The 124,568-nt window shown below is 45.7% G+C and overlaps 7 protein-coding genes across 9 annotated transcripts; all 7 read left to right on the forward strand.

Annotated features, from left to right (window-relative positions):
- Nucleotides 1-27,788: 27,788 nt before the first annotated feature.
- On the forward strand, nucleotides 27,789-31,865 carry STOX1 (storkhead box 1; the record flags this gene model as incomplete). Its single annotated transcript, XM_082054166.1, is given in 8 exon segments — nucleotides 27,789-27,872; nucleotides 28,713-28,818; nucleotides 29,068-29,588; nucleotides 29,592-29,831; nucleotides 29,833-30,448; nucleotides 30,451-30,491; nucleotides 30,494-30,729; nucleotides 31,826-31,865. Coding segments are annotated over 8 exon segments (1,884 nt in total).
- Nucleotides 31,866-33,360: 1,495 nt separating this feature from the next.
- LOC309440668 (nucleolar RNA helicase 2-like) lies at nucleotides 33,361-47,213 on the forward strand. Its single transcript, XM_082054595.1, has 15 exons — nucleotides 33,361-33,539; nucleotides 34,644-34,910; nucleotides 36,206-36,281; nucleotides 36,998-37,176; nucleotides 38,615-38,732; nucleotides 39,571-39,756; nucleotides 40,289-40,434; nucleotides 40,968-41,117; nucleotides 41,606-41,767; nucleotides 42,511-42,630; nucleotides 43,405-43,478; nucleotides 43,656-43,815; nucleotides 44,126-44,260; nucleotides 45,831-45,875; nucleotides 46,640-47,213. Exons 1-15 carry the CDS (start codon nucleotides 33,435-33,437, stop codon nucleotides 46,844-46,846), a joined length of 2,130 nt encoding a protein of 709 aa, XP_081910721.1. The 5' UTR covers nucleotides 33,361-33,434; the 3' UTR covers nucleotides 46,847-47,213.
- A 202-nt stretch (nucleotides 47,214-47,415) lies between these two features.
- LOC309440667 (nucleolar RNA helicase 2-like) lies at nucleotides 47,416-59,546 on the forward strand (the record flags this gene model as incomplete). 2 transcript variants are annotated; one of them, XM_082054593.1, is made up of 15 exons in its annotated part: nucleotides 47,416-47,778; nucleotides 47,909-48,139; nucleotides 49,163-49,238; nucleotides 50,234-50,412; nucleotides 51,118-51,235; nucleotides 51,700-51,885; nucleotides 52,853-52,998; nucleotides 53,225-53,374; nucleotides 54,465-54,626; nucleotides 55,134-55,253; nucleotides 55,714-55,787; nucleotides 56,812-56,971; nucleotides 57,808-57,942; nucleotides 58,757-58,801; nucleotides 59,287-59,546. In XM_082054593.1, the coding sequence occupies 15 exons, from the start codon at nucleotides 47,416-47,418 to the stop codon at nucleotides 59,479-59,481; spliced, it is 2,340 nt and encodes a 779-aa protein (XP_081910719.1). In that variant the 3' UTR covers nucleotides 59,482-59,546. The 2 variants fall into 2 exon arrangements, with proteins under 2 accessions (XP_081910719.1, XP_081910720.1); XM_082054594.1 differs by lacking the exon at nucleotides 58,757-58,801 and having other exon boundaries at nucleotides 47,618-47,778.
- Nucleotides 59,547-60,062: 516 nt separating this feature from the next.
- Nucleotides 60,063-77,395, forward strand: KIFBP (kinesin family binding protein). Its single transcript, XM_082053064.1, has 7 exons — nucleotides 60,063-60,444; nucleotides 67,612-67,710; nucleotides 71,017-71,096; nucleotides 71,197-71,380; nucleotides 72,463-72,547; nucleotides 75,120-75,229; nucleotides 75,941-77,395. Exons 1-7 carry the CDS (start codon nucleotides 60,094-60,096, stop codon nucleotides 76,817-76,819), a joined length of 1,788 nt encoding a protein of 595 aa, XP_081909190.1. The 5' UTR covers nucleotides 60,063-60,093; the 3' UTR covers nucleotides 76,820-77,395.
- A 9,396-nt stretch (nucleotides 77,396-86,791) lies between these two features.
- On the forward strand, nucleotides 86,792-89,432 carry SRGN (serglycin). The gene is made up of 3 exons (XM_082053803.1): nucleotides 86,792-86,953; nucleotides 88,761-88,908; nucleotides 89,078-89,432. Exons 1-3 carry the CDS (start codon nucleotides 86,863-86,865, stop codon nucleotides 89,289-89,291), a joined length of 453 nt encoding a protein of 150 aa, XP_081909929.1. The 5' UTR covers nucleotides 86,792-86,862; the 3' UTR covers nucleotides 89,292-89,432.
- A 457-nt stretch (nucleotides 89,433-89,889) lies between these two features.
- VPS26A (VPS26 retromer complex component A) lies at nucleotides 89,890-101,389 on the forward strand. Of its 2 annotated transcripts, XM_082054149.1 has the most exons (10): nucleotides 89,890-89,970; nucleotides 92,705-92,854; nucleotides 94,637-94,712; nucleotides 97,093-97,249; nucleotides 97,698-97,862; nucleotides 98,332-98,438; nucleotides 99,437-99,505; nucleotides 100,026-100,168; nucleotides 100,979-101,103; nucleotides 101,201-101,389. In XM_082054149.1, the coding sequence occupies exons 1-9, from the start codon at nucleotides 89,968-89,970 to the stop codon at nucleotides 101,090-101,092; spliced, it is 984 nt and encodes a 327-aa protein (XP_081910275.1). In that variant the 5' UTR covers nucleotides 89,890-89,967; the 3' UTR covers nucleotides 101,093-101,103; nucleotides 101,201-101,389. The 2 variants fall into 2 exon arrangements, with proteins under 2 accessions (XP_081910275.1, XP_081910274.1); XM_082054148.1 differs by having other exon boundaries at nucleotides 100,979-101,389.
- A 1,411-nt stretch (nucleotides 101,390-102,800) lies between these two features.
- Nucleotides 102,801-121,162, forward strand: SUPV3L1 (Suv3 like RNA helicase; the record flags this gene model as incomplete). Its single annotated transcript, XM_082052777.1, has 15 exons — nucleotides 102,801-103,044; nucleotides 107,876-107,953; nucleotides 108,227-108,334; nucleotides 109,871-109,985; nucleotides 110,797-110,965; nucleotides 112,392-112,503; nucleotides 112,778-112,855; nucleotides 113,961-114,052; nucleotides 114,709-114,889; nucleotides 115,277-115,370; nucleotides 116,022-116,241; nucleotides 116,602-116,682; nucleotides 118,130-118,306; nucleotides 119,837-119,985; nucleotides 120,361-121,162. 15 exons carry the CDS (start codon nucleotides 102,801-102,803, stop codon nucleotides 120,848-120,850), a joined length of 2,388 nt encoding a protein of 795 aa, XP_081908903.1. The 3' UTR covers nucleotides 120,851-121,162.
- Between the last annotated feature and the right edge of the window lie 3,406 nt (nucleotides 121,163-124,568).

The raw sequence follows: 124,568 nt of genomic DNA on the forward strand, positions 1-124,568 counted from the left end.
AAAAATGTCAACATTGATTTTAGGATTCTCAACCGGAGTTTTAGAGGTTTGGACGTGAAAGTGTCAAAATCTTTTGGTGGATTCGGAAAACTTTGCGAGAATGTCAAACGTTTCACCGGGATGTCCAAAATGTTGGAAAAAAGTCTAAACATGTCAACATTGATTTTAGCATACTCCACCGGAGTTTTAGAGATTTGGACGTGAAAGTGTCAAAATCTTTTGGGGGATTCGGATAACTTTGCGACAATGTCAAAAGTTTCACCGGGATTTCCAAAATGTTGAAAAAAAGTCTAAACATGTCAACATTGATTTTAGGATTCTCCACCGGAGTTTTAGAGGTTTGGACGTGAAAGTGTCAAAATCTTTTGGGGGATTTGGAAAACTTTGCGAGAATGTCAAAAGTTTCACCGGGATTTCCAAAATGTTGAAAAAAACTCTAAAAATGTCAACATTGATTTTAGGATTCTCCACCGGAATTTTAGAGATTTGGACGTGAAAGTGTCAAAATCTTTTGGGGGATTCGGAAAGCCTTGCGAGAATGTCAAAAGTTTCACCGGGATTTCCAAAATGTTGAATAAACCTCTAAACATGTCAACAATGACTTTGGGATTCTCCACCGGAGTTTTAGAGATTTGGACGTGAAAGTGTCAAAATCTTGTCGGGGATTTGGAAAACTTTGCGAGAATGTCAAAAGTTTCACCGGGATTTCCAAAATGTTGAAAAAAACTCTAAACATGTCAACAATGACTTTGGGATTCTCCACCGGAGTTTTAGAGATTTGGACGTGAAAGTGTCAAAATCTTTTGGGGGATTTGGAAAACTTTGCGAGAATGTCAAAAGTTTCACCGGGATTTCCAAAATGTTGAAAACACCTCTAAACATGTCAACATTGATTTTGGGATTCTCTACCGGAGTTTTAGAGATTTGGACGTGAAAGTGTCAATATCTTGTCGGGGATTTGGAAAACTTGGCGAGAATGTCAAAAGTTTCACCGGGATTTACAAAATGTTGAAAAAATCTCTAAACATGACAATATTTATTTTGTGACTCTCAACCAGATTTTTAGTGATTTGGACGTGAAAGTGTCAAAATCTTTTCGCGGATTCGGAAATCTTTGCGAGAATGTCAAAAGTTTCACCGGGATGTCCAAAATGTTGAAAAAAACTCTAAACATGACAATATTTATTTTGTGACTCTCAACCAGATTTTTAGTGATTTGGACGTGAAAGTGTCAAAATCTTTTCGCGGATTCGGAAATCTTTGCGAGAATGTCAAAAGTTTCACCGGGATTTCCAAAATGTTGAAAAAACCTCTTAACAAGTCAACATTGATTTTAGGATTCTCCACCAGAGTTTTAGAGATTTGGACGTGAAAGTGTCAAAATCTTGTCATAGGGTCCCATAAGTGCCCCATAGAGCCCCATTAGTTACCCAAGTTCCCCGTAAGTGCCCCACAACTGACTCATGGAGCCCAATAAGTGACTCATATTGCCCCATAATTGACACATAGATCCCCATAAGTGACCCATAGAGCCCCACATGTGAGTCTTGGAGCCCCATAAGTGCGGTATAGTTCCCCATTAGTGCCCCATAAGTGACCCATAGAGATCCACAAGTGACCCATAGTGTCCCATATGTGAGTCACGGAGCCCCATAAATGACCCATAGAGACCCATAAGTGACCCACAGCATCTCCCCAGTGCCCGATAGTGCCCCACAAGTGACTCATAGAGACCCATAAGTGACTCATGGAGCACCATAAGTGTCTGTTAGGGTCCCCCAAGTGCCCAATAATGACCCACAAGTCCCCCATAGGTGCCCCATAGAGACCCATATGTGACCATTAGAGCCCCATTAGTGATACATTGAGCCCCATAAGTGACCTATAGTGCCCCATAAGTGACCCATAGAGACCCACAAGTGGCCCATAGAGCCCCATAAGTAACCTATAGTGTCCCATAAGTGACTCATAGAGCCCCATAACTGACTCACAGAGCCCTGTAAGTGACCCATAGAGACCCATAAGTGCCCCATAGAGCCCCATTAGTTACCCAAGTGCCCCATAAGTGCCCCACAACTGACTCATGGAGCCCCATAAGTGACTCTTATCGACCCATAAGTGCCCCATAAGTGCCTCTTAGTGACCCCCAAGCGACCAATATCAACCCACAAGTTCCCCGTTAGTGCCTCATAAAGCCCCATAAGTGACCCATAGAGACCCATAAGTGCCACATAAGTGACCATAGTGCCCCATAAGTGACTCATTCAGACCCACAAGTGCCCCATAGCGTTTCCCCGGTGCCCCATAGTGCCCCTTGAGTGACCCATAGAGCCCCATAAGTGACTCTTAGTGACCAGTAAGTGCCTGTTAGTGACCCCCAAGTGCCCCATAGCGACCCACAAGTTCCCTACAAGTGCCCCGTAGAGCCCCATAAGTGCCCCATAGTGCCCCATAAATGCCTCTTAGTGACCCCCATGTGCCCCATAGTGATCTACAAGTTCCCCCTAAGTGCCCCCTAAGTGACCCACAGTGCCCTATAAGTAACTCATAGAGGACAACAACTTTCCCATAGCGTCTCCCCAGTGCCCCATAGAGCCCCATAAGTTACTCATGGAGCCCCACAAGTGCCCCATAGAGCACCATAAGTGACCCATAGTGCCCCACAGGTGACTCATGGAGCCCTATAAGTGATACTTAGCAACCCATAAGTGCCTGTTAGTGACCTCCAAGTGCCCCAGAGTGACCCACAAGTTCCCCATTAGTGCCCCATAAGTGCCCCATAGAGCCCCATAAGTTACTCATGGAGTCCCACAAGTGACTCTTAGGGACCCACAAGTGCCCCATAAGTGTCTGTTAGTGACCCCCCACGTGCCCCAAAGCGAACCACAAGTTCCCCATAGGTGCCCAATAGAGACCCATAGAGCCCCATAAGTGACTCTTAGCGCCCCATAAGTGCCTGTTAGTGATCCCAAAGTGCCCCATAGCGACCTACAAGTTCCCCATATGTGCCCCATAGAGCCCCATAAGTAACCTATAGTGCCCCATAAGTGACTCATAGAGCCCCATAAGTAACTCATACAGACCCACAAGTGCCTCATAGCAACCCACAAGTTCACTGTATAGTGCCCCATAAAGCCCCATAAGTGACCTATAGTGCCCCATAAGTGACTCACAGTGCCCCATAAGTGACCCATAGAGACCCATAAGTCCCTGTTAGTGACCCCCAAGCGACCAATATCAATCCACAAGTTCCCCACAGGTGCCCCATGATGCCCCATAAGTGACTCACAGTGCCCCATAAGTGCCCCATAGAGACCCATAAGTCCCTATTAGTGACCCCCAAGCGACCAATATCGATCCACAAGTTCCCCACAGGTGCCCCATGATGCCCCATAAGTGACCCATAGAGATCCATAAGGGCCCCATAGAGTCTTCCCAGTGCCCCATAGAGCCCCACAAGTGACTCAGGGAGCCCCATAAGTGACTCTTAGGGACCCATAAGGGCCCCATAAGTGTCTGTTAGTGACCTCCCACGTGCCCCATAGCGACCCACAAGTTCCCCATTACTGCTCCATAAGTGCCCCATTGAGCCCCATAAGTGACCCATAGAGACGCATACGTGACCCATAGAGACTGGGTCCCTCCCGAACTCCTGTGTCCTTCGACCCATAGCGTCTCCCCTGTGCCCCATAAGTGACTGTTGTCGACCCATAAGTGCCTTTTAGTGACTCCCAAGTGCCCCATAGCGACCCACAAGCTCCCCATTAGTTCCCCATAAATGCCGCACAAGTGCCCCATAAGTGCCCCACAAATGACTCACAGAGCCCCATAAGTGACCTATAGAGACCCATAAGTGACGCACAGTGCCCCATAAGTGACTCATGGAGCCCCATAAGTAACCTATAGTGCCCCATTAGTGACTCCTGGAGCCCCATAAGTGACTCTTAGCGACCCATAAGTGCCCCATAAGTGTCTGTTAGTGACCCCCACGTGCCTCAAAGCGACCCCCAAGTTCCCCATTAGTGCCCCACAAGTGACCCATAGAGCCCCATAAGTGCCCCGCAAATGACTCACAGAGCCCCATAAGTGACTCCTAGCGAACCATAAGTGCCCCGTGGTGCCCCATAAGTAACTCATACAGACCCACAAATGCCTCATAGCGACCCACAAGTTCCCCATACGTGCCCCATTAAGCCCCATTAGTTACACAAAGTGACCCACAGTGCCCACAACTGACTCATGGAGTCCCTTAAGTGACTCACAGAGCCCCATAAGTGACTCTTAGCGACCCATAAGTGCCCCATAAGTGTCTGTTAGTGACCCCCAAGTGCCCCAAAGCGACCCACAAGTTTGCTGTTAGTGCCCCATAAGTGCCCCATGCAGACCCATAAGTGATGCACAGCGTCTCCCCAGTGCCCCATAGTGCCCCACAAGTGACTCACGGATCCCCATAAGTGACCTATAGTTCCCCATTTTTGCCCCATAAGTGCCCCATTTTTGCCCCATAAGTGCCCCATAGAGCCCCATAAGTGACCCATAGAGAGCCACAAGTGCCCCATAGCATCTCCCCAGTGCCTCATTGTGCCCCACATGTGACTCACGGAGCCTCATAAGTGACTCATAGAGCCCCATAAGTGACCCATAGTGCCCCATAAGTGACCCATAGAGACCCATAAGTGACCCACAGTATCTCCCCAGTGACCCATAGTGCCCCACAAGTGATCCATAGAGACCCATAAGTGACTCTTAGGGACCCACAAGTGCCCCATAAATGTCTGTTAGTGACCCCCAAGTGCCCAATAACGCCCCACAAGTCCCCCATAGGTGCCCCATAGAGACCCATAAGTTCCCCGTAAGTGCTCCATAAGTGACCCATAGAGCCCCATAAGTAACTCATACAGACCCACAAGTGCCTCATAACGACCCACAAGTTCGCTGTATAGTGCCCCACAAAGCCCCATAAGTAACCTATAGTGCCCCATAAGTGCCTGTTAGTGACCCCCAAGTGCCCCATAGTGACCCCCAAGTTCCCCATTAGTGGTCCATAAGTGACTCATAGAGACTTATAAGTGCCTGATAGTGACCCCCAAGTGACTCGTGGAGCCCCATAAGTGACCCATAGAGACCCATAAGCGACCCCCAAGGTCCCAACAGCAACCCACAAGTTCCCCATGGAGCCCCATAAGTGACTCATGGAGCTCCATCAGTGACCAATAGTGCCCCATAAGTGCCTCATAGAGCCCCATAAGTGCCCCATAGCATCTCCCCAGTGCCCCATAGTGCCCCACAAGTGACTCATGGAGCCCCATAAGTGACTCTTAGGACCAATAGAGACCCATAAGTGCCTGTTTGTGACCCCCAAGTGCGCCATAGAGACCCACAAGTTCCCTATTAGTGCCCCATAAGTGACTCATAGAGACTGTGTCCTGCCCCGAACTCCTGGGTCCTTTGGGGCACTTCTGGGTGTCTCCCGAACTCCTGGGTCCAAAGGGACACAGGAGTTCGGGAGGGACCCAGGAGTCCGGGAAAGGGGACCCAGGACTGCCCAAGACCCAAGACTTCGGGGAAGGGATTATAGGGAGGGACCCCGGAGTTCGGAAGGGACCCAGGAGTTCAGAAGGGACCCATATAGCGGACCCAGGTGTCCGGGGGGGAACCAAATAGGGGACCCAGACATCCAGAAGGGACCCAGGAGTGCCCCAGGGACCCAGGAGTTCGGGGACGGACCCAGGAGTTCCTCAAGGGACCCAGGAGTTCAGGAGGGACCCAGGAGTGTCCCAAGAGACCCAGGACTTCGGGAGGGACCCAAAAAGTGGACCCAGGTGTCCGGGGGGAAATCAAACTGGGGATCCGTATAGGGGACCCAGGAGTTCGGGAGGAACTTATATAAGGGGCCGAGGGTTGGGGTCAGGGTTAGGGGGGGAGCCAGACGTCCGGGAGGGACCCAGGAGTGCCCCAAGGGACCCAGGAGATCGGGAGGGACCCAGGAGTGCCCCAAGGGACACAGGTGTTCAGGGAAGGAACCAGGAGATGGAACAGACCCAGGAGTTCAGGACGGACACAGGACTTCCTGAAGGGACCCAGGAGTGCCCCAAGGGACCCAGGAGTTCGGGAGGAACCCAGAAGTGCCCCAGGGTGTCAGCAATCAGGACCCATAACCACGGGCACAGTTATATGCGGTGCTTTATTCCAGCGCTGGGAAACCAGGGGTTCGCACCCAAAGCGGCTTCGCTGGTCAGTTTAAGTTACACAGTATTTATACAGCCCATTCACATACATATTCATATATTCATTAAGATACGTAACGGTTACTCAACATTGATTGCAACGTTGATTGCAACATCTTGGAACTATTTTGCTCATGTGCAGTGTCCTCTGGTCCTTCAGGGGCTCTTTGGGATGAAGTCAGTAGTCTTCATCACTTCTGTCCCTCTCACCTTTGGGTACTGCACAGGTTCTATATCTATAGCTGGGTAACTGCTGACCTGCCCAACCCCCGGAGATACTGCGTGTGCTTCTCCTCACTCTGTGCGTGTTTAGGCTGAGATTAAAGCTGGGTTGTTAAGACAGGAGTGCACTCGAACACGATTTGCTTGAACATCCTCTCAGGGACAGTTTACAACACTGATTCATCCTTTCAGGAGCATTTTGTAAAACTGGTTCTGTTACCAACAGTCAGTGTTAGGGTTGGTGGTTAGTGGTTAGTTTTAGATTTACAGTTAGAGTTAGGTTTAGGATTAGGAGTTAGGGTTAGGGTTGGAATTGGGGTAAGGGCTTGGGGTTACAGTTAGATTAGTTTTAGGTTAGTGTTAGGGTTGGTGGTAGGGGTTTATTTAGGGTTAGGGGTTAGGGAGTAGCGTTATTATAAGTGGTTAGGATTACTGTAAGGGGGTAGGGTTGGGGGTGGGGATAGGGCTAAAATGAGAATGATGGGTTAGGGTTGCAGTTAGGGTTTGGGATTGGGGGTGGAGTTAGGTTTCGGGACAGGGGTTTGGGGTTCAGATTAGATTCAGGGTTAGGGTTTAGGATAAGGATTAGGCTTTTGGTAAGTGTTGGGTTAGTGTTACGGGTTGGGGTTACGGAGTAGTGGAAGTGGTTAGGAGTAGGTTTAGGTACTAGGGTTAGATTTAGGGTTAGGGTTTGATTTACATTTTGGGTTTGGTTAGTGTTCAGGTTAGAGTTAAGGTTAGTGGTTAGTTTTAGATTTACAGTTAGGGTTAAGTTTAGGGCCCAGGGAGTTGTGTCAGTGGAAGTGGTTAAGGTGGCTGTTAGTTTTAGGATTTAGGGTTTGAATTAGGGTTAAGTTTCAGATTAGATTTAAGGTTAGGGTTAGAATAGAGTTAGCGGATGGTGTTTCCAGTTAAACTTATGGTTAGGGGTTTGGATGAGGTTTACAGTTAGGATTAGATTAGTGTTAGGTTATAGTTAGTGTTAGAGCTAAGGATTAGGTTTCAGAGTTAGGGAATAGTGTTAGTGTAAGCAGTTAGGGTTAGGTTTTAATATTAGGGTTTATGGGTAGGACTAGGGTTAGAGTTAGGATTATGGATAAGTATTAGAGTTAGATTAGGTTTAGAAGAGGGTTAGAATGTAGGGTTGGAGTTAGCATTAGGGGTTAGTTTTATGTTTTGGGTTAGAGTTAGGATTATGTTTTAGCTTTAGATCTAGGTTAGAGTTAGGGATGGGGTTAGCATTAGGGTTAGGGTTAGTGTTAGGCAGTAGCGATAGTGGAATGGTCAGAGTTAGGTTTTAGATTTATATTGGAGATGGAGGTTGGGGTTGGCATTACGGGCTGCAATTCTGGTTAGTGGTTAGGGCGTAACGTTAGTGTAAGTCGTTAGGATTAGTGTAAGGTGTTAGGTTTAAGGGTTAGGGGTCGGGATAGCTTTAGGGTTTGGATAATGGGTTAGGGTTTGAATTAGGGTTAGTTTAGGGTTAGAGTCAGTCGTAAGAGTTGCAGGTTAGGATTTAGGGTTAAGGCTTGGTTTAGTTTAGTGTTTGGTTTAAGGCTGGTGTTAGTATGATGGGTTAGGGTTAGTTTTAGGGTTAGGCTAGGGTTATGGGTTAGGGTTAGCGGTAACATTAGGGTGATATTTCAGGTAAGAGTTAGGGTAAGGGTAGAGTTAGGGTTAGTTTTAGTGTAAGTGGTTAAGGTTAGGGGTAGGGATAGGCTTATGTTTAGGGTTAGGTTTAGGTTTTGGGTTATACTAGGGTTAGTTTTCGGGTTGAGGGGGTTTGGTTTAGGTTAGATTTTGTGCAAGAGGTAGGGTTAGGGTGGTGTTTGGGTGAATGTTATGGTTAGGTGAATGATAGGTGTAGGGTAAGTTTTAGGTTTAGGGGTTAGGATTATGGCTAGGGTAAGGGATGGATAAGCGTTAGGGTTACGGCTTAGGGAGTTTTGTTATTTGAATGGTCAGTTTTAGGTTTTAGATTTATATTGAAGAGTTAGGGATAGGACACTGGGTTAGGGTTAGAGGTAGTGTTAGTGTTATTTATGGGATAGGGGCTTAGGGCTATAGTTAGTCTTAGAATGATGGGTTAGGATTTAGCATTAGATTAGAGCTAGGTTTAGGTTAGGCTCTAGGGTTAGGCTTAGAGGTTGAGTTAATGGTTAGGGTTAGATATTGGGGTTGGGTTAGTGTTAATTTTAGTCTAAGTGCTTACGGTTGGTGGCTGGGTTCATGGGCTAGGGATATGAATGGGGCTAGGATTAGATTAGGGTTATGTTTAGGTTTAAGGTTGGGGTTAGAGGGGAATTAAGGGGTTAGGTGTAGATTTCAGGTTAGAATTAGGGTTTGTGTTGGGTCTGTGTTAGCGTTAGGTTAGGTTAGGTTACGTTAGGTTAGTTACGGCTTACCATTAAGGTTAGGTTAGTGATAGAGTTAGTGTTAGTTTAGGGTTAGAGTTTAGTATTGGGGTTAGAGTTTAGGGTTACTGATAGAGTCAGGGTAAGGGCTCAGTGTTAGATTTATGGTTAGAATTAGTGGCAGGGGTTAGGATTAAGGTTAGGGTAAGGGTTGGAATAGTGTTAGGTTTGGGGGTTAGGATGTAGTGTTAGGGTCAGTTGAAGTGGTTAGGTTTATGGGTTAGGGACAGGGATAGGGTTAGGGTTAAGTTTAGATTTAGGTTTATGATTAAAGTTAGAGGTAGGGTTAGGGTTTGAGTTTAGGCTTAGACTCAGGCTTTGATTTAGGATTAGAGTGAGGGTATGGGTTAAGCATTATGGTTAGATTTTTTTAGGGATAGGTGTTAGGGGGTAGGCTTACAGTTAGGATTAGGTTGTAAATAGGGTTAGGGTTTGGGGATGGAGGTAGAGATTAGGTTAGGGTTAGAGTTATGGTTTAGAGGTTAGGTTCAGGGTTGAGGTTTAGCAACGAATGTTCATCTATGTGGTTATGGTTAGGGGTTAGTTTTATGGGTTAGGGGAAGTGTTAATGATTAGGGAGATGAGTTAGTATTATAGTTAAGGATAGGGTTAGGGTTAGCAGTTATGACTTAGGTTTAGGGTTTCAGCTAGCGTTAGATGCTGGTTAGGGTTAGAGTTGGCATTACTAGTTGGGGGAAGGGTTAGAGTTAGGGTCTGGTGTTATGGTTTTGGTTAGGGGTAGAGTTAGCGTTAGATGTTTAGGGTTAGACTTGGAGTTAGGGTTAGGAATTACAGTTAAGGTTAGTGTTAGGGTACAAGTTAGGGCTTAGTTTAAGGGTTAAGTTAGGTTTAAGAGTTAGAATTGCATTTAGAGTTAGGGTTAGCACTAGGGTTATCATTTAGATAAGGGTTAGTGTTGGCTAAGTTTTAGGGTTAGGTTTACATTAGGGTTAGGGAATAGAGGTAGAGTCAGGGTCAGGATTAGAGTACAGCTTAGGTTTAGGATAAGGGCCTATGGTTAGTGCTTGGGGTTAGGCATTTGAGTTAGGGTTAGGGGTTAGTTTTCAGGTTAGGGTTAGGCTTACTGTTAGGGTTAGGCTTACTGTTAGGGTTAGGCTTAGGGTTAGGAGTTAGGGTTAGAGTTAGAATTGGGGTAAGGGCTTGGAGTTACAGTTAGATTAGTTTTAGGTTAGTGTTAGGGTTGGTGGTAGGGGTTTATTTAGGGTTAGGGGTTAGGGAGTAGCGTTATTATAAGTGGTTAGGATTACTGTAAGGGGGTAGGGTTGGGGGTGGGGATAGGGCTAAAATGAGAATGATGGGTTAGGGTTGCAGTTAGGGTTTGGGATTGGGGGTGGAGTTAGGTTTCGGGACAGGGGTTTGGGGTTCAGATTAGATTCAGGGTTAGGGTTTAGGATAAGGATTAGGCTTTTGGTAAGTGTTGGGTTAGTGTTACGGGTTGGGGTTACGGAGTAGTGGAAGTGGTTAGGAGTAGGTTTAGGTACTAGGGTTAGATTTAGGTTTAGGGTTTGGACTTACATTTTGGGTTTGGTTAGTGTTCAGGTTAGAGTTAAGGTTAGTGGTTAGTTTTAGATTTACAGTTAGGGTTAAGTTTAGGGCCCAGGGAGTTGTGTCAGTGGAAGTGGTTAATGTTAGGGGTTAGTTTTAGGATTTAGGGTTTGAATTAGGATTAAGTTTCAGATTAGATTTAGGGTTAGGGTTAGATTAGAGTTAGGGGATGGTGTTTCCAGTTAAACTTATGGTTAGGGGTTTGGATGAGGTTTACAGTTAGGATTAGATTAGTGTTAGGTTATAGTTAGTGTTAGGGCTAAGGATTAGGTTTCAGAGTTAGGGAATAGTGTTAGTGTAAGCAGTTAGGGTTAGGTTTTAATATTAGGGTTTATGGGTAGGACTAGGGTTAGAGTTAGGATTATGGATAAGTATTAGAGTTAGATTAGGTTTAGAAGAGGGTTAGAATGTAGGGTTGGAGTTAGCGTTAGGGGTTAGTTTTATGTTTTGGGTTAGAGTTAGGATTATGTTTTAGCTTTAGATCTAGGTTAGAGTTAGGGATGGGGTTAGCATTAAGGTTAGGGTTAGTGTTAGGCAGTAGCGATAGTGGAATGGTCAGAGTTAGGTTTTAGATTTATATTGGAGATGGAGGTTGGGGTTGGCATTACGGGCTGCAATTCTGGTTAGTGGTTAGGGCGTAACGTTAGTGTAAGTCGTTAGGATTAGTGTAAGGGGTTAGGTTTAAGGGTTAGGGGTCGGGATAGCTTTAGGGTTAGGATAATGGGTTAGGGTTTGAATTAGGGTTAGTTTAGGGTTAGAGTCAGTCGTAAGAGTTGCAGGTTAGGATTTAGGGTTAAGGCTTGGTTTAGTTTAGTGTTTGGTTTAAGGCTGGTGTTAGTATGATGGGTTAGGGTTAGTTTTAGGGTTAGGCTAGGGTTATGGGTTAGGGTTAGCGGTAACATTAGGGTGATATTTCAGGTAAGAGTTAGGGTAAGGGTAGAGTTAGGGTTAGTTTTAGGGTTAGGGAGGATTTGGTTTAGGTTAGATTTTGGGCAAAAGGTAGGGTTAGGGTGATGATTGGGTTAATGTTATGGTTAGTTTTAAGTGAATGACAGTTGTAGGGTAAGTTTTATGTGCAGGGGTTAGGATTAGGTTTAGGGTAAGGGATGGATAAGTGTTAGGGTTAGGGCTTAGGGAGTGGTGTCAGTGGAAGTGGTTGGGGTTTAGCTCAGGGTCCCAGGGGGATTTGTGAGGTACCAAGGACTGGATGAAGAGCTCCCTTCTTGGTCGCACACATCCCAAAGACAGGGACCCGTCTGTGACTTATCTGCCTGGCGCTGTCCCACCAGCAGTGGCAGATGCATCCTGGAGAGGAGTGGAGCTGCCAGGCGCTGTCAGAGGATCTCCCTGAGGTGCCACTCACTGCCCACCCAGACTCACACACTGTCCCTGGCTGTGACAGATACACCAGCTACAAGCTCTGGACACAGGACACAACAGTCCAACAGCAAAGACCATCTCTCCTGTCCTGAAAGGCTCTTGTGACCCCTGGAGCCCAAAGCCATGGACCACATGAACTCATTGGACATTTTAGAGGCATGGCCTATAGACTGAGAGATGAGATCTGTGTGTATATCCAGAGATAGGAAAGTGCTCTTGATTAACTGGAATGGATTGGAGAGTGTGGGACCTGGGCACAACACAGATGGTACAGAATAAGGGGGGGCACCGTCCTGGTTTCAGCTGGGAGCGAGTTAATTTTCTTCCTAGTAGCTGGTAGAGTGAGGTGTGTTGGATCTAATCTGAGAAGAATGTTGATAGCACAGGGATGTTTTGGTTGTTGCTAAGCCGTGTTTATCCCAAACCAAGGACTTTTCAGCAAGGAGGCTGGAGGTGCACAAGAAGCTGGGAGGGGCACAGGCAGGACAGCTGGCCCAAGTGGCCAAAGGGATATTCCACACCATATGATGTCATGCTTGGTGTATAAACTAGAGAAAAGTTATCTGGGGGACCGCTGTTTGGGATCTGGCTGGGTGTCACTCAGTGGGTTGTGAGCAATTGCATTGTGCGTGACTTGGTTTATATCTCCTGTTATTATTATTACCATTTTTGCAATTACTACTATTACTACTGCCATTATTCTTATTCTTACTATTACTATTATATTTATTATCATTATTTTATTGTAGCTATTGTAGCTATTGTAGCTATTGTTATTGTTTTCCCTTTCTGTCTCATTAAACTGTCTTCATTTCAACCCAAGATGTTTATTTCTTTCCTGATTCCCTCTCCCATCCCCCTGGGCTGGAGGCAGTAAGAGAAGGGCTGTGTGTGATGTTCAGCTGCCTGCTGGGTTAAACAAAACAGTCCTGGTAAAAGGAGTGACCATGCAAGGTGTCCCAGAGGAAGAGGTGAACCTGAGGAGGGCACAAGGTAACAAGGGCCCTTCAGTGCCAGGACAGGCTGTGAGGAGCCAGGATGCCAAAAGATGTAACACTGGAGAATTTTCAGGACACCATCTTGGTTCAGCCGTCCCCTGCCCTTTGTGCCATGAGAGACACCCCATGGTCCTGCCCAGCCTTGTCCTCGGCTCCTGAGCCAGCTGGGAAGATGGAAAGGGCTCAGCAGCAGTGATCCTCATCCAGCTGGGTCTGTTTCCCAGCCCAACCAGCGTGGCCAGAGCAGAGTCACCCATGGCCCCAGGGCACCACAGCCCCTCGCTCTGCAGAGCAGCATCGCCAGCTCAGGGCCCTGTGGGAGCACAGGGAGGGAACTAGGACCAGCCGGCCAGGCCAGGCTGGACACCCTCACCTGGGGAAAGGGATGTCCCTGGAGAAGAGCAAGGGAGCATTTCTGTGCCTGCAGGGAGGAATCCAGGAGGAAGAGAAACCTCTTTGTGCAGACACTCATTTGGGTCAGGCTGCTCTGTTGCTGGAGCAGGACTCTTGTTCTGGTCTGAGGAGAGGGGCTGGCACTGATGGACACAGGTCATCTGTGGTGGGGATCTGCTGGAGGTGAATCTGCTTTTCCTGTCTGTCCACACCTCCTCAGGAGACACTCTGCATCAGTATCCACTGGAGAATTCTTCTATCACATCTTCAAACTGCTCATTCAAAATGTCCTCTTTATCTGCTCTCCTGAAGCCTCTCTAATTAACCCTACAAGCTTTGTAGAGCTTGAAGAAAATTATGCAGGAGACGTGGCTTGTGAGAGCTTGGGGAATTTTAGTGAGCTCATGCTGCATTTGAGGCTGAGTCCATGAGCCTCAGGTACTGAGAACAAACAAAGCTCTCAAGGAAGCAAAGTCAGAAACAAAACTTCAAAGCTCCTTGAAGCGTTAATGGGCCCCGCTGAGGCCTGTTACTGACAAAGGCTCCCCAGGGATCCATTGGGGGCTGTGATGACAGGTGGGCCAAGGCCCTGTGCAGGTGGCTCTGATGCTGAGAAACTCCTTGGTTTGCTTTCTGAAGCAGAAAGGAGACCCATGAGCTCCAGGCAATGGGAAGGGGGATCCTGTCCCTCACACGCGGCTCAGGGCTCTTCCTGGGACCGTGGGATGTGTGTGTGCAAGGCCCAGGGAAGGACAACACTGGTACAACAACTTCCAGCTTCCCCATGGGGCTGCAAGGAGGCACCGAGGCCCCAGTGCCATGAGGACAACATGTCTTCTCCTGGGCCTCAGTGGCAGAGACAACTGCCAAGGCCAAGGGGACAAAGACCTGGGTTCTATTGATGCCTCCCAGCCTTGCCAGCGCCCTTTGCCATCTCCACCACAGGCTGCTCCACACAGTCCTACCCCTGCCCCTCTTTCCCTGCAGGCTATAGACACCCATCTCGCTTCCCCACCTGCTCTCACCCCAGCATTTCTGCACCTTCACTGCTGTGTCTGCACCCTCACTGGCTGCTCTTTGGAACACAAACCATAGGCTGATCCAGACTACCTATGGGCAACCTGTTGCACCACAGCACTGCCCTTCCAGTGACATTTCTTCCTCCTGATATTCAGTCTCTATCTTTTTTCTCCCTCTCCTGCATTTTCCCACTACCATGGAAAGCTCGACTATCTCACAAACTGCCCTTCAAGCAGGGAACCCAACCTGTCAGGCTTCTTGTGGTCCTTCACCTCACCACACAGAAGTAACCTCACTGTGATCTTGTAAAACCCATGAGTGCCTTTCAGCTTCTCTGGTAGACATGACCATGTACCAGCTGCTGTCCTGTCACGTGCTCAGGCAGAATGGACATGACAACCCATCTCCGAGTCCTCTTCGTGGACAGGGCCTGTCCTAGTGCAGAGGTTCTTTCCCAGCCATGTCCCTGCTGCTGGTCTGTCACCTCCAGAGCCAGAACTGACCCCATGGTCCCCTTCACAGCCACAGGCTTTTTCCTGGATTATGAGTTTCTGAGACACAAATTACCTCATAACACCATCCCCATCATTCGCCCAGTAAGGAAGGGGTCTTAGGGTTAGAGTTAGGGGTTTGTCTTAAACTTTAGGATTGGATTTAGGTTTACATTTAAGCTTAAGTTTTAGGATTTGGTTTAGGGTAATGGTTGGATTAGGGTTAGTGTTAAGGGTTCCGGAGTTGTCTTGGGGGTAGAGTTAAGTTTTGGGGTTGGATGCTTCACGTGCTTCACCATATGTAGAGGCGTTCCTGGGGTCATTATGAATATGTAACACCTTACTGTATTTAAGCACAATTCTTATTGTTTAAAGGTGTGCGTGTTGGGCGAGCGAATCCCCCGCACACCCAGCGCTGTTTTGCTTATGCTCTAATGAACACGTGTTTAAGGAATACAAGGAATCGGATTAAACGTTGTTTATCCACAGAAAAAGCGTAAGTTATTTATTTCAGTTCTTTATTTGGCAAAAAATGATGTAATGCTGTGCAGCATAACCCATCGTCTTTATCTTTCCACCTCTTTCTGGCATTAATAATGACCAGATAAAACCGATCAGGACAGATACTGAGAAATGCACGTGGCCCATGGTCTGTCACATTAATTTAAAAAGTTTCACCAGGATTTCCAAAATATTCGAGGGAACTCTAAACATGCCAACATCGATTTTAAGAACCTCAACTGGAGTTTTAGAGATTTTGACGTGAAAGTGTAAAACTTTTGTCGGGGATTTGGAAAATTTTAGTGAGAATTATAAAAGTTTCAACAGGATTTGAAAAATTTTGACAGGAATTTTAAAAATTCAATGGGAATTTCAACAATTTTGATGGGAATGGAAAAATTTTTAATAGAACTTTTAAATTTTCAACATTAATTTTAAGAATTTCAACTGGAATTTTAGAAATTTGATGCGAAATTGTAAAAATTTTGACATGAATTTGAAAAATTTTGATGGGGATTTTATAAATTTTGATGGGAACTTTAAAAATTTGAACATTAATTTTAAGTTTTTCAAATGGAATTTCAGAATTTTTTACATGAAAATGTAAAATTTTTGATGAGAGTTTAAAAATTTCAATAGGAATTTGTAAAATTCAAGAGGATTTTAAAATTTTTGATGAGGGTTCAAAAATTTCTATGGGAATTTGAACTTTTTTGATGGGAATTGAAAAATTTTAATGAGAATTTCAAAAGTTTCAACAGGATTTGAAAAATTTTGACAGGAATTTGAAAAATTCCAATGGGAATTTGAACAATTTTTATGGGAATTGAAAAATTTTGAACAGAACTTTAAATTTTTCAATAATTTTTGAATCTCAACTGGAATTTTAGAAATTTTGATGTGAAATTGTAAAAATTTTGATGTGAATTTGAAAAATGTTGATGGGGATTTTAAAACTTTTAATGGGAACTTTAAAAATTTCAACATTAATTGTAAGAATGTCAACTGGAATTTTAGAAATTTTGACATGACATTGTAAAAATTTTGATGGGGATTTGGAAAATTTTAGTGAGAATTATAAAAGTTTCAACAGGATTTGAAAAATTTTGACAGGAATTCAAAAAATTTCAACATTAATTTTCAGAATGTCAACTGGAATTTTAGAAATTTTGACGGGACATTGTAAAAATTTTGTTGGGGATTTGGAAAATTTTAGTGAGAATTATAAAAGTCTCAAGAGAATTTGAAAAATTTTTACAAGAATTTTAAAAATTTCAAGGGGAATTTTAACAATTTTGACAGGAATTGAAAAATTTTGAAGAGAACATTAAAAATTTCACCGTTAATTTTAAGAATTTCAAATGCAATTTTTGAAATTTTGATGTGAAATTGTAAAAATTTGATGGGAATATGGAGAATTTAAGTGAGGATTTTAAAAGTTTCACCAGGATTTAAAAAATTTTGACAGGAATTCAAAAAATTTCAACATTAATTTTTAGAATGTCAACTGGAATTTTAAAAATTTTGACGTTAAATTGTAAAAATTCTGACAGAAATTTGGAACATTTCAAAAAGAATTTAAACAAATTGGACAGGAATTGAAAAATTTGAAGAGGAATTTTAAACATTTCAACAGGAATTGACAAAATTTCAACGGAGATTGAAATTTTGTTGGGAACTTTAAAAATTTCAACATTAATTTTAAGAATTTCAACTAGAAGTTTAGAAATTTCAACGTGAAACTCTAAAAATTTTGACGAGGATTTGGAAAATTTTAGTTAGAATTTTAAAAGTTCACCAGGGTTTCAAAAATTTGCAGGAATTTAAAAAATTTCAACATTAATTTTCAGAATCTCAACTGGAATTTTAGAAATTTTGATGTGAAATTGTAAAAATGATGGCGGTGTTTAAGAAAATGTCAATAAGAATTTCAAAAATTTCAACAGGATTTTAAAATTTTTGATGAGGATTTAAAAATTTGAAAGGGAATTTGAACAATTTTGTTGGGAATTGAAAAATATTGAAGAGAACTTTAAAAATTTCAACATTAATTTTAAGAATTTCAACTGGAATTTTAGAAATTTTGACATAAAATTGTAAAAATGTTGACAGGAATTTGTAACATTTCAAAAAGAATTTGAACAAATTGGACACAAATTGAAAAATTTGAATAGGAATTTTAAATATTTCAACAGGAGTTGACAAAATTTCAACGGGGATTGGGATTTTGTTGGGAACTTTAAAAATTTAAACATTAATTTTAAGAATTTCAGCTAGAAGCTTAGACATTTCAACGTGAAATTCTAGAAATTTTGATGGGAATTAGGAAAATTTTAGTGAGAATTTTAAAATTTTCAACAGGATTTCAAAAATTTTGAAGGAAACTTTAAATATTTCAACATAAGTTTTCAGAATCTCAACTGGAATTATAGAAATTTTGACGTGACATTGTAAAAATTTTGATGGGGATTTGGAAAATTTTAGTGAGAATTATAAAAGTTTCAAAAGGATTTCAAAAATTTTGACAGGAATTCAAAATATTTCAATGCTGATTGTAAGAATCGCAACTGGAAGTTTAGAAATTTTGATGTGAAATCGTAAAAATTTGACAGGAATCTGGAAAATTTTAGTGCGAATTTTAAAAGTTTCACCAGGATTTCAAAAATTTTGACAGGAATCCAAAAAATTTCAACATTAATTTTAAGAGTCACAACTGGAATTTTAGAAATTTTGACATGAAATTGTAAAAATTTAGATGGGGATTTGGAAAATTTTAGTGAGAATTATAAAAGTTTCAACAGGATTTGAAAAATTTTGACAGGAAGTTGAAAAATTTCAATGGGAATTTGAACAATTTTGATGGGAATTGAAAAATTTCGAAGAGAACGTTAAAAGTTTCAACATTAATCTTAAGAATCTCAACTGGAATTTTAGAAATTTTGACGTGAAATTGTAAAAATTTGATGGGAATTTGAAAAATTTCAATAGGAATTTGAAAATCTCAACAGGATTTTAAAATTTTGGATGAGAATTTGAAAAATTTCAATGGGAATTGGAAAATTTTTGACAGGAATTGAAAAATTTTAGTGAGAATTTTAAAAGTTTCACCAGGATTTCAAAAATTTTAACAAGAATTCGAAAAATTTCAACATTAATTTTAAGAATCTCAACAGAAATTTTACAAATTTTGACGTGAAACTGTAAACATTTTGACAAGAATTTGAAACATTTCAGGGAATTTGAGCAATTTGGACAGGAATTGAAAAATTTGAATGGGAATTTTAAACATTTCAACATGAATTGAAAAAATTTCAACGGGGATTTTAAAAATTTTGATGGGAACGTAAACATTTGAAGATTAATTTTAAGAATTTCAATGGGAATTGTAGAAATTTTGACATGAAATTGTAAAGATTTTGACAGGAATTTGAAAAACTTCAATTGGAATTTGAAAATTTCAACATGATTTTAAATTTTTTTGTGAGAATTTAAAAATTTCAATGGGAATTTGAACATTTTTGACGGGCATTGAAAAATTTTAGTGAGAATTTTAAAAGTTTCACCAGGATTTCAAAAATTTGAATAGGAATTTGAAAAATTTCAACATTGATTTTAAGAATCTCAACTGGAATTTTAGAAATTTTGATGTTAAATTGTAAAAATTTTGACAGGTATTTGAAAAATTTCAACACAATTTTATAATTTTGATGAGGATTTAAAAATTTCAGTGGGAATTTGAAAATTTTTGACAGGATTTGAAAAATTTTATTGAGAATTTTAAAAGTTTCACCAGGATTTCAAAAATTTTGACAGGAATTCGAAAAATTTCAATGAGAATTTTGAAAGTTTCAGCAAGATTTCAAAAATTTTGACAGGAAGTCGAAAAATTTCAACATTAATTTTAAGAATTTCAACTGGAATTTTAGAAATTTTGACATGAAATTGTAAAAACTTTGACGGGAATTTGAAACATTTCAATAGGAATTTGAAAATTTCAACAGGATTTTAAAATTTTTGATGAGAATTTAAAAATTCCAATGGGAATTTGAACATTTTTGACAGGAATTGAAAAATTTTAGTGAGAATTTTAAAAGTTTCAACAGCATTTAAAAATGGTGACAGGAATTTGAAAAATTTCAACATTAATTATAAGAATTTCAACTGGAATTTTAGAAATTTTGACATGAAATTGTAAAAATTTTGATGGGAATTTGAGAAATTTGGACAGGAACTGAAAAATGTGAATGGGAATTTTAAACATTTCAACAGGAATTGACAAAATTTCTATGGGGATTTTAAAAATTTTGATGGGAACTTTAAAAATTTCAACATTAATTTTAAGAATCTCAACTGGAATTTTAGAAATTTTGACCTGAAATTGTAAAAATTTTGACAGGAATTTGAAGTATTTTGACGGGGATTTAAAATTCCTATTTAAATTTTTCAAATTCCCGTCAAAGTTTTTACAATTTCACGTAAAAATTTCTAAAATTCTAGTTCAGATTCTTAAAATTAATGTTGAAATTTTTCGAATTCCTGTCATAATTTTTCAAATCCTGTTGAAACTTTTAAAATTCTCACTACAATTTTCTAAATCCCCGTCAAAACTTTTACAATTTCATGTCAACAAGCAACCTCTGCCTATGCAATTTAACGCGTCAGCAGATTAGCCGGGGACTCCCAGAGCCCCGTCCACCCACCCCGGACTCCACGCGTCCCGGCAGAGCAGCTCCGAGCCAAACGCGCACCCACGCAGACAGACGCTCCACAGAACGTTATCGACCACACGACGGCCACAGCACCAAAAACACTCCACAACGAAAACGACACTCCGAGACCAGACAGGCATCCATCCAAATAATCTACGGGGAGGCAGCGGTGAGGCCAGGAGCCTCTCCTACAACCCCAAATGAAAAAGGAGCCCAACGTCACGGCTCCTGACGAGACGGCGGCACCGCCACAACCGAGCAGAGACGGCGCAACCAAATGAGAAGCTGCTGCAACGCCTAAGAACTTCTTCCCAGCATCTTGAAGTTCCAGTCCCCGAAACTGGATGGGTAGAGAGCACAGCTGCCGGCACAGCCCAGGACAACGCCACAAACACCACTGACCAGAAACGTCCGAAACGCAAGAACCCGCCACGCTTTCGGCTGCTGAGACCAGAAAACCAGCGCCCAATTGGCGCTACGCCAGCGGGCACCGGCGTTCCAGATCCCGGGACGGCACCCGAGACGCCTTTCGTGTCCCTCGAACGCAACGAGACCCCAGGATCGTCTGACAGGCGCAAGGCAGGCGTCCCGAACTACACCACAACGCAGACACAGGCTGCAGCTGCCCTGCCCGGCACACGCTGGCATCTCACCGTAAAGGTCCCCGGGCCCTTTACCCGCGCCAAGGGGACTGTTCCTGGACGGCCCTTGCCCCGAACAGAACTTTACCCCCTCCCTGTGGTTCCCAGCCCCTTGCCAGCCCTCGTGCCTCCACTTAGCTTTCAGAGGGCCAAGGGACCGAACCCATCTTCAACAGAGGAAAACGCCACGTGTGCGAACGGCCGTCTTCCTGCATCGCCGGGTTCCTCTTCAGCATCTGCAGGAACACGAGAAAACGCACGCTCGCTAAGCCGTGCCAGCACACGGCGTCGTGGGGTAAACGCCGACCCCTTCCGCAACACCCACCTCCTGCCAAGTCGGCGTCCGTTCGGTGCGTGGTGCCGCGGGCGCGGTCACCAACCCTCGTCGCTCGTAGTGCCTAAGACGAAAAGAAACAGAAAACCTGTAGTGCTTTGGACAAAACAGAAAGTTGCCACTTTCCCCTTCATCACCCACAATAAGAAAACACATAGACAATAATGAGCACTCAGATGTTGTTTATCAGTACTAGTTCACCAGCCATCACTCGCCTTGGCTGAGTTCTGGGAGGTAGATTTGAATGATCTATTAGTGGCCACCAGACACCGCAAAGGTTCTGTGGACAACACACTGTTCTGTGGGTGATCAGGGAGGCAATGAGCCACCCCGTAGCCTGAAAGACACTCTGCCTTATGGTCCTGCTGCTTCCTTCAGAACTGCTAAAACTCCACCTACAGATATGAGATGCTCATCCTAACCCCTGCTAGATAAGCTGAGCATCAGTCCTAGGAGGAGAGATTATATCAGCAACTTGTTACACACCAATACAAACCAAAAATTAACACCCCATCTTCATTGCAGTCAGGAATTTTGGGAAAATGCAAAGCACCAGGACTTGATTCAATAAATGAAACATAGTTACAAACATACCTTCAACTACAGCTGTTATTGAAACTTTGCTGCTCCCGAAGGTCCTACATCAAACAGACATCTCCGCTTCTCCAAACACATCTGCCCATGTAGCTTAAACAGCTCACAAGCTGCCAGCTGCTGAAGGAGCAGCAGAGAACCTGCACCCACACAGCCCAGGAGCAGAACAAGCTCCCTGCCCAGGGGCTGGGGCTCAAATACCCTGAGCCCCACCCACCCCTTCCCACAATCCCCTGGGAAAGGGGAGGGATGTAGGTCTGTAGGCCACACCCCCTGCAAGGAGCCCACCAATGGGGGTGGAAGTGTGGGTCAAGGGGGAGGAGCCCAGCTGGGAGGGTGGGGTGCTTGGGAAGGGGGTGGGGCCTGATTGGGGCACACCCCTCCGGGAAGGCACATTGGGGAGAGCTTGGGAGGGGGGTGGGGTTGGCAGGGGCCCCACCCACACTTTCAGCCCCACCCTCAACCCTAAACCCCACCCCCCAGTCCTTCACTGGAAATGGAACAAACCACATGCTTCAGGTTTTTTTACATTATTTAATTTTATAGGGTGAGAATTGGCCCCAAAACCAGGTTAAAAATCCCCCAACATGGCCCGGGGGAGCAATGTCAGGATGGCAGCGGCACAGCGCTGCCCTTTTCCAAGATGGCCATCGGGGTAAACAGAGTCACAGGTCCCACCACCCACCTTGGGCCCCACCCCAAAATGGCCGCCCTAGGCAGGCCCCACCCACCTCAGCCCCACCCTTCCAGCACAGGCTTGGCAGCCATGACAGCCATGGCCCCGCCCACCAGGAAGGACACAGCAGCAGAGATGGCCACGCCCATCAGGGCAGCCATCTTCTTCCCATGGGCAGGGTGCAGGGCCACAGGGACAGCCAATGGGAGCAGCCGATACAGCCGGGAGCTGCCGCCTGAGCACGGCCCAGATCAACAGCCCCTCCGGCAGTGACAGCAGGGCTGCCAGCCCCCCCCAGCCATCCTGGATTCCAGGCAGGGTGGAGCCAGCAGCCATGCTGTCCTCATTTTCTGTTGTGCACAGGGCCCCCTGCAGCATCGCAACCCAGGACATCTGGTGGGGTGAGGGGACCCAGGAATGTGGATCTATGGGCACAATGCAGAAGCTATGGGGTGCTACATAGCAATGGGGCAGACTGCTGGAGCTATCACAGAATCACACAGAATCACAGAATCGACTGGGTTGGAGAAGACCTCAGAGATCATCGAGTCCAACCCTTGGTCCAACTCTAGCCCGTTTACTAGATCATGGCACTAAGTGCCATGTCCAATCTCAGTTTAAAAACCTCCAGGGCCGGTGAGTCCAGCACCTCCCTGGGCAGCCATTCCAATGCCTGACCACTCTCTCTGCACAGAATTGCTTTCTAATCTCCAGCCTCAATTTCCCCTGGCAGAGTTGAAGCCCATGGCCCCTTGTCCTATTGCTGACTGCCCGGGAGAAGAGACCAATCCCCACCTGGCCAGAACTGCCCTTCAGGTAGTTCTAGAGAGTGCTGAGCTCAGCTCTGAGCCTCCTCTTCTCCAGACTAAACAAGCCCAGCTCCCTCAGCCTCTCCCCATAGGGCTTGTGTTCAAGTCCCTTCCCCAGTCTCGTTGCTCTTCTCTGGACTCGCTCCAGCACTTCAATGTCTTTCCTGAACTGAGGGGCCCAGAACTGAACACAATACTCCAGGTGTGGCCTCCCCAATGCAGAGCACAGGGGAAGGATCACTGCCCTTGTCCTGCTGACCACGCTGGTTTGGATACAGGACAAGATCCCATTGGCCTTCTTGGCCACCTGGGCACACTGTTGGCTCCTGTTGAGCTTCCTGTCCATTAGTCCCCCCAGGTCCCTTTCTGCCTGACTGCTCTCCAGCCACTCTGTGCCCAGCCTGTAGCGCTGCAGGGGGTTGTTGTGGCCAAAGTGCAGCACCCGGCACTTGGCCTTATTGAACTTCATCCCATTGGAATCAGCCCATTTTTCCAGTCTGTCCAGATCCCTCTGCAGAGCCCTCCTGCCTTCCAGCAGGTCGACACTCCCTCCCAACTTGCTGTCATCAGCAAATTTGCTGATGATGGTCTCAATCCCCTCATCTAAATCGTCAATAAAGATGTTAAATAGGACTGGACCCAACACCGACCCCTGGGGAACACCACTAGTGACTGGCCGCCAGCTAGATGCAGCCCCATTCCCCAGCACTCTCTGGGCCCGGCCCTCCAGCCAGTTCTTAACCCAGCGTAGAGTACACTTGTCCAAGCCATGGGCTACCAGCTTTTGCGGGAGTATATTATGGGAGACAGTGTCAAAGGCCTTGCTGAAGTCCAGATAGACCACATCCACAGCTTTCCCCTCATCCACCAGGTGAGTTACCTGATCATAAAAGGAGATCAGGTTGGTCAGACAGGACCTGCCCCTCCTAAACCCATGCTGGCTGGGTCTGATCCCTTGTCCATCCTGAAGGTGCTGTGTGATTGCATTCAGGATGATCTGCTCCATAACCCTGCCAGGCACCGAGGTCAGGCTGACAGGCCTGTAGTTGCCAGGGTCAGCTTTGCAGCCCTTTTTGTGGACTGGGGTAACATTGGCCAATTTCCAATCATATGGGACCTCCCCAGTGAGCCAGGACTGTTGGAAGATGATGGAGAGAGGCTTGGCAAGTTCTTCTGCTAGCTCCCTCATCACCCTAGGATGGATCCCATCTGGTCCCATAGACTTGTGAGGATCCAGATGGCTCAGTAAATCACCAACTATTTCCTCCTGGAATACAAGGGGCCTATTTGGGTTCCTATCTCTGTCAACCACCTCCAGACATGAGTTGTCCTGAGGGCCACCTGTCTTACTGGTAAAAACTGAGGCAAAGTAGGTATTAAGTACCTCAGCTTTCTCCTCATCTTTGTTAACTATATTTCCCTCAAAGTCCAACAGAGAATGGAGGTTTTCCTTGCCCCTCCTTTTGTTGTTAGCATATTTGAAGAAGGACTTTTTATTATCCCTGACAGAATTGGCCAAATTAACTTCAAATTGCACTTTTGTTTCCCTGATTTTTTTTCTGCGTGATCTAGCTATTTCCATAAATTCTTCATAAGTAGCCAGCCCTTTTTTCCCACTGTTGGTAAAGTCTCTTTTTATTTCTGATTTCATTCAGAATCTCCCTGTTTAGCCAAGCCGGTTCTCTTCCCTGCCGGCTAGCCTTTCAGCACACTGGTATAGCCTGTTCCTGTGCACTCAAAACCTCCCGCTTGAAGCATGTCCAACCCTCCTGGGCCCCCTTGTTTTTAAGCATTGTTTCCCAGGGTATGCTCTGAAGTAGACTTCTGAATAGGCAAAAATCTGCCCTCCGGAAGTCCAGCGTAGAGGTTTTGTTAATGGTTTTCCTTGCATCTCTGAGTATTGAAAATTCTATTATTTCATGGTCACTATGCCCCAGGCGGCCTCCAACCACTACATCTCCCACCAGCCCTTCTCTGTTTGTAAACAGTAGGTCTAGCGGGGTCTTGCCCCTGGTAGGCTCATTTACCAGCTGATAAAGGAAATTGTCTTCTATACACTCTAGGAACTTCCTAGACTGCCTCTTCTGTGCAGTATTGAGCTCCCAGCAGATATCCAGCAGGTTAAAGTCACCCACAAGAACAAGGGCCGTCGATTTTGAGACATCTGCCAGCTGCTTGTAGAATAATTCATCTCCTTCATCATCCTGGTTGGGTGGTCTGTAACAGACACCCACGAGGATGTCAGCCTTGTTGGACTTCCCTCTGATTCTGGTCCACAGGCACTCAACCTTGTCACTGCTGACCTCAAGTTTAACAGAGTCAAGTGACTCTCTAACATACAAAGCCACCCCTCCACCTCTCCTACCCTGCCTATCTTTTCTGAAGAGCTTGTAGCCACACATAGCAGCACTCCAGTCATGAGAGTCATCCCACCATGTTTCTGTGATGGCAATCATGTCATAGCTTTCCTGCTGCACGATGGCTTCCAGCTCCTTTTGTTTGTTGCCCATACTGTGTGCATTAGTGTACATGCACTTCAAGTGGGCTGCTGGTTTCACTCTTAATTCAGGCTTTCCATCTTTCATCTGATCTTTGGAAACCCCAGTTTCAATCCCTTCCCCCTTCCAACCTAGTTTAAAGCCCTCCTGATCAGCCCTGCCAACTTATGGGCTATAGTCCTCTTGCTCTCCCTAGAAGGATGAAGCCCATCTGATTTGAGGAGAGTAGGTACCATGGAGCTTGCCCCATGGTCAAAAAACCCAAAATTTTGACAGTGACACCAATCCTTAAGCCACCTGTTGATGAGATGAGCTTTTCTACTCCTCTCTTTATTTAGCTCCTCATCCATCCCAGCTAACACAGGAACTGAGGCGAATATCACTTGTGCTCCCGTCCCATGAACTGATCGACCCAGTGCTTTAAAGTCTTTTTTAATTATCTTGGTACCTCTTCTGTTGATGTCTTCGCTGCCAACTTGGACTACTAACAGGGGATAGTAGTCTGAGGGCTGAATTAGCTCTGGAAGTCTTCTATTAACGTCCCTCACCCTGGCCCCAGGAAGGCAGCAGACCTCCCTGTGGGATGGGTCTGGGCAACATATAGGGCCCTCTGTTCCCCTCAGAAGGGAGTCACCAACTACTACCACTCTTCTTTTTTTTTTTCTTCTTACAGCTGCAGTTGTGATCCTTTTTGTAGGTGAGGTCGATCCAGGGGGCTCTCCAGGTGGATCCTCTTGTCTATCCTCTGCCTGATTTTCAGGGTCCAGGGCCTCATATCTATTTGTTAAGGGCACCAGGGGTGGTGATGGGGTTCGAGAGAGGGTTCTTTTACCTCTCCGATCAGGGACCTGTTTCCATTCCCCCCCATCAATTAGATCTGTTTTATCGGCCTTATGGCAGGAGGGACAAGGCTTTGCCATCTCCTGTTGCACACCCTTAGGATTCAAAAGAGTTTGACCCCACCAGTCAATTTCTTCCTCACTCTCCCTAATGCTCCTTAGTCTCTCCACGTCTTCCTTAAGCTCTGCCACTAGGCACAGTAAGTCATTGACCTGGTCACATCGTACACAGGTGCCTCCCATACCATTCTCCGGTGCTAACGCCAGGCACAGACACTCTGCGCAGCCAGAAGCCTGGGAGGCTGCATCCTTCTTGGCAGGTAGTGTCTGTATAGACACACTCTTTGTATTAATGGCAGCAACAGCTTTCCTTTTTCTAGAAACCATTGCTACCCTTAGTTAGATTGGGGACAAGAAAAGAAAACGAAGCCCCGGACAAACTCACCTACAAGAGCTAGTTGTGTCCAGTCTACTTGCCCTGCCACACCCCAGTCTGTGTCACCAGCCACAAGTGGGAGGTTTAACAGCAAGGAGTGACAGAACCTCTGAACCCTACTGCACGAGCAGCCCCAGCCGCTGCAGCAGCAGCACAGTGTGGGTAGTGCTCACCTGCCTCACAAGCACGTTCACCTCCCAGCGCCTCCCGGAGGCTTTTTCAAAGCAAGAGGGAGGGGGTGTGACCCGCGTCACCGTGGTAACGGCCGCGCCACGTCAGCCGGCTCCGCAAGGGATCGAAAACGCGACCAGAAACCCCTCTCTTTACCTTCTCTTACCTCTGTAGCTTCGAGGTTTTCGCTCACGGCTCCGGCCGAGCTGGCTTCAGTCAGCTGATCCGAGGAACTGTAATACGATGCATTAAAAATAAACTACTACCTAGCTGAATACACTCAGAAAACCAAAGAGTAAATATCAAATGAGGTTTCCAGGTAAGAGTATCCCACAGATTTGAGGCGCTTTAGGAACACCCAGCGCCTCCTGTTCACTCTATATTATATGAACTACAGCAGTTGAGACCCTGCGATGTGTAACATGCAAAAGCCATGAACATTAAAGTAATATTTATAAATCACAAGCATGTTGTTTGGCTCCTCTATGGACTGAAAGTGACAGGAGTGAAGCATCTAAACGTGATCTGTCCCACATTCATTCTTCACCACTCTGCAGCTGTTGTAGCAGGAGCTTCACACATGTTTTCCACCATTTCAGAGTTTAGATGCCAAAAGATCCCAATAAGAACCATAATGTTTGTTTACATCTAGAATTGTCTTAAATATACGCCCTTCTGTGCATGTTATAGAACACTGTAACCCTGCTTAGTGTATTAGCATGTAATGCACGCCACTAAAACCGTTTCAATTAACTGACTAGACAAAGTTTTCTCTGGAATTTAACACGTGCATTAAACCCCCTCCAAACCGAAGCCCAGCTCTACCAGCAGCCCCACCAGCGCAGGGCTGGAGCTCCGGGTTGAGCCCGATGCCGCACTCCCCGCGCCGGGCTGCAGTACCGCGCTGCGGCCACCGGGCGGCAGCACCAGCGACACCCGGCGGGCGGCGCACGGTGAGCACCGGGGCGCCACCGCGCATGCGCGGAGCGGGGGCTGAACGGGCGGGCGTGTGCGGGGATGACCTGCACCGGGGTGGCCACCCGGGAACAGCCACAACAAACGAGTCACCCGGGACAACCCGCAACAGAGAATTCGCTCTGGAGAACCACCCCACCCACAGAACCCTCCTCGGCGGAACCTCCCGGCGGCCCGTTCCAGCTCTCTAGGGCCCTATTTGCGTAGCCACGCCTCTGATTTGCATTTCTCCGCCCCATCCTCGACCTGCCCGTCGTTCCCATGCGCCCCGCCCCTCCTCTTACGGCTCGCACTCTGATTGGCAGGCTTCGAATCTCACTTTGCATTCTCTCCGCCCACTCGCCTCCCTGCCCAAGCCCCGAGGAGATGTGCGTGTCCGGCACGACGCTCTGTTCTCTTCTATTTCTATTCGACCCCATCTATTTCTATCTATTATTTCTATTAATTCTCGTTCTTTTCTTTTCCTGTTTTCTGTTTCTTTCCCAGCGAAGTACAAACCACACTTGATCTCACAGATGTTTAGTGTAACCTGTAGCTGCTTTTGGTAAATATGAGCAGAACTCTGCAGCGCACGGCTTTCCCAGCAACACGAAGCAGAGAGTGTATTTAAAACAAAAAAGAAGACACACAGCCTTATAAGTCAGGTGATTAATTCTATTCAGTACGCTTTTACCTAAGTTAGATTACATGAAAACTAAATTGGGCTCATCCAGTGACCTGTGGGCAGTAAAACCCATCACCACGCAGTCAGTCACTCAGAGCGCGCAGCAGCGCCCCGGCTGCCGCATCACGGAATAACGCGCTTGGCTGGCACACAGGCCGCAGCAGCCCCCGCCCCCGCCGCGGACCGGGCGCAGGTGCCGTTCTGCTCCCTGGGGCGGCTCAGGCCTCTCCCTCGAGTGCACCCGCCGGAGACATTGCCAGGTCAGGATGAGTTTTTTAATCCTTTCTATAAACAGGATTTCTTTGCATTTTAAAAACCTTATACGTCACTGACATTGACTCTTATGTCTCTTTTTACACATATATATGTATTTAGGGAATATATTTGTTTCATATATATAATCTATTTCCACTGTAATATATATCTACTTAGACATTTACACACTTGCGTACGTACTCACATGTATATATCTGCTTAAACTTATACAGAATATCTGTTTACGCTTATAGATCAACACTTATTATCTAGAATATCTATCTATACTTATGCACCTGTTTTGCTTAAACACACAATATTAATACAGAAGTTTAAGGAGCAGAAAAAATGTGTCAGTAAGAGTACCCCGGCTGAGATGTCAACAGTCAGGCAAAACCACCTTCCAAAGGATTGTGTTCAAAAGACACAAAGTAAACCAGCAAAACACACCAGGAAAACCAAATCAAAGACAGACAAGAAGATTAGCAGAAGCAACAGGAAATCTCACATACCTGAGCTAACATCCCGAAACAAGAAACTGGAAGAGAACCTTTTACTGCCTATCAGAAACCAACAGCCATTGGATGTAGCAGTGGAATCCCAGGTCATATATAAAAAACAAATTAAGAACCCTTTCCAGGGTCTGTCATGGAGAGGTAACTTTTATGCAAAAGGGTACAAAGTTGCTATTAACAGTCAGCTGAAGTCCAGGATGCAAAAGCAAGAAAGGGCTTTACAAAGGCCACGGTCCTTGGACCCCTCAAGAACCTTTGACTAGAAAACTGAACAGCTGGCTACTGAAACACAGGCTGACAAAGCAAAGCAACACGAACTACTCCATGCTGAGAGGTCTTCCCTCCAACCAAAGAAAGGCAGCGTAAGTGAAAACGTTAGTTATCCGCAAGGCAATACTTTGCAAATAGATAATAAAAGTAAATTCTTTCTGGAGAGTAATATTGCTGAAGAAAACATCTACAGAAGAACAGCCAAAACAATTCCTGGGGATATTAAAAAAATGCCCTCGCTCCCACACTGAAGATAATGGTGTGTCTGAAGAAGACACAAAATGTCCATTACATCCGAAAGATGAGGATTGCAGGTTCAAAGCTGACACCGTGTGTGAGTTACTAGATCAAACAGCAAATGAATTTCAAAATGTCTGTCTTTCAAATGATACAGGCAATGTTAACCTGATTTTAAAAAGTGGTGTGAAATGCGGACAAAAGATCGACAAAAATAGTGAACTAATATTTAAACACGACTGTGCCAGCCATCTGGGATCAATGAAGCCAGAAAGTGAAGGATTTACTGATAACTGCTATCTTCTGCACCAGAAAGCACCTGATGGTGACACCTGTAGCTCATTACATCTGGATGATAACTTTGAAGGCAACGAACAAAGTCACCTGCTACCTGACCCTGCTTTTTCAGATACAAGAGGCTGGAGTAAAGCTGTGCAAAAGCTGGAGACAGCTACATCTCTAAAAAACTATAAGTTTAATACTTATGCTGCACAGTACAGCGCAACTGTAAGTAAACATGACTCTGTAGAGCATGAATATAAGGAAAGTGCTAGTTTTGCAGAATCAATAGGTGGCTTAAAAGAACAAGCGAAATCAGATTTCACAGAAGAAAGCTGATAAGTCACAGAGAGGAAGAAGGAACTGGCCTTACTGAACATGCTGTAGAACTGAGGAGGTTGACTCAGGTGCTGACGTTCCGCAGAACCTCACCCGTGAGGTGGGGGAAGTAGTGGTGCACTGTGCTTTGGGCTCACAGACCAGGGAAACGAGAGAGCCTGCGGGGAAAAAAGATCTGGTTTTGAAGAATGCATGTACTGTGATACCAGGACAGAAGCGCTCGGAAGGGACAGAAAACCACAGCATCACGGGAGATAGTGGAATTGACTCCCCCAGGTAAGAAAACACATGTAACTATGTTAGATGTTTTACCTTCAAATTAACAATCAGATTTAGGCAGAAATGTTACTGTAAACTATAACCCCCCTCCTCAAAACCAGAATTCCTATTACCTTCAAAAACTTCAGTACTACGTTCCATAAACAGTCAAACTGTATAGTTCTACCGTGTCTTTTTATGTGAATATTCCCCCTAAATCCACTATACAACTGCTGCAGTTTATATTTTGCATTTGTTGTCAGGAGGCAAGAAAGTAGGATGAGCTCAGCCTTGCAGCTGGAGATGGCAAGATGCAGAAATGTTGGGAAACACAGTGATGGGTAAACTCCTGTTAGCAGGCAGGTTCAGCTTGCATTGATCTCACCATATGACACTATAGATACTGCCATAGTTTCCCCAGTTTTAGACAAAGAACGAAAAGTGCTTTATAGAGGTGTTCAATAAAAATCTAAAGTACAAAATACCATCTGACTTGCTCACAATAGACCAGAGAAATGTGTACATCGCTTGTCCTAGAAGTGTCTGCTCCCCTTCATAGGGTACATTTTCCCTGCAGCTATACTTGAAAAAGTCCCCTAATGGAAAACATATTGGTATGAAACAATTTTTAACACAGTTGCATGTGGAGCAGACCTACAAAACTGTTTACTAAATTGGCAAGAACATAAGTTAAAATGCTGTGAGGGGAAAAAAATCATATAGATTTTTTTAATAGCATCATATTCTTAAGATCTTAAGTGACTGGTATTTAAGTGTCATTAAACCATCTGAGTTCTCTTTAGGTATGTATTGGCACCTTGGGAAGCTAATATATGAACGACAAATCACATACTACAATTTTTAAGGAAATACTGCTGTTTTCCCCCCCTGCTTCCCCCTTCAGCAGCTTTTGCCTGTATACTCTTTCAAGTACACTTCTAGTGTATTACTTGGACACAAACACTTGAAATCTGTTGGATGCTCTTTAGGGAAATGTATCTCAAAGGGTCGTTTTGACTGGTTGTTATTGGTGCCATCTGTGGTACCAGAACTTAAGCCAACTCAGTTTTTTTTTTAGAATGTGAAGTCTGACGTCTAATAATTGTTATTTTAGGTGGACTGAAAAGAAAATGAAGCATCCTGCCAAATTCTGAAAGCATAAATACTAATGTAAAGAGGAGGACAAAGTGGAAGGACAATCACAACAAAATTCTTAGCTTCAGCTAACTCTGGTCATGAATATTTGATTACTTTTTACACAAACTTTGTAAACTTTCCATTTGTAACAACGTAAACATACTGTAAATGTGATCACTCCACATGTGAGGCTATCTCTAAATCAAAGCTGTTAGCTAGAACTTTTGACCATAGTATTTGGAGAGCTGATGTATATTTCTTTAATTAGTTTTCCCATCCCTGTGATAATAAAAAGAACTGATATACTTCATTCAGATCACACCATTAACCTGGAAAGGGTATGTGTCTTTTTTAATGTGAACTCTATAGGCTGGACAGGACTGTTTCATGTTATCATTCCTGAAAGTGTTTGCTACTTGTGCCACAGCAATAGCTTTAATGCTCCATCTCCTGTCAGAAAAGCAAGGTGCGTGCCAATCCAGTTCATTTGCTTGTCACTACAAAAATCCCTTGAATCCTGAGGTTCTCTCCTGTGTCCTGAAGTCTCAGCTGTCCTCCTGAATCTACTTGGTGTGCTTATAGCTGGCAATCAGGATTTGGCCTTTGCAAATGCAATCAGGTAAGGCCGGGGGCATTGCTTTGGGAGAAACCCCCAGCTCAGGACCAGCCCTTTCCTTCTCTTCAGGAAACAACATCCCGGCAGCCATTAGGAGCACTTCACAGCTTTTAGTTCAGAAGAGCAGTTTTGACTGATTAATCCTGATTTCTTCCTGTAGCTAAAAGTGGACTATGTCTGCTTCGTGACACCGGCTTGTGGCGCTTTTAAATCCTACACAGGCACTTGGTCATACTGTTGTTGTCTCAGTCAGGCCCTTTCACTATCGAAAACGTGTCTCCAGCGGTTACGGATGGCTGAAGTTGTAGTTTTAAAGCTGCTGGGCATTTTTCTTTTTAAGGGAGAGTGGTGAAGAAGCGGTAGAAACTGCATTTGTGCTGGCGGGGCTGGCTGAGCCCCGCAGCGCCCCCCCCGCCCCCGCAGGCCGGGGCCGCTCTCAGCCACGCCGGTACCGCGACCTTCCCCTCAGGTTTCTCTCGCTCTCCCCCCTCGCGCCGCCCGCCCGCCGCTTTCCAGCTGCCTTAACCACCCTTCGCAGGGGCCCACGCACGCCGCGGGGGTGCGGCACAAGAGCCGGCCGGTGGACGGGGAGCGAGTCGCGGCTGCCCCGCCAGCCCGCTGCCCCCGGTCGCCCCGCCCGCCATGGCGGACGCCTCACGGCCGAGGCGCAGGGCCCGCCACGCGCTCCGCGGCGCACGCTGGGACCTGGCGTCCGGGAGGAGCCGCGGGGCACGCTGGGCGTTGTAGTCTGGCGGCAGAGCCGGCAGCCTATTGGCTGTCGGGCGGTGCTTGAGGGGGGTGTTCGGGCAGTGGGCGGGATCCGTGTCTGTCACACCGTGACCGGGCAGGCTACTGGCTGCCGGGCGGTGATTGAGGGCTGTGTTCCCGCCCCGCGGCGCGGGGCAGTGGGCGGGCTCTGTGTCTGTCACACGGTGACCGGCAGCGGCGTGGCGCGGAGCGGCGAGCGGAGATGCCCGAAGCCACCCGGTTCAGCGCCAGCAGCGGGGCCGAGTCGGATCCCGAGTGCCCCATGGAGAGCGAGTCCCCCCTGGAGAGCAGCCGGCGGCGGCGCAAGGTAACCGGGCCGGGGAGGAGAACGCCGGGGCCTCCCGCGGCCGGGTGGGGCCTGGCCGCCCCGTGCCGCCCGCGCGCCGGGGCCGTGTCGGGCGGGTCTCGCCTCGCGTGGCGCCGCCGGTGGCGCGTGCCGGGCCGGGGCTGCGGCCGCGGGGCGGTGCCGGGCCGGCCAGGCCACGTGCGCGGCGGGGCCTCCCGGGAGGGCGGCGGGCGCGGCCTGTGGCGCCCGGGCCTCGCCTGCGCCTCGTGTTCGGGCGGGGGCTGGGGCGGCCCCACGCCGCCGTAGCGGCCCCGGGAGCGCTCTCGGTGCGCGCTGGAGGGAGGAAGCGTCCCGAAAACGAAGGCCCGGGCGACTCATGGTCGGGAAACGCGTCCCGGCGGCATCTGCGCCGCGGCGGGGAGGGCTCGGCCGGGTTTCTGCCCCTTCCGCTGTTGGCATCCGAAGCACGGGTTTTGAACTGGGCAGCATCACCGGAAGCGTGAGCAGCTGCTCCAGGGAGGTGGTGCTGCCCCGCTGCTCTGGTGAGACCCCCTGCAGTGCTGCTCCAGCTCCGGAGCCCACAGGACACACGTGGAGCTGCTGGAGAGGGGCCAGAGGAGACCCGGGAATGACCCGGGGCTGGAACAGCTCTGCTGGGGGACAGGCTGAGAGAGCTGGGGGGTTCCGCTGGAGAAGAGAAGCTCCGGGGACACCTTATTGCAGCCTTTCTGTACTTTGAAGTGGCCTGTAAGAGAGATGGGGACAGACTTTAGCAGGACGAGGGGTGATGGTTTTAAACTAAAGGAGGGAGAGTCAGGCTAGAAATGAGGAAGAATTTTTTCTTTTCCCCTGCGGGTGGTGAGAGCCTGGGCAGGTACCCAGAGCGGTGGTGGATGAACCATCCCTGGAGACATCCCAGGCCAGGCTGGACGGGGCTCTGAGCAACCTGAGCTGCTGAAGATGTCCCTGCTCATGGCAGGGGGGGCACCGGGGGAGCTGGGGAGGGCCCTTCCCACCAAAGCCATTCTATGATTCTATGTTTTGCAACATCTTCTCTGTTTTGTGTCACTTGGCTGACGTGCATGTGTTTTCATTTATCGGCTGTGTTGCTCTGTGCCTTACCAGAAGGAGAAAAAAGAGAAGAAATCTAAACGGCATGACAAGTCTCGGAGGAGAAAGGCTGAGACGGATGAAAGTGAGCAGTCGGAGGAGGACGTTGTTCCCCCAAAACTCAAGAAATCCAAGAGTGGAGTAAAACAAAATGGTCATGTAAGAGAAGAAACCCCAGAGAACACAAGATTATCTTCCTTAAACATGAAATCCACTCACAAAAAACAGCACAGTAATTCTAGTGAAACGTCAAGTGGTGATGGTGACAGTGAGCAAGAGCAGGTAATACTGATGGTTGGGTTAGTTATAGTGATGTGCTTGGCTTTCAACTCCTGTATTGCCACAAAGTTATATTTAGAGCAGGTTATTTTTCCTTTTTTTTCCTCCCAATCAGTGGAAAGGCTGCTGGACATTTCTAGGGTTTAAACGTACTTGAAGTGCCCCTTCCCTTGATTGTTTGCACAAATTTCAGATTTGGAAAGTCCTGAAGTTGTAGATGAGCGCACTGTGGTTTCTGCGCTTCAGCAGCCCGGCTCCGTGGTAGCTGCTGGCAGACGGACAAGCTGCAGGGACATGGTGCTTTAATATGATTCAGCATCATTAGATATGATTGTGATTGCCACAAATATAGTTCAATTGACTTCTTTTTGGTATTATTGACTACTTCTCTAGTGAAATAAGAATTATTTCATTTTAGCTAGTGGAAAAAGAAAAGTTACGTATTAGTATGTTTTTATGTATCATTAGATAGTAATTAATGCAATAAGATGGTCCTTAATATAATACCATGTTGTAACAGTTCTGTAAGTAGTTTTCAGTCTTTTGGTAAGAATGTTTTTATTTTTTCTGACTATTCTGTTTTATTTAGGTTCCTCTAATATTGCTTGACATGAACATTTTTTTTTTTAAGGGAAACATATCTTGTTCTATTTAGGATTTGTTCTGAAAAGTCTTTATACCTGCGTGTTCTACTGTTGCTTGGTTTTGTTCCTTATTGCAGCTGGCGCTTCGCGAAGCACCCAGGGTTCCCCCGGTGTCTAGGTTTGCGTTCTTTCCTCACCCTTAGCGTTTTAACCGCTGTGCTGTTATAACATGTGGAAGTGGTGCCTTACTGAGTAGGAGCATTTGATGCTCTACTTCATAATGTTACTCTTTTGGGAATCAGTTTCTGTAGCTGTAAATCACTGTGCTGTATTAATTGGGAAGCAGGAAATGGGGTCGATATCATCCTGATTCTTACATATTACAACGTGATCTGTTAGGCTATTGGTAATTATTTAAAAGAAGATGTCAAAATTTAATTAAGAGTTTTCAGAGTTCTAATTTAGGTGTTTTGCATTTCTAGGGTTATGCCATTAGATATGAAACAGTCTTAAATTAGAGATCACTTTTGTCGAACTTTGAAATACGATAGTGGCTATAGTAAAACAAATAAGGCTCTTTAGCGGCAGCTGCCGTGCTGTCAGTGGAAGTTTGACCCTTGGGAATGACACTAGTGCTGTTGCCATTACCTTGAATTTTCTGATGGTCATATATATTCCCATGGAATATCATCTAATTTGTTGTTTACCTATCAGGAGATGACTGAAGAACAGAAAGAGGGTGCTTTGTCCAATTTTCCTATTTCCAAAGGGACTGTTCAGCTTCTTCAAGGTAAATTTCTTAACATGCTATGACAACAGAAATTAAATTATCTCTGTTGTGTGTTTTTTATCCTTGACGTATTCAACCAGTGAGCTTTGAGATGCACTCTGCGTGTGGCTGTGCAAGCACAGGTGCTATAGAGAAAGCATATATTGACTGCCTCCTCTGAATAAAGCTCTGAATACAGACTTTTCTGTTTGCAGTATTGCCCACTTCAGCCTTTACAAGTAGAATTTTAAATGACATAAGCTCAAAAGAAAAGGTGTGAGAATTTTTCAATTAAAGGTTTTTTCAGCATGAGTAAAAGAAAACCAGTTACATTTAGTGTGTTTGATGTTAGTATGTGTGTGACTTAGTATGAATTAAGAGAACAATATAAGTGTTTTTGATGTAGTGTTTTATTTGAAAGCAAGAGATTTTCATAGATATGTGGGGAGTATTACATAAATAAAGCCACGGTACTTAAAGGCTTTAACAGAAGACCAGTAGCGTTATCTGTCCCAGCCAGCACTGTGGCTGGTGGTGTGAAGTGGGAGAATAAAAAGGGCAGTCTGAGGGCAGCTTTAGAGACGACCTCTGAGATTAAATAAATCCGAGGAGATGGTGATATAACCCCGAGTGACTTCAGAGTGCATGGAGCCTTTGCTTGGGATAACTTTCTCTGAAGAGTACGCAAGAAACTTGTAAAACGATCGAATTAAGGAAGTCTGTTGAAATTGTCACAGCTCGAGGAGTCACGTACCTGTTTCCCGTGCAAGTGAAGACCTTCGACCCAGTGTTTGCTGGCAAAGATGTCATTGCTCAAGCTCGAACTGGGACGGGGAAGACATTCTCTTTTGCTATTCCCTTAATTGAAAAGCTTCAGGGAGACACACAAGAAAGAAGACGAGGCCGTGCACCAAAGGTAACTGTGCTTAGTTAGAGCGCCAGTTTTGCTTTGTCCTACAGCTGAGTGATTCAGATTTTTAACCTGGTGGAAAAGTTCTTCAGGTTTGCGCAGGAATAAAGTAAGCCCCACTAAAGATTGTTTGCAAGCTCTGCTCCTGGGCTTTGCCTGCGTCCTGTGCTGCCTCATAGCTCTGATGAACAGTAAAGAGCACAACAGTTCTATCCACTTGTCAGTTCCTTTTTCTGCATATGGGGAGACTGAAACTACAAGTGTTCACCGTGCTCCTATTTAACTTTACCTGTTGAGGTCTAGTGGTTACTGGATGCTTGTTTTTCTCCCAAATTAGTAACAGATTAGTGACTTATTTTGATCGATAAAAGCTACTTAAACACATTTGTTTAAACATGTAAAAAGTGGGAGGTCTTAAAAACAGACTTAGTTTTCACAAGGACCACCATCAGATATTGAAGCTTCTGCTCCAGAGAATGCAGATTTGTTATGAGCGGTCTGTGTTTGTTTTCACCAAATTCTTGTGATGCTGTCCAAAACTAGATAGGCCGAAGCTTCTTGTATCCTCATATCCCCATTAATAGTGGAATTATTATTTTTTTATCACTTTATTTCAGCTTGCCACCTGAAGCTTATTCCAAAACTAGTACTGGCTGTTTTATTTGCATCTGCCCCTCTCGTTGGCCGTCAGACTGAGAATGCTGGCTCTGGGTTGGGCACAGTCTTGCAGAGAAGGGAAAGCTTTCTTTGAAGGAGTCACAAGTCTTAAAATAAAGTCTTGCAGGCCTTGCTCTACCACAGTACACTACTTCTTGTAATGTGTTTCAATGTTGGAAGAAGTCACAGGGTGAGGATTTAGAGTTCCTTAGTTGAACTCCTGGCCAGTAGATCATCCCTCACCAGTGCAAAGCCTGTGTGTCGGAAGAGAGGATGGTCTCTTGGTTGTTTCTGTGAGGATATCAGCACAGGCTCCAGGACCATGCTGAACTTTGCAGACTGAACTCGTTTCCCTGAGTCCCAGGGGAGCTGAGACAGTTGATTGCCCTTTCTCACACCTTCTTGTGGGACTGAAGCATTACCGAGCATGTGTAAAAACCTCTTATTACCAAAATCCTTTAGTCTTGTGCTCCAACAGCGCATGTGTGTGTAGACCTGTAGCTGGTCTGTTCAAGAGCTGAAGTTAAATAAGATTTAAGTACCTCCTGTCCATCTCTTTTAAAAAGAAGGTTGCCTGTCCTCAGTGGCTGTGTGCCGAAGGAGATTAATGGTGTTACAAGAGACTTAAGCAGTACGTTTCTTTAATTTTTGTTTAGATAACTATTTAACGCCCCCCCCCCCCCCTTTTTTTTTAAATTACATACAAGGTCAGACCTAAATGGATGATTAGAAGACTAGTGGTTTCTTGGCAGAAGCCATGAGAGAAATCTGTCTTTCCTCTGCCTAGGTACTAGTTCTCTGTCCAACGAGAGAGCTGGCGAACCAGGTTGCCAAAGACTTCAAGGACATCACAAGAAAGCTGACGGTAGCTTGTTTCTATGGAGGAACGCCATATAACGGACAAAGTAAGTGACACAAATGTCGATTGAGTGACATATTTGAGAAATGCAGTTGGGTCCTTCCAAACACACACTTTTAACTCAAGAACTGGAGAGTATTCATGGGGAATTCAGCAGCTCCAGATAAATGTTATTGTGAGAAATAATTGTGTTCAATTAATTGTGCTCAATTATGTTCTTGGTGTTCCTCATCTACTCATAGTCATTAAAGTGAAAGAGGTTATATTGTGTGTATACAGAGTGTTTAGGTTTAGGTTCTTGTAAACTTTGATGTTTCTATAAAAGATGTTTAGTCTTAGAGCTGTGAGTGGGGTTTTTTGTGTGATATGTGATAGCTAGAAAATCAGTAAAGCGGAGAATGATGTCTTTATTCTAACAGCATAATTCTTGCTGGTTGTAAACAAGGTAAATGAGAGCAGGAATGGGAACACGCTCTTTTATTGGAATGTGTCTTGAGACATTAGGGATGAATTCTTTTTCCTGCAGAACTTCAGAAAGGAGGTGATTTCAGTCAGTTTCCGATTCAGGCAGACAATTTGGGCAGAGCTAACTACTTCCAACGTGTGTTAAAAGAAGCTCTTTGCCACTTTATTTAAATCATGGGGAATCTGTTCTGCAGGAGGAGCGGTGGAACTTCTACCTTACCGCTTTGGTTTTTGTTTGGTTTTGTTTTTCCCAGGTTTTCTCTTGCTGTTCATCATTTGTTCTCGCATTTGTGAGAAGAGCACTAATGGACGGTTTGAGAAGCTGATGTTACATTATTACTCAGCTACGATGTGTTTCTAATGTATAGAATGCTCCCTAGGTCACTGCTAACGCCTCTGCTGCTCTTCCCTGTTATCAGTTGATCTCATGAGAAGCGGCATTGACATCTTGGTTGGGACACCTGGTCGAATCAAAGACCATCTTCAGAACGGCAAGCTGGACCTGACCAAGGTGAAACATGTGGTACTTGATGAAGTTGACCAGATGCTGGACATGGGATTTGCTGAGCAAGTGGAAGACATTTTACGAGTTGCATACAAGAAGGGTAATCTCAATATTTAAACAAACAGTAGGAAATATTAGTAATAATGTAGTCTTCTAAAATTCAGGTCTATTCTTCTGCGAGTAGCAAGGTGGCTTTGTTTAGAAATGACTGAATGTTGCAGGAAATGTGAACACAGTACATAAGGTGTTGTGAAGGTAGGACTCGTTCATAGGGCCTTTGCAAAGGTTAAAATCCCTTACTTAGGGATCTGTAAATAACTTTCTTTGACACCCATCCATAAGTTGTACTTGGACTTCTTCCAGTTAAAAGGAGTTAGAAACCTTTTACCATTTTCCCCACTTGAAAATAGACTGGATTTTTGGTCATAGTAACTTTTTGCCTAATCTTGAAAATATTTGGACTTTCTAGAGTATTTTTTCCCAGATGTTGATCATGCATCAGTTGAAAAAGTGGAATTGCCTTATTTATTTTAAATACTGATATTTGACCCCATACTTTTAATAACTCACGTAATCAACTTGTATGCATCTGTAAGATGAAACATGAAGTTTGCGAAACGTTGTGTTTTAAGATTCTGAAGACAACCCCCAGACGCTGCTGTTTTCCGCAACTTGCCCGCACTGGGTGTATGACGTGGCGAAGAAATACATGAAGTCCAGATACGAGCAGGTTGACCTGATTGGGAAAAAGACTCAAAAGGCTGCCACGACGGTGGAAGTGAGTATCTGTCTCGTGTGGGACGTTTCCAGGCCTCTTCCCCTTTGCTTTATGCTACAAACGGTCATCCCATCCTAATGTACATTAGCAGAATGATGTTGAAAGTAGGTCTGAGAATTATTGTTTAAGCATAAGGCGCTCTACAGCTAGTCAACATCCATAGGCATCTCGAGTAGAGTGAGGATTCAGTTATCAGTTGGTTTTGTTGGTTTTCAGAGGAAAAGGGTATCTGAATTTATCCAGAGAAATGATATAATGTCTCCTGGGTTTATTTTAACTTGCTTTAAAAAGCGATTTGTAGACTGTCATCTTGGTTTTCCTCTTACTGTAACTATTCTGTTTAATGTTAGACTAATTGTGGTGGATACAAGAGCCACATGGATTTTGCACGTTCTGGAACATGAGTTAGTGTATTTTGCCTATCAGGAACCTGTACAACTCTTTAGTATTTCTGGATTTTACAGTTTCAAATGTATTAAAAAGAAGCATGTTGTGTTTTTATGTGTGCTAACCACCGGAATGACTTTCCGTAGCATTTGGCAATAGAGTGCCACTGGTCTCAGAGAGCCGCGGTGATCGGAGACGTCATTCAGGTCTACAGTGGCAGCTACGGGAGGACCATCGTCTTTTGTGAGACCAAAAAGGAGGCAAATGAACTGGCTCTGAATGCTTCAATCAAACAGGTATATATCTGTATCTCAGCTGTGTTCAGCAGCAGAACCTGTCCGAGGTGTATCAGCCCTGTGTTTGATACCAGACCTATGCTGAGTGAGTTTTAAAGAGAGACTTTGAAAGCGGTTAGGACCGGCTTTTGTGGGTGGTCAGGTAGCTTCAAAAACTGCCAAAAAGGACCTTAAGAAAGACTCAAACTGGTTGAAAGTTTACAGCATTATGGTCTTCAGGACTAGGCTGCACTAACAGATACTGAGCTACAAGGGATTTTTTATTAAAAGAAGAGTTATTGACATCAAATGAAACAGTTGTGAATTTTTTTTTCTTTAGAGAGGACTGTCTTGGATTAAAAAGTGGAGGCAGACTTAGAGAACAAGTAGGATAAGAGGTTGTGGTACTGGAGTAGCAGTTACTGAGCTGTGATGCTGACATTAATTAATGTAGTAGTGGAGCACTGTCTTTGATTCTGGTGCGGTCCTATAACAATAGTGTTTTTCAGGATTGCCAGTCGTTGCACGGTGACATTCCTCAGAAGCAGAGAGAGATCACACTGAAAGGTTTCAGAAACGGTGCATTCAAAGTTCTGGTGGCAACCAACGTGGCTGCCCGTGGTTTAGACATCCCTGAGGTTGACCTGGTTGTACAGAGTTCACCACCAAAGGTAGGTGATGATTGGGTGTCTTGGTTGGGTGTCTTGTCGTAAGTTATAGGTTTGTTTTCAAGCAGTGAAGGCTTTAGGGGATGGTGTTCACCACACTGAGTATATCAGCATTGCATTTAAGGGTAAGGAGGGTCCTGATACACAGAAGTAGTTCCTTAGAGGATTCTTTTCAGAGTCCATCGGCCACTGGTATGTTTAAAGATGGGGTCCTTAAAACACTCCCATTCAGGGCTGCTTAAAGCCTCTCCCTTCAAGGCCTTGCATGGTGATTGCGGGTCTGGGAGCAGCGGAAGGTGAAGAGCGGCTGTTTGTCTCGCAGGAACAGTTCACTAAGCAGGGGCGTAGGTAAGGATGGACCCCAGAAGTGACATGGGCTGAAGTTAAGAGGGTTTAAAAGAAACAAGATCATTTTTCAGTGAATTTGCCGTTATACCATGTCAGTAATCGTGCTCAAGTTAGTATGCAGGAGAGTGTAGGTGGTACGCATGCTCAAAATGGTGCCAGAGCGAGACTTAGCTGATCTGCGCTCATGGTTCTGGCTTTCAAACAGGGATTTTTAGAGGGTTATGGAAAAGCTCATTTGTTTGATTTTAGTGAAACAACTGTTTTTAACTTAATTCTTTGATGCATATATTGTGCATTATTCAGGCTTAACTCTAATAGCTTCTGCTAAGTTATGTGAATGCAATGAATTGATTAAATTACAATAAATTAGATAAGTTATAAGAGTATTTATATTGAAGGATGTGGAGTCCTATATCCATCGTTCTGGACGCACAGGTCGAGCTGGACGGACCGGGATCTGCATCTGTTTCTACCAGCGAAAGGAGGAGCATCAGTTAAGATACGTGGAACAGAAAGCGGTAAAGTGCAGCTTCCTCTGGTGTGACGCGTCGGGGCAGTGTCGCGCTCGTGTTAGTTCAACAGCTCAGTGACAGGATGTAGCGTGTAACGCGCCACGTGAGCTCAGGTTACCTGCAGAGGTCGAGTCCCCTGTCAATGACCGCGGAGCAGAGATCGTGCTGCGGATTCTCGTGCTCACGCTTTTCTCAGCCAATTCCAGTAAGACTGGACCTGTGCAAATGAGAAAAAGCCCGCAGGATTTCAGCTCAGTGTTCACCATGGCTTGTCATCAGTGGTTTGCTTTACCGAGAACTGTTACTTCCATTTTGCACTTTGTGCACTGTTCCATACAGTATTTCTCTCGCCAACTAAATATTCAGTTGGGGTGAAATGGTTTAGTCTTGGCACATAAAACTCAGACTTACATTTAGAAATGTACTCGTACTTAATATAACTCATAGTTAAATCCAAGTAAATCAGAGTAAAATGAATAATTTAGAATTTGTAGGCCCTTTTCCCTGTTGGAATCCACCAAAATGGTCTCTGTTTCAGTTTGAGGTCACTGGATCATTTAAATTGACCTGGTACATAAAGGCTTTTAAGTGTTACCCTGTAAGTGTTACCCTGTAAGTGTAAGTGTTTCCCTGTAAGCTTGACCTTGTCATTTTCACCAGCAAAACTTGGGAGTTAAAAGGTGAAAAGAAGAAGAAAAGTGATAGATTTAAATGAAACAATAGAACTGAATTACTTAACGGTATGCAACTTTCATCTGTATTGTCCTTTTTACTTTCCAGGGCATTACATTCAAGCGTGTTGGCGTTCCTACCGCAACAGATATCATAAAGGCTTCCAGCAAGGACGCCATCAGGTGCGTTGGGGGGCTCAGGCCCTGGTGTATCTCCCTGGTTCAGAGGGGATGTTTGGATTACTTGATTACATCTCAGAACCAATCGCTACTAAAGCCTTGCACTGCTGCTTTTGTTCTGTTTCAGAGCCCAGTAAATACTAATATAGAATGTTTGTTTCTTTTGCTTTAATTACTTAGGTGTCTGGACTCTGTTCCTGAAACTGCTATTGAGTATTTCAAGGAATCTGCTCGGTTACTAGTACAAGAGAAGGGGCCAGTGAATGCTCTGGCTGCAGCTCTGGCCCATATTTCAGGTGCCACCTCCATTGAGCAGCGCTCCCTGCTGAACTCGGACGCGGTAAGGCTGGCGGCTCCACGTGTGTCTAAAAGTCTTTTTTAAAAAATGTAAATAAAAAGCAACACACTTCTGCAATGTTTAAATAGAGAATCATTTGTCTCCCTGGGATTTTTTTATGGGAACTGTACTTAAGCCACTAGGAACTACTGATTTAGTTCAAAGCAAGAATATACTGGCTACAAATACGCTTGCTCTCTGATAATAGTACCCACTTGAAAACTTCAGTGTGTAAAGTCTACATTAGGAGGTTTCTCGTGTGTAGATGTGCTGAAGCTTATTCCTCTGACTGACTGGAGTTTCTTACCTGTAGGGGTTTGTTACAATGATACTGCGCTGCTCTGAAGAAATAAACAACATGAGCTATGCCTGGCGAAGGCTGCGAGAGCTGCTGGGTGATGACGTCGACAGGAAGGTGAACAGGATGTGTTTCCTCAAGGGAAAAATGGTGAGCTGCTTTGTGTGTGTCTGTTCTGCGGAGCTCTCTGCTTGTAGCCTTTTCTCAGCAATTGCCAGAGGAGATACTGGGTCCTTTTTTCCCTGTTCCAGGCACTGCTGATAAGGAAGTGACTCTGGTGCAAGGGTGGGTCTCAGCCTCTTCTTTTAGGTCTTGGGCATCTTGGGGGCTTAGGGCTCTGCTCCACTCATGTGCTAAGGAGACAGTACAATGCGGTATATAGCGTGGCTATAGGGACGGCAGAACACATAAAAGGAACGAACCGTGGTTACTGTGCCGTAATGACACAACGTAGAACAGGATTTCGTAGGAGAGTCAGTTCTGGTAGTTCGTATCCATCCTGTTTCTGGAACCTGAAAGGGAAAGAGGAGAAAGTTACTTTCTGGGTTGGGTACGTCAGTCTTGGAACAACCTCTCTGAGAGGTGGTTGTTTGAAACAGAAGTGATTCCCCTCGCTCTTCTGTCTCAGAACTCTTATGCGTTTTCACAGACATTAAAATGTGTGATCAGATAGTCTGTCCAGAACTATTTGTGACAGAGGACAAGGAATGCTTATGTCCTGCTTCTGCCACTTGTTGGGCATTATTACTGATTTGCTTCATCGTTGTTTTTTTTCTGGGTGTATTTCTTGTTTCTCAGCATACCCTGATGAATCAAACAGCGCAGAGATGCTGTGAGCTCGATGACCGAATCCGTGTGCGGTCAGCCACGGGTGCTGGGCCAGCAGGCCGCTCTCTGATCCCTTCTCTGCCGTTCGTTTTTCTGGCGCTTTCACACGCCCGCGTTGCCGTAGACTCGCGGTTCATGTCCACGCTGGAGTTTCCATCACAGACACATTCGCTGGCGTTACAGGGAACTGCCCAGTTTTTTCCATCTCTGAAATCTTTTCTTAATGTGTCCTTCGTGCAGGAGATTTGGTATTGCTTTGATTGGTGAGCTTGCTTTCATTGTCCTCGCCTCTGTCTCTCTGTTCACAGCATTGTTCTGTACTTGATGTGCAGAACACTGTGTATGGATGGTGTTCCCTACATCAGATTTGTAATTCTCAATATCCAGGTTGCTCATTTGGACAAAGAATAGCATTTCAACATATGAAATATGTGTATTGTACTTAATCATTCAAGTAGTTTAACTTCAGATTTTTAGGCTGAACCTAAATGTTCAGTTTACTGGATGTATATATTTTGTAGTATATATTAAAACTTCTGATTTGAAAGAATTTGCCAAATGAGTAATGCAGAAGCCAATAGACAACAGTTTAGGATGCAAAAGGTTATAAACATATTGTTAAAGAGCAGGAAAATGTGGATTGGAAGCGCTGGCTGTGCGGAGGAAAGAACAGTGTGTGTATCTGAGGAAAACGTGAAGGGAGTGAGTGCAAGTATTGGTGTTCTGAGAAATATTGATGCAACTCCCTCAATGCTCAAAGATCTCCAAGTATCTCAAGTCTCTTAAAAACCACTTTGAAACTGTTTTAGTACGCAGATTTGTACGTGTTTGTTTGGTTTTAGTTGCATCAGCTGCTAGACTTGTACCCATTACAGTTTTTCTCTCTCTCCAGGGAGTGTGTTTCGATGTCCCTGCAGCAGACCGGAAGGACATAGAGGTACGGCATTGCAGTGCCTGGTTGCAGCGCCCCATAGATGAAACTGGCTGGAGAGGGCGAGGCAGGAAACACGACCTGGCCTGTATCCTGCCTTTCCATCCCAGAAGGGATGGCTTTGGAGAAACTGAACAGAACAAGCATACAGCGTTCCTCTCCTACAGTATTCCTGTCTCCAAAACTGTATTTGAGACTCCTGTCTGAGAAGAGCGGGGGTGTGAACAGTCCAGCCCTTCTCACCGCCGCTGGGTTAACCCGCGCAGGCAATGAGCGCTGTTACACTGTACAACCCCCTTTTTTCCATTCCCCGACCCGCGTCCCTTCACTCGGAGTTCTCTCCACGGAAAAGAGGATTCCAGGGTTTTGCTTGGCAGAATTGGTGTCCCCAGGCCAAAATTCCTCAGGCATCCAGCCTCCGGGTGCTTCTCCCTGAGCTCGTCTCTGTACCCTTGTGCCCTGGTATTCGTTCAGCCCTACAACAAATTCTGTTTGTGATCAGTAATAATTGTAGTGTTAGTCTTAATTAATGAAACGTGGGGAAGGAGATGACTGAGGATGCTGCTTTGTAAAGCACTTAAGGTGGGTTTCTCAGCTGCGGCTCACGCTTAAAATTTTGAAACCAGTATTGACCACTTATGTTAGAAACTTGAGTCCCCTATTTAGCTCACGATTTTTCCTTTTTGACCGAGCAAATTTAGTAATTATGAAATACCCTGTATGTGCATTCCTAGAATTTAACTTGCTGTGTCTGACTTCTATTTGAATAGGCGAGATGGGAAGATTCAAAACAGTGGCGTTTGTGCGTGGCGACTGAATTACCGGAGTTAGTGGAGTCGCAGCGAGGAGGAGGAGGAGGAGGCGGCGGCCGGAGCTTCTCAAGCTCCAGGAATGGGCGGCGCGGGAGCTCCGGTGGTAGAAACAGATTCAGAGGCAGGGGCCAGAAACGAAGCTTTGACAGAGCCTTTGATCGTTGACTCCAACAACCCAGAGGGAAGAACGGGACTGCAGTATTTTATATATTAATTAAAATAGGCTGTTCCTGTGTGTTTGTACCACCTTGAAAAATCCATCATTCACATTATTTTTTTTCTCAGTACTACTTTGGTCATAATCAAGATCCTGTTCACTTAAACGCAGGAAAAAGAGAACTTTGGTTTTTTTCTTTCTTTCTTTCTTTCTTTCTCCTATGGCAATTTCAACTGTCACTACCTGCATCTTTGTTCTAGAATGTGACTGTCGCCTCCATCTCTGTCACCTGCCTCGCTGTGTACTGTATAGATCCTCACCACCGGTTGAACCTGTACATTTTCCAAAAAAATAAAATACTATTTTACGAGTTCACAGCCCGTGTCGGAAGGTTTTAAACGCGCGTGTGCTGGGCCGAGGCGAGCAGCAGAGAGCGGCTGTTAGGAGCGCTGTTCAGCCGGTGTGGACGAGCGGGATCCTGCGAGCCCGTGTGCCGGGGGCCGCCGGCGGAAGGGCCGGGCCGGGCGGAAGGGGCGGACCAGACCGGGACCGGGGCCGGGGGCGGCGCAGCGGCTGCATGGGCGGCGTGTGCGGCCGGGCAGCGCGGCTCGGGCTCCCCGCGGCGCGGGCGGCGGCCCCGCTCGGCGGGCGGCAGCGCTGCTGGCTGTCCGTGCCGGGCCCGCTGCTGCTGGCGGCGGCGCTGCCCCGCGGCCCGGGCCGCCCGCCGCACGCCGCGCCTCACTTCCTGCGCGCCGGGGCGGGGCGCGACGTCCGGGGCCGCCGCTGGGACTCGGGCAGCAGCCGCAGCAGCGCCGCCGCGCAGCTCTCCGGGGAGCCGCCCGCCGCCATGCCCGCCGCCGGCCCCGCCGCCAGCCCCGCCGAGCCGCAGGCGCCGGCCGGGGCCGAGTCCGTGCGGCGCGGCCGCCGGAGGAAGGTCAAGGTGGGAGCGGGAGCGGGAGCGGCGCGCCACGTGCGGGGCGGCCATCTTGTGCGGGCCGGGCGCGGGGGTTCGCGCGGTAGAGCCGCGGTGCGGGGGTCGCTTCGGGTACATCCGCTCCCCCTCTCGGCAGGACGCGGCCCAGGAGAAGAAGCCGAAGCGGCGGGAGAAGCTGAAGCGGCGCGGTCGGGCCGAGGGCGAGCAGGCCCAGCCCGAGGAGAGCGGGCTGGGCGGGCTTGAGCCCCCCCTGCCCAAGAAGACGAAGCCGGGCGAGGAGGAGAGCGGCGGCGAGCGCGCGGTGAGAGCCTCTGCCGCCCTGAGCGACGGAGCCGCGCCCCCGGGAGAGCAGGACGGCCGTGCCCAGGTGGGAGCGCTGCGCGGCTCGCCCCGTTACAGCCTCACTGGTGCCCAATGTGTGTAGTAACACGTGCTGTTGGAGACGTGCGCAGCGTCTGCTGCCGCTCCCCTTAGAGCTGTGGCTCCCGCGCATCAGGGAGCAGCTGCTGCCCGTCCTGTTCCTGCCCGTCACGGTTACTAACGCCCGCGGTCGGGGTTCTCCCCGTTCTTTGCCCTGGATCGGGCCTGCTGCAGGTGCTTTTCTCTCCTGCGTTTGAGATGGGAACGTGAATCCAGAGCGTGCGTTTTGCACAGTGGCCGTGATGGTGCGATCTCGTGGATCTCTGAAGCAGAAGTTACGTTGTGAGCTTTAAGCATCTCCTGGTGTGCAGGGTCAAGAAGCCGCTCCTGTGCTGTCCCGAGTAGGTGCGATTTAGAGGGAAATTCCTGCTTCACACAGCGAATTGTGCCACCAAATACGTTTTCCTTTGAAAAACAGTCTTCTAACGATTTCAGTGGACTCCAGTTAAAAACAAACAGTTTCCCTTCCCTGACTTGCCCAGCATACGTGCCCGATGCGGGGAGATCACACGGACGGGGCACTTCTTCCGTTTTGTTTGCCGGCGGTCTTAAGAGGTGTTGCGGGTATATCCAAATTAGGGGCGATACACCAGTGTCTTGAACAAGCTGTGGCAGGTAACCAGAGCAGGGAGACCTTTGGCTGAAAGCCTTTGCTTAGAACCCGTGTAAGAGCAGCTGCGTGTTGGCAGGCGCTCGTTCTGCCGCGCCGGCTGGGGCAGCCCCGGTCAGTGTCTTGTCTTCTGATCCAGGGTGGCTGCATTCAAGTTTCCCACTTCACGCTGTGATGATTTTTTGTTTATGAAGTTCCTGCATCACAAGATTTTTTTTCTCTTGAAGCAGAAAGGAGGTAGCTGATAAAATCACGACGGTAAAGCAAGCGCACGGCTGTTGGTGAGTGCCCAGGCGGGCTGTGCTATTGCTGATTTCTTAGGGCTGACAAGGTGTTTTGTTTTGGTTTTTATCCTGTTAGGAGCTGACAGAAGAAGCAAAAGAAGGCGCCTTCTCCAAGTTTCCTCTCTCCCAAAACACCATCAACCTTCTCAAAGGTTAGTTAATGCGGTAAAAAAACTTCTGTAAATGTTTGTCCAGAATTGCACTGTACCCATATAAGCAGAGACAGAAGCTAAGGGTAAATGGTCCTAAATCATCCTGTATTTATTGTGTGGTAGGAATACGCACATGAGCAGTCACTGTAGGTTCAAAGAATCTCCTGTTAGTAGGAACAAAGTTTCTGTTTGGTTCCAATTCAGGTGCCTTAGGGTGCGTCTGTTCTTCGTGGCGTGGTTGTTCTAGGTGTACGTTCTAGACACAGGGTTTCTCTTCTCGTCAGCATCGTTCTACTCACTATTTATCTTCACTCCCATCTCTGCTGTCTACGGTATCACTTCTTTAGTAAGTGTTCCGGTGTTTTGTGTACAGACTATTTGGCTCCTGTGAACAGATTGGGATTTTTCTCATACTTTGGGCATTTTAGTGTCTCTCCTCAAGCAGCGTTGTTGCAGTAATCCCTGTGGAGTTCTGGTCCTCTCTGTTGGGAAGCTGAGCAGATTTTTGCTTCTCAGACAAAATTCTCCTCGTTCCTTTGCATTTTCCTTGCCCGGAAGTTTTCTTTTGGATGGATTGTTTCACTTCCAGTGTGCGAAATCTCTGAGGTTTCAGAATGTTTTGAAACACGTGCACTGACCCTCAGAACCAAGTTGCCGCACAGGCTTGGGCTGCATCAGAAAAATACATGTGTTTCTGTTTTTTTTTTTTTAATTTGCTTTTTCCTTCATCTCCTGTCGCCTTGTGCCAAATGTCACAAGGAGGGCGAAGTTTCATTGTGGACACTGAGCTGTTTGTTTTGGGGAAGATACCTTGTGATCTAAAGTAGGAGTAAGAACAGAGAGATGTGTTTTCCTAAGTTGCATCTCCTGTTGTGTACAGGATTTGACCTGATGCCTATAAAATATGTGCTTTAGTTATACATGAGGGCTTCTAATTGCTCAGCTTGCAGCAGGATCGGCACCATTCAATGAAACCTCTTTGGATTATTTTACAGCTCGAGGTGTAAAATACCTGTTCCCTGTGCAAGTGAAGACTTTCCAGCCCATATATGACGGCAAAGACGTCATTGCTCAGGCTCGAACAGGAACTGGGAAAACCTTTTCTTTCGCTCTCCCACTGGTTGAAAAGCTTCAGAGTGTCTCACAAGACGGGAGAAGAGGCCGTTCACCAAAAGTAAGTTCCTGCCTGAGGGTGAACACCAAAACCTTGGAACAGGGCGGATGTCGAAAGTGATTTTGTAATCGGTTTGGGGAGTTTTGGGGCCTTCTTTCTCCCATGTTGATCAGATATCCCATGCCCAGGTTAATAGTGTGAAATTCCTTGCAACATTATAGTAATGCCAAATGTTTTGAAAGTGATTTGATGAACACAAATGCAGTGTGCGTATTTATCATTAGACTGAAAACTGTTGTAGTCTGCAGATTTTTTGCCTGCTTCATCCTTCTATTTTATTAACTTTAAAGGCAACGTAGGTTGTAAAATGTAATTGTCTGGAAGATTTCTAGAGAGAAGAATTCAGCTCTTAGTTTTATCGTTTCCTTTGTAAAATAAAATGGATGGGAGAGGATAGATAGTGGAGGAGGGCAGGTAGGTGAAGTGCATGGCTGGAATGCATACTGCAATGCGTCTGAAGATCTTATCACTCCAAATTGTTTAGTGACTGTTCCTGTCCCTTATTGTTTAACTGCGCCTTCATTGTCCTTGGTAATGTTACTGAAGTGTCTGTTTTAGCTGGCATTTACTTGAGAAAAAAATGTTGCTGTTCTACCTCTTGGTTATCTTTTAATTCTTTGCTTTGTTTCCCCTGCTGGCCGTTGGATGAGGAGGAAACACTTCTCTGAGCACAGCTGCATTTTGGTCTCTCTTCACTCCCTCCAGGTGCTGGTTCTGGTTCCGACCAGGGAACTGGCCACACAGGTAGCCAAAGACTTCAAGCATCTCACCAGGAAGCTGTCCGTGGCTTGTTTTTATGGAGGAACTCCGTATAGAGAACAGCGTAAGTAGATGCGAAGGAATGACTGTTGGATTGGAGTTCACTTCCTCTAAATGCATCCCGTGAGTACAGCTGGCTTGGTTCGGTTTGATCAGGAGCCACGACGTTGCTTCCAGAGGACGTACACAGCCCGGGTTGGATTGTTTGAGTTCCAATAAATGTTTACTTGAAAGAGTGGTTGTAGGTCTGCAAAGTGACTCGTCCTTTTCGTTCCTCATTGTTTAATGGCAATAGGTGTATTTTACTGTGACTTTGCTTGTGGTTTAGCTGATATTCCTGACAGAGCAACTTGGACCATCACTGAACTTACTCGTTTGTTACTTGGGCTGGACGTAGTGCTTTGTTCAGAGATCAAAGCGAAGGGCAGTAGATTGTTCTAACATTACAGGTGTTGCTGTTTACTGTTACTTTTTTACCTTGTTGTCTCTTGGCCTTCTGACACTGTCCTTGGCTTTTTTGTCTTCCAGTTGATCTCCTTAAAAGTGGCATCGATATTCTAGTGGGAACTCCTGGGCGCATCAAAGACCACATTCAGAACAGCAAGCTAGAGCTTTCCAGCGTGAAGCATGTTGTTCTGGATGAAGTCGATCACATGTTGGACATGGGCTTTGCTGAACAAGTGGAAGAAATCTTAGGATTTGCTTATAAAAAAGGTAAATTCTGACATCAAGATAGGAATAAGCGACAGTGCAGAAAACACAGTTGTACTGATTTGAGAGCTGCGGGTGCACCCCCAGCTTCAGTCCTTTGTGCAAGGCTGCTATTGGACCTCAGAGAAGGTGGAAGTGGAAAAGGTTAAAGACGAGGTGACAGATGGCTGAAGGGCTGGAGTGGCACCTCTGCAAGGAGGGGCAGGAGGAAGGAGGCAAAAAGCCAACAAACCCCACTCCGTAAGCCCTGGTGCTCTCCATCCTGCGAGAGGTAACAGCGTAGGATTGGTGTTCAGGCCCGTCTGTACACTTGGCATCACATGGAGTTGACAGCTAGGGAATAGTTGTGCTTTTCTGATGTAGTGGGCATTCAGCAAAGCCATCGGGTAGCAGGAATGGAGATAAAGGAGGTTAATAGTGTGAAATTCCTTGTAACGTTATACTAACACCCAAAGTTTTGAAAGTGATTTGATGAATTACCAGAAGTAGAAATATGAAAGATTTCTGAAAGCAAGGTTACCGCTTCTGGCCCTGGAAGCCACGAAAAGCTGGTTGCTGGCAGTTTCTTTGCAGCTGTGACTCCACGTGAGGGCTGTTGGACAGATCCGTGAGCCTCACGCATCGGGGTTGAGCACTGCACGGTGCAGCCACTGTTGTTTTCCTTGGCTGGTACTGTGGGAGGACTTCAGGCACTGTCCAAACCATTTTTTAGCAGATGACCTAGAAATGTGTCTTGTATTTCTTAGTCAGGATGAGAGATTCAGTTTGGTACATCCAAGATTACTGTAATTTCGCCTTTGGTGTCTAAAGGGTATTTAAAATGTTTTCATCGCTCCTAAGTTTTCTTCTTGTTGCTGACATTTACTGCACATCAAAACTTCTCCATGTGAGAGCAACTCTGCTGCTTTTTTGTCAGTTGTCAAGTTCAGAGGCTGTTGTGATGACTGAAATCAGTGCCCTTCACTTCCAGGTTCTGAGAACAACCCCCAGACGCTGCTGTTTTCTGCAACTTGCCCACGGTGGGTGTATGATGTGGCCAAAAAATATATGAAAGACGAATACGAACAGATTGACCTGATTGGAAAGAAGACGCAAAGGACCGCCACGACTGTGGAGGTGAGTGGTTGTGCTGCAGAGCAGCGCGTGGCCTGCATGAGATGGGTTCTGCGCTGACTTGACAAACGGGGGTGTGGAATGACTTTGCACGTGGTAGACACATTTTTTAAGCAAAGCTTTCATATAGTTTGCAAGCTTAAAAAAAAAAATCTGTCTAAATTCCTTTTGTCTGTCCTTTGCATGGCTTAGATTTAACAAACCGTTCCTGTGTTTCTGCCCCAAACAGCACTTGGCTATACAGTGTCGCTCCTCTCAGAGAGCAGGAGTCCTCGGGGATATCATTCAAGTCTACAGCGGCAGCCGTGGCCGGACCATCGTCTTTTGCGAGACCAAAAAGGAGGCAAACGAGCTCGCTATGAATGCTTCTCTCAAACAGGTACTGGGGCCTGAGTGGAGAGTCGGGGGTTGAATGCCCTGAAATAAATACAGGGTTGCAACCGTGTGGGTGAAGTTGTTTCTGTGGGCAGTTTTAAGACTTATGAAAGCTGTTTCTAAACATACAGCTTTGCGATTAAAATGCTTTCTTGGCTGTGATAATGAATTTATTCCTTTGGCTTTAAAGTCATACAGGACCAGATCAATGGAAAATACACAGCTTATGCTGAATAAACAGGAGATAGTAATAAGGGTAATAAGCAGGAGCTATTCTAGTGCACATATTACTTATGTTCGTGTGCTCTTTGGATTCAGGAAAATCCAACCAATATGGTAGACCAGAATGTGCTGTTGTACTTGCAGAGTCATTTAATAGGCCTCAGGTGGTCTGCTGAGCACGTTTTCTGTGCTTGCTTGAATGAAGCACCTTTTTGGGGAGTGGGAAAAGGTGCTGGATTTTTTTCAGAGAAAATCCTGTTTATAGTGAAAGAGCAGTAATAGGAATACATGGTTTGCCCAGTATTTGATAAATATCCTATTCACATTAAAATCTTGGAGCAGCAATTTTTGTTTGTTTGCATGTTACTCATTTGAACTGTGAGCTTGTGACTCTCCTCTTTCTTCTTGTCGTACACTTGCTCTGTCTTGTCTCATTGAAAGTGGAGGTTGTTCAGATCACCTGGAGAGTTTGGGAACGCCCTGAAAACCTTGAGCTTCTGTGGGTATGGGATGGCGTCCCACAGTCCCCTGCTCGCTCTTGACAACACTGCTTAAGTAAGGTTGTTCCCATTTGTTCCGGCGGAGGTGAAAGCTGAAGTGGGCCCTTGTTGGCATGGCAGGCTGAAATTGCACAGTCTGCTGTTGGTATGCTACAAGTAATAATGTTCTGGTAAAACTACTCCTTAGGAGAGTAGTATTGTCCCAGAGAAAGATCAAACCACAAAGCAGGATTCTGTATCTTCCTTTGGTATCGGCTGTGTAGGTATTTTCTGTTGCTCTACACGATGTATTGGGCTTTGTAATTAAACGTGCAGGTACTGCAGCCCAGGCTGCCCTGTTAATGACATGTCCATGGTTTGTTCCACTGACAGGATGCCCAGTCTTTGCATGGTGACATTCCACAGCAACAGAGAGAAGTCACATTAAAAGGCTTTAGAACTGGTGTGTTTGAAGTTCTCATTGCAACAAACGTAGCTGCCCGTGGTTTGGATATTCCTGAGGTCGACCTTGTTATACAATGTTCGCCGCCAAAAGTAAGTCACTGGGAGGAACCAGAATTGTGAATTTTATTTTTTGGTGACAGAACGGTGGAGTATTCCTTGGTTTCACCAGACCTAGTGTTCTGATTCACCAGCGGATTTTTTGTAAATGCAGGCCTAGAGTTTCCTAGTTAAATTCTGAGCTTTGATTAAATTAAAAGTGACGGGTTTCGGTTACTCGGGATTGTCGTCAGATAGGTTTTGACATTGTTTCAGGATTTCCGAATCCCTTCTGAATGTTGTTAGGTTGAGTTTCGTAACAATCCTGAAATACTCCTGCTGCCTTTTTGTTCTTCTGTAACTACAGTGGAGCGTTTTATTGTAAAAAAACAATGTTGACACACCTTGGGACCTGAGTGGTTTGTGTGTACTTACATTTGGGTATAGAAACAGAATGTATCACTTTCTAGGCTTCCGGAGTAGAATTTAGCTTGCGTTTTCTCTGACTTTCAATGATTTAAATGACATAAGGTTTTCTCATGTTAATCTGAATTTCCAAAGGATGTCGATTCCTACATCCACCGTTCTGGACGAACGGGTCGAGCCGGCCGGACTGGGGTCTGCATCTGTTTGTTTCAGAGAAGAGAGGAAGATCTCCTGAAGCAGGTTGAACACAAAGCGGTGAGTTCTACCTCAGATCTCTGCGTCATGGAATTATTCGGCTCCTGAAAGACTCTTTGGCACTTTGTAACCATGGGCTGCATGGATCCAGTATGGGCCTCGTGTCCCGTGGTCCGATAGGCCTGAAATGGTGATATTTGGTAACTGTTCATAAATGATGCTGTATAAACCTGTTCTGTCTCATGAGTTTCCCCATGTTGGCAGTACTGCTGTCAGCAGGCGGGCAGTGACAGGAGTGTGTGAAGGAGACCATCTGCATGTTAATTGGTATAAAATAGCTCCACGTTAACAAAGGCGGGAAATTTTAAAAAAGCTTTATTCTTGGTTCAGAGGTAACTGAAGTAAAGGCTGTTAATATTCAGACAGAAGCGACTGGGGGCCTAAGTAACGTGACTCAGGTATGGGTGAGTTGTAGAGTGCTGAAAATACCTTTAACTGTAATTTGTTTGCTTGGTTTCAGGGGATTACATTTAAGCGTGTAGGTGTTCCTTCTGCTACAGATGTAATTAAAGCTTCAAGTAATGATGCCAAAAAGTAAGTTTATTTGCCCGTTCTTAAAAGATGTCTAGAGTTCTTAGCAACAACAACGGTGTTAATGTGAAGCTTTAGGGGATCAGACCTATCTGTGCACGTGTCTTTGCTTGTGTTGTAAAAGCTTGCTTGGCTTGTAGACACTGACTGGTTTTCATAAGATGATACCAGTAAACCTCTATGTGCTTTCATAGAATATAATGTTCTCAAAGCTCTTGCAAAAAATAACCTTCGTTTATGTCATCAGAAATCAATAGCACAAAGGGAATTACTGTCATGCAGGGAATCTGATGTTTGTCTGCTCAGAAGGCACAGTAGCAATGTGTGAAGAGCAGTACTCAGTACACTGAGTTACTCTGCGGTAGCTGAGGGTGTCGTAACCCCATCCTGCATTTCTTTGTGTTGTTTTATTCTCAAGGGTTATGGTTTTTATTCTATGCACTTTGTTTATATTTGCTGCCTGCTTGGTGGAAATTGCACTGACAGAAATTATTAGCGAGGATCTGAGCAGTGTAAAGGAGATCATGGGCATGGTTTTGGGTTTACCACGTACTGAAAAATGGCGGGTACCCAAAATAGCATGAAAATAGCTGTGCTCAGTTTCCCAGCTTGTTCTCGCTGCCTTTCCCAGAAACAGTCGATGTGATCGGCTCTCACTGGGAGCGAGCAGGGCCCTGCCCCGGCCCAGCAGCAGCACGGTAGCGCTGGCAGCACTTTCTTGTGAGTTCTTGGGTATGGCTGATACTTCAGAACCTTCCCTTGACGTATTTACCAGTGCTCTCAAACGTGCCACGTGAACGTCCCCCATTTTGAACACATCTTTCAAGAGGCTTGGCTTAATCAACGGAGGCGGTGGTTATCCAGCGTCCTGCAAGTGTTGCGTTAAGGGAGGGGTAGTGAAGCGCGAGCGTTACAGCCAAGGCTTTTAGAGATAACTTGTTAACCTTGAAAACTGGCTGAAATCTGATGTCTTCAACATAGTCATGTTCACACTGGCCTGTGCTGATCTCTTAAACTTCTGTTGTAGGTTGTTGGAGGCCATTCCTCCTTCTGCAGTGGACTACTTCAGAAAATCTGCTCAAGAGCTCATAGACGAAAAAGGGGCAGTTGCTGCCCTGGCTGCAGCTCTGGCCCATATTTCTGGGGCATCTTACATACAGCAGCGCTCCTTACTCAACTCAACTGCGGTAAATAATGTCGTACCTGAGTTAACAGGGATGGATGCGAATTGCTTGGGTCCAGGCCACGTGTGGCATCTTCTCAGGCTCTTTCCTTAGGGTTCCTGAGCAGCTGTTATCCCCAGCTTCTGGTTGGAGGCTCGTTCCTCACCTGAAGTCACCTCTTACTGGCACTCTGCAGGAAACAAAAAAGATGAAATCAGTTTGTACATTTTCTTGCAATGAGAGTTCAGTAGATCTCCAGAGATCTAACTGACACAAGACTTCGATGCTCTAAGAGAGTTTAACTAATACATTTTACAAGCTGATAGATTGGTTTGTGCTATTGTAGTTTTCCCTTCCCAGGAAATATCTTACATTTCTGCATATGACAAATAAGTCTAGCCTGTGATTAACTGGCTAATTGATTAAACTGATTTTACAGAGATTTTGGTAAAGAGAAGTTCTTCCTTTTTCTAACGCACTCAGGGAGGACTTGGCTCAGTTCCTTAGGTGGTAACACAGTTTTGGAAAGAGCACCTGACTGGACTCTGCCTCTTGTATCAGTTTGGGTGGGTTTTTTACCCCTTGTCTAGCACTAACTTTATGTACTGAATAAATGTGTCTCTGTTTCTGGCTAAAATAGAGAAATGCTATTGGCCTTTATATCATGGGACAGTCCTGGGTCAGATGGGTACCTTCAGCTTCCTAGGAGGCTTTTAGTTGCTTTGCTTTTGGAAAGCTGGTTTCTTAGGATTAAATACTACACTACAATAACAAGTTATTGCATGGTTCGTTAGTTAGTGAGTTACAGGCTGTTCAACCAGGTTTAGTCTCATAAACATTGTTCTGTTTGTTTCCTGCAGGGTTTTGTGACCATGGTGTTGAAGTGCTCAATAGAAATGCGTAGCATGAGCTATGCCTGGCGAGGACTAAAGGAGCAGCTTGGTGAGGAAGTGGATGGCAAAATATCTGCAATGCGTTTCCTCAAGGGGAAGATGGTAAGATGGCCCAGCCTTGGGGGAGGAGAGGGAGTGTGTGTGTACATATATATATATATATATATATTTATATGGCCAGTTTTTGCAGTGATTGAGGCAGGAGTTGTGAAGTACCAGTATAGAGGTGTTGACATCTCACTATTCCTGCTCGGTCTCATTTCTGAGAGGATGGTAACCTATCACAGCCCCCTGAAATGGCTGTTTAAGTATACACTACTGAAAAAAAAAAAGATTGAAGCGAGTTGAGTATTTAGGAGACATGTACTGGAATGGACACATTGCTCCTGAATTATAATGCAGGAATCCTCTCCTAAAAGGAAAAAAAAAAGCATCAGAAATATGCATATGTGGGAGCAGTTGTTGTGACCTCTTCTTTCATTCTAAACTCATGCTATAACACTGTACAGCACTGCACTGCAGAGATGGCTGTGGAGCGGGCGGTGACTGCCAGCCTGGCCGGGCCGTGCGGTGTGTGACTGCCAGCCTGGCTCCTGCACACGTGCACTCCCGGAGAGCTTGTGGTGCAGATGGCACCTCTCTGGCTTTTAAACAGCTTTTAAACACCTGGTTGCAGGCAGTGCTGCTGTCAGCACAGGGCATTTGAATCTGCATTTTGCTTTGAGTGTTTGAGTTTTAACCATTTTTTTCTTCAGCTTATAAAAACCTTCCCCCAAAAGATCGCGCTTTCTGCTGTTTCTGGTCTCTGTGCTTAGCGTGGATGGGTGGTTGCAGGTGCTGCCTGACTGCAGTTGTATCTCTGTTATTGGATATACCTCTGGAAAGCAAATGTCTCTTTGTTTCTTTTTGGTTATAGGGGGTGTGCTTTGATATCCCTGTTGATGAACTGAGTAACATACAGGTATGTTTCTGTAGCCAGAATTGTCTTTGGAACCTGGTGATCTTAAATTTGTCGGGTGCCATGTATAGCATTGACTAAAGGGTGGTTTGGGAGAATAAGGTTTGTGTTTTAATAAGGATGTTGCACAGACATTAGAAAGAGCACAGCAGTTTTTGGAAATACGCTGTCATGCCTCTTTCTCATTTCAGTTCTCATTATCTTGCCTGATTTTATTAAAATACTTTGCCACTCTGGATTTTGATGTCTCTAATATATTTGAGGGTTAACCAGTTTTCTGTTGGTTTCGCTCTCTCTTGTCCCTTTGTGATCATTTATCCTTTTTCGCAGGACCGTGAGTTGTCTCCCAATGGGAGATCTGCTCACCTGTTTCTGCACGGGTGGGATTTGTCTGTCAGTACCTTTGCATTCGGTGTTTTTAAATGATATGAGGAGCCTTGAACACACCTGCGGGCGTGTAGTCCCTTCACATGGCTCTTTTTCTGCAGGCGCAGTGGAAGGACACCAGGCGCTGGCAGCTGTCGGTGGCAGAGGAGTTGCCTGAGCTGGAAGAGTCACCCCAAGAGGCTGGACGAGGGTTCTCCAGGTTCGGAAATGGGAGGCAAAGTGATGGCGGCTTCAAGAGGAACAACTGGTTTAAGAATGGAAACCGGGGACGCGATTTTAACAAGTCACTTGATTAACCTCTGGTAACAGATACAGGACTGAGCTGATTTTTATCAGAAAGTAAAAGCCTGTTGGACACTTCCCTCTGTCTTTATTCCTTGATAAAGCAGCCTGTCTTTGAGGATGGCAAAAAAACATGTTTGCTGAAATGACGGGGGTTTTTGGAAGATTTTCCATTTTGCCCAGCAAAACAGCTGCTGCCAATCGTGTCTGAGGGGGCGAGTGTTTCGCTGGAAACTCAGTGCTGTGAAGAAACAACTCTTCCAAACACGGACGGTTACTGCGCCTTGTCTGTTCCGCAGCCTGTGCAGTGAAAAAATGCTCTTTTCAGCAAAATTGAGCTCCAGCCCCTCACAGTTCCCTCAAGAGCGTCCCACGGGCCCGGGGTGGCTGTGGGGGTGCTCCTGCTTGCCTGTCGCCATCTGCTGGTTCTCAGCTCTCGGTACCGTTTGCCTGAACCCCGTCACTGAGGTTCTGGGGAAAACATCAGGACTGGGAAGGAGGGGACGGGGGCGGTGCTGCGGTCGCCATGGCAGCGGGCGGGAGGAAGGGGCGGGGCTGCCGCCGCCGCTGCTCGGCGTTGATTTGCTGGCGGCGCGTCGGGGAGCGTGACGCGCGGCGGAGGCAAGATGGCGGCGGCGGCTGGCGGCGGGTGGGCCGCGGTGCGGGAGAAGTTCCGCGCCGCCCGCACGCTCTCGGCCGTGGAGTCGCGCAAGGACCCGGAGACCGAGCCCTACCGCTCCAAGTACAGCGCCCGGGCGCTGCTGCAGGAGGTGAAGCAGCTGCTGAGCGCCGCCGAGGAGGGCGGCGAGGCGCGGCTGCTGGCCGTGCGGCGGGCCGTGCTGGAGTACGAGCTGGGCGTCAACCACACCGACACGGAGGAGCTGTCGGCCGGCGAGGAGCACCTGCAGCGCTGCGCGCAGCTCCTGGAGCCGCACCGCCTCTCCCCGGACTGCGTGTCCCTCTACATACAGGCCCAGGTGCGCCGAGGCCCAAGGGGGCGGGCGGGGCGGGCTGACCCGGCAGCAGGCGGGGGGTCGGTGTCCGTGGGTCGGGCTGTGCTGTGTCCGTGGGCCGTGTCCGTGTGCGGTGCCCATGGGCCAAGCTGCGTCCGTGGGCCGTGCTGTGGGGCGTCTGCGATGGGCTGAAAATGAGGGAGCTTGGTGCCACTTGGATGCCCTGGTGCGTGGCCGCTGTCCTGGGGCTGCGCCGCGCTCGGAGCGGCAGTTCGCGGTGGGGCCGTGCGGGACGCTGCTCTGCCAGCCGGCTGCTGCCGCGGGGCGTGCGGGGCGTCCGGACTGTGCTGTCCGGATAGAAACCGCGGGCTGGCAAAGCGGCGTGCGCGTCAGGATAGACCGAGACAGGATTGTAAGAACTGAGCAGGAGGCAAGCAGTATAACACCTCTTCAAGCGGAGCACTTAACAGTGCTGGCAAGAACAGATATTCTTGATCTGTAGATTTGACAGTCAGCATAGAATCACAGAATCATTTCAGTTGGAAGAGACCCTCAGGATCATCGAGTCCAGCCATAACCTAACTCTAGCACTAAACCCTGTCCCTAAGAACCTTGTCTAACCACCTTTTCAACCCCTCCAGGGATGGTGACTCCAGCACTGCCCTGGGCAGCCTGTTCCAATGCCCCACAGCCCTTTCCGGGAAAATTTTTTCCTAATATCCAGTCTAAACCTCACTGTGTGCAGAGCTTATTTGTGATTCCTTAATTGTCATTTGTTGTCAAAGTTGGGAGATGCTTTTGTTTGTTGCAGGATCCTGAAAAGGTAAATCGTTCTTAAAAGCTGTCATGTATTTGTTTGCTTTTCAGCCTTGCCTGTTATTTCTTAATCTATTATGTTTTATTCCAGAAGAGAAAATATAGTTTTGCAGTGTCAAAAAGTGATAATATTCACCTCTTTATTCTGAAGAAAGTAATACGGTTAACAAAATCAGTTCTTATCATATGAAGATTCACAGAAGGGCCTCTGCTCAACCTCTCCATCGTGGCAGCTGTTGTATGGTTACATTTCAAACTCTAGACTTGAAATAGCACAGTTATTTAGATGTCTCTGTCAAAAATGGCTGCTCTAATTAGAAAAGGCTCAGTAGTACCTCTTGTCAAACACTGCAAAACTGTCAAGGAATTCTGTGTGTATGTGGAAAGACGGTAGTTAAACAGATGTCTGGGATTCATGAGGTTATATCTGCTTGTCCTTCGTGTGGTGCTTTGGGTACACCGTGACAAATCTGTTACTCATAGCAGAGATTGCTTGAGCAGCTGGTGAAGACAACGTAACACCTGCCCAGTGTGTGTTCCTGGGGAGCTGCTGCTTTTGCGGCCGAGGGACAGGGATCCACGGTGCCTTTGACGCGGTGTGTGGGACGGCAGCGCTTCTCCCTGCCGGACAGATGTGTGTGCGGATCTCCTGGTTTGGGGCTGTTAGGACAGCGCAGGATGAAGTTCCTGTGCTACGCCTGCGCAGTGCTGCGGTCCAACAGCAGACGGGCGCGCTGCTGCCCGGCACTGCCAGCTGAGAGCAGGGATGGGCAGTGAACCCGCCTCAGCTTTCCATCCCCAGGGCTCGAAAAGGCGCGCATATTTAATTAAACAAACATTTCTGATATAAAAGCAGTAATTGTCAACGGTGGCGGTACTTCTCCACGTTCCAGGATGTACAGAGTATGTTGTCATGGCGCTGACTTCTGTTTTGAAAGGAGGAGCGTCTGTTTTTCCTGTTTATGGAGCCCTGCTTCTCATTTCTGAGCTGCTGCATAAGGATATGTATCAGAGTTTCTGTCTAATTAAATTTGTTCCATTCCACTGCTTGGCCACGAGCAAAGTGTTTCTGTTCATAAATCATGCTGCGTGATGCATTCCTATGAATGGATTTGAGGAGGATGCAGGGCTGACAAACAACTACACATTCTAACTCCTTTGAAGGTTTTTTTCATCGTCCTGTTGGATTTTGTAACATTGCCTAGGAATTAAATTAGCACATCAGACCTAGATTTTTACTAATGCCTTCATCTGATTAATAAAGTTAGAGGTGTTTTTTGTAAAAGATGGGTTCACAGATACAGTGATGTTACATTGCTGTAATTTAAATTTGAAGGCAGCTTCAAAATCTGTAGCTTTTGTATTTTAACAGTTCTTTTAATCTCTTTCCGTTATTGAAAATATACAAACGTTCCTTCCTAGAATATCTCTTTCCTGTCAAATTTTTCTACAGTCATGATGAAAAATGTCTAATTCCTTGTCTGTTTTGATTATATTTTATATTATATAAAAGCTGCATGAATCAGACACAGAACATACCGTGGGGAAACAGCTCGTTATTTGGACACACCAGTCACAGTATCACAGTATCACAGTATGTTTGGGATTGGAAGGGACCTCAAAAGATCATCTAGTCCAATCCCCCTGCTGGAGCAGGAACACCTAGGTGAGGTCGCACAGGAACATGTCCAGGCGGGTTTTGAATGTCTCCAGAGAAGGAGACTCCACAACTTCCCTGGGCAGCCTGTTCCAGTGCTCTGTCACCCTCACTGAGAAGAAGTTTCTTCTCAAATTTAAGTGGAACCTCTTGTGTTCCAGCTTGATCCCATTACCCCTTGTCCTATCATTGTTTGCCACTGAGAAGAGTCTGGCTCCATCCTCATGGCATTCACCCTTTATATATTTATAAACATTAATAAGGTCCCCCCTTAGTCTCCTCTTCTCCAAACTAAAGAGACCCAGCTCCCTCAGCCTTTCTTCATAAGGGAGGTGCTCCACTCCCTTAATCATCTTCGTTGCCCTACGCTGGACCCTCTCCAGCAGTTCCCTGTCCTTCTTGAACTGAGGGGCCCAGAACTGGACACAATATTCCAGATGTGGTCTCACCAGGGCAGAGTAGAGGGGAAGGAGGACCTCTCTCGATCTACTAACCACCCCCCTTCTAATACACCCCAGGATGCCATTGGCCTTCCTGGCCACAAGGGCACAGTGCTGGCTCATGGTCATCCTGTTGTCCACCAGGACCCCCAGGTCCCTTTCCCCTACACTGCTCTCTAATATGTAATCTCCCAACCTATACTGGAACCTGGGGTTGTTCCTGCCCAGATGCAGGACTCTACACTTGTCCTTGTTAAATTTCATCAGGTTATTCCCTGCCCAGCTCTCCAGCCTGTCCAGGTCCCGCTGGATGGCAGCACAGCCCTCCGGCGTGTCAGCCACTCCTCCTAGCTTGGTGTCATCAGCAAACTTGCTGATAGTACACTCAATTCCCTCGTCCAAGTCATTAATGAATATATTGAATAATATTGGCCCCAGCACTGACCCTTGGGGCACTCCACTAGATACTGGCCTCCAACTAGACTCCGCACCATTGACTACCACTCTCTGGCTTCTCTCCCTAAGCCAGTTTGCAACCCACCTCACTACTCTATTGTCTAGACCACACCTCCTCAACTTAGCTGTGAGGATGCTGTGGGAGACTGTGTCAAAGGCTTTACTGAAGTCAAGGTAGACAACATCCACCGCTCTGCCACCATCCATCCACCTTGTTACATTCTCATAAAAGGCTATGAGGTTGGTCAAGCATGACCTACCCTTGGTAAAGCCATGCTGACTGCCCCTAATAACCCTCTTATCCTTGATATGCCTTGAGATGGCACCAAGGACAAGCTGTTCCATTACTTTCCCAGGGACAGAGGTGAGGCTGACCGGTCTATAATTACCCGGGTCCTCCTTCTTGCCCTTTTTGAAGACTGGAGTGACATTTGCTTTCCTCCAATCCTCGGGCACCTCTCCCGTTTCCCAAGACTTGGCAAAGATGATGGAGAGCGGTCCAGCAATGACTTCAGCCAGCTCCCTCAGCACCCGCGGATGCATCCCATCTGGACCCATGGATTTATGAATGTCCAGACTATTTAATTGCTCCCTAACCCAGTCCTCATCGACTAAAGCAAACTCCTCCATTGACCTGGCTTCATCCGGGGTCTCAGGGGTACAGGGCTCCCCAGGACAGCCTCCGGCAGAGTAGACAGAGACAAAGAAGGCATTCAGTAATTCTGCCTTCTCTGTATCTTCTGCCACCAGGGCACCCACCCCATTCATCAGTGGGCCTACATTGCCTCTGGTATTAGTTTTATCTGCTATGTATTTGAAAAAGTTCTTTTTGCTGTCCTTGACCCCTCTCGCCAGCTGTAATTCTAAGGAGGCCTTGGCTATCCTAGCTGCCTTCCTATATCCTCTAACAGCAGCCTTATATTCCTCCCAAGTGGCCAGCCCCTGCTTCCATGACCTGTAAACTCTCCTCTTCTGCTTGAGCATACCCAACAGCTCCCTATTCAACCACGCAGGCCTCCTGGCTCCCTTCCTTGACTTCCTACGTGTGGGGATGCTCTGATCCTGAGCGTGGAAGAAGCAATCACTGAATGCCACCCAGCTATCTTGGGCCCCTTTTCCTTCAAGCAGTCTTGCCCATGGGATTTCCCCCAGCAATTGCTTGAAAAGGCCAAAGTTAGCCCTGCTGAAGTCCAGGGTTGCAATTCTACTTGCTATTCTGTTCCTGCCACATGAGATGCTGAACTCCACCATCTCGTGGTCACTGCAACCCAGGCAGCCCTCAACCTTTACTGCTTCGACCAGACCCTCCTTGTTAGTGAGGATGAGATCCAGCAGTGCACCTCTCCTAGTCGGCTCCTCCACCATCTGCATGAGGAAGTTATCATCAATGCACTGGAGGAACCTCCTGGACTGTGGCTGGCTGGCTGAATGGTCCTTCCAGCAAACATCAGGGAAGTTAAAATCACCCACAACAACCATGGCCTGTGACTGTGAGGCCACTCTCAGCTGCCCATAGAAGGCCTCATCAACTTCCTCAGCCTGATCTGGTGGCCTGTAGCAGACGCCCACAACAGTGTCAGCCCTGCCAGCCTGCCCCTTGATCCTGATCCATACACTCTCAACTCGCTCGTCATCCGCTCCTGGGCAGAATTTAGTACATTGTAGTTGCTGTCTCACATAGAGAGCAACTCCACCACCACGCCTGGCTGGCCTGTCTTTCCTGAAAAGGGCATAGCCATCCATGACCACATTCCAGTCATGTGAACTGTCCCACCATGTTTCTGTAATTGCCACCAGATCATAATCTCCCGACCGAACATAGGATTCTAGCTCCTCCTGCTTATTCCCCATGCTGCGCGCATTGGTATACAGGCATTTCAGGGAGCGAGCAGAGCACACCAGTTTCTCCCTAGGGGCATAGGAGGCCACCCGGTCCTCATCAGTTTTAGATTGCAGCCCCACTGGGACAAGCCCAGCTACAACCCCATCCCCCTTCGAGCCTAGTTTAAAGCTCTCCAAATGAGCCCAGCTAATTCCTGCCCCAGCATCCTTTTGCCCCTACGAGATAAACCTTTCCCACGTGACAGTGTCCGGACTGGTGTCTTATAAAACCAACCATTATCAAAAAATCCAAAGCCCTGCCTGTAGCACCAGTCTTGGAGCCAACCATTTAGAGAGTGAATTTTCCTATTCCATCCCACATCATCACTTGAAGATGGAAGGAGTGAAGAGAAGATCACTTGAGCCCCTGAGTCTTTCACCCTCCTTCCCAAGACCTTGAAATCATTCTTCATCCCCCTCAGACTACGGGAAGCAGCTTCCTCCCCATCTGTCTGGAAGACCAGCAGCGGGTAGTAGTCCGTCGGGTGCACCAGTTTGGGGAGCTCTCTAGCGATGTCCTTGATCCGGGCTCCAGGGAGACTACAAACTTCCCTAAGATGAGGGTCAACTCTGCATATTGGGCCCTCTGTTCCTTTCAGAAGGGAGTTTCCTATTACAATCACCCTTCTTTCTTTCTTATCAGAGGCAGTCTTAAGTTGTGAGGTCGACTGCCTCTTCCTACGTGATCTTGTAGGCTTGTTGGCTTGTAGGCTTGGCACCACCTCCTCACCTACCTCTTCTTCAAGATCCAGGGCCTCAAACCTATTACGGAGGGGCACCTGGGGAGGCAAAGCAGGCAGGGAGGGGGGCTGCCCGTGACGCCGAACCGGAATACGCTTCCAACCCTTGTCGTCCTTTCGGTCCCCTAACTCTGCCCGAGAGCAACAAGGGTGGGGCCGTCTCAGGACTTCTGCCTCTGTCCGAGAGGGCAGGAGGTCCATCTCCTTTTGGGAGGTACCTCCCTGGGACCTTTCCGACTGGCACGTCAGGGTGTTACTCCACCAGTCGATCTCCCTTTCGCACTCCCTGATGGTCCTCAGCGTCTCAACCTCCTCCTTAAGTTTGACGACCATGTCGAGCAGATCTTGCACCTGCTCACACCTCACACAGGTGGAGTGCTGGCCTCCCTGCCCCGGCAGCAGCAGGCTCTGGCACTCCCTGCAGCCGGAGACCTGAACAGCCACCGTTCGGGACAGAGCCTCAGTCTGTGTAGCCACAGTCTGTTTGAGGCAAGCTCTCCTTCTGGAGGCGACCATGGTTGTCAGCAGTCTGGGGCGCTGGCAGTAAGCTAGAAGGGCTGACAAGCAACAAGTGCTCTCTGCACCCTGCTGCACGAGCTACCACACCCGCTGCTACAGCACAGTGTGGGTGGGACTCACCCGCTACACAAGCTGGTTGCTCCTCCCTACACCAGGTGGGCAGCGAGTCGCTGCCCTCCCAAAGGCTTTTTCAAGGTAAGGGGAGGGGGTGTGGTCGCCGTCACCGTGGGAACGCCCCCCGCCACGTCAGCCGCTCTCTCGCAATGGCTGCCGGGGCTTTGGCGATCGGGACCCGCCGGGAATCACGCTGTCCCTGTACGTTTCCCTCTGAGCTTCCTAATCTCGGCTGAACCTCGTGGTCTGCTGAACCCCGCCGGCTCCGGCTCTCGCTGGGCTGGCTCCGATCAGCTGACCAGTCCAGCTGATCAGTCCCAGTTTAGCAGGGCAAACACGGAGAACGGCAGTTTGTTCGGTGACGTTTGTACGTATCTGCCGCGCTGTGAGAACCTTCCGCTTTGAGCAACTTGCAAAAGAAGGGCTGGGCACAGCTTTTGCTTTTGAAATCCGTTGCATTAGAACATTGTATGTATAAAGACAAAGACTGATAATTTGTTTGGAGAAAATGTGTAATGTAAATGGAACAAAATGGGAAAATAACTAATCTTTTTCCTTTTACCTTTAGAACAACCTAGGTATCCTGTGGTCTGAAAGGGATGAGATTAAAACTGCGCAGACTTACTTGGAATCCGCAGAAGCCTTGTATAACCAGTACATGAAAGAGGTACCGTGTTCACTAACACTGCGCAGGTCTGGCTTTCACGTGCCACTTACATCTCTAGTAGTCTTTGAAAAACATACAATGGAACTGAGTTTCTGCACTTTAAGTTGGCTGCTACGATACTTTTGAAAAGTGATAACAATTTGTGCCGTTAACGAAAGAGGCAAACTTGAGGATCACTTTTACTTTCAAAATAGACTTATTCAGGTAATTTGGTCTAAAATACTGGCCGTTTTGAAAACTCTTGGAGTCAATAATCCAAAGTTGAGGCCAGCTAGAATTTGGCTTTTAACTAAGACTATTCTTAATCTTATATTGGAAAGGCTGTAAAATGTCAATGCATTGCTTTTGATGGGAAAAGGAAACAAAACTGTACCATTTGTATGGTTTGCTCTGACCGTGCACAATATTTCATGGACGCGAGTGGTTTAGTTGCATATCCAAGAGGACAACCTTAGAAACAGCTGAACCTCCCATGCATGTTAAACAAGGTTTTCCATCTGGATCCTGCTGTGCACCAACAAAGACCCCTTGTGCTATTTTTAAGCTCTTTGCAAAGCTGTTTGTCCACTGACTTGCTTCAGGGACAGTGCTCAAGTGAGCTAGAAACATTTGTGGCCTTAAAGGAGCAGCATCTGTGTTTCAGGACAGCTATAAAGGCTGGACAGAACTTAATCAAATTGTGGTTCAGGTTTTACGTGAACTTGGCTTATAGCATAGATGATTCTCCTGGAAATTTTAGAATGGGTTAATCTTTGTTGGTTACTGCTGTATTGCCGCCTTTGTGACTGTGCTGGTCTGCAGTGACAGGAGAGGGAGGCAATGGATCCACAAAACAAAACTGCTGCTGAGAAGCCTGTCTGCTTATTTTCTGCCCTCCGGATTGGTTGGTCTCACTAGAGATACTGGATCTCTACAGACCCTGTCTCTGGTTAATTCCCCATGTTCAACTTAGACACGTATACCCAGCCAGGCATCATATCGTTGACTTCTACATCGCCTCTAAAATATTCTGCCACTCGCTCCACTGATTATGAAATTGAACCAGCGCTGCCATATATATTTCAGGGGGTTAAACAATGCTGCCAACTCCTTCACCTTTTTACTGTGGACTTTTCTGGAGCGGTTAATTTTTGTTAGTTATCTGCGCGTGTTGTTGGGTCACGGCCAGTGGATATTCCTGCTGGGCTTTACCGCCAGGTCAGGGTCTATATATGTGACTGTCAATAAGCCCACATCAGATCACCTGTCACAATTTTTTTGCCACTTACATTTCAAGGCATTGTATAGTCAAAAGTAGCTATCCTTAAAGGAACTACAGAAAAGGGTGTTTTTGTGCTAACTTCATTGGATTTGTGTCACGTTTCTCTGAAAAGACTGAACTGAATTTGACCTAATATGCAAAGAATTAAAATAGCCCAGGGCTGAGGGAGCTTGTCTCGCTGCTTTATGGCTTACAACGAGGACCGGAGCTCCTTGCCGTGGTGTTTGATCTTTAGGATTTGTACAACCATGCCAATATGCGTTGTTCACAAATTATAAAAATGTGAATATACTTTTCTTAACAATTGCTCATTTTTAGGCTATAAAAACCCTTCCTGTCTGTGGATCTTTGATAAACTCTTGAAGATCAAGGCATTTTCCTGAACTGGTACATTTAGTTGTTTTCTAAGTGGGTCTAGCAGGAACCGGGGCTGATGAAGTCTACCTGGTACAAGAGAGTAGCAAAGCTCTTCCTGAGAATAATGAAAGGCGTAAGGCTTGCCATCAGCGCATATATCTGTAGCTACAGGAAGGAGACAAGGGTCTTGCTTACCGTGTCATTTAAACTCTTTTCTTTGCAGGAATAGCTCTAGTCTTGCCAGAACGTACTGCAAATCTTATTAGCAGGTCTGGTAGCCTTTGTGAGATTGGAAGGGTTTGTATCTAAAGAGAACAAGATGGAGGGTAATAAATTCACATCTTAAAAATTAATGAGGTATAAACAGAAAACCCTACAGATTAAAAGATCATTAAAAAAATCTACACCTCTCTAGTAGGTCACTTTTATGTATTTGTCACTATCTGGTTTAGACTCATTTGTTCATCTCTGAAGACGAGTCAAATATTTCCATTAAAAGCAAACAAACAAATCCTTTGAGAATTTTTTAATGAGACGTACAAACATAAGAGTACATTTACTTCCCTTTAACGTGAATGCATTCTTTACCCTTGCTTCTCTTGCTGCCTGAGTCCATGTTATCTTATGAAAAATATTTCTCTGGGCTGCCTTTTATTTGTTGTCTTACTTTCTCTTGGGCTACGAAATAAATGGGGCTAGGAAAGGGCTAAGGAGGTTGCATAGGAAACTGGGCTGTGTTGCTTTTTGAGCACCCTTCCAGACGCACCGTGTAATGGACAAAGGGCACCTTTGTGGGAAGCATTTTGGAACTGGTATCTGAAGTTATTCACAGTTACAAAGGAAATTAGATAAGCACAGACTAATAAAACTTTACCATAGGCAATGTTAAGCTGTTGGGCTTGCCAGTTATGCTGACTCTAACTTGATTGGCAGTTGTTTTAAGGCAAGGTTGCACCCGACAATGCTGTACAGTGTATAGCTGTCTGTATAAGGATTCTGACAGAACTTGTATTTTAAAAAGAAAAACCCTCTAAATGAAGTAGTTCACATCATTAATAACTTGCACGTAGGTCATACCTTATATCAAGGTTTAGCTGCTTCAACCTCCAAAGACATTGCCTGTTGTCTTATTCATGTATTTGAAGGAATAGTCTTAGCTGGTGAACGAAGGGAGGCACATTTCACCGCGTTAAGTCTTTACAGCAGGTCTGCGGAGCATCCTCTGCACAGACCGTTCTTTGCAGTACTTCCTGCAGCATGTTTTCTTGCCATTGATGAGTGCAGCTGGGCAAATGAATGTTTCACACTTGAAGGCATGCTTGGTATTAAATGGATGCTTTAAAAACCATTATGTTATTGTACAAACCTAAGACACACAGTTGTAGTCCTGGAGAATCCAGGCTGGGTGTTCCTGGTGCACACAGCACACGTTACTTTAAAGTATGTAAGCAGGAGTCTTCTACAAGCTGCAGACCTTGTAATTCCGTGCAGAATTAGGGCTTTCTTCCTTTAAATCTCCTGAGTTTCGTGGAATTGATTCATGACACTGAGATAGGTGTAGATGCATGATGAAAGTTCTGTTCAATTTGGGATTGAAAAATGCCAATCCATCTGCAGCCAGAAGAGGGAGCATTGTGTTCCAAAGACAGAGAAGCGTGGTTCACTGACTGTATCGTGTACTCTGGCAGGATGGAAATCCTCCCCTGGATCCCAGTGAACATTTCATGGCAGAAGAAGAAAAACTCACAGACCAAGAAAGATCCAAAAGGTGAGCGTGTAGTTCATACCTAGATGATTATTGGGTTTTTGCATGTATGAAGCTGTATTGGGGGGCTGGGGGAGTCTAAAGAGACTGTTGTGTTTTCCAGATTTGAAAAAGCCTATACACATACTCTGTATTATCTGGCACAAGTCTACCAACACCTGGAGATGATTGAGAAGGCTGCTCAGTATTGCCATACTACTCTTAAAAGACAACTTGAGTATTGTGGCTACTACCCAGTGGAGTGGGCACTCAACGCTGCTACTCTGTCCCAGTACTATCTCTCTAAGGTAACACACCTCATGTTTTCCTGCTGTAACTGTACCAGAAATGTAGCAGTCAAGACAGACAATTGTTCAAACAACAGCTGTTTGAGACAGGGCTCCATGTCGAACTGAAAACGTGGTCCTGTAAAACCACGAGTTGTGTTCTGACACGGAACTGTCTGTGTTTCCCAAGAGGACACAGTGGCTTTCCCGTGTGCTGTGATGGCCATGGGGAGATGGGCAGGGGTGCAGACGTAAAACCTCTGTAGTTTGTAAGTGTCAGCAGTTATGTGATGTGATGCGTATACGTAAAACTTGAAGGTTGTAATAACTTCATTTTTAATTGTTTCTTACAGCTATATTGTTCTCCTACAATGAAGAGTTTAAAACCAAAAGCATCTGATACTGCACATTGTGTGTTTCCTATAAATTTTGTACCTTAGCACATACTTAAGGCTTGTTTGAGCCCATGTGGACATTAAAGCGAATATGTAAGATGGTAGCTGCTTGATTCTACACATCTGTGTTGAAATGCTTTGGGCTTATTTAGGTATTTCCATATTCCAGACTTTTCACATGCTTTTTTCTGATGCTTACAAGACTTCTGCCATACGGAAGCCAGTTAATGTTACTTTCAGTGGTAACTTGTAATTTCCATGTCTTTTTGATGCATTGTTAGCACTAATCATTAAACAATGCATTGCCAAATATGAGTAAAGGAATGGAAACCTGACATAACGTCGACTTGCATGTCCAGCTCATTCCAGCTAACACCCCGTGACACGATCTTTACCACAAGACATCACTTCCTTTACCGCAAGGAAGCGATAGCAGCACAGATCAGAACTGTGAAAATGTTGGCAGTGTGTGTATCTAATACTAAAAGCAAGGCTTGCTGTTGTGGCTGTGCTAGAGAGAAGATGGCTGGTTGGAAAACGCAGTATTCAGTAGTAGATGTAGAAAAATAGTGTCTTTTCTGCCGGTGTCCAGAGGAACGTGCTGCAGAGCCTCAGTTCTGTCGTTTCCCACAGTGAGGGGCTCAGCCGAGCTGAGAGCAGCGCTTGGGCTGCTCGTGGCCGTGCTGAGCGCTGCTGTTTCTGTTTCAGCAATGCTTTATGGAGTCCCGCCACTGTTTGGCAGCGGCCAGCATCATCTTTAGCCAAGCTGAACAGGCGCCATCTGCTGAAGACAGTAAGTTCATGTAGAAGTTACTGAATTAAGCATCATTGTTACATAATGTTGAAGGTGAAGTCTAGCAATACATGCAAAACTTATCCCAGTATCAATTTTCTAAAATCTTTTTAATTAATGATAAAGTAGAACCTTTCTGAAGAGCTGGTACTGTAGTTTAAGACTGGTTATAAGTAAACCTTGTGAGAAATCTCAAGTGCTTGTCACTGGTGTTTCAGAAAGCATACCAGAATAGAAGTGACATTTAAAACAATGTCCATTTCAGTAGTGGCAATGGATCTGCTCACCCCGTGTTCTTGTACGTGTGCGTAAAACGCAGCTTACTTTTGCCCCTCAGTGATCAGAGGGCAATGATTCAGTACACCGAACCAGATGCTTCCTGGGAATAGTTTTGAAAGAGGGGTGGAAACTGCACGTCTTAAAACCCACAAATCCAGAAGGTGCTTCTGTTGCCGTTCATTGCTGGATGCTGCAGCCTCATTAATGGCAGGTTTTGGAGTTCTAGCTCCCCGTGTCGTGTTGGGTATCGACGCGAAGGGACAGCTTTGCTGTTCAGAGTGAAGATCAATAAAAGAAACTTTGAGAGAACTGACCACAATTTGAAGGGTCTGTGGTTATGTGATACGTGTCAGTACTCAAAATAAAACCTCTGGTTTAGGCTTAGTCTTTGCTTATTTACAGCACAGCCTTTTAAATTCTGTGTCTTGGGCAACTGAAAGTTTTAAATCAATGGGGCTTTAACTTTGGAGGGTGAGCAGGTACTCAGGCCCCTGTGGGAGTTTGTAACTCTGACTTCAAACAGTGAATATGTTGGTTAACTTTTAATGGTTTGAGACGTTTAGAACTCAAACTCTTTAGTCCATTGATGATGTTATTTCCGGTTAAAGTATAACCTGAATAGACACAACTGAGTTTTATTTAATTGAAGTTCAGTGACAGTACATTAATTAAACTGCTTTTATATTTCACTTAGCTCAAAAATAAAGAACTCTACACAGTTGCCTTTTTTACTGTTTAAGTACTTTGAGGATGATGTCCTAAAGCTTTTGACTTTCAGGGAAACAGGGCTGTCAAGAGTCTGTGCAAACCTGTCAGGCTGTTTAAAAACAGTGTATTATGAAATATTCAGTAGGTCCAAACCAGTGTTGATGGGCTTTCGTAGCTACCTGACCGCTCAATACTTAAGCCAAAAAACGATGTGATGTTTTCATTAGGTGTGTTAGAAACATACAGTCAGTTACGGCTGCAAATTCGGGTGCAAGACTGGACGTGGTAGATAAGAGTCCTATTTTTAATTGTACTTTATAGATTTCTTTTGTGATTTTTGGCCAAGTCAACTAACTTCTATCTTGATGACTTGTTACACCAATTGGGAGTAGGGATATTTGTGTTTGTTTTAGCGGAGTAAACATCGTGTTTTCCCTTCCTGTAACAGGGAGGAGACTGCGGGGAGAACAATACAGAAGTCGTAGAGCTAATGAATCTTATTTTCATAGCAGGTAGATTAACCAAAGGCAGTTTCCCCTACTTTTCTTCCCTTTTTTGGTAGCAAGTTGGGGCCCATTGCACTACAAATGCCCTAATCATGCTCAGGAACAAGGGCGGGTTTACTGCGGGGGACAACAAACCGTGGCAGATGCTCTCTGTTAACCCCGCACCCTCCCCCCTGGGAAGGGTAATCAGAGGAAAAGGGAGAGACACTTGAAACTTGGAAAAAAATTAAAAATGCTTTACTAATAAATAGGGAAAAATAATACAAAATAAAGCCAATCCTGTATTTCCGGGGTGGCGCAGCTGCAGAGTGGGCACCCAGAAGTCCTGGGCTGGACCTTGCAGTAAAGTGGAGCTGGAACCAGGCCAACGACCACAGGCACAACAGGCAGGGTCCTCTTCAGATGCTGGCCATGGGCAAAGAGAGCCAGACCCCCGTGATCTCCCACGTTATAGGGTGTGTGACATGTACGGGATGGGATACTTGGTCAATTTTAGTCACCTGTTCTGGCCGCCTCTCTCACTTACGGGAGGTGTAGAATTTATCAGTCACCTTGGCTGCCACAGCGAGAAGCCCAAGCCTGGGCCTGTTCTGCACACCCTCGCTGCCGTCACCAGCTCCGGAGTGAGCGGTGGCTGAAACACGTGCAGCCAAGTTCCGAAAAGTGCGGTGACTTAAGAACGCAGCTGAAAGGAAAGTTCACTGATGGAGCACTGGTCTGTTTGTAACTAAACCAGGACCCAGCTGGATCACAGAGAACAAATTGTTCTGAGTTCCTTCTCTTGTTACAAAGAGACATGAGAGTCTTTTCAAGTAAAATGCCTTCAAGGTCAAAGTTCTTCTTAAACATACATTATCATCTATTTTTTTTGAAGAATTAATGCATGAAGAATCCATATTAATCTATGTGTTTTTCTACCAGAATGACAGTTTACAGAATTATTATGAAGAACGTATTTCTGCCTAAAAACAACGAAAATTGAAATACGAGTAATATATTCTTTGCGTGTAAAATGTGAGGCTCTTGCTTGAATGCTCGAGTTTTCTTATGGGTTTTGTGTGTTTGTGTCCATTCAACAGATGAAGCAGAACAAGACCAACAGGACCTTCGACAGAGGAGAGCTGAAATTGCAAGGTGCTGGATTAAGTATTGCCTGAATCTCCTGCAAAGCGCTCGCAAATTACTTGAGGTAACAGAAGACCTGTTCTGTAGCTGTCATTCATTAAAAGCACAGTATATTTTGATGTTGCAATTCATAGTTGGTAGCAAATGGTAAACAGTTGCCTGATGAAGAATACAATAAACGCTTGCGATGCAGCAGGTATGTTGTAGCGTGCTTGGGCTTCAGTGCAGCCCTGGACAGCAGCAGAGAGATCAGCTCTGCAGTGCGATCAGCGCGCGGCTTGTGTGGCAGCTCCGCAACCTCCCCTCCTGTGTGCGTCACTTCTCGTGCCTTGATTGGGCAGATTACCCCTTATTTAACTGCTAGTAATAGCATTTCAATATGCCACAGTTTTGTGTGCTGGTGTTCTCATTCATTAAAGCCTTTGATTCGTTCAAGCAATCGTTTCATTCATTTAATTATTCATTTAAATGTTTAAAACTCATAATTTGCTGAAATTCTTTGCAGAAGCAGAGCCTTTGGGCTTTACATTTATTGTCTTGGCTATATTGTCACACAGGGTAGAGAGACCAAATTATCTTAGTCTTAGGCTTTTACAGAACTGAGACTGTCATTCACATGACTTGTTTGTGAATATAAGGTCTAACATGGCAACGTGTCTGCTGTCTGGTTGCTAACTAGGTTGTATTTCAAAGGTAACTCATACATAAAATGATTCGGTGTAAGTCAGTCATGTAAGCCACGTGCATTTTTAATTAGTGTGCTTTGTCATTTCAGGATAACATAGGAGAGCTGGACCCAGACAGGCAATTGGAGCTTAAAGCCCAAAGGAAGAAAGAAGAGGATGAGAAAGAGAAGGGCAGGAAGAAAGCTGTTCTTTTCGGGACGAGTGATATATGTGACTCTGTCCTGGCCATGGAAGAGAAAGTGAGCAGTGTATATCCTCTAGATTTCCAAGAAGCCAGAGAAATCTTCCTAGTTGGCCAGAACTATGTTCAGGAAGCAAAAGAGTTCTTTCAGGTTGATGGTTACGTTACTGACCACATTGAAATTGTTCAGGATCACAGTGCTTTGTTTAAAGTGCTTGCTTTCTTTGAAGAAGACTATGAGAGACGTTGCAAAATGCACAAGCGTAGAATAGACATGCTGGAGCCTATCTGTGCAGACTTGAATCCGCAGTACTATCTGTTGATCAGTCGGCAGCTCCAGTTTGAGCTAGCTGACACCTATTATGAGATGATGGATTTAAAGGTGGCTATTGGTAACAGGCTAGAGGAGCTAGACTCCCACACGATCAAAAAAATCAATTCTCTGGCTCAGTTAGCCATCAAATATTATGAACTCTTCTTGGATTCCTTGAGGAACCCAGATAAGGTGTTTCCTGAAGTGCTCGAGGAAGATGTTCTTCGCCCTGCAATGGTGGCTAAATTTCATATTGCACGGCTATATGGTAAGCTTATTACTTCAGATAGTAAAAAGCAACTGGAAAACATGCAGACATCATTGGAATATTACACATTTCTGGTAGACTATTGTGAGAAGTACCCAGATGCTGTCCGTGCCGTTGAAACGGAACTAGAACTCAGTAAGGAGATGGTGGGCCTTCTTCCAACACGAATGGAGAGGCTAAGAGCAAAGCTGTGTCCCTTCATATGAAACGCTCTCCTTGGAGGAGCGTGCGCGGTTACAGTGGTGCCTGTCAGGCGGTGCTGTGGGACGGCTTCCGTGGCCACGGGTGGCACAGGGGGCCCGCAGCCGGGCGGTTCCGCCCAGCGCCCGCACTGCGTAACCTTGTGAAAACCTCAGAGCCCTCCAGTTCAGTATCTCACCCACACTAATGGTATAAAGTTTAAATGTAAAGTGAAGTGAATGTCCAGCTAACGCTCATTAGCATTTGTCCTGTATGTAAATATAAACCTCCCTTATATTATTTTCCTTTGGCACATGGTAGAGTTTCTAAATGTAGTGCTGTATGAAAATTGTTTCAAGAGAATCTGTTTCTCTAGGAAAATTTTTCTAAGAAACCTGAGGCACGTTCTCCCAACTATAAAATATTTTACCTCTTCTGACCTTTGTCCCCAGATGTTATCTGTATGAAGGAAACTTTGTTATTTTCCATATTTATTTTGTATGTTTCTCAGTGTTTTCTTTTTTCCTGTTAATCAGAACCTAGTTGACAGAGGCTCAATAAATGGACTAGCTTGGCTACGTGCTTTTTCAGAGTCCTTAGAATTCTGTTTCCTTGTGTCTTACTACGATACATGTTACAACTTTGCCAACATAAATAGTTGTGAAAGTGTTTCCACAGGAGTGTCTTCAGTAAAAACACTCGAGCGGCTCAAGTGCCAAGATCAGGAGCAAGAAAGCAGCAAACTTTCTTGCTTGTTGTGGGAGGAGGTACCTTGGGATGCCGACTTCTCTTTTGCAGCTGACCTGATTCTTATTAAGGACCTGCTGGCCTGGCAGTGTTCCTGGTCTTATACGACCTGTTTCCTTCATTTTCTTCTAATTTAGCCACCTATTTACTCTTTATGGAAGACCAGGCTGCATTTCTGACCCAGAATGTACACAGAGATTGCCTTTGTATTTCTGTTGTCCACAGAAGGATTATGAACCAGGACCCGTTTCAGATAAAACGTAGGCTGAGGACATTGTCCAACCAAATACTAAGAGGTACGGTCAGAGATGCTGGGGAACATGGGGAAAGTGAAGTGACAAGGTGACAAAGTGACAAGTGCCGCCATGTACAACAGCAGTCTTGTCACTGTCAGGTTCCCGGGAAGATATTCCCAGCTGTGTAGAGGGCACTGAAGGAGAGTAGTCAAAGAACCGGATTATTCCAGAAAATGGGGGGGGGGGGAAAATGACATTAACTGGGAGAGCATGAGGGGAAACAATGCACAAGCAAGCGTGTACATCTTAAAACGTGGTAAACTCTCCAGCCCGCAGAACTGGCTGCAGAAGACTCTAACCACAAACAAATAGGCCGACTAAGGCGTGCTGGAAACGAGAGGCAGCAAAGCTCAACACTAGACCAGCCGCCTGTGTTCGTACAGAATAAGGTAGACAGCGAGTGCACGTGCGTGTGCTGTTTCTGTTTCACTAAACAATTGTCTAGTCAGCCTCCAGGAGTTTCTTTTTTGCTGTTCGATCTTCCGTTCGGTTTTTCCTGTAGCCTGAAGATAGGGCAGCCCATAGTTTCTCAGTGAAACGGTTCTCAGCGCGCTGTAACTGTGCGTTATTTTTATCTATGATTGCAATTAAAGTTAGCATGCACTTTTACCACAAACTCATAATTTGACAGTGAATTGTTTTCTATTAACTTTTAGTTTCGTATTTGAGTAGAAGAAGGTGATACATAACCCTCCACCCCTGCTTTATTATTCCACACATGAGGGCCTTGGAGCAAATTTTTTAAAGCAAGGGTTGGCTTATCGAACTGCACTTGTACTTTAGGGAAGGATAGACTGTGGGCTAAACCAGCTTATAAAATGACTTTCTTCTTTTCAAATAGAATAACCCCATCATATCCTTCACACACTGGCCTGAAGCGAGTGTTACACGTTACCTGCAGGGTAGGCAAAGCCAAATGAAGCATGGGGCTACATGTCCCTTTTAACTAGCAAGTTGTGCACGGAGGAACACCCCAAAGTCACCCAAATCCTGGGGAGAGCTCAGCAGACAAGGAGGAATGAGGCCATACTTAAGAGGTCCAAGAAATAAGAGGAACCGGAGCTCTTTTGACACAGCCGTGTGGTTGGGTCTGTGGTTTGGAGACCTCTCTCCTCTGAAGATATCCCAGAACGCTTCAGCTTTGTAACTGTTCCTGAAAACTGTGCAATATAATGTACATACATTTCATATAAATGCATATGGAGTTACGGAAACAATGCCAAGTCTTCATCTCTTACAGTAAATGCTCAAGGCTACCACCAGCTAAGTATGTTTTATTAGTGGAGACTGTGTTGTGCTAGATGCTCAGCACAACACACTACGTTGTGGTTCTTCTACAGTGTCTTTTTAAGGAAACCTTTTAAATAATTGCTGTTTGTTCAACAATTTTAGAGAATGAACTTAAGTAAGATTGTGTATTTAGTTAAAAAAAAGAGGGGTGGGGAGCTTGTTGGATTAGGCAGCAAAGCTCCCTTCAGGAATGTTGAGTTTTAACTGGAAAGTATGTGTGAGGTCAGGCATTTATTTCAAAGATTATTTAAAGATTAGGTTCCTGTGAACTCCATTTAACCTGCATTTCTGTTCCTTTTTGTATGGCAAAAAAATCTTGCAACTGAAACCTGCTGTTGTTGTACTAGTTTCTTTCTCCTTAGCCAGCACAGAGCAGCAAGGTTTACAACAAGTCCATGTTTGTGCCGAATTTGTATCGAGCATGAGATCTCCGGAACTAAGAGGCTATAACCTCAGTGTACTTCTTCAAATGGCACAGAATATTCACAAGAAGTAATTTTGTTTGATGAAAAAGACAGTATTGTTTTAACTGAAATGCTCTTAATTCTCATGCCGGCTAGAGACATGGTATGTGTTACAAATGGGTCGATGGGGAAGGTTGTGCTGTGCTTAAATATTTCAGAAGAGACAGAAACCAGTGTCTTGTTCTCTGTCTCCCTACAAGCCCATCAAAGGAAGCTCTTTTTTTCTCTTGAGGGGACTGGACTGGAGGAGAGAGGCCGGAGGTGACAACCATGTCTTGTGCCAGCTGAAGTGCCTGGGGAAGCAGGGGGAAGTGGGCAGAAGAGAGCCCTGACTTCCCCTTCGCAGCAAGAAAACAGGTCCCCGGTGTTGCAAGGGCAGCAGCCAGTGGCGGTTGCTGCCTCAGTGTGGCAAAAGGTGCCGGGGCTGGTTAACTCTGTTTGCCCACCCAACAGCCCCTCTCCTGGCAGTGTGGGTCCTGCCTCAGCACAGGCTCGTGTGGTCCTGGTGAGGAGGATGGTTTCCCTCTCTATCTGCAAGATGAAGATGCCTCAAGTGTATCAGTGCAGCGCTCACACTGGGTGTGATTGCTGCTGCGCTTCCACGTCCGGAAATAGTGCAGGAGCCTGATTAAGCTCAGCATCAGACAATGAGAAACGAGACTGATCTTGTTAACGCATGGCTTTGTACATTTCAGTTTTGTTTGGCGTTTTACTTTCGCTCGGCACTGAGAGGGCGAAGATGAGCTTTTACTCGTGTTTCTTTTAAAAGACAGAGATAGTCAGTGTTACCTAGATGTTTTTTGTGGAACTTCTCATTACCAAATGCCCAGAAATAGTCCTGTGAAGGAGGACCAGGTTAGACTGGCAGCTCACAAGGCCAACCCTTCTGTAGTCTTGAAGTTACAGAACTAAAGACTGTTACGTTAAAATCAAGTGTGTAAATTTGTGGTGAGAAGCATTTGTCAACTTTCTTTCCTCTTAAATTGCAACATCTTTGGCTACATCAGAATTTGCTGCAAATGACTAATGCAGATTTTAAATTTGGTTTGAAAACTGCTTTTGTGTACTTCCCTGGAACTCTTTCCAAAGTGCCTGCTTGTAGTTTTCACTTTTGCCGTGTGGCTGGTGGTTTTTGGCTCTTCCCCATCGGGGTGGGCGTACAAACAGTCAGCGGTTTCCTGGTGAGGGCTGTTTGCCTGGCTGCCTTTTTTCCAAACCCATTGTATGATTGTATCTTCACAGCTGAAGATCTGGATGGTGTGGCAGAGTGATCGTCAGGCAGAGGGGATGCTAAACACAACGTGTTGTGCAAACATGTTACTTCCCTTCAGAATGAAAAGTGTCTGTGGTATCGAGTGTTTATTGAGGGAGAAGAGACTGGTAATGTGGTGCCTTAACATCACAACCTTTAATAATCCCGGTGTTTTTAGCAACGTTTTAAATGTTTAGTGCTTGAGGTTTTGGTATCTGCTACACACAAAATACTTAAAGTCTATTTGCATGCTTGTCTTCACTGTGAAAGAGACTTACTAGTTGACATCAAACAAGGATAAAAGGATGTCACTGTTTGGGGTTTTTTATGTCATTTTCTGGTGAAACAATGAGGAATTGGATGAGTGACTGAATGAAAGATTGCTCCATGTGTTGGAGTGAGTTGGTGTTAGTCACTGAATGCCGTCAGAGAACAAGTGCTGGCCTCAGCTGCTCTGAGACCTGTGGGTGAAATGCATGGGACAAAAATAAAAATTAACCAGATGATTTCCTCTACCCTAACTGTCTCAGAGGGGAGCATGGGCAAGCAGCTCCCAGCTAGGCTCTCAGGCTACTCAGTGTTGGCCATGAAATTCCTCCTGCTCTCCTGGAGCCCATCTCCAGGTGGCCAGTGGGTTCAGCACACCCCAGAAAAGTTTCACAGTAGCCCCCTGTAAAGGCAGAAAGTCTCGTGAATACTTTGTGAAGACTCTTTTGAGTCCTACCTCCCTGCACTCTTTGCTGGAAACATGAGATGAGATGAATCTTGCCCCAGGCTTTGGCCTTCCCTGCTGACTGACCCATCTGAGGCCTCTTCTGCTCTAAAAGAGATGAAAAAACAGAGTGATAAGAGCCCAGCATTTTGAAGTAGGAAAAGGCAAAAAATACTCCTTTTCCTAATTAATGCAAATCGTGTTTTCTAAAGGGATGCTCTCATCATGAAATCTCCTGTGCCCCGGGGGCAGAGCAGCTTTGTCAGCGCCGCAGGCTGCCTCTGAATCCACGGAGGGGCAGTTCGGAGCGCACTGCTTCGTGCCACAGCACTGTCCACCCAGAGCGTGGAGCAGACCCCTCAAAAGGCTTGGTGGGCTGCGGGGACCCGGCAGGCCTGCTCCTCAGGCCTTTCCTTATTTCTCTCTTCTGAGTGTCACATTTCAAAACAAAAGGATATTTCTACTAAAGCAATCGCACTTAAAACTAGCTAAAAATGCCCACCTCTTTCCCCAACAGCTCAGTGAAGACTGCAAACCTATGACTTTACACATGAGATGGGAGAAGCAGATCTGGTTCATGGGGAGATCTCCATGGGAGTATCTGTGCTTCCCATTCCTTTTCATCTTCCCAAATTTATTGATGCCCTTTCTCCCTGCACGTGGTGTGAAGTTTTATGTGGCATTTGTGGTGCTTGTGCGTAGCAATAGGTTTGCACTCACGCAGGGAGTGGAGACAAGGGGAGCTGCTCAGTATGTATTTAGGGCGGATAAAAAGCATCTGAAAGCTGCTGAGCATCTCATTCACCCTGTGCTGGAGAAACCATCTCATGGAAAAATAGCTGTGTCTAATACTCGGGTAACAGAAATCAAACCAGCTATGTGTGCAGCAATGCCAACTGGTTTGCAATGAAAAGACACTCCTGGACAAGCAGTGCAGGAACAGGGCACCAGGCTTTGCTTTAAAACATCATCATCCCCTGGTTTCTTTCTCCCTAGTTAATTCTTAGCATTTTTAGGGGTGTTTTCCCAATGAGCAGGTGTGTGAAGAGGACCCCATTCTGCCTCGCTCTGCTCTGCAGGTCCTGCTCCCAACAAGAGCTGATGCTTCCACCACAGGGCTACTCTGGTATGAGGTTTTTAAAGCGGGGAGGACGGCTACTGAAGCTGCCTCCCTAATCAGAAACCAGAGCTCAGCTGCTGTGTCATGTCTTAATGAGTTGTTGCTTTTAAACTATAGTCCTGAATTTACCAGCTAAAACCTCTGCTGCGCCAGGCTCCAGTGCGTGGAAGCAGAAAGCACTGCAGCTCCCAGCACGAAGGAAAGCTGCTTTTTGCCCCCGAAGGACAGATCTGTTGCTCAGTTAACACTTGGCAGAGCGAGATTGCTGATGGGGAAAGGCCGTTGGCAGCTTCCCGTCAGTCGGTGCTGGTGTTTGATCTCAACACAGCTGTGGCCTTCCAGCAAAGATCTCTCCCCGTGTGCTTGTGAACCTTCATCATGGGAAAAACAAGTAGTTGCTCTTCTGTGCGAAGCAGATGGCAGTGAATGTCTGATTTTGTGTGATGCACACAAGCGTTAATGATTTCTTGCGAGATCTGAATCTTATCTTCACGAAGCAGGTCCTGACACTGGCCTCGGAAGCAAGAGGCAGTGGCACGGGAGGTCGAGGGACGCCATGGACTGCCCTGCTGCCTGTGCCATGCTGCTTCAGGTCCCTGGGCAAACACGGGCCAGGCACTGAGCTCAGGTGTGATCCTGATTATGAATTAATCTTTGCTCTGGGCTAGATTTAGAAATCCCCCCAGATCGACCCAAACCTCCCTCCCTGGGTTGGCTGCTCTGTGCTATTTTGAGGCAGGATATATTCTTGCTTTCAGTCCCCACAAGTTGGTTGGTTGGTCATGGTCATGGCAGAAAGCATCCTTAAACCTCGCTGGGCTGCCCGCCCGGGGGAAGCTCGCTGCTGATGGGGGCGATTTTGGGGTGTTTAACAGGGGAGCTTGTGGCGTGTGTCTGAGATGGATCAACATGCTTGAGAGCCTGTTGGATGCCCAGGTCCAGTGGATCTTGTTCCACCTTGGTAGTGAGTGCTGGGGAAGAAACCTGTTCTGCCTTCCCAAAGGACAAGATAGGAACCAAAAATTGCTACTTGTGTTCAATCCAGCTGCTGTTCAGCCACTCTCCCCTTCCCCTTCGCTCACCATCTGACCTCTGTTTCTTTCTCAACTGTTGCCATCGTTCTCCCTTGACCCCGTTTCCCAGCTCTGCTCGTAACAGATTTAGCCGTTTCTGGCTGCTCTCCAGAGCAGTGACCTGTACAAACACATACAGTATTTCCCAGCGGAGCAAATAGAGAGCTGAGAATTGCAGGCAGGGCCCAGCGCTCCGGGACCCCGTCTGCTCCAGCTGGCTTCTGGCTCTGCTGCTCCGCTGGGGAGGAGCGTTTGAGGAGTGCAGGGGTGATTTAGTGATGCTACTAAATTACTCATTACTCCTGAAGCCCATTGGGAGATAAAACAGCTTGTAGAGTTATGACTAAGGAGCAGTTCATCACTTTAGATTTTGAAGGGGCTTAGGGGCGACTCGTCGATTCCTCAAGCACATACTGAAGAGTCACGGGTATCCAGCCGAGGGGCTGGGTGCGCAGTGCTAAAGCAGCCCCCTCCCTCTGCTTGCCCCCCGCTCCCCAAATTAATGCCTTAGAAAAATGCAAAGCTCTTAATCTGCTTTGCATGTGATTTGAAAATAATGGCAGCACTTCAGTGCACTAGTTGTAAAAAACGCTCCAGGATCAAGCCACGTTCTCAAATAACTGCTCCTCATTTATTTTCTTCTTTTTATAGGTTTATTCTGTTGGGGCATCTTCCAATCTATATGCACAGGATCTATGCAAGAGAAATATCATCCTATGAACCTTCCTTGCAGTTTCTGGAAGTTAATCTTGAGGTAGCTGACCTAGGTACAGTGACTGTCCTCTCCTCTGTGATTCACAATATTTCCCCTAAAACCCCCCTCTTAAACTCTGGAAGTCACACAATGGCGTGTATCAAGGTTAGTGTTCCAATATAGTATAGCTTGTATGCTGTTTTCTGGTTTGTTTTGTTCGTTTGTTTTGTTGTTGTGCTTTGTTTTGTTTTGTTTTTAAAAGCATAATAACTTTGTGCAACTTTTGGCCTTTAGCTCAAGATGAGATTTTTTTACTGTGTGCTGATTATTTGCATTTTATGCACTGAGTAGCTTACAGAGAGGTAACTAATTGCGCAGCATTCCTCAGGCACCCCATGACACTCCACAGAAGGGCATGCTTTCCTCTTAAGACTTGCGCATCCCAGATGGCTTCAGATCTACGTCTCTGGGATCACTTCCACATTCCTAGGAAGGTGGAAAACTCCTTGCTTGCAAAGCACGGCGGGGCGTGGGCCCTGGTGGAGTGCAGGAGGACAGGAGGAGATGGGCACAGGCTGACACTTCTGCGGGCTTCTGACCCCGTTAGGCAGGTGTATGTGAGACAGGAGAGTGCAAAATTTGCTTCGGTCTTCCCATGGTTACCAGTTGTAGAATCTCGTTTCCTGAGGTGCCCCGCTGACACAGAAGAAAATAACAAAACTGTGTGGCAAAACTGCCAGCACTACAAGTTCCACCATCGGCTGATGGTACCAGACAGATAACTTGGCTCTGCAAGATCCCCCTTCAGATACGGGGGTTTTGCAGCTCCTGCAGGATCCCTGGCCCCCCCAGCTGTGGGCGCGGAAGGGGTCGGCGTGTACCTGTGACCAGCGGAAAATCCGAGGTGTTATTGCAGGAACGGCTTCCGCAGCCGTCAGCGGGCAGAGGCTGATCACCTCCCCACATGCATGTCTGGCTTCCTGGTGATGCTGAGCACCGCCATAAAAAAAAACAAAAAAGAAAAAAAAGAGTTGATGCTAAAAATACAAAGTAGAAAAGAGACTAGTGGGAATAACCACTGCGTGTGAGTCCTTCGGTGCCTGCTTTTTCCGAGACCCCTTTTTTTTCCCATGCCGGAAAAAAACACCCCCCGTGTGGTGGCTCATAATAAATTGCATCAATGCTGAACGCGTGGTTTGACCCCTTGGCCCAGCAGTAAACCTCAGCCCAGAGAGGGGAGCTGCTGGAGGGGTCTCCTCTGCCACTTGTGGGGTTTTGGTGGAGCAGCGTGCCCTGTGGAAAGTCACTGCTCAGCCCCGATCCCCGCCAGGGGCTTCCGTGGACTTTCCACCATGTAAAAATAGATCTACCACAGACCACTTACACTATCAGCTGCAGCATCATTGAAGGTGCTGGCAGCACGTTAGGCCCACATGCTGGTGCACCAGCTAATAGTATGACTAAGAAAAACCCCTGCCTCTTAAATAATCTTCTTGCATGTAATTTATTCTTAAGCGAACTCAAGCCTGGTTTAGTCCCAAGTAAAAAGTATGAGATAGCTGAAAGGCAGCTTCCATAGGTCTATATAAGGGCTTTCATGGCTTTCCCAGGCAGGCTCCTTGCAGAGCCACATGCTGTCCAAGCCCTTTGCCGCGCTCCCCAGGCCGCCTGCACTGTGCAGCAATGAGCCCATCAGCCGTCCGGGCCAAGCAGATCTGCTATCTGCCCCTTCAGAAAGGAGAGGACTCGTTTCTACCACGATCTATTCTCTAATTTTTTAATTCTTCTTTTACTTCTACTGTGAATATCCAAGATCCTCCTTTAAAAAAAGAGGTGGGGTGCGGGGGCTGGGGACATGAGACTCCTCAGATAATTTACTTTTGTGGAAAAAGATTATTTCCCAGTCAGTGAAACTTGCACTGAATTCAAACAGGTGGCTTCCAACCCTCCTGACGGACCGACACAGGCTTGAGGCAGGGAAAACTGCTGCTGCTGCCAATGCCGAAACCCAGTTGTCTGAAAGCCGGGAGACACAAAGTGTTGCTTTTTCTCTCTGGAGGAAACAGCAAATGCCCCGGAGCTCTCTGAGCATCAGACAGGTACTGGATGGGATGAGGGCCTGGACCAGAAGCTGCCCACAACGCACACTTTCCGTCGAGCTGATGGTCCCAGGTTTGCTTTTCTCCTCCAGCAAAACTGGAGATGAAGGCAGCAGGGATTATTTTTTTTGGAGTGATGAAGGCTGGGAGGGCAGAGTGCTGGGTTTTTCTGTAGATGTCTCACTCCCATCAATCAGGAAGTCGTGACGCAGGTTATGGGTTGGGTTTGAGGTTTTGGAAACCTTTTCTAAAAGTTGATCTCCTCGTCCCGTTGTATTTCTGAAGTGTGAAGCCGTGGTGAAAGCTGGTGGCGAGCTGGGGGATGCCGGCCAAAATGCAGCTCCTTATCAGATGTAATGGGAGGATTTTCCTGGCTATTTGTTTAATCCTCTTTGTGGGATACACAGCACAAGGTAAAACGAGGCGGTTGTTCTCTCAGTAATCCTCTTTCTGGGCTATGCAGTGTAGGACAAGTAGGCAGCCTCTAAATTTTTCAAACTGACCTTCTTCTAAGGGTAACAAGATCTGTTTTGCTAACATTTCATTTTCTGGAGGGGGAATGGTAAGAAAAAGTGCTTTTTGCTAGTGGAGCATTCCTGCATCCCTTTCCCAGCTACTATGAGAAAAAGACTTCATAAAATAAGTTGCTGTATGTGGGTATATTTTCAATAGATATATTTCAGTATATATTTTTGAACTGTTTCTTTCATAGGGGTCCGGTTACATACTGTTATTCAGTTATGTTGTTACAGAGTATGTAACAGTTCCCATGTCATAACTACTACAGTCTACTTTCTTGGGGAGGCAGGAAAGGAAACTAGTTGTAAGTATGAGGAAATTAAACGGTTTATTTGGTACAATATTGCAACACATAGCACTAAAACAAGTAAAAGGAAATGTTGATTCATGATGACATGTACCCTGAGGATTTGTTTCTTGTGAGAGAGAAGTGTTATTCAAGCATGTAGAGTATAATTTGTCCCCAAACCAAGGCTATGACAGCGACAGGCTTTCGTTATGTATCTACCACTTGGAGGCTGATCCTTGAGGGACTATGGCCTGCTTTTTATACACTGTTTATTTGTAAATTATTCAGCTGCAGTTGTTTATTTTGTTGCCATTATTATTATTAAAAACTTCTTAATAATATGCTAAGAAGAAAATAAGTATGAAAAAGGAAGATGCTGCAGAAGAAGCAGGAAATGATACATGCGAGATCTTTTTTCTCTTACAGAAGAGTGTAGGAGGTAGCTGAAAGCCATCTAGTGCATTATGGAAATATATAGGGCAATACAGAAGTGTAATTACACAAAGATATTCCCAAGAAACCAAGAAAAAATAGATGAAGTGCCAACAGGGGGTGAACGTGCCAGGAGGCTTCAGAACAAATTAATTACATGAGGCCAAAAGGAAGGATGAAACATCACTATTTTTATCATTCCTTTGCAATCGTTATTTTCTCCTTTTGGTGTTTTTTGAAGACTTGCTTTTCAGCGACAACCCTCATCAGGCATCTGGGGGGCTCCGGAACTGAAACTGTGGGTTTACGTAACTCCGAGACGTGCCTAGGAGATGCCTGAACGGTCTCTCCTCTGGTGATGCGCTCCTAGAACCTATGTAATCCCCGAATCTGCTCATGCGGCAGACGGCTCTTGGCACGCCTTGAGCTTCCAACCTCCCCACCAAAACTCATCTCGTCAAGCTTGAGGGGCTGACGTGAGCTGGGCAAAGGCAAAGCGAGGTCAACCCTGACCCTCACTGGAGCTAGCAGAGAGGAGGAGGGCGCAGGAGCCAGCTCTCCGCTGGAATGGCTTGTCCCCAGGGGAGCTTGAGATACTTGTTCCAACTTTGGGGAGAGCTGCAGGTAGCCGAGCCCATGGGTTCCCCAGAGACGTGCTGTGCCACGAGCCGGGGATGAGCTCGGCTGCGACATTGCCCTGAGGTGGTGGTTTCCCTCAGGGTTTCTAATTCCCCTGGACTTCCCAGTGCTGTGTGTGAGATGCACCTGACACCCCTGATAGCCGGGATGCTACTTAGGGATATTAGCGGCTATTTAAAAAATGTTTGCAGAGTTAACTTACTTTTTGGTAGTTGAGCAATCAAGGTCAAACAAATGACTGTCTTCCACTCCTTTAAGCTTTGCTGGGTGCTCGTAAAGTTAATAGGTCCTGGTGAATAATGTCCTGGTCCTGGTAAATAACGCATGGCTGATTTCATCAGGTGCTCCGATGCAGAAGGCAAGGTACAAGAGAGTGAGGTGCCGACCCGACTCCTGGGCGGCTAACTGCATCGAAGAGACAGGGCCCTGGTTTTATATGCCCAACGGTGGAGCCAACAGGATCCTTCCTCCCATGGCAGACCCGTCCCTGTAAGTTCATGTGCCGCACATTCGTCATTCATGTAAGCACCCAAAATGTCTCGTATTCCCGTCTCAACAGTTGTGTCTCACCCATGGGAACATGAAGCTTTGGTGTGTTCCCTTAAGAGACAATAAAATAGTAAATCTGGAATAAACTAGATGCCACTCTGCATTTCAGGATGAAGAGATACCAGGAGCTGGGCGACATATTCCCGCTCTCGGACGAGGAGTCTGGCTCGGGGTCTGACGTTGTGGTGGAAGCAGAGCCAGCTTCTGGGTCAGGGCTTGGCAATGGCGATAGCTTCTCTGAGGCGAAGCTGCCCGTCTTCCTAGCGGGCCTGCGAGGCAGCGAGCTGAAGCAAACGCTCACGGAGGAGGATTTGCTGCTGTAGGGCTGGAGACGGCGGCCTCCTCGTGACGGCAGCTGCTCCCTCGCCTCCCGCACCTCCTCCCCGCTGCCTGACCCGACGTGATGGCCACAAAGCGGTTTTAAATCAACTCCACATCAATAAAAACTTTGCCTTAAGATCTTACTTCCACTAAAAATCTTAATGTGGTCTGAACTCACCCTTTGATTTCTGTGAGTGGGGCAGCCTTCCCAGTCAGGGGGAAACAGGTTTTGGGGGCCCTGCCTGACCTGTGTGGACATTATTGTGCTCCAGCGGTAATAAATTAAAAACCTTTGTGTGGCGGGACGCGCTCGCTCATTAAAAAACCTCAGCTGATGACGTAAAAACCGCTCGTACAGGCTCCCTCGCACCGCGTCCCCGCTGCGACCCCGAAAAAGCGCAAATGTCGCCACGCGTCCAGTAACGACCGTTATTTCCTGTCAGGGGCTGCCCCCGCCGCTCCCGGCCGCTAGGCGGCGCCCTCCCGCCGCACCGCGCATGCGCCGCCCGAGCCCCGACCCCGCCCGGCCCTCGGAGGGGATGGAGAGGGCGGGCGGCGGGGAGCGGTCACGTGCGGGGGGGGCGTGGCCTGGCGGGCTGTAAGGTCACATGACAGGGGCGCGGGTTGGGGCGGCTGGTGCTGGCGGCGCGCGGGGCGGGAGTCGGCGGGGCTCGCACCATGGTGAGTGGGTGCGCGCGGGGCGGCCGTTACCGCGGGCCGTTACCCGCCAACCGTTACCCGCCAACCGCCGCTGCGCGCGGGCGGCTCGCCCGGGCGATCGCTCTTTCTGTCCCTTTCTCCCTCCTTCCCTTCCTCCCTTCCCACCTGTGGCTCCGGGCGGTGCGTAAGGAGAGCCGCCCCGCCGGGCGCGGTTTGCCCTCCAGCGCCGCCGGTTGTCCCTCCCGCGCTCCCGACCCGGCCGTGGAGTGCGCGGTGCCCCCCGTCGGCCCGGCCGACCCCTCCCGGCCTGCGTCACGCGGCCGCGCTGCTGCCCCGCCGCCCGGGCCTGGCGGCGGCCCCGGCGGGTGGGGTTGCCCCGCGGAGGGAGGCGGCGGCCCCGCGGGAGGCGCTGCTGGGCGGGGCGGGCTGGCCAAGCTGCAGGGGCCGAGGTGGCGAAAAACAAAGGTTTGGGGTATCTGATGTGGTTTACGGGTCAAGACATGGGACGTTCCCCTGCTGCTCCTCCGTGCGGACGCGCCCCCGCCAATACGGGGTTCAGTCGTGAAACTCGGCTTCCATTTTTTCCGACACCGCTGCTGTTGGAGAGGCTTTGGGGAAAGTGTAAGGGATAGTCCTGGAAACATCAGTAAACCCTTCAGCAGTCCTGTGAGGGAGCGCATAAAATGACAGTGGTTGGTGGTGAACCCTCGGGGCTGGTGAAATAGCGGCTGCTTCGTGCTGAGCGGGGCTGGCTTGGGCAAAGAACTCGGTGTGCTGTGATGTCTATATCTAAAAAAGCATGTCTTTTAAAGAATCGGCTACATCAATGCACTTGGGTTTCTGAAGCGTTCCTTAACATGTGTCTCTGTGGCTGTGAGGCATGCAGAAGCTTTTTAGGGCTCCATGTGAACCTGAGGCTGGGATTTCTGCACCATGGATCAGCTGCTGGGAGTCCTGCAAGCCCTTTAGTGGATCTATAACATGTAAGGACTGAATGCAGGGAGATTTTGGTCCTGATGTAGCAAAATTTTCAGCGTCTGCCTTTTGCATGAAATCAAAAGTGTAGCCAAGCGTTCAGCTAGCTTCTGAAAACCTTAGTTCTCTGTCTTCGTTTTCTTAAGCTGTAACATAATAAGCCATACCATGGCTTCTTAAAATACTTCTTGTTTTGCATAGTTTCCTCACAGCAGTATCTTCGATAGTAACTGGAGGAGATACCAGCTGTTGATTCCTTTATTCCATATGTTCTTGTCCTCTCTGGATAAGATCATGGCTAATTTGTAAGGGCTACAGTTGAAATATTCGTACGTAGTATCTTGAGAGGTGATGTGTTACCAATGTTAGGTCTGACTATGAAGCTGTACTATCATTTAAAACAATTTGAAAGGTACTGTGTGAGCACCTTGTATAATGTTTACTTAAAGGTAAAGTGCTTCCTTGCTTAGGTGGGAGGGGGGAGTATAAGGCTAATCTGGAAAAAAGAGTACAGTTTCTAAGGGAAAAATACGGGCATGCACAAAAGTAACTTGTGCAACAGTTTGGAATAGTCTAAAGATTTGTGATTGTTGAAACACTTTTCTTTCTCTGTCCCTCTTCCCCAGGAGCAAAAAATCAAGAATGGTTCTGTCTACCCTGTAGTCATTAAAAAATAAAATCTTGTTTCGGCAGTTAATGCGAGTGTGTGCTTGGCAGAGATTGGAAGAGAGTTCGGTGTTACATTTGACCCCCTTGTTGTTCATCTGCTTCTGCTTTCCTGTGAGAATACAAACGCGATCCAACTAGGTCTTGCTTATGGTTGCATACATCTTTGTGGACTGAATTAGGGCCGCTTGCTATCCGAACAGGTACAAAGTCAGTTTAGTCTTGTGTGAATTGCTGCTTTATAGTTCAGGCTTGCACCACGTCTTTGCTTGACATGTAAGGTAAGCGAAAAGTCGCTTCATGCTCCTACGGCAAAGCAGTAGCATTCAGATCGAACTTTCTTCTACACTTTCAAACTTCAGGTCCCCAGAATGTCTTGAAATATGTTCATGCTCATTTTTGAGATTGAATCAGTGAAGTGAGAATGACTATTTAATGTATACCAAATTCATCTAGCTGAAGTGGATGCTCTTGTTTGAGAGCATAGTGCAATTTCTCCCAAAAGAATCCAAATCACACTGAATTAGTGAAGTGTTGTCTGCTTTAGTACATCAAAGCAGATTAGTGCCTAATTCTTAGGAAAAAATGTGGGCTTTAGTACTAATCTTGTTGAGTTTTCCATAGAGCCACTAATGTGTTTTGCAGCTTCTCATAAGAAATGTTTGTGCAAGGTCAAAGGATGGTCTCTCCGAGTTTCTTGTTTAGTTCTGGTCACAAGTTGGTGCCTCAGGAATGCTCTTGTAAGGTGAGGACGAACATTTAATGCTCATAATGGGTTGGTGCCTGGAGCAGTATTACAGGTAAGCTTGTGACACGCGCTCTGTCTGCTGGCAGTTGGGTAGCTAACGTACGTTGTGTGAAGAACCTCTGCCTTGTGAACCTGCTGGCGTTCTCTTCGTTTGCTCAGACAGCTACGGGCTGTGGAATGCTAGATGAACAACTGGCTTTTGCCACTGTTTTTTTAGGTCTCCAATACATAATTGCTTTGTAACTTCATGGCAGCACAAATGTTTCTCCCCAATGTATAGATGTATAGTGTACAGCAGCAAGTAAATATCACATTTAAAATGGACTGTCCACTGTGTAGTAACTTATCCAATTCTTGTTATTCCAGAGTTTTCTTGGAGGCCTGTTTGGTCCTGTTTGTGAGATTGATGTTATTCTTAATGATGCTGAAACACGAAAACCAGCAGAAATCAAAACAGAAGATGGTAAAGTAGAAAAGCATTTTCTCTTCTATGATGGAGAATCGGTTTCAGGAAAGGTATATATATATTTTTTTAAGTGACTATTAATTACTGTACTGATTCTGGAATGCCAATGCATATATGAAGTTAAATGAAAAACTGATATAAGCAGCTAATGCCTATAGGAAGTTAAATGAAAAACTGATGTAAGCGAGAGCTGCAATTTCAGCTTGTGATTTGATTCAAAGAGGAAACAGTATTTTCCTGTAAATGGTCTTTTTAACTACAGTCATGCAGGCAGCTGATAAAACTGAATGTTTTAACAGTAGCTGTTTATTCGTTTCTGGCCATTCTGTATTTATGCATAAGCTTTTTGTGCAACTGTGTGGAATCACGTTATTGCTTCTGATGAGAAAACTATTCCAAACTGGATCCCCCTGCTTCCCCTTGAACTCTGAAATCCATAACCTGACACGTGTAACAGTAATTTTTGGCTGGTGCTGCCAACCTGTTCTGCATACCCTGAAGCTAAGCCTAGCATTTCATGCCCTGAAGTGGGTGGTGTCTGGAATGGCATCAGAGGAGCAATATGTTAAGTTCAACTGGCTGACGAGTCAACAAGAGTTTTCCTTGTTGGAAAAAAAAAGGAGTTGAGATTGGCAGAAAGATTTGTCTGCTTTCAGTATTGTACCTGGGAACTCCTTGCCACCATTCTAGTTTTACTGGAGCCATTCTTACTCACTGGAGTATTTCTGTTATGGTTCACTTTTTCTCTAAAAAAATGTGATCCTGGTATGGGGTTCTGAGGTTGGCTTCTAAATAGCTACTTGGATCTTGACTGACCTCTTGTCACCGGGCATCTTCCTGCGCTTAAGATATCTTTCTATGCTACAGTCTTGGTTTTCTAGAAAGCTCCTTTCAGGGATGTGAAACTCTCACAAGATGGGCCTGAGACTCAGGAAACGGAGGGAACCAGCTGTTGTACGTTCACTGGCCTGAGCAGTTCCTGCTGTATCAGTGAGCCCCTGGGGGTGCCTGATGCGTTTCGGCCAACATAAGCACAGTGGGATGAGGAGGTCTGGAAGACCAGAAGTTTATTGGACAACCTCCCTCTACCTCCCTTCTCGTTTTCTTCACAAAGATAGATCATTCAAGTGATTTGCTTTCTACTAGGGTATCAATGATGTACTGGATTTTAAGGTACAGGAGTTTCTCTGGTCATCACTACCTTGTAAGAAGAAATTATATATGCTTAATATATACAGGCTGCCATAGAAAGTAACCTTATGGAGTCTTTTCTTGTGAGGTGAGGTCTTTCTGTGAGAATCAAATTCACAAATGATGATCTTGTTGGCAGGTTTCATTATCTGTTGTTTTGCATTGACTTGTCCAACCCCAACCCTTAGCTGTCGTGAGGCAGGGACTGCAGTTCAGCTGGCTTGAAAGGAACGCGTCTCTGGGAAGTTCTCTCTTGGGCTTCCAGATGTGACTGCCAGAAGGTGCTTTGAAGCTCTGTGCCTTCCAAGGTGGTGAGAGGGTCACTACTGGCTTGTGTGAACTTTCTTTAAGCTCTGCCTTGGATTCTTAATTTTGGGACTTGAAAGTTTCAAGCTTAGTTATTACATTCAGTCTCATGGATGATTCAATTTTTCTTAAGTGCTTTAGTGGGGCCTTGGTAATGGTTTAATTTCATAATCGCTTGTTTAATTTGGTTGCATCCAAGCTCAGGTAGTGCTGTTGAGGAGAGGTCTCAGTTTTTGTAGGCATGTAATAATGTTTTGCTTTTTACTAAGATGGTGTATTAGAGTGAGAGTGTTGAAAAATGTTAACTGTGGTGGTTATTTTGTTTTCCTTGGTAGGTGGACGTCTCCTTTAAGCAGCCTGGGAAAAGACTAGAGCACCAAGGAATTAGAATTGAATTTGTAGGACAAATTGGTGAGTTTACACTATGAAGGGGGTGCTAGGTATGTGTGGTTTGTGGAACTCAGCACTGATGACTGTCAGCGGTTTTCCTCAAACATTGCTACCTGATTGGGTTAGTGGATGACAAGTGGCAAAGGAAGATTATATCCTCCTTATTTTAGTGCAAGTGATGTACTGATTTGTGCTGGTCAGGAAGTCACTGGGAGGGAAGATACGTACATGTGAGGGAGAACTGGGATGGTGAGTATTCCATCTGCCCCAGACTGGTTAAGAGGTTCACTAAGAACCCCTACAATTGTGGCCATGGTACACATGGTTTCTGCTTCTTGTATTTCACACTATTCGTTTTTAACTTAAACGCTGTCTCCCCTCTGATTATAAATGATGAATGACTCTGATGTAAAAAGCAAATCAAAGCACTTGATTATTTTTTTTCTACCTCTTTCTACCTTGTATTTAAGGTTCCAAGCCAAAATACCAGACGTACCTACTGTGCCAGACTTCTTTATTCATGTCTTTAGTTCTGGCACTGAAAGAGAAGAACTATAGAAAAATCATGGGGCAGCCTATAGGAAAACACTTAGAAAAATCAACCGGAGAATTATTTTATAAAACATGGTTTTATACTGTTAACAGTGTTGAAACTTCAGAGGATCTTTGTGCTTTTTAGTAAGGTAATGTGGCGTTGACATTAAGAATGTTTTCTTACAACTGTATCCAAATTTAGTTACATTTGAAGGATGAAGAATCTTGATCACCTCTAACCTCTTCTGCCAGTGGAGGTAATCTCTCTGCACCCTGAGGCTGCTGCTAAAATTCCTTCCTTCTCTTTTAGAGGGCTGTTTGCATTACTGTCCCTCTCAGAAGGAATCCTTCAAGTTTCAGCCTCATACAACTGACTTTGCTGGTTTACGAATTTCCTATTTCTGATCAGTCGATGTGTTTGGGTACCTGCGTCTGAACTGTTATGTATCAGGTGTGACTGTGTTCTGACAAAGCTTTTGATCAACAGAGGCTGTAAAAGCAAACTTCAGAATAAAGCAGCAGTGTACTGGGAATGAGGCATTTAGAGGCAGAGAGGAAACAGAGCTCACGCTTGTCAGCCCTATTTAGTTTGTTGTCACCTAATAGCTGTACAGGCTGTTCTTTAGCTACTGTGATGCATGAGTTTTATTCTCTGTTTGCTGAATGTTGTGTGTTTTTGGGCCTCCCGTTGTGCTGTGGTTTAGCAGTGCTCAGGGTTGTGCAGAAGTGGCCTAAGCTACTGCTTTTTGTACTTGTCAAGTTTTTCTTGACTCCTTTTAAGTTTTAATACGGTGATACAAAAAGCACCTTGGTGAGGCGCGCGGTCTGCACCGTTGGAGGCTGCTCCAGCTGCGCGTCACAGGCGTTTCAGACTGATCTTCAGAGTACAGCTTCGTGATTGGCATGAAAAGTACTGCATATGCAACAGTACATAAACTTTGCATTATATCAACACTCGTTATAGCAAGCAAAGTACACATTTGATAATTGGTAGTCATATCAGAAAATAAGCAGTTACTAATGAAAATGTCAGTTTCTATCAAATTGGCAATGATGAACTGTGGAGTTCACGTGTTCGTTTATTCTCTTCTGGAGAGCTTCAGTCTGTGTAAAACCAACTACTGCTATTGTTCTTAGCTGATATTTTCAGTTGTGCATTGTAGAGAAGCTTGACTCTATATACTAAAGTGTTTGGATTTTTTGTCTTAAGTTCTATATTGGTGACAATTGCATGACAGAGATCTAGGGATGAATAATAATGATACTGGTCTGGGGACCAGTTATTGCTGTGAAACTGATGCGTTTATGCTTGTGTATTAAGAACTTCTTTTCAAATGAATGACTTAGACCAGCAGTAGTAATAAACCATTTGATTGTAGACTAGCAGTAGTAATAAACCATTTGATTGTAGACTAGCAGTAGTAATAAACCATTTGGTAGGTGTTGTTAACCTGTGGGAGGCTACTTGGGATCAGTGGCTTCTCATAAATGAGCCAGTCTTGATATTGCTTAGGTTTTGTCCCTTCAGCAATGAGTGCTGGAAGCCAAAATTGGGCAATGCTAATTACATAGAACGCAAGGCAAAAAGTAGTTACAGTTAGGTAGATGTCATTAGAAAAGATGCCATGATAGTGAAGCTTCAAATACACCTTGTGTTTGTTGCAGTTAGCTCTTTAGGAATGCTTGCTATAGGTTGCTGAAACTCAGGGCGACTTTGAAAAGCTGGTTCAAACTTTTGTTTAAGTATGTGTGACTCAAGTCAAATTAATTGCTTCTGTTGTCCTGTCCACCTGCTCCTGCCAAATTAGAGACCATCTTTTTAACAAAACAACACTGACACATTTTCCTTTAACTTCCTCAACTTTAGAACTCTTCAATGACAAAAGCAATACCCATGAATTTGTCAACTTAGTGAAGGAACTGGCCTTGCCTGGAGAACTGACGCAAAGCAGACGCTATGACTTTGAATTCATGCAGGTCGAGAAGCCATATGAATCCTACATTGGTGCCAATGTCAGACTGAGGTTGGTAACTCTCAATCCTTCTCTCCTCCCCTGCAGAAAACGCATCATCTAGCCCTTACGCTGCCCCTTCCTCCTTCTGGATTTCAGACCAGACTTGGAACAGCCAGTAGCTAGTGAGCCTTGACTGGGTTGTTGAGATCACGGTACAATGTAGCCCTTCTACTTGGGATTACTCAGTGTTTTTGTATAGATGACATTCTTTCAGTTCAGTTAAGTGAAGACAGTCCATGTCTCTCCTTTAAAAAAAGAGAAAAACACAACCAAACAAAATACTCCCACATTTCTACTTATGTGTGTTTTGTCTTGTATTTTGGTGTCTTATTCTTTCCTCCTTAGTTTTAAGAGAATGTACTCTCGTCTGTCAAAAAATACCTGTACTTCAGAACATAAGGGCTTTTACTTATACAGTTCTGAATAATTATGGCTAACTTGGTGGCTTTCTTCACAGGTATTTTCTAAAAGTGACAATAGTGAGACGGCTGTCAGACTTGGTGAAAGAATACGATCTGATTGTTCACCAGCTTGCTACATATCCAGATGTAAACAACTCCATTAAAATGGAAGTGGGCATTGAAGACTGTCTTCATATAGAGTTTGAATACAATAAGTCAAAGTAAGTGTCACTTAGAACAAAACACATTCCAGTAAATATCTCAGGATAAAAAGGTAAAGTATGCAATATTTGATGAACAACCTTGCATCTTGAGACTTAAAATGTAAAGCAACATTTTCAATGATTATTGTGCTGGGCTGTTTAGTTATTAATTACACAGTGGCCTTTTTTGAGGACCATTTGTCTGTTCTCCCTTCAGTACTAATAGGAAGGTCACTAGCAAATATTTCAGACTTGATTGCTGCATTTATGCTTTTTCAGTATAATTCTCATGTAATAGTTCCCTCACTCGTCCCGCAGTGATGGAAAGGTACTAACTGCACTGGTCTGGCTTAGCTTAGCTCAGAGGGAAAGTAAGCTCTAAGTAATTAACAGGCAGATAAGGTAACTGCCTGTATAACTTGCATTCAAGAAGGTGTAAAAGTTGTGTTTATTCTTTAATGAAAACCCCCATTCTGTTCTTTTAAAGGTATCACTTAAAGGATGTGATTGTTGGAAAAATTTATTTCCTCTTAGTGAGAATAAAAATTCAGCACATGGAGTTGCAGCTGATCAAAAAGGAGATAACTGGAATTGGTAAGAGAAACAAAGTCCAAGAGAAATGGCAACTTGTATGCTGGTCGAGCCTTATCCAGACCTGGAGAGTGAAGTCAATAGTTGCAGCTTTGGCTAAACTGGTGCTCTGTGTGCTTCTTTCTCACTGGTGCTTGACTACCATTTGCATTTTGTGCTTTGGTGATTATACTTAGTAGTCAGTGTTGTTAGGCTGTAGCACTGTTCTGGGGCTGTGACTGGCAGGCTGGCTTCACAAATGTGAACTCCAGCATGAATACGCAGCAGCTCAATCAGCCTTGATAGATAATGAACAACAGAAAAGGTGTCAAATGCCTCTGCAGAGATTAGCTGGTGAAGTGGGCCTGGTAAAGATTAGCACGTTTCTCTCATGTTCTAGTAACGTGTCATTTTCTGTCAGACTGAAACTGATGCAAAAATCAAGAGACTTTGAAGCAGAAACAGTTTGATCATTACAGATCAGCTTGTACACCCTGGAACTAGGAAGGCAGGAAGAGGCTGTGGCTCGTGACTTTGTTTCCTGGCGGCCGGGGTGCTAGTAAGCGGCTTGTGTGGAGAGTGGGAGAGCCTCCATAGCACAGAGGAGGGGCAGAAAGCTTAGCTTTATTGGTGGCTTTTGTGGCTAAAGTAGGTACCCTGGTTTCTTCATTCTGGGCCCTGGAGAAAGGCGGCTCTTGTGCTGAGTGATAACCCTTCAAGATCGTGGCCCAGCAGACAGAACTGTTCCACAAGTCCTACCCTACGTGCTTGTCCCTTTTTTAAAGCCTCCGTGCCCAGGGCTCCTTTGAGGCACTGGCTGCTGCCTCTTCTGTGTCTGTGTGGGAAGGAGAGAGTAAGAGGGAGAGGGATTTGCTTGCTTTAGCTGTGTGTAACTTATATGCAAGACACAGGCAAAAATTGTGGTGTTGTGTAATTTAAATGCTGCTGAGTAAAAATTGCTGTGATAAAGCTTTGTAAATGGTTGAAGTGTGTGTTCTCACAGTGGAAACTTGTTTCACCAGGACCCAGTACCACAACAGAGACTGAAACCATTGCAAAGTATGAAATAATGGATGGCGCACCAGTTAAAGGTGAATAACCGTACTTGTTTTAAAGACTAAGAATTTGGAGCTAAAACTCTATTTTAAAAAAATCTGGAGGAGAAGAGATGACTTGTATAGGTTTTTTCTTGCAGAAACCACACCTCTCTTTAGGTTGCTGACATGATAGTGGGTTTTCTTATTCAAAGCAGACATTTTTATTGACTTAGAGCATATTGTTTGGGATCCTAATAATTCTTACTCTTATTTACTGTTGGAAATTCTGTGACTGATGATTTTATTGTTCTGGTTCAAACCTGACTCCCCGGTGCAGACCAGCTCTAGGCAGTTCAGGATACCGATCCTTTTGTCCTGCCCGGCTACCATGCTGCTGCTGAGGAAATGGTCCCGCTTTTACTTCCCATGTGCCTCTGTGCTCAGTGTTTGGTTTTTTAACCAAGGAAGGAGCACAGTGAGCGTTTGGGGAAGCTGCCTTTATTTTGCATGTCTTCTGAAACTGAACTACTGACATCCAGTTTTAAAGGAACTAATTGAAACTTTCTTTTTTAAGGTGAATCAATTCCTATAAGACTGTTCCTAGCAGGGTATGACCCAACTCCAACAATGAGGGATGTGAACAAAAAATTTTCAGTGAGGTACTTCTTAAATTTAGTGCTTGTGGATGAAGAAGACAGACGATACTTCAAACAGCAGGTATGGTCAGTCTTGTTGCAGAAGTACCTGGGCTGTTGTACATGCTGCTTTGAATATCCAATGTGTGAGAAGCCACCAGTGCTTCCTGTATGGTTTAAGCATTTCTGCTGCTGAGCGCATTGAAAATGTTATCTTGCAAAAAGGAGCCAGGGGGATGACCGATGCTACTGTAGCAAGGATGGGGTGCTCATCGCCACAGAGCAGCCTCCAAACACAACACTGTGGCTAAGGTGGCCTACAGGTGCATTTGCTTGCTTGCTGGCTTGAAGCACTGCAGATAGATTCTCCTCCTCGCCCAGGTTCAAAACTGCAAAATTGTAATAAGTGCTGAGACATTTGACTGAAAATGTAACAGGAGTTGAGGGTGTGCTGAGGAAAGGAAGAGTGAGGAGAGTCACTGGAATGACACTATGCGGATTAGGGCAGAATTTTTGTTGTAAAGAATGGACAAGCTAATCTAATTAAATATGGCAAACAAAAGTAAGGTGGACCATACGTGGGCTTTGGATTTTGAGAAAAGGAGGAAGAAAAATTTCTTGGATGCTTTAATAGCATTAAAGTGGGGAGTAGGATTGTTAAGGAAGAGGTGACCGCTCAGGACTGATAGAGGTAAGCATTCAGGTAGTGACTAAACATGTAAACCCAGTTACTTGAGTCTTTCTGTTACTTAAAGAACAGTGCAGTACATATGGAAAGTAATGGGATGTTTTTTCAAGTGTCTTTGCCTATTAGGATCTTATGATAATGGTTCTTGATACTACTGGTTTAATTGCAAATGGTGGTTTCAAAAATGTTTGCTTCCTCAAATAGGAAATAATTTTATGGAGAAAAGCTCCTGAGAAGCTGAGGAAACAACGAACAAACTTTCACCAGCGATTTGAATCTCCAGAATCACAAGCGTCTGCTGAGCAACCTGAAATGTGAACTGGTGTAAGGTGAAAAACTTTGCGATGCTTCAGCAGGTTAAAGGTGGTGGCAGCCTGTGGGAAAAGGCCAAACTTCTCATTACAACTGTCTTCCTTCATCTTGCAGTGCTGCATTTACCCTACTACTAAAGCGTTCTTCAGTTAAACATTCAAGTATGTATATACATTAAAATAAAGTGCTTTCTCAAACACTGGAACTTTCTTAAGCTACTATTTTATACTGCACATTTATTTGATAATGTTATATGCACTTGAATATGCATAAGCTTAAATCTAGTTATTTCCATGCATGGTAGGCTGGTGTATTTGATTTTTGCTGATCACCTATCCAGTGTAGACTAAAGCATTTCCCTTCTCTCATGTTGTTTATTGCATGTTTCTTTCCAATGTTGCTTATTTGTTTTGCTTTGAAACTACAGTAAGACACAGTTGACTAAATCACACTAAAAATCGAGGTTTACGGTAAATTTGTCCTAAGATTTCTAATTATGTTGGACAGGGTTTAGCTGAATCTGCATGTGTATGCACTGTGACTGTGGTAACTGTGGAGCCTTCAGACACCTTACCAAGGTTTCTAAGAAGCTTTGAATCTGTCTGTAGCAAAGAACGTTAGGAAGCGTCTTTGCCCTCCCTGCCCCGGGGGGGTCACTCGTGACTTCTGGAGGCTTGTTGCCCAGGAACTAGTGACTGTAGAGATGTTGTCACAGTTTCGCCTTCACTGGGTAAAGTATTTGAACGTAATTATCTCTTACTGATGAAATAAATGCTGGTAACATTGATTATTTTGCAAATACATGAAGCTACATGGTTCCTCTTGGCTTCACGCTTCCACTGTCTTCACAGTCTGTCTCCTCACTGTCCTGATGGGAGAGCCAAATGTCCTCCATGGACATCCTCCTCCTAGTCCCTCTGGGCCTGCTAGGAGGGCAACAAGCTCCTCGTGGTCTTTGGAAAGGGATTTTGAAGCCGGGCAGCCTTAAAGCCGTGAGGAGCTTGTCTGGCAGAGCAGGTTGTTTGTGTTCATCATCTCACACGCATTCGGCGTCTGAAGCAGCAGCCTGCAGGAGCCACACTGCGTGCGCCAGGCCCGGGGCCCCCGCGCGTGTAGGGCACTTGGCCTTTGAACCGAGACTCCTCAGCGCCGCTGCAAGCGTCATCCGTGACCTTACTTTATGAGGAAGTAAATAATGGAATTACATTTCTGTAAGAACTGTTTTGTTACTGTGGCACTTTGATAAAGCAGACACAGACTGTGTACTTAACGCTAGGATACTTTTAATGCGGATGTCTCTGAGAGCAAATTTAACGCCTTCATGTAAGTGCCTGTTCAGAAACTTAAAGTAAAAAGCCAAATATTTTCATGGTCGCTTGCATGTTGTAATCTGGAAATGATTCCGAGAGACTTTGAAAACGTGATTGTATTTAATCAGCCTCAGATTGTGCAACCATGTGTAATAAACGGGAACCATCCTGAGCTGCTCTTTGACTTATTAAAACACCTGTATTCTCACTCTCCTCCGGCTCGTCTCTGCTTGACTCTGAGGCGCCGCCCCGGGGTCCCTGAACAGGCGCACCGGGCGGGGCCGCTGACGCCACTGCCGCCCTATGGCGCCGCTTCCGGTCGCGCACACCGCCCCTGTGACGTCAGGCCGTCGCCGCGCGATGACGAGAGCGCCCCGCGCCGCCGCCGCTGCCCTTCGCTGCCCATGAGGCGGTGCGCGTGGCCGCTGCTGCGGCTCCCGGCGCGCGCCGGGCTCGCGCTCCGCCCCGGCGGGGCCGCCGCCGGCCGCCTGCGCCCCGCGGCCTCCGCCGCCGCCTCCTCCGCGGCCGGCGGGGACGGCGGCTCCCGGGCCCCCGACACCTCGCTCTTCGTGCCCGTGCCGCTGAAGCCCGTCGGCGATGCGGCCGAGGAGGACGTGGGCGCCGAGCTCACGCGGCCCCTCGACAAGGGTGAGTGCGGGCGGCCGGGAGGCGGCAGCGGCGGGAAGGGGCTGCGCGGCCTCGCCCGCCCTCCTGCCGCCAGGGCCGGGAGCCGCTGCGGCCGCTGGGCCCTCCCGAGCCTCCCCGCGGGGCCGCCGCTCCGGCCGGGTTGTGGCTGGGGTTTTATCTCTTAGGTCTCACCCGGAGCCCCGTCTGCGCGGTGCGGCTGCTCCCGCCCCGAAGCCGGGCGGGTGGGAGCTGCCCGTGCGGTGACGCGACCGCAGCGGGGGATCCACCGACCCGCGCCGGCCGGGCCCGCGTGGAGCAGGAATCTGTTGGCTTCGCTCCTCACTGCCCATCCTGGCGCGTCAGGATGGAGGCGCTGGGACGGGGCAAGGCCCGCAGCCGAGCTGAAGTGGTGCGGTATTCCGAAACCAGGGCGGTGTCTGAGCTCAGGAGTCACGGTTTTCCGCAGTGTTAGCGTTACGGACAGAAGAGCATCGCCCGTGCGTGAATGTGCCTGGATCAAAACCAGGCAGAGTGTTCGGTGTTCCTAGTTATTGGCCATCACTGTTAGAAGCTTAAGCTTAACTTGTAGTTAGAACAGTGCAGGTCTGTTTGTGTATTCTTGGGTTTGCACATCTTAAAGTGTGAGCAAGTCAATGTTGAGTGTAGGTTTCTGTGTATCAGCTGGGAAAGCTGCGTCAAGAACTACCCGCTTCAGCGCCCTTGGTGTTCCGAGAGCCGCTGGGTATGTCCGAAGCGGAACAGGAGCTTCTACTTCAGTCTTGAAGTAAAATAACATCTTTCTCAATGTTTTATGTTACTCTTTTATCTATTTTCTAGGTGTATATTGTGTCACTTTACATGATGCATTATTTTTGACACCTAAGTGGAAACAGAAGAAATTCTTTTGTTGACTTTTAGATGCACTAGACTTCTGTTTTTTGATCTCTTTACCTGTAATTGTCTCTTAACAACCATGGAGTTGTAACTGCTTTTTCAGTGTTCCCTTTAATTATAAACCGTCCATCCTCTTAATTCTTCATCCATATTCAGTCTTCTGCTCAGGAAAGGTCTTATTTTATCGAGCTGTGCCAGCACGCTGTCCTTAAAGACTGGAGATACTAGAAACCAGTTATTGATCCTTTTGATGTTTGGTGACCCCAAAGTGTTTAGGCTGTGTGTTCTGATGGCATGTTATTTGTATTAACTCCAGGTATAGGAAGCATGGGAAAATGATGTTAATTTGTTCAGAGCCCTTGAGAAGAGAATACCTGGCTCTCACAGCTGAAAGCCTAGCTAGGAGCCAAAATCCTGAACCGCTGTAATGCGACAGAATCTGTGTTGTTTCAGACTAGTCTGTGAGTGTTGGCTTCTGTTAGTAGTGCATTCATCAGGTGCGAATAAATATGAATGGTGGCATCTTAATTGAATGTTACTTATTGTCTCATGTATTAGATAAGTGGTTCTGTTGGATTTTTTCAGAGGTATAACTAGAATGCTCTGGGGAAAATAAGTATAGATTGTCTTTGGTCTCTGCTAACTCGTTGAGAACAGATTGGCTACAATTACTTATGTCCCCACAGGTGAAAATTAAATACTTCAAACCGCCTGAGGTTCTTTCATGTGAGCCTCACCAGGAACAGCAGCCAGGTGACCCGCATGGTGCTTGTCTGGCTTGTTGGCCTGTGGTGCTGTCAGTAATTCTCTAGTTCGAAACCCATCAGTAATCTTAAAAAGTAAACCGAACGAGACTTTCCTTAGCAAATATCATCCATTCTTTTTTATTAAATAAATAGTCTTCCTCTGCTTTTTCCTCTCAGATTCTGACCACGCAGAGTATTATGTATCTGGTGTTTTGGTGTGTTGAACGAAGATACTTTGCCACATTCTGCTGTCAATATGCGATTGATTCAAGCGGATAAAGATAAATGTATAGGCTTTCTGGTTACAGCTTGGGAAGAAACCTTGTTACTTGCAGTGTGTACCCTTCTGCTGTGAAACGCCTTTTTGGCTCGTTGCTTGCTGAGGTGAGGCAGTGACCACAGTTTTCGTGCTGGTCAAACACTGTCAGTTTAACCGAAGCCTTTTCAGAAGCTGACGTTTGCAAAACGTTGATATCAAACCTGCCTCTTGACGGCCCGTAGTGGAATTCAGTGGTGGCCGCACTGGTTTTCTGTAACGTCACGGGAAGTGGATCATTGTGAGTGGTGATGTATGCTTTGAGTTTTGTTGTATCACGTAGGTTACAGTTAGGAGCTTTTGAGCTTGTCTTATGAAGATTATGTCTTTCTGTAGCCTTTCGTTGCTTTTGCATTAGTAATGTTTCTGATATATTTGTGTGCTGATGTTGTCTTCGTTGTGAAAGGCCCAAATGCGCAGTGTTATGGGAAACATTAGAACAAGAAATTGCTGTCTGATGGAAAGGTTTAAATCTGGGTAGGTGTTTGCTAACCCCTTGTATGATTGTCTCGTCGAACAAGCCATTTGTTGAGTGACTAGGTAACACATGAACAGATAATAGTGAAATATTGAAGGAGCAGTTTTGTAGGGGAAAAAAAGAAATGATGATGTTAAACATAGATAGGAGGGTGAGAGGGAACAAGGGGTCTGCTCGTGCATGTAGCATCTAGAGAAAGGAGTGTAAGGAACAGTGAGAGAATATAGGGGTGCTGTAAATGCACGTGGTTTGCTATCAGTACAGAGCGACAGAATAAAACCTGGCTTTGCAATCTTCTGTACTGAGCCTGTTGCCAGGTCAGTGGGCAGCACAAGTTAGGTTTGGTTTGAGCGTGGAGCTTCTGGTATCGAGACGATCCGTTATCCATTTTTAAATAACTGTAAACAATGTTCTGCTGTATAGATCAGCACTTTGTGCCATGTGTGTTCACGGGGTCCTTGCTATGGTTCTTGATTTGTAGCCGTAGTGCTCAGTTGTCATATTGAATGTCAGTTCTGTGGCTTCAGTTGTCAGACCATGGGGCTGTGCTTGCTTGTGAGAAATGTAAGCTCAGAAAGATGAGATATTGTCAGCAATTAATGCGTCAGAAGCAGGAGGTGCCTGAGCAAGCGGATTAGATGCACAAGGTCATTTGAACTAGACAATAGAAGTCTAATAGTTCTGGAGGAATTTTAAAGTGGAGCGGTTCAGCTGCCCCCGTGGTAGATATGGGCTTTCTGAAGTGGGCTGTTGTTATCTCACACGAGGCAGGATTAAAAGTCCCCCTACAAACAGGGCTGAAACGTCTAAATGGATCGGATACGTGCAGGCTAACTGCATGGTTTCTGAACTTAGCCACAGAGTCAGGCTGTCTTTTTACACAGAACCTTAAAATGCCTCGGAGAAGTCAAAGTAATTGAGGTGTAAGAGCTGAAATACTCTTGTAGGGTGAGGAAATGGTGAAGAGAAGGAAATATTAAAACAGAATGAATGGTAAAATGGGGAGTGATAGAGGCAGGACACAGGTGGTCTGATTATGTGCCCTGATTGCTGGCTCTTGCTAGAAATAGTACTACGTGCAGTTAGATTGAGCTCATGTGAGCCTGTCTAGTCGGACCACAATTCCAGCTTTGTTTTGCCTTGACTTACCTTATTGTTAAGTGCTTGTGCTTGGGATTGCGACCTTGGACGTTGACGGCTGCGATGGTCCCAATGTCACGTTGCCTTGCGTAGTGACAAATGTTCTGGCATTGACCTTTTCATCTTGCAGTAAGGCCAGTAGGCTGTGAATTCAGCTGCGAGGCTGATGATGTTACAACTGTTACAACTTCTTACAGAAGCTCTGAAGATAATTTAGCCCCATGTTTTCTTTTGCTGCAGTGTTTTCGAATCTGTCTTTGATTTCTGGACCCTTAAACATTTTCTGATGAGAATATGAACGCCTGTGTAGTAAATGTAAGCCTGCTGACAATCTTGCTTAGTTACCTTTGGGGAAATGTCAAACTCTAAGTTAATCTGTTAACAGCCCACTGTAAGCGTGCATGGGGCGTGGGATAGAGCCACTGCTCTGTGCTTCTGTTTGCCTGCAGCTGAGCTTCGCTGTGTTCGAGCTGCGCGATGATCTTCGCTTGGCAAAGCAGGCTGGCTCTGTTCTAGAGCTTTTTGGAAAGGGGCGTTTTTTCAGTAGTTGAAGGTTGATCTCAAGGGAACCTTCCCATGTCGTGGAACAGACCTGAAGGAGTTATGGAGTTAGTTGCAGAGAGCAGAGCTTGGAAGTCTTGTGGTCAGTGCCTTGTGCTGGCGAACCAGGGGTGTGCTGCGTTGTGTATCTGTCCTAGAATTTTATAATGTCGGGTTTGTAGACTTGAATTTTAAGAGTAACATAAGTTTATGAATAGGTGATCATGATATTTGCTAGATTTTTCTGAATTTCTGATCTACTAGAGATGGAGAGAGAACACAATTTTGCCATTGTGATTTTAACTAAAAGTCAATGAACTGCATACAGAGTATACATTAATAAATACAATTTTGTTGAAACTCCGACCCTGCCTTTTAGGGGAGGGAAAGGGTTTATTAATAACTTTCTCATAAGAGAAACACCCATAAGCCTTAGTTTGTTCCATAAGACGCTGGCTGCAGGCTCCCAACTTTAGGCTTCTCTGTCAAGTACCAGGGCGAGCGTGTCTCAGATTCTGATCCCACCTTCCTGGCGGTTACTCTGCAGTTTCAGACTCTCCTTTTCTGCACTAGGCTCGGACTTGATGATGTTTAATTAGGGAGAAATCATTTGAGTCGTTCAGCACGGCAAAGATTCCCTGTCTCCAGAGTCAGGAGACTGTAAGTCGTGATCTTTGGGTCAGCAGAATGAGATTTAATTTTGAGCTAACTAAAAAATCTGTTTCTCTTTTTCTACAGGTGAAGTTCTAAAAAACTTAAATAAGTTCTACAAAAGAAAAGAAATCCAAAGACTAGGAGCGGAAAATGGATTAGATGGTAAGAGTATGTTGTAAGACTTTTTAAATGGTAAATCTGTTTTTATTCAGATGTGGTATGTGGTATTAGGTAGATCTGATCTTTTGTGGGTCTCACAGCACCGCTTGTTTAGGTTGTCTTTGTCACTCTGTCCAGATAACTTTATATTTGCTTGTAATAGCTCATATTGAGGTATAGGCTTTTAATGGACTCCTTCTGTGTTCTGTCGGCTGTTTACAAATACGGTTTTGTGATCCCACTCACATTCACTTTGTTGTTTTTCTTTCTTCCCAGCTCGCCTGTTTCACCAAGCGTTTATAAGCTTTAGGAAGTATATCATGGAATCCAGTTCTGTGAGTGCTGATTTGCATATTATTCTCAATGATATATGCTGTGGTGCAGGCAAGTATCTGGAGTGCTTGTAAAATAAAATGTGCTTGTTTTTCTTGTGTTTTTTTGACCTGTATGCTTGCCTACGTACTTGTGGACCCCCGTGCTGTTGCAAAAGAGGTTAAATATCACTGCTTCCCCATCAGAAACATTTGTGCCCGTCCTGTGGAGTGTCTGTCCTTGAATCTCCTGAAGTGGAAACAAAAGAGGTGGAGGTCTTAGCAAGAAGCAACCTGTTGCTTTATAGCATCTGTTCACTGCTGAAATGGAAACAGGAGTGTTCCATTTATTCCTCTTAAAAACTCAGCAGTCACTAGGGGGCACTTTGAGAGCTTTCTGCTGGCGGGTGGTTTGTGTCCTCTGTGACTGTCCTCTGTCCCGTGGCACTACGGGAGCGTGTTGTAATAACTAAGAGGTGATGCCAACTGGTAACAGCAGAAACAGCGTTCTCCACAGTCTGAGCTTCAGAGCCTTGGAACAGTATGTGTGTTCTTAGTGATGGTAATTTAAAGGTGACAATGGCCATTAGTTTTGCGATAAAATGTAAATGTGTAGATTTTAAATGTTTACTGTCTTAGGAAATTTGAAGTGTCTTTTTATATTAGTTATGCATAAAATCTTCTGCATGATTTCCTCACATCCACTCCTTGTTTACTTATATATGAGCATCGTTTACATATGCCTTAAAACTCACATACGTGGGAGTGTAAAGGGTTGTTTGTTGTGGCAGTTCTGAAGTTTTGTAGTTGCGTTTTGCTTGTCCAAAGATGATAATTGAAAATACCACAGTTTTAAGTTCTTTAAATTCATCACAATAATTTGATTCATCCAATACTAATTCTCAATTAAAAACCAACAGAAAAAACCACAAACAAACAAAAACCATGTTTGGTGTGTTTGGGTTTTTTCTTATTTTTGTATGTGTGTGATAGTAACAGTTTTCTAGATCCACATAGTTCTTTAACATTCTGTGAGGTTGGACAATTGGAGTGTGATCTGAAATGAGACCTCTAAGGCCACCTGTCTGTTCTGCAAGCGTTCACGAGTGTGAACCTGGCCGTCCCTTCTGAGCTGATTTGTCTGCTCTTGCCTTCTCACCCTGGGATTGGAGAGTCACAATTTGAACCAGTATCCCAAGTCTTAGTAGCTTAGGGAGGCTACAGACTGCTCTCTTTTTTCCTGTTTACTCATAAAAGCATTTTAGAAGGTTTTATATTTTATTTCAAACCAGCACATGAATTTAGGAAGAAAAGGCTAACATCTTCTCAGGACAGAGAAGCTATTTCTTATCCAGCTTTTTGTTTTATGGAGAAGTTCTCTAGACATGGAGGGTAGCCAGAGTGAATATACTGAAATGAGATCTTTTTTCATGCTGTTGTATTTGCATCGCGTTGCTCGATGTGTCCATGTACTCATGTTTGCCTTTCTGCCAATGAGATCATTATTGAACTTCATTGAGAGCAAGAAGCTGAAAAATTACACGGGTGTGTGGTGGAGGTAGGTTTTTTTTTCTTTTTAAGGTTAAAACTTAATGGGTTTGTCTTCTAGGCCACGTGGATGACCTCTTTCCATTTTTCCTGAGGCATGCAAAGCAGATCTTTCCGATGCTGGACTGTATGGATGATCTGCGCAAGATCAGTGATTTGAGATTGCCGCCCAACTGGTCAGTATGTTTGAGTGGTTGCAGTGTTTTCTGAGTGTCACAGAATTTCATTGTCTGTGCACTTAAGCGTCATGACGTGTAATTGCACTGTATTTTCAGTTCCATTTCTGTTTTTACAACAATTTGTGTCAGGAATAGGACAGACTTTTAAGTAGGGCCTGTAGCAATAGGACAAGCGCTAATGGTTTTAAATTAAAAGAGATTAGATTCAGGCTAGATATAAGGAAGAAGTTTTTTCCCCTGCGGGTGGTGAGAGCCTGGGCAGGTACCCAGAGAGGCGGTAGATGAACCATCCCTGAGACATCCCAGGCCAGGCTGGACGGGGCTCTGAGCACCCTGAGCTGGTGAAGATGTCCCTGTCATGGCAGGGGTGGCACTGGGGGAGCTGGGGAGGGCCCTTCAACCCAAACCGTTCTGTGATTCTGTGTTATAAGATATATTGCAATCAATTAGAAGGAAAATAAGATTCTATGAAAGTCTCTGAGTTGGTACTGCTGTCTTCTGGCTGTATCTGTTTGGGAGGTAGCGTGCCAGAACATTAAAATGTTAATATACCAAAGGAGAGAGACTACATGAGAATTATTTTGAACACTCTAAATCTTTTCAAGCATTGTATGATTTACAAGGCGAATGTGTAAGACATATTCACTTCTTTATACTGTCTCTATTTAAGAACTTAATCTCTCTGTTTTCAACAAACATTAAAAGGTCTATTAATACCTAAACGTCTACTATAACTTGTACTTTCCCTTGAATCAGTATCCAGAACACAACATAAATGTTCAACAGATCTATTTTTTGTGTATTTTAGGTATCCAGATGCCAGGGCTATTCAGAGAAAAATAATATTCCATGCTGGTCCTACAAACAGTGGAAAAACTCACCATGCTATTCAGAGATTTTTGTCAGCAAAATCTGGAATATACTGCGGTCCACTAAAACTTCTGGCTCATGAGATCTTCCAAAAGAGTAATGATGCTGTCAGTATGTTGTTTTACTTACCTGCATCCTTAGTACTGGAACAGTGTCATGAATGCATGTCTGTAAAGTAATGTACTAGCCTAAGGTAGTCCCTGAAGCCGTGGGCTTCAGTGGGTGCCTTTCCACTAGGGTGCGCCCGTGTGCATACCAGTGGTGTGTTCCTGCTTTAGGCGTGCACAACGGAACATCGTTTCCCCAAAGGGGGCATCATTTTCCCCAAAGCAGATGCTGTGCCGTCATCCCTGTGATCTGCCATGATTTTCCTGTGGTCATTTTCCCTCCCTGGGTTTAGCCAGGTTGTACGAGTGTTGAAATTGTGGCTTCTTTTGCCCATGACCTTTATTTTAGCTTGTATGCAAGAAATTACCCTTGCTTAACTCCTCTCAACCTTCTACTTCAATGTCTAAATACACTTCACTCACCTGTCTACTGAAGAGTTCCGCAGCTTCAGGTGTGTCGAGTTGGAGAGCGGTGCTGAGGTCAGGTCCCTGTAGGAAGCTTTCATTGGTCCTTTTTCAGTGCTTCCGGCATCTTTTTGAAGGCTCCTCACCAGCATGTTTCCAGCTGCAGAGAACCACAATTAAGTAGAACCACATTACAATTACACATCACATATGAATGCAGCATAGTGTGTATGTGCAGTAGTGTTTGCCTAATGATCTTGTGATTTCTCTTTGTTTCATAAGTCTATGATTTAGAGTTTGTAGTTCCTATTATTGGTTTATCAAAGCAACACATAAGAAAGATCGGCTTGTCCTGGGAGATATCTGTAACGTTTTTACTGTGCAGTGAATGTGGATACCATGTAGTGATGTTCTTATTTAGAAGAATTACTGCACGTTTTTCCCACGTGTAGCTCAGGGGTCATACCCAGCGCTCGGGTGCCAACATGCTCCATGCGTGGCTCTCCAGGTGGCTGTGGTGTGGAAGGACAACCCTGCCTGCGATTCAACGAGTGCAGAGCCTCTGCTGTCTCTCGCAGCTCGTCCTCCTGAGTGCTTGCTGTGAGTGCGAGGCAGCAGGGGAGACACCCAGCAGGGCAATCGCCAAGTGAACCGAAGGAGGTTGGAGCTTGCAAGGCTGCTTCGCTTGTTTTAGGAGGTTGGAGCTTGCAAGGCTGCTTCGCTTGTTTTAGGAGCTCCTTGTGCTGCAGCTCTTCCGACAGTTCTTTTGTTGCTCAGAGGAAGGTGTAAGCACCTGCAGGAGCTGGGGAGGGCATCTCATTACAGATACCTCTTTGTTACACCCTGCAGGCTAATAGGGCTTAAATACAGGGCACAAGTCTCAAAAGGCTGAGTTGTTATTTTCTGGATAGTTTCCATTATATTGTCTTAGAAGTTACTTTAAGAAACTTTTTTTTCCCCCCTTGGAAAGTGGATTCTTTGTTTTAAAGAAATTTAACATAAATTTCCTGAATTCCTTTAGAATGTGCCGTGTGACCTGGTGACAGGAGAAGAGCGTGTGTATGCCCATGAAGATGCCAGACCTGCTCCCCATGTCGCCTGTACCATTGAAATGTGCAGCACTAATACGCCTTGTACGTATACGTAATTGTTTCCGTCGTATCTGTAGTATCTTTATATGTTTTATTGTTTAGACTCTGAAGTAGCTGAACTATTCCTTTTCAGTCTTAAATGAAAAATTTCTGAACTATGGTAGAGCAGTTAATAAAATCTGGATCATCTCAGAATGGCTTTTTGGTGGTAGATAATTAATTTGCTTTGAACAGCCTTTTCTGGAAAGCCTGTGAGTTGTATTGCTGTTCTAGACGCTCTTACGTGGTGCATCACATTTTTCTTCTTTGTTTTAAGATGAAGTTGCTGTGATTGATGAAATTCAGATGATCAGAGATCCTGCCAGAGGGTGGGCTTGGACAAGAGCCCTCCTAGGTAAGCTCGTTAGTGCTGACAAGGACCTAGTTTAATATCACTGTAAATGGCACATTAAATTCAAGTTAGCAGTCAGCATATTCATAGGTGGGTACAAGATGTGATGCAAAATACAAGCAAGGGAGAGAGATACTCTGCCTCAGAGGACCTGTCTGTATGGCAGCGAGTTGCCTGTCGTGTTTTACTTCATTAATGTTTTTTAAAAAACTTATTCTCTAAGTTATATAGATGCCTCTCTTAGTTTTGCTCCTGTAGATAGTACAGTCTTTGTGCATTACACCGTACTGTCCTTTTACATTTACTGGTTTCTAGAAGTGTTTTGTTTTTTCAATTAAAACAACATAATTTTTCAGAGAGTTCATTATGAAGAAGTACTGTTCAGTGTTTGGTAACATGGTGAACATTGAATATGTTGTAGTGTTAATTTCAGATGGCTCATTTATAGAGCCACATTGATCTGTTAAGTTAGTACAGGAATGCTTTTTTTGATAATTTTTGAATTTTTCAAGGGGAATTTTTCAAATTCATTTTTCCTCAGATTTTGAACAGCAGTTTGGAATCTGATTCCCCCCGCCCTTTCCTTCACGGCTTTTGAGACTAAATTTAACAGGGTGATTTGTTACGCTTCCCTTGCCTCTTGCTTTTTTCATTTTTCCTATTCCGGTTGTGTTAGAGATGTATTAAATAACTTCAGAAGGTCATGCAGGAAACAAAGCTGCTCCGTCCTGTGGTTTGAGAGCTGGTAGGACATAAGTAGTAAGGAATACATACCCAAAGCTTTGCTCCGTTTGGTCAGTGGTTGAGGACACCTCTTGTTTCAGCTGAGAGGATACAGCAAGGTACTGGCTGCTCTGGTTGTCGTACTCCTGGGTTTCCAAACATCACTTGCTGATACGAGACGAAGAGCAGCTGAGGAAGCATTGTGTTGTGGGAGAGGCTTTAGGTGCTGCTCTGGGGTGTTGAAGGAGGTGGGATACAGTCCTCGCTGGTGTCTTCAGCAAACAAAATGAGATTATTTTTTTTTAGGTCACTGAATGTCAGCCAAAGCTGCTATTGTCTTTCATTAGGCAACTTGTTGTACTTTATTTCATTTCATCTTGTTCAGGACTCTGTGCGGAAGAAATCCATGTTTGTGGAGAGCCTGCTGCGATTGACTTGGTGACAGAGCTCATGTACACTACGGGGGAGGAAGTTGAAGTAAGCTTTTTGATTCCAAAAGTTGTGGACAGAAGATCAGGTTCTCCTTGGTGGAAACAGGGAAATGTTCAGGGTCTTTTGGGGATCACTGACTAAAGTTATTCTGGGAGGAATTCCTGGTGAAATGTTTCTTAATTCATGTCAACCAAAGGAGACGTTGCAAAGTTTGTGGTTTGTTTTGTTTGTTTAAGCAGTGCTGTCGCTTTGCTGATTCCCCTTGGGGAATGGTGCAGTTGCTCAGGAGCTCTCTTCACAGTTCTGTTCTGCCTGAAGGGCACAGTGCCCTCGAGTTTGCTCAGGCTGCTGCAGCTGTTGGTAGTTGTTCTCCATATGATGGGGAAAGGTGTTAAAAGAGCCAACACCTGCAGAAGAAAGATCTCCATAACCCGACCTTACTGGGATAATTTTTATTTAGCCTAAAATTTGGTCCTAAAGTCCAGCCTGCATGATTCCCCAGTGAATTAGCTGTAGCTTTATGTATCCATGTGTGGTGGGACAGGATTCAGGTGGCCAAGTGAAAACAGACTCTGATTTCTTGATAGAAACGCTATTGCTGCGTAGCCTGCACACCTCTTTTCCTGAATCTAGTTTGTATGTAAAAGTGTATAGTTCTTCTGTCTCTTGAAAAGCCTGTATGATAATTCCTTTCATTCTAGGTCCGGAACTACAAGAGACTCACACCTCTCAGTGTGCTGGATTATGCCCTGGAATCGCTCGATAACCTCCGTCCGGGGGACTGCGTCGTCTGTTTCAGTAAGAATGACATTTATTCTGTCAGCCGGCAGATTGAAGCCAGAGGACTGGAATGTGCCGTCATATACGGCAGTCTGCCGCCAGGTGAGCTTCCTTCTCCTTTTCAAGGGAACGTTCTGCTGCTTTCTGCGTTCTGAGAAAAACTTTTGAAATGAAGCAGTACAAGTTTTCCTGGCTTTGTGTTCTATATAATTAGAGAAAGTAATCAACTTTCACCGACTGGTGTTTTAATCTTGGGATTAGACCTTTATTATGTACTTAATATTGATCTCCAGACAGATGTAATTAAGTGAGGTCTATCCGCAGCTCTGGGAATGATTTAAATCCCTCTGCCCCCTTCTCCCAACAGCAGCCAAATACCAATCAAATACCATCTTTTTCTGGTTTTATTTTTTAGCCTATTATGGATATTAGTGCTTTGTTTTGTAAAAAGAGCTTGCCATGTGAAGTGGTTTTGTCATTCTGTTTCAGGAACAAAACTCGAACAGGCAAAGAAATTCAATGATCCTAATGATCCGTGCAAAATTTTAGTTGCTACAGATGCAATTGGAATGGGACTCAATTTGTAAGTACTTTAAAGCAGATTATGGTATGATTTCTGTGTTTTTTTTGCAGGTGTGATACCTACATTAATTTCCGCACTTTTTTCTCCCCAGTTTGGCTAATCTGGCCAGATATCTGCTGTGTCTAGATAACAATACATACATTTTAATTCTGACGTAGGGATAATTTGATTGCGTAGAACTAAGCTTTAATTTTAAAACTGATTCTAGAAACAAAATAGCTCTCTTGACCTGATTATGTGTGATAGCGGGGCACCACTGGGACCCTGCTGGTTCGTTGAGTTGGATGTGCGGGGCTGTTGGTGCATTTCTGAACTGCAGAGCACGTTCAGTCCTGTTTCAGGTATATTTTATTTTGCTGCTGAAGGTGGTGCAGTCACATTGCTGTAAACTATTGAGGCAGCTGACAATGAAAGGATTGGGCCGCTCTTAGAACATGGTTGTTGTGTGTAGGGATGACGATTCTCCTGCAACTAAGCACTAGTCTTATACTGCACTCTGAGTATGTCCGTAGGTGGTATCTGTGCCCTCCTAATTTACAGAGTGGAAAAAAGCTCAAAAAAACCCAAGGCTTTAATTCCTCTGCAGTAGGTTGAACGTTGGAAATAATTTGTTAAACAGGATTCCTCTTTGTTTTTGTTCAAATATTTCAGGTGTATAAAAAGGATAATTTTTAACTCGATAGTGAAGCCAACTGTCAATGAGAAGGGAGAAAAGGAAATTGACTCCATCACGACGTCTCAGGCTCTGCAGATCGCGGGCAGAGCGGGGCGTTACGGCTCGTCCTTCCAGCAAGGGGAGGTCACTGCGATGCACCGTGAGGACCTGGCGCGGCTGAAGGAGATCCTGCGGGAGCCTGTGCCCCCTGTGAAGGTGAGCGCCCAGCCCAGCCTGGACCAGCTGCTCTGGGCATGGTACTGTCTTCTCATCCCAAATCACTTTTCCTCGTGTCTGTTTACAAGTTAGTAATAAAAATGTATTGGGTCATACTGGAGCGACTTTGAATATATGTCCCATGTGTAGGCTTGCAATATTTCATTTATGTTGGAGATGGTCTTTTAAGAATTAAAAGCTCAACCACCAATGTTCTGAGGTTCCACGTAAGCGTGCTAAATACGCTGGACTCTGTAGGGTGGTTTGATCTCTTCCATTTTGTCTTTCTAGAGTTTGTTTCCGATGCACTAACTTAAGAACAGTATTGAGAATGAATGGATTTTTCTTTATTTCCCTCAGGCAGCTGGGCTCCATCCTACTCCTGAGCAGATAGAAATGTTTGCGTATCATCTCCCCGATGCTACTCTGTCCAATCTCATTGTAAGAACAATCAAAATACTACCTTCTGCTTTTAAAGTTAAGCATTGCTTGTAGTCACTGCTCTTGTATGAACATGCATTTTGGGAATCCAAGAGACAGCCTGAGTGTATCTTTTATCAGTCGAATTATTCTGTCTACCACAGCAGCGACTGCAAGTACATTTAGAATGCTTAACTTTTCTATGTTATAATAAACTTGAAAGCTGTTGAAGTGTGTAAATGTGTTTACATGTGTTAAAGAATCTGTCCTGTATTATAAATGCAGACTTTTCTGTCTGAGGCTGAAAGTATTAGACTGGAATTTGGATAAATGTATGTGAAAATTGCCAGGAGACTGGGCTGGTCGTGTCAGATTTCTGCGCGTCTGAGAACCACCTGGTTGTTTCTTGTTCTGTGGACTCTATGGTAAAACGGTCACTCAGCGGTAGATGGACAGGAGAATTTTTGGAAGTGCCTAAACCTTTTAAAGTAGAAATTAAGCTTCCAATGCTGTATTTACTGTGAAATATAGTGAGTTTTAGTACACTGAGACATTCTTAGACGCTCTAATGGATTTCAATTCATGTTATTGTTCTCTGCTGGTGTGCTGTTATGTAGCGAAGTCTATGATTTCTGCCCTCGAGGTGACAGGTTGTCCTTGGGGCCTCCTGGAGACGGGCTGGGGGTCACAGCACATCACACAGTCTCACTGGCAAGGATTCCTGGGCTGGCATACAAGTACTAAGATAAAAAAGAAACAAGCCAAGCCAAACCTTTCATTATAGATCTCCTAAGTGTTCAGTCACATATTTAGTTAAGAAACTCAGTGTTTCTTTAAAGATCTTTTTAAAAAAACCTTTCAAAGGTTTATGCTGGAGAAATAATTTGGGGGCCAATACAAATTCCCCCTGCAATGTGCAGCTCCCGCTTCACCAAACCTTGGATGCGTGTCAGGTGTTCTGTGAACTCCTCTATTGCAATACTGTATTTATCTTGTGATTTCTTTCTTCCGAAAATAGACCTGTTCCTAACAGTGGGCTAAAAATACCTCACTTATTGGATTTTGTGCTCTAAACTTAGCTTTTTGGGTCATGTTTAGTGACAAACGTGGAACAAGTCCTGAATATAGTAGTAACTGATTTGTGTGATGGTGTTCTTTGTAACTAAAATACACATTTCTAGAACACTTTATTAGTTGCTTGGGAGACTAATTAAAAATGCTTAATTAAAGCATAGTGCGTTACGTCTTCTCTGATCCTGTGTTAGAGAATTGAAAGAAAATCCAGTTAAAAGAGCAGAGGGAACTCCCCTGTCCTCTTTTTTATTGTTGTGGTCAAATCTGGTATTTTAAACTGTTCTTTCAGTATAATGAGCCTTTGAAACACTCAATCATGTTTTGGTTTGGTAATGCAAGGTTTAACAACCCTTTCTTGTAATAACACCCTCTTCTTTTGGTTATGTTTCCACAGGATATTTTTGTGAGTCTCTCGCAAGTCGATGGGCTTTACTTTGTCTGCAATATTGATGACTTTAAGTTTCTAGCAGATATGATTCAGCACATTCCACTAAACTTGCGGTCACGATACGTCTTCTGCACTGCACCCCTGAACAGAAAAGAGCCTTTCGTGTGCACCACGTTGCTGAAGGTCAGTTATTTTTTCCTACAAAAAGGTGTGGTATTTGTATTGGAGCGAGCGGCTCTTCAGCATTGAGACTGTTTCTAGCTGCTGGATTTATTGTGGGCTTTGTCATTACATCATGAGAGCATTCTGAAAGTGTTCACAGGTTGTAGTATGAAATAGCTGGAGAGAGAGATAGATATATATATTTTTAAATTGCATTCTCCACCATTTTTATTGGTCACAGCTTTTAACTTCTGAGAACTGATTCTCATTTGTGATGCAGATTAAATCAGGGTATCTGTTCTGCTGTTTGAGAACCCCGCTGCCTGCCCTGAGCCAGGAGAGAGGGCTGTGCTGGGCAGCCGCCGTTGGGCTTTGCGCTGCGTGGTGTCGGGACATAGTCCGTAAAAGCCAAGGTGCTGCTGCATCGAGGTGTTCACTTGTCAACAAAATAAATGAACATGGGTTTAATTGTGGTTGCTGATGTTATAATACAGTTACACAGAGTTAAACCCCCCAACATACAGTGCTGTAATTGCTCTCAGAACTGCATCCTTTCGCTTTTCAGGCCTGGATGAGCTGTTTCCCGCTGTGCTCCCGGAGTGATTACTTTGAGGAATTTGTAGTCAGCTGATTTCAGTTTTTCAGGATTGATAATTGTGTTTGGGACTGTGACTTCGTCAGACAGTATTGCCTTTGTCCCCTTTTAGAGACTGCAGCCAACATTGTTAATTAAATAGTGTAAAACACGGAGCTGATGTTGTGCCCTCCCTCCCGTCACAGATACCTGACTTGTGCTTTTCAAAAGTGGCTAACAATGTTCTTTAAAAATCAAGTGATTGATTTGGAGAGGCGGGGGAAAGAAGTGCCCGATTAAGAAAATGCTGAGCGTTCAAATGCCCGGTGCCGACGGCGCGGAGGGCGCAGCGCGGTGTTGGGGCAGCGGGCGCTGCTGAATGCACGTGTGGGTTTAAACCCTGATGCCTTCTGGTATCAGCCCGTTAGGAAGCAGTTGTTCCAAGGCGTCAGTGCTCCTGAAGATTTTAGATTTCAGTCTTATTTGGCTCGTTTATGGGTTCATAGCATAGCTGAGGTGTCTGGGTTTCAGAGGGGCTGATTTCTAGTGCAGATTGATCTGTTTGGGCTGTGAACAGCGCGTTTCCCAACTCAGGGAACACACTTTAGCATTTTCTCAACCCTGGGGATTCTGAAACAAGGTAATGAACAGAACGGGAGCAGGAGGATTGAAAAAGACGTGGCCCATCTGTTCAGCTGGATTAAATCGTGTTCCTTCTGTGTTTTCTGGATAGCTCCATACTTTTGTTGCATGACTCTGTGCATGGCCCATGGACAAATTGTCTTAATGAAGCCCAGGAAGGGAGAGGTGTCTCCTGTGCTGGGTAATTCAGTAGAAGAATGTGTGGCATTTGGGCTGTGTAAGACAAAGCAGACATTTCTGGAGTGTTCTGTGTGTACAGACTCCAGAGAGCTGGACTCCTGGGGTCCTTTCTCTCCTGACTCACTGCGGCTTCCCTGAACCTGTTTGTTTTCCAGTTTGCGAGGCAGTTCAGCAGGAGCGAGCCTCTGACGTTCGCCTGGCTCTGTCGGCACACCAAGTGGCCATTGGCTGCTCCAAAGAACATCAAAGAGCTCGTGCACCTCGAGGCTGTTCATGACGTTTTTGACCTCTATCTGTGGTTAAGGTATTTTCTTTGTGCTGGAAAATCATTTTTATTTCTTCCTAATATTTATGAGTCGCTGCGCTAGAAGGGCAGCGCCTTCGAGCCCGTGTGTGTGTGGTGCGGCACGGGCTCCTTCTGCACGTCAGGGGATCTTGAGGAATGCAGGCGTAGATGTGTTGTGGGAGCCAGGTCTGCAGTGAGCAGCTTGTGACTGGCAGAAGGCTAGAGACAGTGGTCCTGGATCGGAGCAGCCGGAATGCCGCTGGAATACAGTGGCCGTCCCACACAACGCAGAGTGATTGTTTTGTTCTTTACATAGTAGGTATTCAATTTCTGTCCCAGTTAGCAGTCCTTCAGTGAAAAGGTTTAATTGTGTGTTGTTTTGCTTCTCTCCAGTTACCGCTTCATGGATATGTTCCCTGACGCTGCCCAGGTGAGGGATATCCAGAAAAAACTAGACGACATCATACAAGTTGGCGTCTCCAACATCACAAAGCTGATCCGAGCCTCCCAAACTGGAGCTGCTGCTGGCACAGCCGAGGTTATGTCAGAAGACTTTCCTCTCTCGAGGCCCGGGAGGGATGGCAGGGCGGCTTCCGACCACCACGCTGCAGGGTCCGCGGGGGCGCTCTCTGTGGCGGTCGAGGGCCCGGCAGAAAGAAGAGGAAGGAGCTTGAGAGCCTATCGGTCTGCTGCAAAGCAGGACGACCTGAAAAGCCATGGACGTGGGTCTCTTGCCAACAGATTGCTGCGGGAAGGACTTCTAACACAAGAAATGCTGAGACAGCTGGAGAGTGAGTGGCAGGATCAGCACAGGAATGGTAGATATGGCCTTGGTTCAAAAAGAGATGATAGCTCAAAGGAAACGCGGAAAAAGAAAAAGTAGAACCATGTCCTAGTTCTGTTTAGTTTTTATTCATAAAATAAAATCCTATTTTAATAACTTCTTTGGCATTTCATGTTTATGCTGCTGCAGCTCCTGATGTTTTTCCTTCTCCTGTGACCAGTTACGTGAAGCACTGGGAGAACTGGACTCCTCCGAGCTGGGAGGCCGTAGGTTTGCTTTTACCAGCCAGCTGTGCACTTTCAGTCCTGGTGTTCAGCGTGTGTGATCTCCTGCTATGTGAAAATATGAACTGGATGTCTTCTTGCCAGATATGCTCACATCGTCAATAAACGTCAGATATATCACTAGTAACGAATTAGCTACTCATTCCACCGCTTCCCAAAGGGCAGAGTTTACCAGATAATGAACCAGTAATGAACAACCTGGCAGGAAATTGGGTCGGGATGATGATGGGAGTCATGTGCCTCTGACCTTTGTGTGCTGTGAAATGTGGAAGGAGGTGAAAAGCATTTGTGTTAATGCATTGGGGAATGATGGAATTCTGGCGACGGGAGTTTCTGAGAGAATTCCAGTTCAGTCGTCTGAGGGGTAATTACTGAGACAAGGAGTCTGCCCTTGCTCTTTCCTTGTGTTCTTCCTTATAAAGGATCTCATCACGCTGATTCAGGCAAAGTTTGGGCAGGAGGAAAAAATAAAGTAGGATTATGATTTTGGGGGTGAAGGAGAAGTTAGAGGCATAGGTTTAATTTATTTGCTTTTGGAAAATTCAGATATCTGTTTCTCCTTGGCTTTTCTCATTCAGTTTTATATAAATTATTATGTTTTGTTGCACTGCCTAAACACTTTTTGCTTGACGTGCCAGTTTGTTCGTGGTATCTGAATTTGAGAGGACACACAAAATGTTTTACTTAAGCTCACCTAACAGCTTACAGTTTCAGTAACAGCTTGCAGGTTGATAGTTGTGCCAGCAGCATTTCTACATACCTGTCTTATTGTGGTTGGCATAAACGGGAAGAATTAGGTACTTACCACCTGGAGGAAGGTTTAATTTGTTGGAATTAAGTGGTCAGGAAAAGGACCTTTGTTGCTGGGCCTGCCTGAGGAGAGAAGTGCTGCAGCAGCTCGTGTTTGTGGTGTTGGTCCTGCTGGTGTTAATGCTGCATTCTTGTAAAAAAACAGGTTGAATTTCAGTGTATCGAATACCTGACTTTCTAAAACGATTGACCACGTATCTCTGCAGGTTGAAAGTTTGCTGTGTATCCCCTTTGCTTCCTCCTACTATCAATCCTCTAAGCTGCTCTTCACAAACAAGTTCCCAGCAGTTTGACCACAGTTTTTAACAGCTGTTTCCAGTGTATTTCCCCGTTATTTACTAAAAAGCAAGCAGTGCATCAGTGTTTCTAGTGCACATGATCTGCTGGTGTCAGTGTCAGACTGGTGGGCAGGGAAGGTGCTCAGGTCCTCATCTTTCCTCCCGCAAGAAGCATCACATGTATATGTGGCAATGGCCATGGGAACATCTGGGATGTCCACCGCATGTGGGGCCGGGTTGCAGGAGACCCGTCTTGCTACTGTATTTTGCTTCTGGTCTGTTTTGATAAATGTCCCCTTTAATTGTATACTAAGCTGCTTACTAGTGTGTATTTTTGAGCAAGGAAAGAGTGGCTGGAGTGCGAGGCGTAAGCCAGCCTTGTGCTTGAGCAGCAGCTTCGCAGCAAGGAAGGTAAATGACCATAGGCATTCTTTTTCGTATTTTGCTGGGATTAGCACTTGGTTTAACTCCTTGCTTGTTTCCATAGTGACTCCATAGTAACTGTTTTAAGAGCTCTGAAGTTTATTCAGGCATTTCCAGGCTGACTTTATGGAAGTTTTCTTCTCTTGTGAGCTGATGGTGCGGCTGTCACGACTGCCGTTCAACGGCTGCCAGGCTGGTGCCGCGTGGTGCGGCCGGGGCTGTGGTGCACGGCTGTGGTGGCTGCTCGGGTTTGACGTGCCCTGTGCCAGCGAGCCCGGGGAGGACCGGGTGGCCTCTCGCTCTTCTTCACGGGACTGTGCCAAAACCTACTGAGCTGCATCGACAACATTGTTCAGTTGAGCTGGGAGCCACATTTGCAGAACTCTTATTGCGAATGTTCAGATTTCCAGATTAGTGTCAGCCATTCAAGTTACAGATTTTTGGAAGTTTGCAAGTTTGGATTTTGTGATTTACTTTTGAAATATTTATTGTGCTTTCAATGGAGGATGACAGCATGGCTTGGTAAAAGCCTTCTGAAGCCAGTGTGCTCTTCCCTGTCTGTGCCGTCTCCGTCTCCCCTCGGCAGTTCTGGTGCCTGTCCTTGGGATGTGTTTCGGGTCACCCCCGGGGTGTTCTGCATCACCTCGCAGGGGAGGCACAGGCGGGACGAGCGCGGGACCCCTGTCTGCTCTGAGCTTTGATGACCCTGTGGGATTATAGTGGGAAGCAAAGCTGCTGCTCGTGGGAGGGAATCACGCGCTCAGGGTTGGGTTTGGAAGCGTAAGCTGTGACCAAGAAGGATTTTTTGTGATGACTCACCTGTAGCCTTGTCCACTGTCTCCTTCACGGAAGACAGAGGCATTTCTCCAGCAAAAAAATGGTCATTAATTACTTTCTGGAGATAACCGGTGCACGTTTGGCCGATGTACTCGTAGACATTTATCTGGATTCCCCCATTGCAGCCGCGAGCTCCTTTTCTCCACAGACCTTTGGCTGCGAGGCTGCGGGAGGCGGACGGGCCACGTGAGCACCAGCCCCGTCAGGACGCCCCGTCGTGCCGCGAGACGGGGTCTGGAGGGACAACTGCGGGAGAAGAGGGTGGAGAGAGGGCTGTTGTAACCCAAGTCTTGTTTGCCTGGCGAACGGGGAGGGGAGGGTTTGGGACTAACTCTTTTGGGTGCAGCTCTGACAGGGAGAAAAACCAACACTGCTGCAGGCAGTTGGAGCTGATCTGTTCATTTGGTCCTGGATTCTTTCCCCTGTACTGGTCAGAATATGTACAAAATGGCTGCAGCGTATTTGGGCGTTGGGTCCTGCAGTGCGCTGAGCTGCCGTCTGAGTGGACATGAGCGAATGTCTTGTCTTGTCTTGCACAGCAGCTCACCTGGCGCTGGGATGCACCGGGGATGAGCAAACAAGTTACACAGGGGTTCTGCCATGTCGGGTATTTAACAGAGCCCGCTGCCAGCTTAGGAATGTTTGGATCTTTGAGACCCTTTTCCAGTGGCATCTGTTAGAGAAAGAAAGAAAAGAGAGAATGAAAAATAAATCTAGTGTATTACAGACACAATGAGCTCTGGATCAAAGTGGGATGGAGCTTGAAAGGTGACGTTTTCAGGTTTGCTGGCCAGAGGGGTTGTGACTCGATGGCATGAGTAAACAATGAGGAAAGACAGTCCCTCTGGAGTCAGTGTCTGACTTAACGAGCCAGCAGTTATTAAAAGATGAATGCAGGAGAAGTGAACCGTGCTTTCTGGCTGGTAGCACGGCTTTTTTCCCTCTTGCTCTCTTGCGCTCTTGCTCTCTTGCGCTCTTGCTCTCTTGCGTTCTTTCGCTCGCTCTTTCTCTCTCTCGCTCTTTCTCTCTCTCGCTCTTTCTCTCTCTCTCTCGCTCTCTCTCTCCCTTTCTCTCCCTTTCTCTCCCTTTCTCTCCCTTTCTCTCCCTTTCTCTCCCTTTCTCTCCCTTTCTCTCCCTTTCTCTCCCTTTCTCTCCCTTTCTCTCCCTTTCTCTCCCTTTCTCTCC

Source organism: Streptopelia decaocto, assembly GCF_964273445.1.
Source record: "Streptopelia decaocto genome assembly, chromosome: 5".
Taxonomy (NCBI): domain Eukaryota; kingdom Metazoa; phylum Chordata; class Aves; order Columbiformes; family Columbidae; genus Streptopelia; species Streptopelia decaocto.

What these genes read in the sequence shown, in the direction of transcription:
- LOC309440668 (XM_082054595.1), top strand. Translation starts at nt 33,435, where the DNA reads ATGCCCGAAGCCACCCGGTTCAGCGCCAGCAGCGGGGCCGAGTCGGAT. An exon ending in AGGCTGCCACGACGGTGGAA is followed by an intron (nt 40,435 to 40,967) that starts GTGAGTATCTGT and finishes GACTTTCCGTAG; the next exon opens with CATTTGGCAATAGAGTGCCA. An exon ending in CCCTGCTGAACTCGGACGCG is followed by an intron (nt 43,816 to 44,125) that starts GTAAGGCTGGCG and finishes TCTTACCTGTAG; the next exon opens with GGGTTTGTTACAATGATACT.
- SRGN (XM_082053803.1), top strand. Translation starts at nt 86,863, where the DNA reads ATGCCGGCCAAAATGCAGCTCCTTATCAGATGTAATGGGAGGATTTTC. An exon ending in TGTGGGATACACAGCACAAG is followed by an intron (nt 86,954 to 88,760) that starts GTAAAACGAGGC and finishes TGATTTCATCAG; the next exon opens with GTGCTCCGATGCAGAAGGCA. An exon ending in CCCATGGCAGACCCGTCCCT is followed by an intron (nt 88,909 to 89,077) that starts GTAAGTTCATGT and finishes TCTGCATTTCAG; the next exon opens with GATGAAGAGATACCAGGAGC.
- VPS26A (XM_082054148.1), top strand. An exon ending in GGTGCCAATGTCAGACTGAG is followed by an intron (nt 97,250 to 97,697) that starts GTTGGTAACTCT and finishes CTTTCTTCACAG; the next exon opens with GTATTTTCTAAAAGTGACAA. An exon ending in TTTGAATACAATAAGTCAAA is followed by an intron (nt 97,863 to 98,331) that starts GTAAGTGTCACT and finishes GTTCTTTTAAAG; the next exon opens with GTATCACTTAAAGGATGTGA.
- KIFBP (XM_082053064.1), top strand. Translation starts at nt 60,094, where the DNA reads ATGGCGGCGGCGGCTGGCGGCGGGTGGGCCGCGGTGCGGGAGAAGTTC. An exon ending in CCCTCTACATACAGGCCCAG is followed by an intron (nt 60,445 to 67,611) that starts GTGCGCCGAGGC and finishes TTTTACCTTTAG; the next exon opens with AACAACCTAGGTATCCTGTG. An exon ending in GCGCTCGCAAATTACTTGAG is followed by an intron (nt 75,230 to 75,940) that starts GTAACAGAAGAC and finishes TTGTCATTTCAG; the next exon opens with GATAACATAGGAGAGCTGGA.